The sequence below is a fragment of the Tachyglossus aculeatus genome, chromosome 1, assembly GCF_015852505.1.
Source record: "Tachyglossus aculeatus isolate mTacAcu1 chromosome 1, mTacAcu1.pri, whole genome shotgun sequence".
Classification (NCBI taxonomy): domain Eukaryota; kingdom Metazoa; phylum Chordata; class Mammalia; order Monotremata; family Tachyglossidae; genus Tachyglossus; species Tachyglossus aculeatus.
The window spans coordinates 32,123,463-32,267,641 of NC_052066.1; the positions used below are offsets into that span (position 1 = coordinate 32,123,463).

At 41.1% G+C, this 144,179-nt stretch overlaps 1 protein-coding gene across 2 annotated transcripts; it reads left to right on the top strand.

The window, feature by feature from the left end:
- Positions 1–8,160: 8,160 nt before the first annotated feature.
- On the top strand, positions 8,161–69,765 carry MECOM (MDS1 and EVI1 complex locus). Of its 2 annotated transcripts, XM_038751304.1 has the most exons (15): positions 8,161–8,287; positions 20,596–20,698; positions 21,877–22,093; positions 24,694–24,841; positions 26,375–26,531; positions 30,761–32,117; positions 35,591–35,678; positions 41,191–41,217; positions 51,027–51,193; positions 52,200–52,277; positions 54,930–55,099; positions 59,911–60,055; positions 63,502–63,738; positions 66,029–66,212; positions 69,401–69,765. In XM_038751304.1, the coding sequence occupies exons 2-15, from the start codon at positions 20,650–20,652 to the stop codon at positions 69,533–69,535; spliced, it is 3,159 nt and encodes a 1,052-aa protein (XP_038607232.1). In that variant the 5' UTR covers positions 8,161–8,287; positions 20,596–20,649; the 3' UTR covers positions 69,536–69,765. The 2 variants fall into 2 exon arrangements, with proteins under 2 accessions (XP_038607232.1, XP_038607240.1); XM_038751312.1 differs by lacking the exon at positions 8,161–8,287 and having other exon boundaries at positions 20,606–20,698; positions 26,378–26,531.
- The last annotated feature ends 74,414 nt before the right edge of the window (positions 69,766–144,179 follow it).

The window sequence follows — 144,179 nt, forward strand, 5'->3', positions numbered from 1 at the left end:
CTCCGGTCTGTAGGGATCCCACGTCTGAGGGCAGGATTGGGGATGCCAGTTCATGCGGTCACCCCAGAGGAACTTTTAATAGCCATTTAGAGAAGCATCGTGGCTGAGTGGAAAGAGCGTGGCTTGGGAGTCAGAGGTTGTGGGTTCCAATCCCGTCTTCTCCACTTATCAGCTGTGTGACTTTGAGCAAGCCACTTAACTTCTCTGTGCCTCAGTTACCTCACCTGTAGAAGGGGGATTAAAAGACTGTGAGACCCACGTGGGACAACCTGATGACCTTGTATCTACCCCAGCACTTAGAACAGTGCTTGGCACCTAGTAAGCACTTAAAATATCCCATTATTATTATTTATTATTATTATTATCTTCTACAGACCTCGACCTGCTTCTTACCAGCTGCAAAGGCGATCTGCCCAGCATCTCTGCTGCTGGAGGCTGGGAAATAATGATAATGATGGCATTTATGAAGCCCTTACTATGTGCAAAGCACTGTTCTAAACGTTGGGGAGGTTACAAGGTGATCAGGTGATCAGGAGGCCTTCCCAGACTGAGCCCCCTGCTTCCTCTCCCCCTCCTCCCCCTCCCCATCCCCCCGCCTTACCTCCTTCCCCTCCCACAGCACCTGTATATATGTATATATGTTTGTACGTATTTATTACTCTATTTTATTTGTACACATTTATTTTATTTTGTTAATATGTTTTGTTGTCTGTCTCCCCCTTCTAGACTGTGAGCCCACTGTTGGGTAGGGACCGTCTCTAGATGTTGCCAACTGGGCCCTCCCAAGTGCTTAGTACAGTGCTCTGCACACAGTAAGCGCTCAGTAAACACGATTGAATGAACGAATGAATCAGGTTGTCCCGCTGGGGGCTCACGGGAGGGGGTGAGGATCAATCAATCAATCAATCAATCGTATTTATTGAGCGCTTACTGTGTGCAGAGCACTGTACTAAGCACTTGGGAAGCACAAGTTGGCAACACATAGAGACGGTCCCTACCCAACAGTGGGCTCACAGTCTAGAAGGGGGAGACGGAGAACAAAACCAAACATATTAACAAAGTAAAATAAATAGAATAGATATGTACAGGTAAAATAGAGTAATAAATATGTACAAACACTTATACAGGTGATGTGGGGAAGGGAAGGAGGTAAGGCAGGGGGGATGGAGAGGGGGAGGATGAGTGGGGGGGCAACGGGGAGGGTGGGAGGGAAGGAGAGCGACCGTGATGTACCTGAAAAATAGGACCAGGGGATGGAGGAGGAGGAGGAGGAGGAAGAGGAGGAGGAGGAGGAAAGGAGAGATGGCTGATGCTGCAGAGCTCCAACGAGTCTGGAGGAATTTCGGGTCCCAGCGCCACCTACCGGCCGCGGCCCCTCCCTGCTCCCGGCCCCGTCTGGCCCATCACCCCTTCTCCATCTAACTGGAAAGGGGAAAAAGAACTCAGGACCCTTTCCCTGAAACCCTCATTTAACCAAGTCCTGCTTCCGATACCCAAAGACCGCCAAGGTTTCTTCCTTTTCAGAGCCGCTCTGTGAAAGAGGGAGAAAGGGTGCGGTGGGGGGAGGTTGGAGGGGCGGGGGGGAGAAGACCTTTCTATCAGAACCACTGATCAGGCCTTACGGTCTGAAGCAATCCGCTCCCCAGATTACATGTATTTAATACACAATGCATCATAAAACAAATCCCTCATCCTGACAGGAAGAAAATAGAACGGCTCTTAGCTCGAGCTGGTCCAATTTATGGCTAAATTAAAAAAAAAGCCTCCAACAATGGACAAGTTGAGGAAGGGCAGGAAATCAATGGGTAGCAAACCGGGAGCTCTTTAAGGTTCTCAAGCACCAAACACTATGGGAATCTCTGACCAGGTTTTAGGTTATTTACAAAGGATTTTTCCTGTTCTACCTTCTACTGCTGTGCGATTTTTCCTCAAACAATAGCCATTATCTGAAATAACAGTTCAATGTCACAGATAACACTCCACTGAGACGAATTAATCACCATCTCTTGTCATTGTCTCTCGCTTCCGTGCCCCCCCCCCCCCACCTTTTATTATTATTAATATTTTTCAAATCGACATTTCGGAATGAGCCATATCTTTGCACTTACTGAAAAAAAGAGTGGGTGGCCCCTTTGTCGTTCCTGTAATAAGATAAACTTAACACGCCCCCTTTACCTTCCTTTTCTTCCTCCAAAAAGGATCGTTTATCGCTTAATATTCTCGTAACTTGTCATTACTAAACCACGGGCATTGTTTCTATTCGCTCCATATGATCTTTTTTATATTTAAATTCATAATAAATGCTTTAGACTTTAGTCCGTGGACTGTGCTCTTGTTTCTAGAGGATTTAGATTTTAATAAACTAGGCGACCCTTTTTAATTTATTGACAGTGATTCCATTCAGGCTTTTTTCTCCCAAGCCCTTTAATTTCTTCCAGGAGATTTGTTGAAATAAAAAGTGGGGAATATAAATTAGAAAACGATTAGACACGGGGCAGTTTTCATCACAAAAGGCAGCTTTTACAAAGTTACTGTAAAGAAGAAACAAAGCGGTTGTCCTTCTTTTGTTAATAAATTAGTTGGCATTGCCAACTTGGCATTGTTCTTTTGAGTGTATTTTAAAATAACGTGTATCAGAAAATAGCAAAATCAACCAATTTATTTCGAAACCCCCCGAACACCTTTTAGATAGTGTGGCTTCATTTGGTGCTAACTACGTTTTGAAATTGGGGAATTTCTTTTTTTCTGAAAACACTCAACGCTTAATTTCAACCGTTATCGATGATCCACGTCTCCTGGCTTACGGATCCCAAGTAATTCTCGGGCAAACCATGGACCACCGATTTATGCGTAACTTATTTGGATACTCTCAAAGTCGAAACGAACATTTCAACTTCCCTCTGCTAATGACTACAACTTCTAAAACTTGTGTTGTTTTAATTTCTTGAAAAAAAAAAAACCCTTCTACATCCTAGGCTCCCTTCTCCCCTCCACCTCACCCTAATTTCCCAATCTTTATCCTCCGCTTTACACACCCGCCTTCATTCCCCAATACCAACTTCACACCCATGCACACTCCCCCCACCCTCCGAAGCCCATCTCCCACTCCCCACCAAGGCACACAAAATCCGTTCCCTTTTCTCTCTTCCTTTCTGTTTTTCTCTCCCCTCTTCCTGAAGCCCATCTCCCTCTCCCCACCAAGGCACACAGAATCCGTTCCATTTTCTCTCTTCCTTTCTGTTTTTCTCTCCCCTCTTCCTGAAGCCCATCTCCCACTCCCCACTAAAGCACACAGAATCCGTTCCCTTTTCTCTCTTCCTTTCTCTTTTTCTCTCTCCTCTTTCTGAAGCCCATCTCCCACTCCCCACCAAAGCACACAGAATCCGTTCCCTTTTCTCTCTTCCCTTCTCTTTTTATCTCCCCTCTTCCTGAAGCCCATCTCCCACTCCCCACCAAGGCACACAAAATCCGTTCCCTTTTCTCTCTTCCTTTCTCTTTTTCTCTCGCCTCTTCCTAAAGCCCATCTCCCACTTCCCACCAAGGCACACAGAATCCGTTCCCTTTTCTCTCTTCCTTTCTCTTTTTCTCTCTCCTCTTTCTGAAGCCCATCTCCCACTCCCCACCAAGGCACACAAAATCCGTACCCTTTTCTCTCATCCTTTCTCTTTTTCTCTTGCCTCTTCCTGAAGCCCATCTCCCACTCCCCACCAAGGCACACAGAATCCGTTCCCTTTTCTCTCTTCCTTTCTCTTTTTCTCTCTCCTCTTCCTGAAGCCCATCTCCCACTCCCCACCAAGGCACACAGAATCCGTTCCCTTTTCTCTCTTCCTTTCTCTTTTTCTCTCCCCTCTTCTCTTTTCCTCTTCACCCTCTGTGTTTGTTTTCTCTTCCCCCTCTCCCTCCTTTCCTCTCCCTCCCCTTTTCTCCCCCCTCCCTGCTCTCCTCCCCCTTCCCTACAGACACACACACACCCACCTCGCCCCCCCTCCCCAACACAACACACTTTCACACTTGTACTTTTGGGGCATCGAAATAGAGGAGATTTCCCTGCGGAAAGAAACCCTCCCTCCCCAGATCTCCCCCATTGGTTGTTGACACGGCCGAAATGGACATGTTTAAAGGGCAGGGCGCATCCCTAATCAGTCGGTCCCTATAGGACTGTTGCCTCGACGACCTTTTTGTGACCTCTCCCACCAGAGGAGGCTGCTGTCACTTTAAAAATTTACTGAAAGAGGAGAGCCTCCGTCTGTCTTCCTGATCACTTTTGTGCAGGGGGAGATAGCTCTCCCTGGCTCCGTCTCCCTCGTTTCTTGCTGGATGGCCGAGCCGATCCTCTTTAAAGACACAGTTTCGTGAAATAGAAACCCCCCGCCAGCGGAACGAGGAGTTGCAAAAAGGGGGATGGTCCTGTGAGGGCCTCGGATTGGGAAAAGAAGCCGGTCAGGATCCGAAAGGGGGTTGCTGCTTGCTTTTCTTTCTCTCTTTTCTCTCTCTCCTTTCTCTCTTTCTTTTTCTCCTCTCTTTCCTCCCTCCCTCCCTCTCTCATTCCCTCTTTTCCTCCCTCCCACCCCTCATCTGTACCCCCGCCACCCCTTTCTGCCGCCGGGTGTTGTTTGGTGTGTTTTTTTTTTCTAACCGAGAGAGAAGGGGAAGAAGTTTTAGTGGTTTTCAGATAACTTTCATTACACATCGAGCTGATAAGAGCAAGAGAAAGTGAGAAAAGAGGGAGGTGATGTGAACCAGAAGGACTAGATCGGAGCCACACTTACGAGGAAAAAAAAAAAGGCCAAAACACACACCAAATCCTGATTACCCCCACCCCCACCCCCCTCCTTGGACGAGAGGAGACTACATTTCGGGTCCTCAAAATCCACTGTTGGCGGACAATAAATCCGAACGCGTGGCCGGGAGAGAGAGAGACAGAGAAAGAGACAGAGAGAGAGCGAGAGAGACCAAGTTACCCCCGACCCATTCGGAACCCAGGAGGCGAATATTTTCATCTCCAAACGTTTGTTCGCGATCGTTGGAAGGATTTTCTTGCCCGGGAGCTCAGGGTTTTAAAATACCATTATCCTGTGATTGGCTTTTTTTTTCTTTTTTTATTGTTCTTTATGGCCGGGAGTTGAATCCTTAGCGATATTAAGGTAAGAGAAGCGTCTCTGCAAGCTAACCCCAAGCAAAACCCCCAACCGACTTGGGTCTGGGCTCTCAATTAACTTGGGACCACCTCCCTCCCCCCCTTTTCTGTCCTCTCGTCCCATTTCTCCCCCTGCACCCCCTTCCCCTCCTACCCTTTTCCCAGTTTTCCTAGTTTTTCCCTTTTCCCAGTTTTCCCTTTTTTCCCAGTTTTCCCAGTTTTCCCCCTTGTTTCCTCCTTTCCCCCGTTTCCCCCCTTTTTCCCAGTTTGACCAGTTTCCCCCTTTCCCCAGTTTTCCCAGTTTTCCCAGCTCCTCGCGGGACCGGCTGCTTGATGTACGGTTGCTAAGACTTTGTTAGTTTCCTTGTTGCTCCTGGAGCTGGGGGTTGTTTGGGGGCAGCATCGGGACGGTCAGTTCTGCCTGTCTGTCTTGTCCGTCTGTCCTTCTGTCTTGTCCTTCTGGGAGAACCAGGAGGCTCAAAATCGAAATTCCTGGCACCATCCGAGCTGCCCTGGACTCAGTTCCACCTTCACCAGTTGCAGCCTCGCCAAAAGTCACCCTCGGATCCCCCTGCAACGTGGGTTGGGGAATTTTCTCTTTTTTTTTATCCCCCCTTTCTTTGCCTGTTTGTTTTTCAAGGGCACTCTAAAGTCTTTCTCCAAGCAAGAGTTTTTTTTTTTGGTTTGAGTCATCCTTGGAGCGTGACAGCCTTCTCCAAAACAGGACGGTGCTAGATGAAATAGGAGAAGATTAGCTGCCACTTCTTTTTATGGAAAATTTGCGAGGCTCCTAAGACCTGCGGAGACACGGCCAAACGGATCAGAAGTTGGAGATGGAGAGGAAACGGTTTCTGGATAGTGGGGGGTGGGGGGCTTTAGACAGGATAAATCATTTCGGGATTAAGACATTTCATTTTTTTTTTCGGTCAGGGGCTCCAAAACATCACGTTGAGGAGATGTATGGCTAGACCTTGTTAGGAAATGGACGTCATTTCATTTAGTAATTCGCTGCTGATCGTGGCAGTTGGTAGTTAGGGTTTCGCAGGGGGAAATTCTTTGGGAGAAAGCGTTTGGTACCTCTAATATTTGCCCTCATCAATCGGGATCACATGAAAGCCAAGTGGATTGATGCTTCTTGCCTTTGAAACAAATAACCCGGTTTTTTCCATCGCTGTGAAACTCTGCCGTGGCCGATTTTCCTGAAACGTTTTCCTTGTGCCTCTGCAAAGGTGCCCAAGTGGCACCGGCCAGACAGGAAGGGCATTAAATAATCAACCACCTCTCAACTTTGTGACCAGGGCACGTGGAGCTTTCCCTAGGAGAAATTCAGATGTTAGTGTTTCTGTATAACACTTAGAAGTAGTTGAGATACGTTTCAGGACTTAGCAGGATCATTTTCATAGCATTGGGCTTTAGTGAAAACACCTTAAAAGTTTTAAATGTGGAGACACAGTTTGCATTTACACTCGTCCAGCCAGTAGGATTGTAAAGAGTCAGAGCAACAACTTGTGCGTTAAAGGGAAGGTGGTGGAAAAAAATATCTTCCCTGCAGTCGGCTTTTTTAGTGTGAAAAGTTTCCCGGGAAATAGAGTGCTTTGACTCTCCCCATCTACCTCTCTCTCTCTCAGACACAGTTATTATCAAAGTCTTCTGTTTCACCATTTTTTTTTTTTGGTGGACTTTTCATTGCTCTCTAATTACCTCGTGGTAAAAGGCTTATTCATAGTGTCCCTTGCCTTGTGCCCTCTAAGCCTTGGAGTTGTTCCCTTGAAGTTTGTGGTGAGTTAATGGCCTGAATCTGCTTCTGGATGATTACCTGAATTCTATGTTAAACTGCTTTAGGGCTTCATAAATATACTTCGTGTTTTAGTTTTTAACTTTATATGACCATAGATAAAGCAGATTCCCACTGGGTTCGTGTAATTAATGGATGTGAACTGTTATGGGGTAGAGCTAGACTTTGGTCCTTGATGGGAAACTTCCATAGGTTTTCATTAACTAAAGTATATTCAGTCCTAGCATTCTTATCTCGTTTCTTGGCTGAGCTCCTCATTCTTTAGCTTTAAACCATATATTGATGTTAGCGACAGAGAGCCGTGTGAGAGTTTAAGTATTAAATACGTAAAACAGAACTTTTCACATCCAGTATCGATTGTTTCAGTGTATTATGTATTGATGAATGGTCAGAATAGGCCAGGCTTGAAATCTGCAGACACAGAATGGTATTCAGTGACATACTCTATGATGATTAGTGATTTGTCAGAACATTCTAATATGAAATGCTTTTTCTCTTGTCCGCAAGGAATCTCATCATATTTGTTTATCGTATGCATAATCGAAACCATTTGTTGGAATGTGTTAAATAAAATACTAGGTTGTCATGTTTTACATGAGTTTTTACATTGTTTCACGTTGTTTTTAATTTGGCATAGAGAGATCCGTTATTAGCCAAATCCTGTAAGTTGCTACAATTAAGGGTATGGTTTAACTGTTAGGTGAATGGGGAAGCACACACTATTTAGAATGAAAAGAATTAGATTTATCCCAAATCTCACTGAGTCAATTTAAAATATTCACAATTTGTAAATCTGTGAAGACATGAGGCTGGGAATACATACATTTCAAAGTTGATATTGTAAGGCATTAATATCATGTGTTCTGTTTAATATTTTTGTAACAAAAACTAGGTATAAATTCCCCTTTGTGTCATTTTATTCATACTAGAAAATAAAATGTTTGAAAATTGGCACATTTATGCTATGAATGATTATCAATTGTTTTCATTCTTTATAGAAACACATAGTTCCTTTCAGTGTGTTCTTCCTTTATTAATTTGCTTGTGATCTGGCATTTTTTTTTTTTTTAGATAAAGGGCTCACAGGAGGCACATCCATTTGACTGAAAGGTGTTTAAACAATTAACGATTTCCTCATATGATGATACATGATGTATCTTTTAATTAGTTTATTGTAACAGTAACAGAATGATTTATGGTTCTCATGTTCTTCCTTTCAGGTCTTGGATGAGTTCTGCAATGTGAAATTCTGCTTAGATGCCAGCCAACCAGATGTAGGCAGCTGGCTCAAGTACATCAAGTTTGCTGGATGCTATGATCAACACAATCTTGTGGCGTGCCAGATAAATGACCAGGTATGTTGTAAATATTTTTCTGACTTTCTTTTAGAGTTTTAAGTTATCAGTGAAGCCTGAAGAATAAAAATAACTGTGAGCCACAGTAGAACCTGGTGGCCTATAGGCTCTTGTGTTAAAAGGTAAAGCACAGATGTACGTGAGATGCAGATTACAGTCATTTTAACTTACATCCTTTTTGAGTGCTTTGCTTTTTATCATGAATAACAGAGGTGAAATTAGCTTACAATTATTTTTTACATAAACGTGGGATGGCAGGTTGCTTTTTATCAGCTCTATCAGCAACAGGAAGAAAGCTAAGATGCAGCTAGTTAATCGAGAATTCAAGAATGAGATGATGGGAAAATTAGAGGTAAGATTCTCAAAGAAACACTCTACATGGTTGGCGAATACTGTAATGTAGATCTGTATCGATATACGATGTCCTGGATAAGCAAGCGTACCTTAATATGATCTGTGCATCCTTTCAATGGAGGTTAATCATATGCTTTGATTTTTCTTTGTGCTTAATGAACAATTAGACTATTAGAGCATTAACTAGTTGAACTGGAATCGTTCATGCCCATGGCTTGGTTTTTGTGAATCTTTTCGACAAGGTTAAATCTGTCATCAGTTCATGATGATAACCTTTGGAAGAACTTACTAGAAAGTTTGCATTTAAACATCTTATTTATCACATTAATTGTACAAATAAATAATTACCCCAAATCCAGTGATTTTTAAAAATATTATATCAGAATGATTACCTGGACTATTCTTGTAAGAAGGTCAAATTAGAAACAAAGCTTCAATTATAAATTGTTTCCGAAAGTAATGCCCAAGCCAGATTTAGAATGTTAAAAAAAGTTCTGTTTTGGTTTTTTTTTTTTTTAATTTTTCCAGCTTCTGGCTTATTCAACTGCCTGAATTGTATAGGAAACATTAACAATTTCCACTATCAGCCATGGTAAAAATCAGGAATCGTTCAACTTTAAATAGCAAATGCAAAAAAATAAAGAAGATAAAAGTTGACTGTTTACTCTCTCCTTGTTCCCGCTCTTTCTTTTTGGCCAAAAATTTTAAATAGCTTTATTGATTAAGGAAAGCATCGTATCAGAAAGTCTATGGGTTATTTTTCAGGTAAGAAATCATATATAATATTCAATTGTGTTTTCAACAAGGAAATAAGTGATAGAAAACAATCCAAAGCACCATATGTGGGAGAGAGGTTAAATTTAATAATGAAATAAACCTGATTATTATGGCATAATGTATAGTTCTAATTATTTTCTAGCTTCACAAGGTATTTATATTAATTTAAAAAACTAATAACCAAATGCCCTCATCATTGTGATAATAAATTCTTTTTGGGAATATGGTCGAAGGGAGTACAATTTAGTCTTTCTAATATTTACATCTCCCTGAGTTGATGCCAGAAACGCTGTTGGTGGATTTTTCTTTTTTTTTATTCATTGGAAGATTTTTATTTATTTTGGCCTACTTTTGAGATGGGCAAAAGTATGGATTCCATAGCTTGTTATCGCACTAGTTTCTGAATTCAATATGGTAATCTTAAAGCATGCATTTTGTAAAGCAAGCTGTCAGCAAAGGGAAATTCCCAAGAAGTGTTGGTTCAAACCTTGATAAGCACTAATGTGTTTACTTTCTGAAACGGTGTACAGTGTAAAATGATTTATCAAGAAAGCATAAATCCAATTTTGAACCCTTGAATCCTAAATTGAATATTCCTGAAAGTATTCTTTCTCTGGTAAATCTTTCTAAGGTAGCAAAACATGTACCAAATGACACAACTGTAAAATTGATATTGCATGGTCAAGTAAGGGAATCCATAAATAAGAAAAAAAATTATTTGAACCTGGGCCAGAATTTATTGCTATTATATGCATGTTTGTACATATAGGTGTGTAGTTGTCCATATGTATACAATAATATGCACTTCACTGTACCTAACTTGAAAGGCTATGTAGCCTTTGGGCTATAACTAGATGCATATATAAGTTTGGGACTCTATATGTATATCATCCTCTTTAATGCAGTGAACATAGGAGGCCCAATATAACTCTGATGTGTGAACCATTGGTTGGGCCAACTAAGAGTGAAGGACCTGACTAAACAGTTTCTCAGGTCTGTTGTTTCATTCTGCTTCCACGAGGGATAGAACCTGCCAAACGGTGAAGGGACGCTACTCATCTCACATGATGAACACCCTTTTGTGTGAGAAATTATTTACTATTGAGGCGTGGACATAGACACTTCATCAGGAGTAGTAGTTGAGGGCTAATTACTTAAATTCACCTGTAAAGTTCACAAGCAAATATATATGCATTGTAAATGAAATAGTAAAGGGTATTGTCACTCAGATTCTTAAGTTGAGCCCAAGCTTAGAGTATAAAATTTGAGCTGTTTGAAAGGTAGGAATCAACCCTACAGTATTAGAGGCAAGATTTCTTTTCACTGTCTAAACTGTAATCTAAAGTTTAGATTACATAGTGTAATCTAAACACTATGTGAAGCAGGACAGTCAACTGGAAAAAAATGTACCCCAAATTTTTGAAGCTATATTCAGTAGAGAAGAGGCTAGGGAAGAGTTTTTCCACCCATTCTTGTGTTTGAGGTTGTTTCACCACTTTGAGTCAGTTCTGTAAAAGGTATGGAGTTCTTTCTTCTAACAGTATAAATGAGCTTTCTAAGAACAACAGCTTGATAATAGTGGGATAAAGTCAAAATAAGTATTTTTATTACAACTCACTTTTGATTGGGGGTGGGGTAGAGAAGTGCTCTAAGGTAATAGTATTTTTTTGTTGTTGTTTTGGCTTAAAATGAAGTTGCTTTAAGATTTCTCTATGCTATCCTTATCTTCTGTCATGTCTCATGAGTTCCAAAAATGAGGAGTTAGGTGAGAATAGTAAAAATTCCCCAAATAGTTCCTTTTCCTAATTTCCTAAACTCACTTTCTCCATCTGGTTTGCTACGGGTCCTGCAACTATTATTTGCTTTCAACATGTTTTTTAGCTGACAAGTGTGGATTTAATGGTAGCTTTTCTCTCTACTATCCTAACTTGAAAGGCTAGAATTGATTATTTTTAGAAGTCTGTTTCATTTGATTTTTAAAAATGGTTATACTCATGCTTTTAGAGTTAGAAATCCTAAAATATTGGTATTCCAACCAAACCATAATTTCTAAGTAGGTGCAGATTTTGACTGATGTCCTTATTCTCCCTAAAAATATAGTAATAACTACAGTAATTTGTCTTTTAAAAGAAACTCATGCCAAATACAGTAGTAAATTGAGGCCACAGTCATACTCAAATTCTAAAATACTTGAGTTTAAAAAGTCACTACTATTTACGTTTGAAATACCAATTATTATCATTAACTGCTAGTAGACCTCTGACAGCTTCACATATCTATAATGCTGAAGAATTGTTTTCAGAAAAAAGTAATAGTCAAGGATTCATTTTGTTTCACATAAGAATACCAAGTGATCTTTGTATTTTCAATTAGATGTTGGAAAAATATATTTGTGTAAATATATTAGGCTAAATTATATTCCGCTAGAGTAGGTGGTGAAGGATTGGGCGTGAAGAGAAGGAGGTAGGTAAACAATGAAAATCTCTTTCAAATCAAAATCCAACTATAGATGAATCCTTTCCATTTTAGTTGATGACAGTATATTTTGCAATTTTACAAGTCAGTTAGTGGAAATGTCAGGTTAGTAGTTGTATTACTCTGCTCTCCTTCTTCCTTTTTTCTCCCTTCTCCTCTTCTCCCTCCCTCCCACTCCTCATCCTCCATGGCCCCCTTCACCCAAATACACTTTAGCTAGTTGAGAGAGTAAAACAATGAGTGTAATCAGCCCTTTTATGCAATTCAAACAATGATAATTCTTTTCAGGACTATGCCTGCAGAGACTGTTAAGGCTTGTTTTTTATTCATACATTAACCTTTTTCACAAATTCATTTTGAGAAGCAGAGAGGTGAAGGATCTTTCGTAAGGTTCTTAAGGCTGAATTCATTTAAATTGTTTTTAGATTTACATAGTCTTGCCTTTTCCCTACTGGAAATTAAGCTTGATTGCTGGGTGTGGCCCTCCAGCACAACATTTTAAAATGTATGCATTCTACCCCTATAAACTAAAATGATTTAACTCAATGAACTAGCCTGTCCTGACATGGCCTCAGATTGGAATGAAGTTTTCAGAAACCTAAGACATTCCTAATCTTGCCATTCACACAAGGTGATAAGTCTTTTTATTTTTTAACAGAACCCTGACAGCTGGCGTTTAGTCAGCACATAAAATAAGTCTGCTGTTCACAAAGAAAAAAAAAAGAAATGTGTTGATGAGCGATTATCTAGTACCCAATGTATATTTTCAAGAAATAATATATAGCATAATAAATACCAACTCCGGTCAAAAAAGAATACAAGGCTATAATTCACTCAGTGGAGGCTGCCAACTCCGTTGTGGTTTATGAATGGTAGCAGGATTCTTGTCATGTATTCATTTTGGGACATACATTGTTCTAGTTTGTGATTTACCTTATGAAATTTAAACTACTTCCGGGACTGCCTTTGCTAGATTGGCCAACTAACTTGCCCTCTCTCCTAATTCCATGTCAGTTGAATTAATGTGACATTAGAATAGTTCACTTCAGTAGACTGATTGGGCTCAATTATCAAGTTCTTTCCTTTTGCTTATTTTGAAAATGTTCTGTTTCTCCATATATTTTGATAATTGATCTGAACAACCATGCAGGTTTGTGGACTCTAGACCAAAACCATCACTGATGGGCCTTCAGTTAGTCAATACCTACTTATACTGTTATTATATTAGTTGCTCATCCTTTGGATCAAGCTCCATCACGGTTTGCATGATCTCTTTTGATGTAACAAATATTCCTTTATTTAATTTCCTTTGGTTTCCAGAGAACATCAAACTTCTTTTGCTTTATTTTTCCAAAATGAATGCCAGTGAGCTCTTCATGATTGCCACTAAGCTGGTCTTTGGAGTGGGTCACACACTCAAGAATACCTTCTTTTACATCAGAACGATACTATGTCTCCTTGACACTCAGGCAGCTACTTGTCAAGCACAGGCAGAAAAGATGCTTTTCCACTTTCCCCTGCCCAGTTAATTCTTCTCATCTAAAGGTCAATTTACCATTTAGGGCTACATCTTGATACACGAGCCCACAGCAAGAACATTATAATGGAAAGCTATCCATTATGAATTGAACTATTGGAAAGAGAGGCTGAGACATCCACTCTTGTGGTGGAATTGTACTTCACAATTTGTATCATAATTTTCAACTTTATAAATTAAACTCAGAACACATACAGGCATACTGACACATGCCTTCCATAGCATGGAACCCCAGAGATTTCTGGGCAACATCCATACAGTATAAGCACGTGGACAGATGCCTCAGGAAGAACCCAAGACTATTCACCAGGCTCATAATAAACACCTGAGGATCTTTAAGGGTAATGCAAAATGACAGTGTCTAAGGTCCAAGGCCAGGTAAACTGATCTTCAGTTAGGTAAGGGATCAAGAGGAAGTTGAATGTGCAATTCAATTACTTAAGCATTATAAACCACAGGGTTAATCTAATAAATCACCCTGCTTTGTCTACAGAATGCAGAGTTGTCCTTTCAATTTTTTCAGAAGCATGACAATGCTACTGGAGAAAAAAAAAAAGCAACAATGTTCAATGCAATAGTTACGGTATCTTCCCTGGCTAAACTATTTCACTGTCTGTATCACTAGTATTTCCTCTCAGTTTGCATATAGACTAGACCATGGTTTTAATAATCAGGTAGATTCTTGGCTTGGGTTTCTTATTTTTCTCAGGCTTTTTTGCGAATTTTCCAACCTGGCTGCCACATTTCTTTATCTTTGGTGTCTCATCACCATACCTATTTTACCTCCAGCTATTTACAACTGAGGGGGGGCTTGATCATTTTATTTTTTAGGGTGATACAGAAGGCATTACAGACTCTTCCTTCCAGGGGCTGAAACATTTAAGATGTTAGCCCAATCCTAAACTTGGACTTCCCACATTGCTACAGGTACCATGGGAGATCCTGGCAATTGTTTTCTAGGGCTGTTGTGTAAGCAAACATTACAGCTGAAGGCAGACCCAACTGAATATTATTTCTCTGCAGTATTCAGGCTGACAGATGTGTTCATATCAACTGTTGACTTTGTTCAGATATGAAAACTAAATGTCACCTTTTTTTTTGAACTGGTATCATAATCTTAAACCTTTCCCAGGCAGCTGAATGGCAAATTGAATGATGTTATAGTAAATAAAAAAAATCAGACAAAATGTTTTGGCTTTCAATAGAACAGGCAGAAATCGACATCAAACTTCAAAGTGAATAGGCAGCAGCAGTTTGAAAAAGTTGTCTCTCAATACAGATTTCACAGGGAGTGCATTTCTCTATTATTTCAATTATTACAACTTCCTGAATAGGTTGAAGGTCATTCATAATTCACGCTTCTGTCATCTTTAGACATGCCAAATGTAGTCTATTAAGCATAAATAAAACTGCTAGTGCCTGACCAGGAAAAGTAAACTGGGATTCATAACAATGAGTCCTTGTTCATCTGTTTAAAAGTAAATGATGTGCCTTCTTTTTTTTATTTTCTGAACCAAATTTTTTTCTAGTTCGGTAAGATAAACATCTTGCTTTAAATTGATCCTGGCAAAGTAAAACAGACATCGAGGCAGTTCCAACAGATACTGGAAGTTTTTAAAATTTCGTAGTACAGTAGAAACCCCTAAATTGAAATTTCCAAATACAAGAAGCAAAATCATGAATATGATACAGGTTTGGGCTAAACCACAGATCTGACAGTGTATAGCAGAATTAGTCTAAAAATAATTTAGAGCCAATTAACTTTCCTGTCAAAGGGCTTCTGATGGTTCATGTGTTGATCTTTAATAAAGCAAAACAAAACAGCATGTTTGCATGTTAGTTACAGAATAAGGACCGTTATTTTTCCACCATCAATGTAAATACTGGTTTTGGTATCCATTTTTAGGGAAAGACCATAAGATTTTACAAATAGATTTTCAGAAAAAAACTTGTAATATACAATATAAATTTAATTTCATCAGTAGTAGTGTAGTAGGGGTGATATTCATTGCATGCCCACTAGTTGCAGTACATGTTTTATTCAGTCAATCGTATATATTGAGTGCTTACTGTGTGCAGAGCACTGTACTAAGCGCTTAGATTGTGAGCCCCCTGAGAGACAGGGAGCATGCCCAATTTCCACCTGTTTATTCTTTCCCAAGGTTTAGTACCCTGCTGTGCACACAATAAGTGCTTAATAAATATGATAATTACTACTTGTACTAAGAGCTTAAGAAAGTACAACAGAAGGAAATGGCATACTCCCTGCCCACAAGGAGTTTACAATCTAGTGGAGGAGATAGACATTGAAAAGTATTAAATAAGATAACCAGAATAAATATTAAATATATTCATTTCATTCATTCAATTGTATTTATTGTGTGCAGAACATGTACTAAGTGAGAAAGTACAATACAACAATAAACAGTGACATTCCCTGCCCATAGTGAGCTCACAGTCTAGAGTGGTGGGACACAGACATCAGTACAAATAAATCAAATTACAATTAAGTACATAAGTGATTGGGGCTGGGAGGGGGGAAGAGCAAGGGAATGACTCAGGGCAACGCAGAAAGGAGTGGGAGATGAGGTAAAGTGGGATGACCCTAGATGAACAAAAGGTTTACTGTAGTCTGCTTTAATGCATCATTTTAACAGAAATCTAACAAGGTTCTATGTAGATTTCAGAGTAGTAAGCCAATGGATTTTACTTTTTGCAGAAAAATGGGAAGTTAATTTATATGGTTTTTTTGACAGTCATGGGTATGATTTCAGAGTTCAAAACTTTCCTAATTTATAATTTTAAGGTCATTACTAACTCAATATAAATAGATAAATATATGCTTTTCCATTGATTAATGATTATAAATTTCAAATGATTGAAGCGAGCTCTTGAATTAGGATTTATTTCAAAAAGGTCCATGGGACTCAGATGAAAGCAATAGTGAAAATAGACCTAGTGTTTGTTTGTTTATTTTTTACAACAGAATGAGAATAGGGTATAGGTACAGTGGCGTGTAGTTGCAAGATTAATAATTTCTACTTGTTCAGCTCCTCTTCTTGAGACTGCCAAAGGGCTTATAGATAAACTGAAGGACAGTGGGGTATGCACTTTTTGGGGGAAGAAAGAGAGAGAGAGAGGAATTAGACTCACTGAAAAGTAAAATAAGAACAGACGTAATAGCCTCATGAATGGAACAGTAGTCTGCTAAAATATTTTTTTCTTATATGAAAAAGATGAAAGAAGAAATTCTTGATATGTTAGCATTATAAAAAGTCTAAGTTTTATTGAGGGCCTAATCCACTATAGTTAAGATTAAGATTTTTAAGACTTCAGACTTCTGGATTTTTATTTGTATTTTTCAGATTTTAAGATCATTTTAAAATAAAGGCTTTTTCTATATCTTTGGAGACTGGCACTTTTTTTTTCCTCATAGCATCACAGAGCTGGAAAGGACTTCCAGAGACCAGTGAATCAAGGCCTGGGTCTCCCTTTTCCCAAAAGTGGGAATCTGTTCTGTTATTTCTAAATCATATCTGCCCAGGGATTAAATTGGATTTATCTGCAGGGCTTACATTGAGCAGAATCTCTCAAGATCTCAAATGATTTGTTTCTTTGGTCTTGTGGCCAGAGATGCTCATTGTTGGCAAGAAATAGAGAGGAAACCAATTCCAGTAGCTAGTAAAAACTCTTAGGGTAGTCCTTATATTTGCAAGTCATTTTATCCCTCCATCCACATTTTTTTTTTCTGTCAGACAAAAATCTGGCACTATTTTTGGTATAAACTTTTTGATCTTCTGAGGCTGAATTACCCCAGATCCCACTGAGATCTTACTCTATTGGCCAATAAAGGCAGTGGACTTCTCAGGAGAGCGTGATATTGTACATACAATTTGAGGGTATCAGAGGGCTCTTTATTGTCCTAACCTATTTTCTATGGTATTTGTTAAGTGCTTACTATGTGCCAGGCACTGTACTAAGCACTGAGGTAGATAGAAGATCATCAGGCAGGATAGAGTTCCTGTCTCACATGGGGCTCACGGTCTTAATCCCCATTTTAACGGAGGCCCAGAGAAGTGAAGTGAGCTGCCCATGGTCACACAGCAGTCAAGTGGCAGAGCTGGGATTAGAACCCAGGTCTTTCTGACTCCCAATCCCATGCCCCTTCCACTAGACCACAGTTATTTATATGGTGTATTCGCATAAGATAAATCTATCCAACTGAGGTCAATTTTCCTCAAAACATCAAGCTGTTCCATAAATTAATGGATTCTATGTTGGAAAAAAATGAGTGGGTTCTTAACCCAAGGAAGTATTATATTTAGGTTTAATTTATAAATATGTCCATCACCTTCTTTGGATTTTTGCGATGCTAAATATAATTCTACTCTCTTCCTGAAGATTTTAAGTTTTTATTTATCCTCTCGAACTCCGCATGTTTTTTTTAATTTCTAGAAAGCAGCCTATATCCCAAATCTACTATTTTTAAAATATGAGTTCATGCGGTTGTGAGGGGTAGGAAGAAAAAACCAAATTCCCTCAAGTCTCTTGGGTTCCCCCCGGGATCTTAGGGGACATCACTAAGATCACAAATTACATTGGCCTCTCAGAAAAGGATTAGTAGATTCCCAGGGGTTTAGTAGATGGACTTAGAGGTGCATTCATACCACTGTGTGGGGAATCATGCCCAGAATCTGCCTTGCCAGTCCTTTGCAAACCGTGCTTTCCTAACTAGCATCAAAATTCACTGAAAATTGAAAACACTCTGAAGTTAAAATCCACTCAGCTTTGCCGTCATGGCTTGGAATGTCACCTTTTACTCTAGTAAATAAGGCCAACGTCAACACGATATCATCGTCTACTTTCTCCATCCTTTATTTTTCTTTGTGAAATATGTCACAGGAAAATCATTTTCCTTAAAGGGACATTGCAGTTTTTCATCTGCAGTCCATCTAAAGATATTTTTCTCGTTTGCATTATCACCCTGCATTTTCATTCATTCTGTGACTGTCTTTGAAAAAATACATTGCCTGAGACAAAAATAGGATTGGGCAGTTATCAATAATATAGCAGCGCAAATAACTTCTGTTATCATAATACTTCCTTAAAAGCTTTTAGCATACATGTTAAGGTAGCATTCCCCAGCTAAGTCGATTGCAAGATTTTACTGTCTTGGAGGGCATTGTCTCTTTAACCTCCCTGTTTCCGAGAAGCCACTGCAAAGTTCTAATATGTCACAATTCAAATGTCAACATGCTGTTGGAAAGGAAGCTAATAAGTTAAACCTTTGAGAGATGCCAAGTAAAGAGGTGATTGAAATTGTTGAGAGAAGTCTATTGTGTTCTAAGGGGAAATAGAATTCCAGAATGAAACATGGTCCTTATAAGCATTTAACTAAGAGATAAAAAACAAAAAGTAAACACCCACATTAAAAAAATCCAATTGCTGATTGACCAGAACTGTTCCTGTGAGAACCTACCCCAAAGAAGAAAAAGGAGTCATCATCCTGACAGAAATGGGGGTTTAATGGTGAAAAAACACCAATGGTGAAAAGACATTAAATGCTTAATGGTGGTCAGGCAAATAGCAAACAGGAGGATTTGTGAATATTAAGACTGATGTTCTTCCTTTAGTCCTTCTGGTTCTACAAGAAGGTGATTTAGATAGGATCTTGGACTAGCTTGTAAAAGTGGGAGTTTAGCTTTATTTATATCACCACATTTTTCAGGGTAATTTTACTGCTAGCAGGCTTCAGGTGAGTGGAATGCAGTTTGCCAAACAAATCATTGAGAAAATGTTCTTCATTAAAGTATTTTAAGATATTTAACACATATTTCTCGTTGAAGGCTGCTTTTAGGAAAATAAACAACATGGTTTTAGGGCCATCTACTGGAATAAACTGGCATATACGTATATTTTTAAGTTCACATTTTGTAAATTGAGATTTGTCTTGGGGGAAAATAAAGAAAAATTGTTCAATTCATAGATTCAATCGCAAGTATAACGAGTGGTTCTAGGAAACCATAAAAGGGTTATTTTTTATGTTAGTCAATTTCCTCCGTTGGATTTGTGGAGTGGTTTATCAAAAAAATCACTTTCACATTGTAACTATACCCTAATAGAGTTTCTGAATCATCCCTTTTCTTTGAACGACATGCCATTTTGTGTTCCGGGACTGGGTGGGTAGCACTGAACAATTGGCGAGGGAAATGTCTCTCCTAGAAGATCCTCCCAAACACACCCATTGGCCTTCTGCAGTTGAAAAACCAGCGTTTGGAGGCTGCCCTGGAGTAGAATTTACTGTTAGAAAGAGGAGTGCTGACCATATTCATGGCTTGCATCAGTCATATGACCCAACTCAACTGTTCTGACCTTGATCACTCATACCATTGTAAATTCTAGTCTGGAGAGCCAGCTCAAACCTTGCTTTTATTAGCTGTGGAAAACACGGGAGACAGTGTTTTCAGGTTCTTGCCAGAGTAGATTTAATTAGGGCCTTGGATCTCACATCGTTTGTCTGAATAGAGGGAGATGGAGCTGGGAACTGACTTTTTTTCATCTGATGGTGGAAAGGGAAATGTTGGAGTGTGACGGAAACCGGTATCCTTAAAGGAGAGAATATTAAAATCCTCAAAGACACAATGATGAGAAAGGCCGATTATCTTGCCTGCTGCTTTCTCTACTTTTTCTTATAACGACCACTGCATATAATGTCAACTTTCGTAAGGCTGCCCCATCTACCTGGACGCCCAGACCATTTGTCAGAGACTATGCTTCCTACTGCCCATGTATTTGGCTGAAGCTGGCATGACTGAAAGAATACTTTCTCATGCCCATGAATTCTGTGACCGCTAAATGTAAATCTGTATATCCTGCATTATGGGCATCATAATCCTATTTGTGGATCTGCCAGAAATTTCACTTATGAATGATTTGCAAGTAGGCTGTGAATTTTTGAAATATTTGTGAATTGGCATGAGATACTCTGCTCTCCATTTGTGCCAGCAGTGTTTTGCTCTTTTGTTGCTTAGCCCACAAAGAAAAAAATGCTTTATATTTTCCATATCCAAGGGAGAAAAGGTGATACCAATGAAAAATCATTGGATAAGAATTGTCCTCTCTTGATATCCACTTTTTTTATTCTTGTTTAATTTGTTTTTTTCAGATATTCTACAGAGTGGTAGCAGACATTGTGCCTGGGGAGGAGCTCTTATTGTTCATGAAGAGTGAAGAATATTCACATGAAGCAATGGCTCCTGATATTCATGGTTAGTAACTTCGTATAAGAGGCAAGGGTGCCGTGACTATTTGTAGAATAGGCACTGATTATGACTACGAATCAAGCAAAAACTCCTCACTCTCGGCTTCAAGGCTCTCCATCACCTTGCCCCCTCCTACCTCACCTCCCTTCTCTCGTTTTCCAGCCCAGCCTGCACCCTCCACTCCTCTGCTGCTAACCTCCTCAATGGGACTCGTTCTTTCCTGTCCCGCCATCGAGCCCTGGCCCACGTCCTTCCCCTGGCCTGGAATGCCCTCCCTCCACAAATCCACCTAGCTAGCTCTCTTCCTCCCTTCAAAGCCCTACTGAGAGCTCACCTCCTCCAGGAGGCCTTCCCAGACTGAGCCCCCTTTTTCTTCTCCTCCTCCCCATCCCCCCCGCCCTGCCTCCTTCCCCTCCCCACAACACTTGTAAATATTTGTACAGATTTACTACACTATTTTATTTGTACATATTTACTATTCTATTTATTTTGTTAATGATGTGCATATAGCTTTAATTCTATTTGTTCTGAGATTTTGACACCTGTCTACGTGTTTTGTTTTGTTTTCTGTCTCCCCCTTCTAGACTGTGAGCCCATTGTTGGGTAGGGACCATCTCTTTATGTTCCCGACTTGTACTTCCCAAGTGCTTAGTACAGTGCTGTGCACACAGTAAATGCTCAATAAATACGATTGAATGGATGAATGATTTACCATAGATTCATTCTTTCATTCATTCAATCGTATTTATTGAGCACTTACTGTGTGCAGAGCACTGTACTAAGTGCTTGGGAAGTACAAGTTGGCAACATATAGAGACGGTCCCTACCCAACAGTGGACTCACAGTCCAGAAGAATTAATACCATCAAATTGAGCAAATACTAACTAGAGCCATGCCTGGTACCAGGTAAATTTTTTGAGCACCTCAATTTTTGGCTGATTTTGACTGATTCTAACCTTGGATCTGTAAATGCTGTTTGAGAACTAATAACCACAATGCTGTTTATCCCACCTTTCCCTGTAAGAGTCCACATTAATTTTTCTCACTGATTACTTACTAACCTATGTATTTTTTTTCACAAAATTGGGCATATCCTCAAGATTTTGTGGAAATTGTCAGTTTATGATCAAGCACTGTGAAAATAAACAGGTGCTCAATTCTTAATCTATTGATTTTCTTAACAGAAGAACGCCAGTATCGCTGTGAGGATTGTGATCAGCTCTTTGAATCTAAAGCTGAACTAGTGGATCACCAGAAATTTCCATGCAGCACGCCACACTCAGCATTTTCCATGGTAGAAGAGGATTTTCAACAAAAACTCGAAAGTGAGAACGATCTCCGGGAGATGCATGAAATCCAGGAATGTAAAGAGTGTGATCAAGTCTTTCCAGATTTACAAAGGTTAGAAGTGATATTTTTACACCATAAATGCTTTATTTGAAATAACTTAAAAATAGGAAATGCGGACTAGTTCATTCTGAAGTTGAGCTACTTAGGCATTCATTTCATTTCCCAGAACATAATACCCCTAACTTCCCAGGATAATTGTTAGGATCACATTTAGAATCTTTTTGAATGGTTATGATGAATTGTGTTAATATTAAGATGAGACAGTGTCTTAGAGCTTACAAAGGCAAAGTTAAGTAAGCAAAAAGGTCAAATTTGCCCTTGTGTGAAATCTCATCTAAAAATTGATTCATGACTACAGTGAAATAATGGCATTGCCACAGAAAGAGTTCCTGAACTCTGTGAACTATTTGGATTCAACACAAATTAAGGACAAAGATCATTACCTTGAGAAAAATAGAGAAAAGGACCAGACTTTGATAGGCCAGGATCATTGTCTGGATATGTATGTGGGTTAAAGATGAAGACATTGCACAAAAAAGGAGGAAAAAAGGAAATACATACAAGTATCAGCTGTAATACCGTATAATCAATTTTAAACAATTTTTACAAAATGCCTCATCAAAGGAAGCTGAAACAAATTTGACACGGTGAATTCAGTTGTGGCTAGTCAAATAAAAGTTCCCTACTCAGGCATTTTTGTAAACCCGGTGTGGTCAGAGATTATCTCTCTTTATTGCTGAATTGTACCTTCCAAAGGCTTAGTACAGTGCTCTGCACACAGTAAACACTCAATAAATATGATTGAATGAATAAAAATAGAATTTTAGTGAAACAACAAAATGCTTTTAAATTACTACTGCATTGTTAATTAAAATTGGGCCTCACATCCTTTATGAGATTTTCCTACATGTGCAGAATTTATTTACCTGTCATTATCATGGCATTGGGTTAGGCAAAATATATTAACACCTTGTTATAGTTATTTTTTAAAGAAACGTTACCAGGAATTTTAATGTGACAGAAATGCTATAACCTTGACTTTTACCCTGAATAATCCCTTATAGTCCATTCATTTATTCAATCGTATTTATTGAGCACTTACTGTGTGCAGAACACTCTACTGAGTGCTTGGGAAGTACAAATAGGTATCATATAGAGACAGTCCCTACCCAAAAATGGGCTCAAAGTCTAGAATGGGGAGACAGACAACAAAACAAAACAGGTAGATAGGTGTCAATACCATCGGAATAAATAGAATTATAGCTGTATACACATCATTAATCTTCATTGATCATCCTCCGGGAGAGATCTACCCTGCCTCCTCCTCTAGACTGTAAGATCATTCTGGGCAGGGAATGTGTCTACCAGCTCCGTTATATTGTAGTCTCCCACATGTTTAGTATCGTGCTCTGCACCAGTAAGCACTCAATAATTATGATTAATTGACTGCAGTAAAGTGAATTTGAATAACTTTGTCCAAGGACATTCTGCAGTCAAGTAGTAGGATTAGAACTGATGTCCTCTGATTACTCGTTGTGGGCAGGGAATGTGTCTGTTTATTGTTGTATTGTACTCTCCCAAGCACTTAGTATAGTGCTCTGCACATAGTAAGCACTCAATAAATACAGTTGAATGAATGAATGAATGATTTGCCAGGTCTCTGTCCTCTCCACTAATCCACTCTGCTTCCCCCCAGCTTTGAAAAGTTTAGGAATTTACAGGTTGAGATACTGAGAGAAGAAGGAAGAGAACTTTTTGTATAAGCATATTATGGGCAGGGAGCGTGTCTACCAACTCTGTTATATTTTACTTTCCCAAGTGCTTAGTACAGTGCTCTGCACAGAGTAAGCCCTCAATAGATACAATTCATTGAATATGATGACTGTACTACTGCCTAGTTGACAAAATATTTCAACAAGCTCTGAGAGGTGAACACTAAGAGCATTCATGATGATCCAGTCTTTAACCTTTTTTTAGCAAGTCAAGATTACTTAGTCTTTCAAATCTAAAAAAAAAAGTTGTTATGTGTGAGCAAAAGACTGTCTGTTTCAGATCACAGATTCAGACAGACAGTGTAGGTGAAAAGCTTGGATCCACATTTCACTGTAATGTGGAGATAAAAGATAAATCATTCAATATGCTTTGTCCCAACTCTTCTTTTTCATTTTAGTTCATGTAGTGTTCATTTCGAGGTTACATAGAGAGTTTCCTGAGTTTGTATCATGCTCCTAATTTAGTAGCCCATCTCATGGCATGGGAGGACCTTGAAAGCTTTTGAATGCCTCCCTATAGGTTTTTAAGATTCTTCTACTTATTGTCTTTATAAGAACCTGAAGTGGTATTGATGAAATGTGATTCTTTTATTGGCCGTAAACACAACTAGACTGAGGAGCTAACTCTCTGTCCAACCTCTAGGCTAGCTTAATACAATGATAATATTGCACATTTATTTCCAAACACTTTTCTACATATTTGGATGTGCCTGTTATTATCCATGTATGCCCACTATAAACGTTGTTTTCTCCCATCCCATCCTCCTTCCCATCCACCCTCACTTTCTTGATTGCAAGTAGGAACAACAATTATGCAATTTCAATTATATGCCTGATCTTTTCCACAGTGCCCTACTGAACCGATTATTATCTTAACAGCTTGGAGAAACACATGCTGTCACATTCGGAAGAGAGAGAATACAAGTGTGATCAGTGTCCCAAAGCTTTTAACTGGAAGTCCAACTTAATTCGTCACCAGATGTCACATGACAGTGGAAAGCACTACGAATGTGAAAACTGTGCCAAGGTACAGTGAATTTGTTAGCTGTTCGGCAACTCTAATCCTCCTGTCTATCAATCTGTCATAGCTGCATCCTTTTTGTGTTATAGAAAAACAACATTAAGTAGGAAACTATAAATACTGTGAGAAAGGTAGTCTGAATATAGAAATGTAGAAGGCATTAAAACAGTGTAGGGTGCTTTGTGGATATCCTACTATTTTTGTAAGGGAGGAAGCAAAGCTTAATGGTAAGTTCCAGATGAGGTGTCAGACATTCTGGGTCTATTCCTGGCCTCAGCACTGATGGGCTGGCATGAGATTTTTTAAAAGAGTTATGTGAGGTGAGAATTTGGCCTGATATGCAATGCCATAAATTTTTTAAACCTAATAGCACCTTGTGAGGATGTTAGAGCTGGTTTTGTGGTCTTGGGATTTTCTTTTCAGATGGAATGAGAGACTTTGGATATCCCCAAACTTTTCTGCAAAATATCCAATCATACACTCTATCCATCTGAGAGTCTAGGTAAGCTAGTGAGGACTTTGGTGAGCACAGAATCTGCGACAGTGGGTGCTTCTCATGTTCTACAAGAGTATAAAGAAAGAAACCCCTTAAGGAAATAGCTCATTAACTGTTTGAACTTTGAGAGGTACCTGAAGTTGATGAATTTCAAATCAACACCAATAATTATCTCCTCATTTTGCCTTTGTGAATAGAAAAATAAAAGATGTGAAATAATGTTTCTAATCAAAGGTTTTCTAAGTTTTCAGTATTGTAAACATAGTCCTTTCATTTTCAAATACGCTACCGGTAGAACAATTTGATATTTATTTTTCTATGGGCAAGAATTCTGTACAAGTGATATGAGGCTTAGAGGGTTGAGCATTCTGCAATGGGAATGATTCTGCGTTATTTCAGAAGGCAATGTCCAGACAGCCAAGCTGAAACCTCTGTCTCTAGGTGCCTCTTTATCTGGATGGTCAAAATTTCAAAATTCTGATACCAGTATATCAGTGCTTAACAGCGAAGGAGCCAAAAGAGTAGTGTGGTACAGTGAAACAGATATTTTAGTTTGGTTAATTTAAAAGCCCTATTCCTAGGAGTCGTAAACATTTTCATGGCAGGGAAGCAGCATAGCTTAGTGGAAAGAGCCCGGGCTTTGGAGTCAGAGGTCATGGGTTCAAATCTCGGCTCTGCCAATTGTCAGCTGTGTGACTTTGAGCATGTCCCTTAACTTCTCTGTGCCTTAGTTACCTCATCTGTAAAATGGAGGTTAAGACTGTGAGCCCCCATTGGGACAACCTGATCACCTTGTAACCTCCCCAGCACTTAGAACAGTGCTTTGCACAGAGGAAGTGCTTAATAAATGCCATCACTATCATATACCCTGCTAATTTCTTATTTTTAGAATAATTTGCTTTTTCTTTGCTCTCTAAAAAATACACTCCCCCTCCTCTCATCTCACCTCCCTGCAAAAAAAAAAAAATCTTGCATTGTTTTGCTGGTTTCCTATGGTCTCTCCTTGAGTTAAGTGTCCTGATTAATCAGTACTCATTTCCTAGCAGGTTTTCACGGATCCTAGCAACCTGCAGAGGCACATTCGCTCCCAGCATGTTGGGGCTCGGGCTCATGCTTGCCCAGAGTGTGGCAAAACTTTTGCCACTTCATCAGGCCTCAAACAACACAAGCACATCCACAGCAGTGTCAAGCCTTTTATCTGTAAGTTTTTAACTCACCATCTCTCCTTACCGCGTCTGTCTCTTCTCAAAAAAGTCACTGTGTTCAGGGGAGAGGAATGACTGAATGAGCAGCTACAGTAGCTATTTATAGTTTCAATTGGCAAAGTTGTTTCTATGTAATATTCCTCTCCTAACCAGATCTGTTGTGTTTCACATATAACCCCTAGAGGGATCTTTTTTTTAAAAGATAAAATCAGTAGCACGAGGGAGTGCTTAGGTAGCTTGGGAAAAGTATATCTTAAAAAATAAACAAAAGTCTCTAAGGGCTTTGGGATTTTAGGCAGACAGCAAAATGTGCTTGACACTGGAATTAGGCACTGTTTCGAAAATGCCAGTTATTCCATTTTAACTAAGATGATGTGGAAGATGGTTGAACTGCAGCTGAAAGATATTTTTTTCTCTCATGGGGAAAAGAAAAGCCAAAGATAAACATGCTTTTCAATCTACAAGCTTTTACCGTGATGTTGCTTTTGTAGCTTTTTCTCTCATTCCTTATCCCATCAAAGTAGCATTATAGAAGAGGCACATTTTTGTGCACCATCTTCTTCCTCATGACTTAGCTGAAGAATGGATCCATAATGTGAATTTTGAGCCACCCTCTATAGATATGTAAATTATTTTTTTCCCCTTTGCTCACTTCTTTCAGCTATCTTACCCAAATTCAACCCCAAAGCATTTCCCTAGAGAATTTTAGTTCATCTGACTTATAACTTGGCACTTCTAGTTGATAGGAAATTGAAGACCAAACTGATAAGATGCAGGCAAATTTTTGATCCAAATCCAGAAACTGGTATACTCCTAGCTGGAATAATTGCAATGGATCATTACCTTTGGCAGGATTATTAGACTAGGAAGTCGTTGGTTAATGGGTTCCATTTCAGACAAGCAATACATCACAGTAGGTAGCCCAGAGATGCTGATGATAGGTGAAAACCCGTATGAAAGGCCAATTGCAAGAGGCAGAATTTAGATGCCAGTGACTTTCTTTCACTTCTTTCCCGTCAGCTAGCTGTCCTAGTTTGCCCTGTGGAGCGTGGGTGGATGGTACCCATTTATTTCTTACTCTTTTCTCTCTCAGGTTCTCATATTCCCTGAGTAGGATGAGGAGACAGATGAAGCATAGGGTGCTTCTGGGTGTTTTGGGAAACTCAGCTGAGAGGGGCAGGAAGTAGGGCACACAATGGGGATTGTCTCAAAACAAATTCCCGACTCTAGGTTGTAACGTCCTAAACAATGTACCTGGAAATGTCATGTGTTTGACACCAGAGAGGTTTTTATTTATTTCTGTTTTGCTTATTAGAGATAAAAAAGGTATGTTACACCACAACTAATTACAAGTATCCATAAATTGAACATTATATCAATAACTATAAAATCTTTAATCAATCAATCTAACATATATTTATAGCAAGGAATATTACAGGAACCTTGCCATAATAATTGTGTTTGAGGCAAGAACTTGAGTCTTTTTCAAGTCAAATCAAGGGTAAAATGTTCCCATTGATGCATTTTCAGTAATCATTGGTAAAGGTAAACAACCACTGCTGCTCTTCAACTGTAATGAACAGAGAGCCAAAGGACAATTATGAATAATAGCCATGTAATTTCAGAAGAAAAAAATGAGAGTTTTGGAATTAGAGTGGGATTTTAGGAATGGGGAAAGGTCAGCTGATATCTGCTTCTCAACAAAAGGCCACACACCATGAATTTCCCTACTAGTCTGTTTATGGCAACTGTCTCTTATTACAGTGTACTACCCAAGCTTGAGTGAAAACTCACCAACACATAGGTAATTACTCACTGCCATCACAAATTCTCCAGTCTTCCCAAATAGAAACCACATGCCATAATAGGCTGAACATATTCAAAATAGAATTTAATTTGCTTAATAGGCATAAAATATGCAACCTTAACTGCTGGCTAATTCTGTGTTCCTGAGAAAAATTTATAATACTGAACAACGTTACCCTCAAATGAGCCAATATACCTGGAGGGTTTGTGGTCTGTGGCAGGAATAGTGGTCTACAAAGTGATGAAAACTCATAGGGATAGAAGCATCATGTAATCTTGAATTTCTGTGCATAAAGGGACACATGTAGTCTATCAGCGTGACAGTAAGGTGCAAACAGAAAAGTCAAATGCATGTTCCAAAATGTGGAACCTATTGGTCTAGTTAAATCCCTCCAGCTGTTATATTTGAAGAACATGGTGTAGAAAATAGTCATGATGAAAGCAAAGTATGTTTCCCAATGTGGCAAGGTTTTAAAATTCACATGATTGGGTAGCTATCCATCATGGTATTTCACTTCTACCTTAAATGTAGAAACATAAGAAGGATATTCCTGCAGGAATATCTGCTTAAATGGATAGATTTTTATAGTCCCCAAAGAAAATCCTTTACCGACTTTATCTTTTATTTTGAGAAGTTAAATTATGGTACGGAACATGTGACTTCATTCGTGAGAATCCTAATGCTAAATATTTTAAAAACTTGACCCAGAACCTTGATGATTCTTTTTCCAGTCAAATAATTAAGCTCAATTGATCTCCTCATGTGGGAATGGAGAGGGAAGGAGAGGAAAGAAATGTCGACACGGCTAGAAAACATTTATAGAGGGTGGGGAGGGAGAATGATCTTCCCTTTTCCCCAAACCTTCACTCAAAAGCTGTCCACATGGCCATCGTGTCTGGAATTCTCCAGCATGAAAGGGGAGAATTGAGTTGAACACTTTATAAAGAATATTTCGCTTTCCCTCGAGACTGCTGTCTGCTAGATTGCTTTCATTTCTGAAAAGACGACCTGAGCCTGCTTAGATATATGGCTTATGAAAGTAATTGTATATGTTCATATTGCAACCATTTCAGTAGAACAAATGTTAATCGGTGCAGTTGTTTTCCAAATCTTATATGTCATCTAATGGGTACTTGAATATTAAAAGAAACTTTCACTCATTAATCGTTCTTTACAAAGTAAGAAGCACACCGCTATGAATTGACTCATCACTGTCAAATCACGTCACAAAAAAGCCAACACCAAAGTCCCCTTCTAGTTAGCCTGCTGTGCCCCTAATGCTTACATGCATGGAGCTCAGAATAGATGAGTGGAGCGTTTGCTTTTTCGAGAAGACACCAGGGAAATTGGAGCCAGGTGTTACAGAAGACTTAGCTGTGTTATATGAAGAAAGCATTGACCTTCAGATCTATAGATTTCTGTGGGAATGAAATATTTTCACCAACATCAACTGATATGTGCTTCGTTACTGAACTTTTAGTATTGTAGAATTTCTGTAATTGACACAGCCCCTTTGTTTGGTTAGGATAGGAAGAAGTCAAGCCCCTGAGATAATCCATTAAGATAGGACAACAAGTGGTCAAGTTTCTCAAGGACATGGGTTTACAAGTGCAGGAAGGTTAGCCCCAGCCCCCGTGTGAGGGGAAGTCAGGGGACGTGATTATAGTTCATGGGAACCAACAATGCAGGATGGGGTACATTCAATTCAGTTTCCTTTGCAAGCTTAAAATAGAGCCATTGTAAATTATGTCAGTCTTTCTCAAATCATGAAAATGATTGTTAAAAATGTCTCTGAATACACAATATGCATTGTTATGTGGCTTTGATGTGTGAATGATGAGAGCGTATGATATAATATGAGTTTAATAAGAGTAGATCATTCACAGGCTTTTTCTCTAAGAAAAAATAGGGAATTTTATGTAATTGATTTTGGTTTTGATTTGCAAAAAACAGTAATATATGTAGAATCTAAAAAGGTCCAACTAATCAAAGAGTTACTGGTGTATTGTTGATATATTTATTGTTTGGACAGATTCATTTTCCTTTTTACTTTGTGATTGTGCTGATGTGTTGCTGAATCTTCGCATGACACAGGTTTTGCATATGAACTTAAAATAGCTGAAGAGTTTAAAATACACAAATATACTGAGAGTGGAAATGAAATATTAATTATATATCTCTATATAGCTATATATATATATATTTTGTGCTGTCTCAAGACATTTGTCAGGTTGGATGCCTTGCTTTGGTACATCGTAAATTGCGTTCTCATATGTTATGTGTACCCAGATTTAATGCCACAGATACCTCTTAATGGCTTCTTAATTGAAATTTTGGGTAAACGAAATTGTTATTTTGCTAAATTCAGAAACGAATTATCGTAAAGCCTGAGATTCTCTTTTGTTGTTTACACACAGGTGAGGTCTGCCATAAATCCTATACTCAGTTTTCAAACCTTTGTCGTCATAAGCGCATGCATGCTGATTGCAGAACCCAAATCAAGTGCAAAGACTGTGGACAAATGTTCAGCACTACGTCTTCCTTAAATAAACACAGGAGGTTTTGTGAGGGCAAGAACCATTTTGCGGCAGGTGGATTTTTTGGCCAAGGCATTTCACTTCCTGGAACCCCAGCTATGGATAAAACTTCCATGGTTAATATGAATCATGCCAATCCGGGCCTTGCTGACTATTTTGGTGCCAATAGGCATCCTGCTGGTCTTACCTTTCCAACAGCTCCTGGATTCTCTTTTAGCTTTCCCGGTCTGTTTCCTTCCGGCTTGTACCACAGGCCACCTTTGATACCTGCTAGTTCTCCTGTTAAAGGACTACCGAGTACTGAACAGACAAACAAAAGTCAAAGTCCCCTCATGACACATCCTCAAATACTGCCAGCTACCCAGGATATTTTGAAGGCACTAAGTAAGCACCCACCTGTAGGGGAAAATAAGCCAGTGGAGCTTCAACCTGAGAGGTCCTCTGAAGAGAGGCCCCTTGAAAAAATCAGTGACCAGTCAGAGAGTAGTGACCTTGACGATGTCAGTACCCCAAGTGGCAGTGACCTGGAAACCACCTCTGGCTCTGATCTGGAAAGTGACATTGAAAGTGATAAAGAGAAATTTAAAGAAAATGGTAAAATGTTCAAAGACAAAGTCCACTCTCTTCAGAATTTGGCTTCAATAAATAATAAGAAAGAATACAACAATCATTCCATTTTCTCACCATCTTTAGAGGAACAAACTGCGGTGTCAGGAGCGGTGAATGATTCTATAAAGGCTATTGCTTCTATTGCTGAAAAATACTTTGGGTCAACAGGACTGGTGGGGCTGCAAGACAAAAAAGTTGGAGCTTTACCTTACCCTTCCATGTTTCCCCTCCCATTTTTTCCAGCATTCTCTCAATCAATGTACCCATTTCCTGATAGAGACTTGAGACCGTTACCTTTGAAAATGGAACCCCAATCACCAAGTGAAGTCAAGAAAATCCAGAAGGGAAGCTCTGAGTCTCCCTTTGACCTCACCACTAAACGAAAGGAGGAGAAGCCAATTCCTCCCGCGGCCTCAAAATCCGCGGCTCCTCCTGGCCCAAGCCAAGACCAGCCCCTAGATCTCAGCATGGGCAGCCGAAGCCGAGCCAGTGGGACAAAACAGGCCGAGCCTCGGAAGAATCACGTTTTTGGTGAAGAGAAAGGAGGCGATCTCGAACAAAGGAAAGCGTCCGATGCCTCACTGCAGCATGCCAGACCCACTCCTTTCTTTATGGACCCCATTTACAGGTAATGGGCTTATTGAAATATGCAGTAACATTTCGAGACTAATTCATGCTCTTGGAAAATGTCCTGCAGATGGTAAAGTGTCCAGTTACAGAAGCCCTTTTGTAGCTCGTCGCTGAAGTACTGGAACTTGGCCTAATCTGTCACTCAGAAACCACATGGCCATGAGCACTGGGGGATTGAAAGTAGTCTGCCTTTTTTGACAATACATTCATCTTTCGCATACTTTTCACAAAATAGAGTTTTGGGAACAGTTGAGCTGAAGGTAATGGATGTTAAGGAGTTGAAGAATAGCAAATCCGGGTAGCACTTGAACGGGTCAGTTTATTTGAAATAGGATGAGGTGTGTTATGTGGTTTAGTCTCTAGATGTTGTCATGCAGCCGATGGACCCTTACTGAGAATTCAAGATATGTTGTGCTGTAATATTATTATTGTTAGTAGTGTTTGCCATCTGCTCTCATGGGCCAGGCCCTGTGCTGAGCTCTGGAGCAGATACAGGGAACACTGTCTTTCTACCACTTTTTAAATAAATAAAACTGCTTGAACTACTAAAAGCATGAAATATGACCCATATATTACAAGAAATAAATGACCAGCTTTACAGAGTGTAGTTCCTGAATCCAACATCCAATTTGTTAATTGATAAAATTCTTGCAAAAATGTTTGTGACTATGTATAACATTGGTGCTGATCACTACAGAATGGTATAATACTTAGTGCAATATATCATGAATGCCACACTAGACTGTGAAACAATGCACAAATTAAACTCTTAACAGGTTCACTCTTATCAAAGAACATTGCATTGATTCCCTGCAAACAAAAAAAAATTCAAACCTCCAAAGGTTTTATTTACTTGTTTCATTTACTCTTCAAGGGGCATACATGATGTGAATATTGAAAAGTTTCTGGGTAGGAGTAGATGAAAGTTTAAAGTATTGAAATCATTTTCATTGTATGGTTCTGTGCAAGCTTGTTCTTAAAAACTTAGTTTTGTTTGCTACAATTGATGCTATTAAAAATCAGCATACGATGCAAACACAGCAAAACTGCCTAGAAGGAAATGCATAATTTATACTAATAGGGGATTTTAAAAAGTGTTTACATGATACAGCATCAGATGACTTTCTTTGTATAGAGCTTTGGAGTTGTCTTTAACATAATTTTCTGGCCCGAGAATCCATATGATATGAGTAAGAACAAAAATTGGATCTTAATTAACGTTTTCCTGATTTGTGTAGACTACTGGCTATGGATGGAAAATAAAGCTATTATTCCAGTAATAGCATTTCTGGCATTTGTTAAGTATTTACTATGGGCCAAGCACTGAACTGGGGAAGGTAGAAGATAATCAGGTTGGACATAGTCGCTGTCCCACATTGGGCTTGCAGTCTAAGTCAGAGGAAGAGCAGGTACTGAATGCCCGTTTTACAGATTAGGAAAAGGAGACGCTGAGAGGTTAAGTGACTTGCCCAAGCTCACACAGTAGGCCAGTAGCAGACTCAGGATTGGAACCTTGACCTCCAGGTGCGTGCTCTTTCCACTAGGCCATGGTGCTTCTCTTGAGTAAAGTAAGATTTCATTTTCAGATGATCCATTCTTCACAGACTACTGGGTGAAACAGGGTTTTAAGAACTTTTCCAGTTACCTGATCTCTGGTCCCTTCACCACAGCTAGTAGCACCCGGTATGACTTTAAACCCTAAGCATTCTGGCCTCTAATTTAGGTGATTTTTGCCTCTAACTTTCCCCACTGGAGCCCTGAGCATCTCCCATTGGGAACTAGTCTTTGTAACACAAATTTGACTTGTCCCCTTCTCCTCAACCCCTATTGTCATTTTAAATTGAAAGCCAAAACAAAATCAAGGTTTTTGACTCTGAGAAACTGTAAGGGAAAGAAAAGTCTAGGAATGGGACAGACTAATTGGGGACATGACTGAGACAGATGAAAGAAAACTAAAAGTTTAATTTTTTTGTACCTCACTCTCTTCCAGCCCCTTTTTCCATGTTAGTTCGAGACTGGTTTTATGTATTTGGCTACTCAGTATGTGGAAAAACCTACCACCCAATCAGTCCATAAATATAGTGCATTTATGGAGTGCTTGCCACGTGCAGAGCACTGTACTAAGCACTTGGGAGAGTACAATAGAGTTGGTAGACATAATTCCTGCCCTCAAGGATCTTACAGACTGCCCTTTCCATATGATAAAAATAATAATAATTATGGCATTTGTTAAGCGCTTACTATGTGCCAAGCACTGTTCTAAGTGCTGGGGCAGATACAAGGTAATCAGGTTGTCTCATGTGGGGCTCACAGTCTTAATCCCCATTTTACAGACGAGGTAACTGGGGCACAGAGAAGTTAAGTGACTTGCCCAAAGGTACACAGCTGATAAGTGGCAGAGCCGGGATTAGAACCCACATTCTCTGTTTTCCAAGCCTGTGCTCTTTCCATTAAGCCACGCTGCTTCTCTTATGGTACACTGGGCAGACAGAATTCTGTGTGTTATTACCACTGCACCCAACTTACAGACACAGCGGAACCACTCTGGAAGCTCCTCAGCCATTTCTCAAGCATTTCTCAAGGGAGACTCTTACCCATGGCCATGATTCCAGAACCATCTCGTTCCTCTCTCAGAGGTGCTGATTCCAACTGGGGATGGAAACCATTGCACTTTTAACTACCAACCTCCCCATGACCATTCTACATTTACCCCTCTGATTTTTTTCTCCAAAGTGGTCATGTTAGCAGTCCATCTTGGTTGTGTCCTCTAGAGTGTAAGATCGCTGTGGGCAGGGAACATGACTGCTAACTCTGTTGTATTGTACTCTCCCAAGTGCTTAGTACTGTGCTCCGCATGTAATGAGTGGTCAATAAATACCATTGATTGATTGATTGCTCCTGCTCTAGCTTTCTGTTCTCCTATCATTGTTCCTGGTTGGGTGTGTTGCATTTTTAAAAAGTCATCACGAGGGTGCATATTGGGTATGGAAAATCCCCCTCTGTCAGGCTAAACTGTGTCCAACCTGATGAACCGATATCTCTCCCAGCACTTAGTACAGTACTTGACACAAAGTAAGCACTTAACAAATGCCATCATTAATTAACCTTCATTTTTAATATTTCCGAACTGCCACCATTTCTTGTATTGAAAGATTTAGCGGAAATTGTCCGTTTGCTCAACAGTGACTCACCAGCCCTCAGATTTCCACTTTTTCTATTCTTATCATTTAGCAGGAATTTTCCATTACGAATGGTATCTTCTACCTCTCATGGGTAGGCTCATGTCATGTTTAACTAACAAAATCCATGTGCCCACCTCCAGAGGCAAACAGACCTCTTTGTGTTTTCATTAGTGTATTTCCCAGAACCTATCCCTTCTTTTATTGTTGGCTGTTTCAAATGTCAATGCCTGTGTAGTGATTGATATATGAGACTGATTCATCACTAGAAAATCTAATTTTAACATTTCAGGGTGGAGAAAAGAAAGCTAACTGACCCACTTGAAGCTTTAAAAGAAAAATACTTGAGACCTTCGCCAGGATTCTTGTTTCACCCTCAAGTAAGTATTATTAGGTCTGAGACTTGGAGTTTTTTAACCAACATGTTGATCCTGAGAATTATGCATGCAAGAAGTCATAAGAATATTAATATTTCTTATTATGCTGGTGTGGAAGAATAAGGAAATTCTAACAGAATTCAGATTTTTTAAAAGAAATTTTAAAAACCATACCTGAATGAGAGGATAAAAGTTTAAACAAGGTCTTGCTGTCACTTTCTGTTCTTCCGTTGGCATTCTAAGTGATTCCAGTGATAATAATAATAATAATAATAATAATAATAATAATAATAATAATGGCATTTGTTAAGCACTTACTATGTGCCAAGCACTGTTCTAAGCACTGGAAAGCAAGCTCTTTTTGGGTAACTGGCAGAAAATGTTTGCTGATAACCTCCCTCTAGACTGTAAGCTCATTGTGGGCAGGGAATGTGTCCGTTATACTGTTGTGTTGTACTTTCCCAAATGCGCATATTGAGACTTGATAAATATGATCGACTGATTGACAGATGCTGATAAAAGGCACACATGATGACTATCCCAGACTCTGAGCAGTTAGTTGCATTCTTTCATTATTCATAAAAACAAGAAATTAGTTTACCTAATGCACTGATACTTCAAAATAGCCCGTTGGACAGTTCATTCAAATATTGTAACTCCAATAGCATTCCACCAAGGTACTGTGATTTCTCCAAGTACTGGGATACTCTGGAATAGAGGGGAAAGTGGGACCGGAACTACAAATGTGTTTTCTGCTGAACTGGTTCCGTCACCTCTGACTATCGCCTTCTGTGGCCCAGAATCAACCCTACTCCATTGTTCTGGAATCATCTTCCAGGGTGCATGTTGTACCTTCTAGGTTCTTGGGAAGGCACAATCTAAAGAGAACAGAGATAGAGCTTTGTGGCTTGGGGACCGACAACGTTCCAAAACCTCATTGTTTGTGATCTTATCTTGCTATTTGTCTTCTCAGGAAGACAGATGATAGACCAACATTTGATAGACCACCTTCTGACACACAGATTGCCAATTCTATTCCTTAGTGGGGAGTTGAAATCTCTACTAACATGATTGACTAATGAGGCAGGATTCATAGACTTATTCAGAAAATTTCTTGCTACACAACCCAACATGCACACTTTACTGCTCTTACACAAGCATACTCATGTAACTGCAGTGTTGTCTGCATCGCCTCCAACCCCTCGTCCACATCAACCCTCTCGGCTGGAATTGCTTCTCTCCCATACCTGATAGACTACCACTCTACCTACTTTACTGCCTTACTATACTGCCTTACTATACTGCCTTACTATAATCACATCCTCCCCCATGGGAATTCCTTCATTAGGTCTCTTCATTTTCCCTACTCACCCTCCCTTCTGCAATGCCTCTGTAATTGGATTGGGGAAGCAGCATGGCTCACTGGAAAGAGCACGGGCTTTGGAGTCGGAGGTCATGGGTTCAAATCCTGGCTCCACCACTTGTCAGCTGTGTGACTTTGGCCAAGTCACTTAACTTCTCTGTGCCTCAGTTAGCTCATCTGTAAAATGGGGATTAAGACTGTGCCCCACGTGGGACAACTTGATCACCATGGAAACTCCCCAGCGCTTAGAATAGTGCCTTGCACATAGTAAGCACTTAATAAATGCCATTATTATTATTATTATTATTTATACCCCTTAAGCACTTGATATTCATCCCACGCCATGTCCCACAGCGCTTATGTACATATGCTTATGCTCTCCCATTTCCCCTATCTGCAAATTTATTTTAATGTCGATCTCCCCTTACAGAATGTTAGCTCAATGTGGGCAGGGAGCTATGAACTTTGTTGTATTGTCCTCTCCCAAACACTTAGTATGATATTCTGTATGCACTAAGCACCCAATAAATGTCAGTGATTGATTGATTGAGAAAACCAAGCAGCAGCAAATATTTTTACATTATTTTAAAATATTGTGTTTTAATTTTACCAAATAGATTTTATAAAAGGATTTCACTTATTAAAACATTTTCTTCGGGTGTAAAACATTTTCAAAGAAAACTGAGTGTCGTGGTTATAGGGCAGATGTTTTATCAACTATAACATAGACATTTAGTTATATAATCACTTAAAATATGATTGTCCTGATATTAGCCTTCTATGTTTTTGAAGTTTGTCCAACTGACTCTGTAGTACTGAATGGTTCCATAACAAATCAGTGTCTGTGGACCGGCAATCCATGTACTGTTGCTTAAGGGGTTGGAAGAAGTCCAGATAGCAAGATGGCTTACAGGTTTATGTGTTTATGCTCTCTGGGAAAAGCAATTGAATACCTGAAATTGAACACAGCCTGTATTTTTATTAATTTGTTCAAAGTAAATATTTATTTACTATTATTTATTAAAATAACCATTTATTCAATAGCTTATTACAAATTCTTTATGATGTCTGTAAAGCATTTGCTATGTATCAAGCACAGTTCTAAGAGCTGGGATATACATAAGTTAGATTGGATATACTCCTGAACCCACATGGGTCTCACAGCCTAAGTAGGAGGGAAAAAAGGAATTTAATTTTTTCATATGAGGAAAGTGAGACATAGAGAAGTTCAATGACTTGCCCAAGAGCACACAGCAGGCCACTGGCAGAGCTGGGATTAGAACCCAGTTCTTTCTGACTCCTAGGCAGGGGCTCTTTTGTCTAGGCCATGCTGCATCTTTGGACTAATCCCTCTTCTCTCCCAACGGCTTAGTTCAGTGTTCTGCACATGATAAACAATCAATAAAAAATTATTGATTGATTTCTAGACTGTGAGCCCATTGTTGGGTAGGGACCATTTCTATATGTTGCCGACTTGTACTTCCCAAGTGCTTAGTACAGTGCTCTGCATGCAGTAAGCTCTCAATAAGAACGATTGAATGAATGAATAAGGATTTCTTGGAGATTTCTGTATTGAAAACTTTCTTATACCGCTTTCAGAAATTTATTTAAAAAAATCCCCAAAATAAAATCAATCATGTGGCCAAAATTCACCAACCACAATGAACATTGATCAGTTGTTAATGAGAAGCAATAATGCCTTCCAGAAACATCATGAGCTTGGGTATTAGAAGACCTAGGTTCATTCATTCATTCATTCAATTGTATTTATTGAGCACTTACTGTGAGCGGAGCACTGTACCAACCACTTGAAGTACAAATGGGCAACATATAGAGACGGGGCCTACCCAACAATGGGCTCACAGTCTAGAAGGGGGAGACAGACAACAAAACAAAACAAGTAGACAGGTGTCTACCATCAGAATAAATAGAATCATAGCTATATACACATCATTAATAAAATAGAGTAATAGATGAGGTAACTGAGGCACAGAGAAGTTAAGTGACTTGCCCAAAGTCACACAGCTGACAACTGGTGGAGCCAGGGTTTGAACTCATGACCTCTGACTCCAAAGCCCATGCTCTTTCCATTGAGCCATGCTGCTTCTCAATGGAGAGGGGAGGAGGAGAAGAGGAAAAGGGGGGCTGAGTCTGGGAAGGCCTCCTGGAGGAGGTGAGCTCTCAGTAGGGCTGTGAAGGGAGGAGAGAGCTAGTTTGGCAGATGAAAAATATGGAACGCTTCACGAATTTGTGTGTCTAAGGTTCTAATCCCAACTCTGCCACTTTGCTCTGTAACCTTGGGCAAGTCACTTAGCTTCTCTGGGTCTCAATTAACTCATCTGTAAAATGGAGAGCCGCATATGGCACATGGACAGTATCCCACCTGATTACCCTGTATCTCCCCCAGTGCTTAGTTCAGTGCCTGACACATAATAAGTGCTTAACAAATACCATGAAAAAAAGGAAGACAAAACTGAATATCTTCACGTTTGGACTACCTCTCTATGTGTTAAATTTTAATTTTATGCATCTGATCTATAGTAACATTTATATACGTTTATTTATGTACCCATAGTCACACTTGCATCTGGGTCAAACACTTGCATCTCTGCACTTCTCCACATAGTTTCTCTTCTCTCTGAAGTTCTTCAGGAAGTTTTCTAGAAGACTATTAAAGAAAGCGTTGAGATCTAGAAATCTAAATGAGGTAGCTTCATCTAGTAGAAAGAGCACTGGCCTGTGAGTAAGTAGACTCAGGCCCAGATTTGCCAACGGCCGGCCTGGGTGACCTTGGGCTGTGAGCCAGTCTTCTAGAGTGGGCGGGGATTGTGTCTCTCTGTTGCTGAATTGTACTTCCCAAGCGCTTAGTACAGTGTTCTGCACACAGCGCTCTATAAATACAAGTGAATTGAACAAATATAACTTCCTTGTGCCTCAATTTCCTTGCCTGTAAAATGGGGGGTGAACTTGCTCTTCTTCCATCTTAGATTGTGACTTTCTCAGGGACAGATGTTATGTCTAACCTGACAATCCTATACTAAACACTAGCATTTATCTCATAATCGGATAAACATAATTAGATAAACATTTCTCTCAAAATTAGAGTTTAACGAATGCCATAATCATCTTCGTTACCATTATTGTCACTGTCTTCTTTGGGTCCCAGGAGAATATCATAGCGTTCTCCTGGAATCATAGGCAATATAAACCATATTAATTACATTTATGGGAATGCTTACTGTGTACAGACCACCTGTATTAAGCGCTGGGCAAAATACAAGGTAATAGAGTTGGTAGAAATGTTCCCCGTCTTGAGCATTGTCCTCAGGTTCTTGGCAACCTGTGCTTGCCACTGAGTAAATGAGAAGCATTCCCTCAAGAATATGCCAGCTCTTCACTACAGAAGAGGATTACCCTTAGGAAAGTCCAAAGGGATGGAGGGATCCTTGGATTGCTCACCAGCGATTAGCTTGCTGTCGTTTTCCATTTTCTTTTCAGATACCTTGTTTTTGTCATTTGTAGTTTTATTTTCTACTTGTTTTTCATGTAGTTATCTCCCACTGAAAAGGGCACTGATACTAATTGTGAAGGATAGATGTGCACGTCATTACATTATCAAGATTCAGTGGTCTGAGGATGAATCAATATTATTTTAATGCTTCTCAGTGCCTATTCTTAATTAGCTTTAGAAAAAAGCAGATCCTTCAGGCCTTGAACTCAATTTCATTGGACATTGTATTTGCTCAAGACAAACTAATATATCAGAGGGTGAAACATTCTTCAGATTTCACAGTGAATTGAGTAGTGGATCGTCCTTACATACTTTGGTATTGGTAACATCAGAATGGACATTCTTCGATATGGTAATAAAATCATTAGGATTGATTCATGGAATTTTCTCACTGAATGGCATAACTGCTTTATAGCTAATCCGAACTGGTAGAATTTAGTTGTGCAAACTTTCACACAGTGAAAATTTTGGTGAACAGATTTACATTAATTTACCCCTTAAGTGATTGTGTTTTAATTAAAGTTATATGACAAACAAAATGACCAAATTTGTGTATTGTTGTAATATTTCAGTAGACTGATTGCCATGAGGGTTCCAATGAAGGAATAATGTTTTTGTTTTTGTTTCAATTTTGCCCCCAGTTCCAAATGCCTGATCAGAGAACTTGGGTAAGTTTCCTCTTGTATTTCTGTTTCAAATAGTATTCCTTTAGTAAAACAAAACTTGCGCTATAAATTACTGCACAAACATGAAATATTCCAAAGCTCTTTTTCACTGAAAGTTGTGGCTGCAGTGAACTTTTCCAATTTTTACAGCTGAAAGTCGCTGGCTTTTATCCAACTGCACTCGTGCCACAAGATGTTCAAACAAAGGTGATATGACCTACTGTTTGACCTATCTGAAGTAGTTACATTTTGAAACGGAAGATCTTATGAACACACCTTGCAATAATTCTCTTCAACAGTTTCTAAATGTACTTTCTCAAATGGAAGGTGTCAGAATTTAGCCACATATTCTTAATGATTTATTTGAAGGATGCTCTTTGCAACTTAATTTTAAGGGTCAGATCTGAACTTATTTTTTGACTACTATAGCTTCCAGGATATCTCAAGTTAGAAATTGTTTTCTGGTTAAATAACGCATTCTGGTATTAAAAAGAAAAAAAAATCCACATTCAGTTATCAATAGTTTTTGTCCTGTGGGATTCCCTTCTCCAGCATTTTCTTACTCTTCATTGAACTTTCAAGAATAAGTTGTATTTATTGACCACTAACTATGTACACAGCACTGCACAGGCCTGGAATTCAGAAGGACCCGGGTTCTGTTCCGGCTCTGCCACTTGTCTGCTGTGTGACCTTGGGCAAGTCACTTAACCTCTCTGAGCCTCAGTTACCTCATCTGTAAATGGGGATTGACTGTGAGCCCCACGTGGGACAACCTGATCATGTTATATCCCCCCAGCGCTTAGAACAGTGCTTTGCACATAGTGAGTGCTTAAATGCCATCATTATTATTATTATTATTACAATCACTCATCCTATCCCGACTGCCCCCTCCCTCTGCCCTCTCCCCTTCCCCTCCCCACAGCACTTGTATATATTTGTACAGATTTATTACTCTATTATTTCTTATTATTTCTTATTACATCTTTTATTAATGACGTGTGTTTAGCTATAATTCTATCTATTCTGACGGCATTAACACCTTTCTACCTGTTTTGTTTTGTCATCTGGTCTCCCCCTTCTAGACTGTGAGCCCGTTCTTGGGTAGGGACTTTATGAGCTGCCGATTTGTATTTCCCAAGCGCTTAGTACAGTGCTCTGCACACAGTAAGCGCTTAATAAATACGATTGAATGAATGAATGATCTTTGGCAAGTCACTTAATTTCTCTGTGCTTCAATTACCTCATCCGTAAAATGGGTATTAAGACTTTGAATTCCATTTGGGACAGGTACCGTGTCTAAACTAATTTGCTTGTTTTCAGCCCAGTGCTTAGTACAGTGCCTTGTACATAGTAAGTGCTGAACAAATGCCGCAATTATTATCATCATTATATTAGTAGTAGTAATAGTAGTAACAGTATGTGCTTGGTAGAGTACAATTAAGTAGTTTGTAGAAAAACGCCAACCCTCAAGGTGCATGCAGCAAGAGCATTAAAAGGGTACACAATAAAGATGGAATCTGCCTTAGGTGCACCTGACGTGTTACTGCCATATCACCCCACGGACTTGAGAATCAGAGGCTATGAGTTCTAATCCCGGCTCTGCCACATGTCTGCTGAGTGACCTTGGGCAAGTCACTTAACTTCTCTGAGCCTCAGTTACCTCATCAGTAAAATGGGGATTAAGATTGTGAGTGCCATGTGGGACAACCTAATCCCCTTATATCCCCCCAGCGCTTAGAATAGTGCTTCACACATAGTAAGCACTTAACAAATACCATTATTATTATATCACCATATCACCCATATCTCCACCCAGTTGAAACTGTTGATTTATGACCCATAATGAGCCACATCCAATGATTGTTTTTGAAATAATTTATCATAAGGGCTGTTTAAATAAGCCGATAAATTAATCAATCAATCAAAAGAACTTACTGAACCCCTCCTGTGAGCAGACACTGTCCTAAGCCCTTGAAAAGCTTAGGAAAGCAACATGGCCTATTGGAAAGAGCAAGGGCCTGGGTGTCAGGGGACCTGGGTTTTAATTCTGGTTCTGCCATTTATCTGCTGCGGGGCTTAACATCTCTTGGCTTCGGTTCCCTCATCTATAAAATGGGAGTTCAATACCTGTTCTCCCTCCTACTTGGAATGTGAGCCAATGTAGGATGGATTATATTATATTTACCCCCGTGCTTAGTACACTAAAGTTTAGTACAGAGTAAGCACCAACAAATATCATTATTGTATTATTGTTGTACAATAGAATTAGTATACATGATTCTTGCCCATATGCAATTCATAATCTAGCAGGGGCGACACACAAATAAATTACAGATTGGAGAAAGTAATAGAGTATATATGCACATAACTACTAAGGTAGGGGGAAGAGGGTAAGTACAAAATTGCTGAGGGGTTGCTGAAGAGCTGAATTGGAAGTTTGGGAGATTAGAGATCCATCATTCATTCATTCATTCAATCGTATTTATTGAGCGCTTCTGTGTGCAGAGCACCGTACTAAGCGCTTGGAAAGTACAATTCGGCAACATATAGAGACAGTCCCTACCCAACAAGGGGCTCACGGTCTATAAGAGAAGACCTCCTGAAGGAGAAGTGATTTCAGAAGGGCTGTGATGATTGGAAGAGTAGAGAGTAGCCTGTCAGATGTGAAGGGGAAAGTTGAGGAGGAAAGTTGAAGTCAACATGTTCGTGGCAGGAGAGATGAAAGCAGGACCCAGAGAGTAGGTTAGTTTAAGCTTGTGAGCTGGGGTGCAATGGGAGAAGAGATTGAATATTTAGGAGGGAGAGCTGTTTGAGTGTCCTAAAGTTGATGCTTGGGGATTTCTGCTTGATGCAGAGAGAAATGGGCAACCATTAGTTAAGTCTAGTTTTAATATAATAGTAATAATAATGGTGATATTTGTTAAGCACTTACTATTTGCCAAGCACTGTTCCAAGTGCTGGGCTAAATACAAGGTAATCAGGTTGTCCCACGTGGGGCTCACCATCTTAATCCCCATTTTACATATGTGGTAACTGAGGCACAGAGAAGGCAAGTGACTTGCCCAATGTCACACAGCTGATAAGTGGCGGAGCCAGGATTAGAACCCATGACCTCTGACTCCCAAGCCCATGCTCTTAATACTTTTCACATAGAAATATAAGACATACATTTCAAACAATTAATCAGTGGTATTATAGAGTGTTGATTGTGTGCCAAGCACTATGCTAGGTGCTTTGGGGACAGAATAATACAATAGGGTTGATAGATGGGCTCCCTGCCACTAAGTTGCTCAGAGTCTAGAGGGGGAAAGAGACATTAGAATGGATTATTGATGGAGAAAGGGATATGTACATTAAGGGGATAGAGTGGGGTGAATATCAAGTTCGTAAGGAGAACCGATCTGAATACATAGGCAATCTGTAAGGGATAATGAGTGGGAGAAACAAGAACATAGTTGAAACCAATTAGAAGTAATCGTTTTTTCAATTGGATTAGGTACTCTGATTCATATTTTCTGGAGGGCAGAGATCTTGTCTATAAACTCTACTGTACTCTTCTCAGCACTTGGTACCAATTTTTGTACACCGTAAAAGCTCAATTAATATTACTGCTTTATTTGTTCAATAATCCATTGCACTATCACATGGAGAGAAAGCATAAACAATGAAATGCATGGTTAAGCATGTATAGATTGGAAAATAAAGTATAGAAATGTGCTAAGAGCAGTACCACTTTCCTGGTTCATTTTTGGAAAGTAAACACTCAGTGCTCATGGTTTTGTTAGATTCATTTAAGATAGAACCAATAAAAATAATAAAGTCACAAATGTCCAAAGTTTTCCCATAAGGTATTTCTGAAAAGTCAGTTATTTTATAATAACAACAAGTCTAATTTATGAAACACATCACATAATTCATGGTCCTGCTGGGCTTATCATTTCATACAATCAGGTTATCACTTTCTTAGTTTTAATAAGAAACTCCTTTATTTATATTACCAATTTTCAACTGCGGGGTAATAAATTTTAAGATTAATGATCAGAGACCTGTTGATGTTATCTAGCCCGTTGAAATGTTTATAAATGCTTGCTTTATCTGACTATGGTTAATGACTACTTTTTTGGGTTTGAGCTGGGGAATTGTGACTACATATTAATTTGCGTCAGTATAAGGTTAATAGCCTCTTAGGGACAAAGAAGGGGGTGAAACTACTTCCTTTTCCAGACATCTGGTTGCAGATAGCATCAATAACTGTTACGTATGTAAATCAAAAATTACTGTTTCTATATAAATGCTGTCATTTACTGATTTGAGATTAGGTGAAAACATTAATGGCTACAGAGCAATAGATTTCTGAAATACTGGTGCAGTTTATCTTCCCCAAAACTTCATTTTATGAAACCATGTGCTTTATTCATATTTTGGTTTTTCATAGCAGAAAAGTATTAAACTGTAACATAGATAGAGTCTTGCTAGTAGTTTGTTAACGTTCTCTCTGAAAGCACTCCAAATTTCTCCGTGAAGTAGATTTAAAAAAAGGGAAAAATTGGGAAAGAACTGTCCATATGCAAAGTTCTACCTGGAAAACAATGGCAGTTGTCCCTTATGGGAAACCTAATTTGTTAGCTCTAAATTGGGGGAAAGGTGCAAGTATACCAGACCCCAATTTATTTCAGGAAGTAAGCACCAGACCCATTAGGACTGATACTGGTTGTGATGCTATTAAGCAATCCCTGATGGCAGATCTGAGAATCACCGTGTCATTCGTTCAGTCATATTTATTGAGTGCTTACTGTGTGCAGAGCACTGTACTAAGCGCTTGGAAAGTACAAGTTGGCAACATATAGAGACGGTCCCTACCCAACAATGGGCTCACAGTCTGTTGGGAATATGCTACCTTTCTTCTTGCTGAGGCAAAGTAGTACCCTAACAGGCATTAGGAAGATGAAAGGAAGGATTCAGTGATAGCTTTTATGTTGCTTCAGTGGTTCTCAGCAATGAGTTGACGGAATAGAAATGGGCTAAAGAACGTGTGTGTGTTTGTGAATGTGTCTATGTGTGAGAGATGGTTTCCCTTTCTCCCTCCAATCCCCATTTTTCCCGTCCATCACTTTATCTCCTTTTCGTATTAGCGAGAATCCCTTGGATGCAAAAAAGAAAAAAAAAAAAAACCTCACTCATTTTCCTCTTATTTGCCATATTTTCTTTAATAATGCAGTTAATATGTCCCTAATATTTCTTTCTGCTGCCTGAGGGTTTTTAGAATAGGGATCAGTTAAAGTATGGGCTCCTACTGTCCATTCTTAAAAAGATGGTATTAGTAATTCTCAAAGCTAGATACATCTAAACAGCCAGTTGTCCTTAAATGAGCGAAAGCATTGGTAGTTTATGGGAATAGAGATTGAAGCCTGTACCAACATGTCGGGAGTTGTTATGAAAAACCCATTTTAAATATGAAGGGAAAATAATTTATTTCAGATGTATTATAGGAATCTGGGTGTGAGAAAAATGTTGATTCAAAAATGATTTAAAATCACTAGATAATGAAACCAACTCAAATATTAAATTCACATAAATAAAACATTTATTATCATTACTAAAAGCACTTGCTTTTCTTCTCCATAAATATGTGCTACCATAACCCCTGCACTTTCTTGTTACTGCTAATCGCTTTGAAGGGCAGAGGTCATTTTCTTTATTCGAGTAATTTATTTTCTGTAATAGAGAATATCAAATGATCTCTCACAAGGAACAATTAGAAGGATTAAATATGATAAAACACTATCATAACCAATTTTACAAATTACTTCTTAATACACTAAATGAAAGTAGGATAAAATTGCTAATGTTGAATCTTCCAGACCGACAATGACATCTCTCTAGTGGGACAGCGTTACTTCCTGTCCAAGCAGCATCATCATTACATATCTCTGCCCTGTGATCAGTCCATGTCAAAATCCTTCATATTGACAAATGTGCTGTCCACCCGCATCTGTGGAGAATGTTTTAGCAGCTGAGTGATTATGAATCAAACCCCTGAGCTTACAGCCCCGACTGCCTTCCAACGCTTTCCCATTTGTCGTCTGACAAGTAAATGTATCTTGACTTCCCTCTGAGATTTTTTGCACAATGTTTGATGAAAGACATTTGGCAAATTGGCAGCGGTACCCTGTACATTGCAATTTGTAGCTAGCATTAAGAATCTGAGCTTGAAATGAGAGGGCAGGCTACAGGCTAGAGGAAAAAAAAAATCCAAAAAGCAGAGCTAACCAGAACATGAATAGTCATTTGAAGGAACAAGTTTACAACGTTCAATTCACTGTGCCAATAGACTTTTCTGTGGTTTAGTTAAGGAAATAATGGTCTCCTGTGTATTTTAATTTCTGTATATCACATTTTATTCTATATATATATATATCTATATCTATAGATATAGATATATATATATATATAATTTAACCTGGAGTTAAGGTGGGTGGGCCTTTATTCTCTACATATCCCTAAGTAGTCTTTTAAACTCTTTGAAATAGGAATTTAACCTGTTTTGTTACTTTTTTGGGTAGGAATACATTTTAAGCCTGAAATTTAGAGAAGGTTAGGTAGGGGAGAAAATTGGAAGAGGTGGGAGAGAAGGGAAAGACAGATGGAGCAAGAAAAGATAAATCACAAATGGGAAGTAAAATAAGACACAATGGTACATTGGGTTTGTCAGGTATCATACACTGCTCTTTATTGCTCCTGGCAATTCTTTTTTCATTCTTTTCAGTAATAGGACATGTTTATTAAGCTATTTGAATGCCTGAAAAGTTCTATGTGCTAGTATTCTTCCTGCTTTCTGCCTGCTTACTAATATATTTTGGCAAAAACACAAGCATATTAATTCTATTCTGAATTACCTATAAACATAGTGCATGCCATCCTTTTTCATAATTTTGTCTCCAGAAATGTATTGACTCCATACCCCTCATCATTTTGACCAGATCAGTCCTCCCCAGTGTTCTTTTCATTTAATTCTTGTATGTACATATACTCTGTTACTTCCACTACCCATAATTTACTTTATTGTCTGTCCTCCACTAGATTGCCGGCCCCTTGTGGGCAGGGATTGTGTCTACCAACTCTATTCCCTTGTACTCACCCAACACTTAGTACAGTGCTCGGCACACAGTAAGTGCTCAATAGATACCATTGATGGTATTCATTACTTAGTAGAGGAAGGAAAAACAAAGGTGCTCTAAATATGAAATCATTATGCAAGAATTCTATCAGTCTAGTTCTTTTTTAATTGATCCATTAGTGTATTCAGTTATTAGAAACTTTAGCAGTGGGGCTTATAAAGTTTTAGTATTTTGTCAAAATTTCCTATAACCAGTCTTCCTTAAGATCAGGGATCAGATCTATTAATTCTCTTTTACTTTCCCAAGTGCTTGTTTATTGTTCTCTGCACGCTTCCAGCATAAATACGCAAGAAGCTAAGAAAATCAAAATAATTCCCTCAGAACCGACATCCATAGTGCAAAATAGGGTGACTGTGCTGTGGCTGCCATCTTGGGAGGGTTTCTATGCCTGTCAGTGGGGTCTACCTTGGCCAGTCCAACAGTACACTCCACTTCCTCACCTACGTTTGCTCTTATTTCCATATAGTTACTTAGGAATACTCCATCTATATTAAGGAGGAATCCTCTGCTCCTTCTCAATTTTGTTAGCTGCTTCCTCTGCCACTTTCTTCCCTTAAATATGAGTATCCTGCCCAGGCTCTGTTCTGGGTCCCATATTGTTCTGACCCTACTCCCACTCTGTCAGGGAGCTCATCCACTCTCATGGCTTCAGCTATCACCCTGTGTGATGACTCTCAAACCTATCTCTCTCTAGCTCTGACCTACAATTATTTTGTCTTTGCTTCAATTGGATATCTGCTGGCACCTCAAATTTAATATGTTTAAAATTGAACTTCTCATTTTCCCTCTGAACTCTACTTCTCATAACGTTCTGACCTCAGTTAATAACGTGCTCCTTGTTCCAGCAAGTTTGGGGTTTTCCTGAATCCCTCACTGAATTTCTGTTCTCACATTCGATCTGCTGCTAAATCCTACCAGTTCTTTCAACACAACATCTCCTCTGTAGACCACTTCTTCATCCAAAGACTTACTATTAATATCATCGGGAAGCAGCGTGGCTCAGTGGAAAGGGCACGGGCTTTGGAGTTAGAGGTCTTGGTTTCGAATCCTGGCTCTGCCACATGTCTGCTGTGTGACCTTGGGCAAGCCACTTAACTTCTCTGAGCCTCAGTTACCTCATCTGTAAAATGAGGATTAAGATTGTGAGCCCCACGTGGGACAACCTGATCACCTTGTATCCCCCCCAGCGCTTAGAACAGTGCTTTGCACATAGTAAGCGCTTAAAAAATCCATCATTATTGTTATTATTATGATTAGTGTACTGCAGTTGTGCTCTTTGCTGAACTCCCTGCTTCCTGCCTCTCCTGTCTCTATCTTTACAGAACTGCAAGGATCTCCACATCTTACATATCAGTCCTCTTCACCCATTACTTTGCAGCTTCCCGTTTTCATTCTTCCCCACTCAATCTCCTCAGTCCCCTCTCTTTGGCTTTCCCCTCAGCTTGAAACTCCTTCTGTCTCAAATCCAACAGACCACAACCCACCACATATATTCAAAGTCCTCAGGAAAACCCACTTCCTCCAGCATGTCTTCCCTGATTAACCCCCAGCACTGCAAGTCCTATAAAACCATCAGCCATATTTAATAATTAAGTACCTGCATATATTCATCCTCAGCACTATGATTTTATAGTTATTCCATTATTAATTTTGATTGTTCTGTAAATTCTTATATGTGGGTCTCACTCTTAGAGTGTACACTTCTGGTGTACAGTGACACAGTCTCTGTGACCCAGTGGGGTCTACCTCTGCTTATTAATACCCTTGAGGCTCTGGGAAGCTCAGTAGGTGTAGGTAAATTCTGACCTGGGCCATCCTCCAGTCATTTTTCTACCTCTACTTCTTAGTTAGGCCTTCCCTCACTAAGCCCTCACTGCCTCTTCTCTCACTCCCTTCTGCACTTGAATTTTTTCTTTTTTTGGACTTGCACTTGGATTTGAGAAGCAGGATAGCATAAAGGATGGAATACGGGCCTGGGTTTCAGAAAGTCGTGGGTTCTAATCCTGGCTCGACCACCTGTCTGCTGTGTGACCCTAGGCAAGTTGCTTCTCTGAGCCTCACTTACCTCATCTGGAAAATGGGGATTGAGACTGAGACCCATGTGTGACAGGAACTGTGTCCAACCCGATTTGCTTGTATCCACCCTAGTGCTTTTTACAATGTGTGGCACATAGTAAAAACTTAAATACCATAATTATTATTATTATTTGCTCCTTTTATTCTCCCTTCCCTCAGCTCCACAGCATTATGTACATCTCTATAATTTGTTTATATCAATGTATGTCTCCCCCTCTAGACTGTAAACCCTCTGTGGGCAAAGTATGTGTTTACCAACTCTAGTTTTATATTGCTATATTGTACTCTCCAAGCAAGTGCTTAGTATAATAATAATAATAATGAAGGCATTTATTAAGCACTTACTATGTGCAAAGCACTGTTCTAAGCGCTAGTATAATGCTGTGCACACAGTAAGTGCTCAGTAAATGACTGATTGATAGATTACCTCATTTCATCAGTACAATAAAACAGCCCCCTTCTCCTTCTCGACGGTACTGAATCATTTCTTTTATACAGCGATGCATTTTTTTGAAGATCATGCCCTTCACTGTGCATTATTGCTTTATTGTCTTTCAGATGTCAGCTATTGAAAACATGGCAGAAAAACTTGAGAGCTTTAGTGCCCTGAAACCAGAAGCCAATGAACTTATTCAGTCGGTCCCTTCCATGTTCAACTTCAGAGCCCCTCCTAATGCCCTACCAGAGAATCTCCTGAGAAAGGGCAAGGAACGTTATACTTGCAGGTAATTGCCCAGTTGATTATGGTGGGTTTTCTTAACATCTCCTCTTTGTTTTCCAAAGGCTTTTCTGTTTCTTTTGAAAATTAGGCTTGGCTGGATGATGAATAGAAATAATGGTAGGCCTAACTCATTTCAAAACAGTTTTTATTTAGTGATACGAGAAACCACGTGTTATATTATTGAAATAGTTTAACTAGGACTGCTGGTAGACTTGATAAATGAGGCTGGAAATTTGGCAAACCTCCTCAGTGCACACAATTTCTTCATTTGTTTTCCAAAATTTCAGAGTTGTTATCCCCCAACATCCATCTCTTGATGCTGTATGATCTTTTACCAGTTTATTAATTGTTATGTCACTTAAAGGCAAATATCACCGTTGAGAGTAAGGAAGAAATTTCTCAAAGCAAGCTACAAGAAAAATTTCATTTCTTAATGTCCAAATATATAGGAAAAAGTAGAAAGAATTACATTTGTAGTTCTAGTAACATCTTTACATGGTTATAAGATTTTGACATAGGCATCAGTTCATCTGATCTTTTTGGAAAAATGTCATATTCATTTAGAGCAGCCTTTAATAGGAATGTACCTTGATGGATGAGGTCTTAAAATCTTGTCTAATCAAATCTTATTCAGGGTACAATGTGATGTCACTTTTGCTGAAATGTGAAGTGAGTTGAAAGATTTGAGATCTGATTACGTGATCTGGGAATTTCAGAGCTCTTTAACTTTCTCTAGACAAACACTGTAAATATAAAGATCAAAGTTAATACAATGGAAGGTTTTTGGTCAACAAAACTAAAGGTTGGGTTCATGAACTTCTTACCTTGTACACAGGAACACAACTAAATCCACCGATGAAGCCTTTATTCATAGAGTTGTTTCTATACATAGAATGTATTGTAAATTTAAAATCCCACAGTCATTTGAATTCATTAAAACGAGGACAGGTATCTGATTTCTATGCAATTTCATTGAAATGATGTCCTTTTTTAAATACTTTTTGAAACAGATACTGCGGCAAGATTTTTCCAAGATCTGCAAACCTAACGCGCCATTTGAGAACACATACAGGGGAACAGCCTTATAGGTAGGAAAATGTAGATATTTTTCTTAATAATTATAATAATGATAATGATAACTAGTATTCATTAAGTGCTTACTGTATGCCAAGCTCCGTATTGAGTGCCGGGCTAGATATAAACAGATCAGACACAGATCAACAGTCCCAGTTGGGGCTAACAGTCAAAGTAGGGAGGGAAAACAGGCCTTATCCCCATTTTACAGATGAGGAAACTGGGGCACGTAGAGGTCAATTGGCTGCCCAGGGTCACAAAGCAGGTGAAGTGGAAAAGCAATGATTAGAACCCAGGTCTCTTAACTCCTTGGCATCTGCCCTTTCCACAAGGCCATGCTGCTTCCCTAGTTATTTTTTCTTAGTTATTCTGAATTTTATCTAGTTATTGGGTATTACTCTCATGGTAAGGGCTCCTCGAAATTGGACTCATCCTAAATAAGTCACTAGGAGATGAGTTGGGGTGAAAATCAACAAGTCGCTGAGTCTCTCTAGTAATGTGTGCTGTTGCCCGTGAAAAGGGTCTTAAATGCTGAATTTTGCTGCGGTATAACCTGGCCTGGCTCCAGCTGAACCTTGGGACTGTGAACACTGGACTTGTTGAGGACCAGAATCAGTCAATCAATCAATCGTATTTATTGAGCGCTTACTGTGTGCAGAGCACTGTACTAAGCGCTTGGGAAGTCCAAGTTGGCAACATACAGAGACAATCCCTACCCAACAGCGGGCTCACAGTCTAAAAGGGGGAGACAGAGTACAGAACCAAACATACTAACAAAATAAAATAAATAGAATAGATATGTACAGGTAAAATAAATAAATAAATAGAGTAATAAATATGTACAAACATATATACATATATACAGGAAATATATATTCAGAAACTCAGAATATATTCGGAATATATTCATATATTCAGAAAGCAGACTGGACTCATTTCAGGCAGTGCGGGGGGCAGGGAGGGTGGCAAAATCATCATCATCATTAATCGTATTTATTGAGCGCCTACTATGTGCAGAGCACTGTACTAAGCACTTGGGAAGTACAAATTGGCAACATATAGAGACAGTCCCTACCCAACAGTGGGCTCACAGTCTAAAAGTGGGCTCACAGTCTAAAAAATGGCAATGGAAACTCAGCCTAGAGAGTCTTTAAAGGTGGGGACACAGAAAAGGCCTTGATCTGTGTTCTACTTGGTCTTATCTTTTGAAGGTGCAGAGAGACCTGGCCCAGGAGCCGGTCAGGATGTGAACTAGGGGGCTGACCTTAGCCTCCATACTAATGCATCTTGAAAATTGAAATATAAAATATAGTACTGATGACAGTGCTGAAGATAATAATTTTTGTTAAGTGCATACTTTTCCAAGCACCGTATTAAGTTCTGGGGTAGATACAGATTATTGGAAACAGTCCCTATCCTTATAATGGGGCTCCCATTATAAATCTCTTTTTTTCCTCTTAATTTCAGCTGAACCGAGTCTTGCTAATTTTTCATCTCATTTCATGTATATATGTATATATGTTTGTACATATTTATTACTCTATTTTACTTGTGCATATCTATTCTATTTATTTTATTTTGTTAATATGTTTGGTTTTGTCTCCCCCTTTTAGACTGTGAGCCCACTGTTGGGTAAGGACTGTCTCTATATGTTGCCAATTTGTACTTCCCAAGCGCTTAGTACAGTGCTCTGCACACAGTAAGCGCTCAATAAATACGATTGATGATGATGATGATGATGATGAGACAATTTGAAATTGATTATGCATCCATTACAAATTGGGCAGAAACAATGAGTAATAAATAAAGATTTCATTGTGAAAAGTTGCCCCAATGCCAAATGTGGCAGACTTGCTTTGAGGACCAGAAAAGGTAGATAATTGAGAAAGCAGAATGATGGGGTTGCCTGGCTTTCGTCCAGTATGAATATTTAGAATAGTGATAGAGTGCCTTTTTAATTGCTTAAAGAATCAAGCAGTAACAACTTTGGGGACTCCAAATCCCTACAGAGTATGAACACTGATGCCTCTGGTACGAAAGGAATAGACTAAAACACCCACATTGGCACAGTATTAAAGATTTGGATTGTTTATTGCCGGTTTTTGGAAGATAAAGCAAATTTCCTGTGGGATTACCAATTGAGAAAACTGATTCCACAGGAAAAGATCTAATCAGATCATTTTAAATAGAAAAAAATAGCCAATTTCTTATTTGAGCATTTGAAAGTTGTATGTTTTTTTTCTAAAAAGTGTTTAATTGTGTGTTATTGGTGGAACGTTAAACAATAGAAGTATGCCCAATTGTTTGCAAAGTCCTCAGTTTTCCATACACAATTTTTAATATTAGAATCAATTCATCCCAACTAATTCGGATTAAGTGAATCTCCAGAATTATGCTTTTTGCTTTATGCAATATTTAGAATCAAAATTAAAAGTTGATGCTAATGTAACCAAAATCTTAACTATGTGAACTATAGTCGTATTCAACCTTGAGAGTCTGGAATCTAAAACCAATCTGAAGAAAAAGTTCCTAGTCCCCAGACACTAAAATTCTATGAGAAAATCTTTTCCATGGGTTGGTGATTTTATCATATACTGTTCTGGACTTCACTATGTGAAAAGAAATATATTTACTTTTTGGCGAAAATGCTATGTTTTATTTTTCAGATGCAAGTACTGTGATAGATCGTTTAGCATATCTTCCAACTTGCAGCGGCACGTTCGTAACATCCACAATAAAGAAAAGCCCTTCAAGTGTCACTTATGTGACAGGTGTTTTGGTCAACAAACCAACCTAGACAGACATCTGAAAAAACATGAAAATGGGAATATGTCTGGTAGGTAATCAGTCTGTGCCTTTGTCAGAATGGTGGTCTCTGCTACTCAGGCAAATCATTTCCCCCTGTCTGATTTGGTATGAGGATTTTTTTTTCCCACCCAATCACAGGCTGGACAAGATGACAGACTTCATCAGCTTTACAATGCATGTGCTTACCTAGAGACCTTTGTCTCCCTTACTTCTCAAAATGAATGGTATGAGCCACTGAGTGGCCAGAGAGAGACAAGGGAACTGTGAAGAAAAACAGGTCATTTTACAAAATACTCCCTCTGATCCAGCCAACTAAAGATGTGAAGATGCAACCAATTAGGTGCAATTTACATTTTTATGAGGATTTAGTTATTCAATGCATTTCCTTTACGGCATTCGCTATTTTCACTTGACTAATTTTTGATAATTAATTATGGTACTTGTTAAGCATTTACTATATACCCAGCACAATACTGGGGTAGATAATCATGTTGGACACAGTCCCTGTCCCACATGGGGCTCACAGTCTTAAACCTCATTTTACAGATGAGATAACTGAGGCACAGAAAGGTGAAGTGACTTGACCGAGTTCACAGGGCAGACAGGTTGTGGAGCCTGGAGGGGAACCCAGGTCCTTCTGAGTCCCAGGCTCTTGCTCGATCCATTCCTCAGGTAGCAGAAGCATTGAATCCACCCTTTCCTCTCCATCTAAACTGCTACCATATTGATACAATCACTCATCCTATCCTGCCTGGATTACCCCATCAGCCTTCATGCTGATCTTCCGGCTTTCTGTCTCTCTCCACTCCAGTCTATATTTCACCCTGCTACCTGCATCATTTTTCTACAAAAACATTCAGGACATGTCATCCCCCTCCTCAAAAAACTGCAGTGGTTGCCCGTCCACCTCCATATCAAACGAAAACTCTTCAGCATTTGCTTTAAAGCACTCCATCACTTTGCCCCATCCTACCTTGCATTACTCCTACAACCCTACCCAAACTCCTCACTCCCATAGTGGTAACCTTCTCACTGTGCCCCGGTCTCGTCTGTCTCACCTTCGACAACTAGCCTTCACCCTGCCTCTAGCCTGGAACGCCCACCCTCTTCAAGTCTGACAATTACTCTTCCCCCTTCAAAGCCTTATTGAAGACACATCTCCTCCAAGAGGTCTTCTTAGACTGAGCCCCACTCTTCCTCATCTCCCGCTCCATTCTGCGTGACCCTGCCTTGCTCCTTGGCTATTCCTCCTGCCCAGCCCCACAGCACTTATATATATATTTGTAATTTTATCTATTTGTATTGATGTCTGTCTCCCTACCATGCTAGACTGTAAGCTCGTTGTGCTCAGGGAATGTCACTGTTGGTTTTTGTGTGGTGCTTTTCCAAGCTCTTAGTACAGTACCCTGCACACAGTAAGTGCTCAATTAATATGATTGAATTCATTCATTCATTCATTCATTATGAATGACATTATGAATGATAGAAGTAGTGGAGAAATTTTGGGGGTATGCTCCACTTGCATGTGGCTGCCTTGAGTCTTCAAGGTCAATTGATCAATAAGTCAATCAACAGAATTTGGGTGTCTACTATATAGAGCATCAATGCCCTTGTGGGCAGGCAACATCTTTACCAGTTCTAGTTCATTGTACTCTCCCAACTGCTTAGCACAGAGCTCTGCACACAGTACAATAAATATTGACTCATCTTCAAGGACTTTGCAGCCTCTGTGTTGCTTTTTGAAAATCACATCTCCTCCAAGAGGCCTTTTCCAAGTCAATGACGGAGCAAAGTAGAGCACTTTTTCCACCTTTAGATATTAAATCACAGGGGTCAGACTGGTAGAAATGAGGATGATCTCAAGGCATTTAGAATTGAGAAATATAGCTCCAAGCTAAGGGAGACAGCTCCTTTAGTAACAGAGAGGCAGAGTGGTCTAGCAGAAAGAGCCCAGGCCTGGGAGTAGAGATCCTGGGTTCTAATCCCAGCTGTGCCAATTGCTCGCTGTGTAACCTTGGGCAGGTCACTTAACTTCTCTGGCCTCAGTTTCCTCAGCTGCAAAATGGGGACTAAATCCTCCTCCCTCCTACTTAGACTGTGAGCCCAATGTTGGGAAGATATTATATCCAAACGTACACCTACCCCAGTGCTCACAACAGTGCTTGACAGATAGTAAGCATTTAACAAATATTATTAAAGAAAAATAAACCACAAACCAAAAAAAATTGCTTTCACAACAGCCAGCCTGCAGTGCAGGCCAAATGTCAAAGCTATAATGCTTCAGATAATTCAAGTCAAAAAATCCTTGCCTTTTGGAAACAAGATATTTTGTCTTGATTCTATCATATTTATTGGGCACTTACTGTGTGCAGAGCACTGTACTAAGCACTTGAGAAAGTACAATATAGCAATACAGGGTGACAATCCCTGCCCACCAATTGCCTGATTAAACTAATTAGATTCACTGGATTTCTGCCAATTCTTATCTTCACTTTGCGTTGTGAAGGCCTGATAAGAATTTTTGGTTTTATTTGGGTCACACCCACTTTTTTCCTACTCAACATTTGAATAATAATGTATTCTACTGCAAACTCCTTGAGGATAGTAAGTGGCCCATGCTAGTTTTTACTGTGTCTCTTTACTGGGACTCAGACTACAGTGGCACAGAAAAAATGCCTTAAAATCTATAAATTTTACAGAACATCCCCATGTTCTGCGGGCCAGATGGGAACTCAGGAAACACTTTCAATGGCTCATTTCTAGCAATTAAAGTACATCTCCCCACTCCTTCAAAAACTACCAGGAGTTGCCCATCCATCTCCAGATCATCAGAAACTCCTTACTATTGACTTTAAAGCAAAGTGTTCAATGACCTCACTCCCCCCTACGTTACCTCGCTGATTTCTTACTACAATCCAGACTGCACATTTCACTCCTTTAATCCAACCCACTCACTGTACCTTGATCTTGCTTGTCTTTCTGTCAACCTCTTGCCCGTTCCTTCATTCATTCAATCATATTTATTGAGCACTTAATGTGTGCAGAGCACTGTACTAAGTGCTTGGGAAGTACAAGTCGGCAACATATAGAGATGGTCCCTATCCAACAATGGGCTCACAGTCTAGAAGGGGGAGACAGACAACAAAACAAAACATATTAGCAAAATAAAATAAATAGAAAATATGTACAAGTAAAATAGAGTAATAAATATGTACAAACATATATACAGGTGCTGTGGGGAGGGGAAGGAGGTAGGGCAGGGAGGATGGGGAGGGGGAGAGGAAGGAGGGGGCTCAGCCTGGGAAGGCCTCCTGGAGGAGGTGAGCTCTCAGTAGGGCTTTGAAGGGAGGAAGAGAGCTAGCTTGGGGGATGTTCAAAGGGTGGGCATTCCAGGCCCGGGGGAGGACCTGGTCAATGGCGGGACAGGCGAGAACAAGGCCCAGTGAGGAGGTTAGTGGCAGAGGAGTGGAGGGTGAGGGTCGGGCTATAGAATAAAAGAAGGGAGGTGAGGTAGGAGGGGGCGAGGTGATGGAGAGCTTTGAAGATGAGAGTGAGGAGTTTTTGCCTGATGCAAAGGTTGATTGGTAGCCACTGGAGATTTTTGAGGAGGGGAGTAACATGCCCAGAGCATTTCTACACAAAGATGATCTGGGCAGCAGCGTGAAGTATAGATTGAAGTGGGGAGAGACAAGAGGATGGGAGATCAGAGAGGAGGCTGATGCAGTAATCCAGTCGGGATAGGATGAGAGATTGAACCAGCAGGGTAGCAGTTTGGATGGAGAGGAAAGGGTGGATCTTGGCGATATTGCTGAGCTGAGACCGGCAGGTTATGGTGACGGCTTGGATGTGAGGGGTGAATGAGAGAGCAGAGTCGAGGATGACACCAAGGTTGCAGGCTTGTGAGACCAGAAGGATGGAAGTGCTCCCTCTGGCCAAGAACTCTCTGCCCCTTCATATTCAAGAGATCACCACTACCCCCATCTCCAAATCCCCACTGAAATCACATTCATTCATTGTCATATTTATTGAGCGCTTACTGTGTGCAGAGCACTGTACTAAGCACTTGGGGAGTACAAGTTGGCAAAATATAGAGACGGTCCCACCCAACAACAGGCTCACAGTCTAGAAGGGGGAGACAGACAACACAAAGCCTTCATTTCCTTTACTTACTCTCCCTTCTGCTTCACCTGTGCTCTTAGGTCTGTACGCCTTAAGCTCTTTGGCATTTACCCCAACCCCAGTGCATTTATGGACCCATCCTTATATTCTGCACGTTCCCCTCAATATAGTTGATTTTAATGTTGGTCTGTCCCTCTAGATTTTGAGCTCCTTGTAGGCAGGAATTGTGCCTACTAACTCTCTTGTATTACACTCTCCCAAGGGTTTAGTTAAGTCCATTGCACATAGTAAACATTCAATCTATCCCCCCTGAAGAATTGATTAATTAATCTCCAAACCAGTCAACAAGGTTCCTCCCTAAAATCTCAACCTCTAGAACCTTAGACTGTAAGATTCTTGAATTCAGATATGTCCGTTCCTCTTTCTTTTACTCTCCCATACATCTCTAGGACAATGCCTTACACATAGAAGGTGCTCAATAAATACTGATGATAATAGTAATGACAAAAACCTAAGGCAAATCATTGGGGAATAGGCTATCTATAGGTGGAAATCTAGATTCTTTTCAGGAGAATCCAACATCAGACCCAAAATAATTTTCCTGTAGTATTTGTTGGGAGATTAATTAACAACAAAATGTGAGTGGTGTTATCTTTTAAAGGAAATTCAAAGTCTTGAAAGACTACCTTTTAGCAAAGATGACTTTTTACTTCTTTTAAGGTACTGCCACATCATCCCCACATTCTGAACTGGAAAGCACAGGTGCAATCCTGGATGACAAAGAGGATTCTTATTTCACAGAAATTCGGAATTTCATTGGTAACAGTAACCACAGTAATCAGTCACCCAGAAATACAGATGAGAGGTAAGTCTTAAATTAATTTTGATCAAGATAACTAATTTACTTGTTCGGTAATGTCTTGCAACGGGAAGAAAGGAAGGTTGTTTACCCTCACACATTTTATTCTGTGAATGCAGAATTCAATGGCTGAATTGTTTAGTTTACTTTCTTTATTCCTTGTACATTTGGTGGCCAACTAAATTGACGTATGCAGATGAGTTTACAAGAAGGACATAAGCTATATTTTTTCTAATAGTCTTCTTGATTTTCAGTCACTAGACATTAGTGTGGTTGGTTCGCTTTTGGCTTCTCTTAGTTTGGTAATCAATAGAAACCACTTGAAGTAGTGCTTGAAGATGGCCATTTGAAGGATGACAAGGCATAGTATTGTTGAACAGTCATAAGTTAGTTTTGATCATTTGATGGGTTAGAATGTAAAACAAACTATCAGCGACCATCTTTTCCTTTGAAGAACATGAAGCATTGGCCTTAGTGTCATGTCATACATAAATGTAACACACAGACATTCACTTAGGCTATATATGCTAAACGTTATGGGGCCAAGGTGACTTGAAAATGTATTCATAACGTAGAATACAGTGACACAAAAAAGCCCAAAGTGGGAATTTGTAACACTGGCTTGAGGTCATAGTATGGATTTTGCAGATTCTGATAGTTTCTGAAAATTGCACCAGTTATTGAAACCTGATGAACCCCAAATCAACCAATTTAGTGGTCAGTATAGAGGATTTACAAGATGGAATTAAAATAAAAACTCTGACAACATTTTTATGTAGTTGTATACTGAAGTAGAAGCAGCGTGGCTCAGTGGAAAGAGCCCGGGCTTTGGTGTCAGAGGTCCTGAGTTCAAAACCCGGCTCCGCCAACTGTCAGCTGTGTGACTTTGGGCATGTCACTTAACTTCTCTGTGCCTCAGTTACCTCATCTGTAAAATGGGGATTAAGACTGTGGGCCCCATGTGAGACAACCTGATCACTTTGTAACCTCCCTAGTGCTTAGAACAGTGCTTTGCACATAGTAAATGCTTAATAAATGTCATTATTATTATTATTATTATTCATGTCACTAATGCCAAATGAATATATTAATTAAAGCCCTTTTATAAGTTCTTTGAGGATAGGGATTCTGTCCTTCTTTATCTATGTTGTATTTAGCCAAGTGTTTACTACAGACACTTTCTGTGCACACAGAGGCAGAGAAATAATAAGAGTCTTTGGCTTTGAAACTTGACAAATTTGGTAAACACAGTGGATTTCTAAGTGTTGTGAAGCTACCACTTGCCACAACAACTGAAAGCATTTTTCAAATTATCTTTCATTAACATTATCACAAAGTGTTGAATGATAGTATTTATTCATAGCTCTGTAATAAAATTAAAAAGGTCAAAATTGAAAATACTGGCAACGATATGTGGATATTCAAATTGTTTTCTTTCTTGATTGGTGATTTGTTTGTATGTAGACACTTGGACATGAAACATCTGGTTTCAACATTTCCTAAAAAGGAATTAGGGTATAGGAAGGGGGGGCTGGGTTATTCCATGTTTCCTTTCTCAGTTCAGCACTTCAAACTACTCTGAGTATTTTATCTCTGGTAAATTACTCTGGTCATCTTAGTTAATAACAAATCTGTTTTCTTTATCATGTGGCTTGTTACTTTGGTTTCCTCCCAGCTCTCTTGACACAGATGTGATCTGGACAAACAAGCATTTAGCAACTCACTCTGCTACTCTTTAACTTATGTTTACCCTAAACATGTTATCATTATGATTTGAGTAAAGGTTTTCATAACCTGTTTCATAATTAAAAGACTTCTGTATATGTACACATGTCTTTAGTTCATATAACTTCAATTTTACAATCACATATAAATTATTTTCTCTATTTTTGGAACCCTAATTTTTGTTCTAAGGGTAGATAATTATATAGTTCTATTTTATAGGTCTTAAAGTCATTTGATGAAATTAAAGTGATGCTTGTTCCACAATGACTGAGATATTTTAAATTGATTTATTAGAAAGTAGCTAATTTTCAATTTCATGGTATTTAATTTACTGTTATGCAGAAATAAGTTTGAAAATCTCAGTTACAAGGAAGTTATCACTCAGTAATAAAGTCATTGCCTTTAAGGCAGTTTATAAAATCCAAATATTTAATTATATTAATATCTCTTTTTTCCCATAAAGACTGTATGCTCACTGTGAGTAGGGAATGTGTCTGCCAACTCTGTTGTATCATACTCTCCCAAAAGTTTAGTACAGTGTTTTGCACATAGTAAGTACTCAATAAATATGATGGATTGATTGAGCTTAGTACAGTGCTATGCACACAGTAATCACTTAATAAATACCATTGGTTGAAGTATGGATCTTGTTTATCTGCTTGATTTTACTTTCCCAAATGCTTAGAGCAGTTTTCTGCACACAATAAATGCAGACTGATAACTATGACTGATAATGTTTGATCAAAGTCAGTCAGTCATATTCATTGAGCCCTTACTTTATTTAGAGTGCTTACCGAGTGAAGAACACTGTACTAAGCGCTTGGGATAGTTCAGTATAATAGACACATTCCCTGTCCACATTGCGCTTACAGTCTAGAGGCATGGCTTTGCATATTTGAGACTTAACTACTGTGGTCTGAAATATTTCAATGCCTTTGTTGTGATGTTGGTGGAGATACCTCCCTGGAAGTACATTTTTATATGTGCATGTTAAAGCTCATATCATTTTGCCGCAAGTTTTCATTCCTATATCCACCTAACAGCTTTCCTGGGAAAAGACACTTGTCCAGCAATTAGAACAGTGTTACATGAAAGAAGAAGAAATAAATAAACACTCAAAAGATCTGGGGATAGAGAGTCTAAATAGAAAATTTCAAAGTAGTACCCAGAAAAGGCAATATATAAATATGTATACAGTGCATAGTTACATTTGAGACAAATACCTGTTTTGAACTATTGAAATATGACCAGTTTTTGTGTGTAAGAATTAACATATTGAACCAAAACACTTTTGTAATCCAGTACATAATGTCTCTTTTTTTACATGACATCCTATAATTGTGACCTTACTGGCTATCACTTAATATTCATTTTGACTAAATACATTTTGCTTGAAATTTTGAGTGATTTATAGTGTAATTATTATTTTGGAACAATGAAAGAGAAACACGGTATTTACTATAACTGTGATCTAACTCAACTACCCTTAACTCTGTAGCTAAACTGACACATTAAACCGGTCCAGCGATCTTTGCTTATTTATTTCAGGGTCTTAAAGAGAGCTCTGAAATTGGAGGTCAAGAGTATGTTTATGCTAAACCACTTAATTCCATTGTGCCTCAATTTTGCCAGGAGTAAAGTGAAACTGCCTTCCCGGAGGATTTGAAAAGCTAAATAATGATAACTGTAAAAGGGGATGTTTCAAATATAACTTTTTTTTCTTCTAGAATGAATGGTAGCCATTTTAAAGACGACAAAGTTTTGGTGGCCAGTCAAAATTCCGACCTTCTGGATGATGAAGAAGTTGAAGATGAGGTGATGTTGGACGAAGAAGATGAAGAAAGTGATGTTACAGGAAAACCAGCCAAGGAGCCGGTCATAAGTAATATACATGAAGGGAACCATGAGGATGACTATGAAGAAACAAGTGCTCTGGAAATGAACTGCAAGATCTCCCCTGGCAGGTTAGGGCCTTTGACCTACTTTGAAAAGAGCATCGGTAATGTAACCAAAGGCAAGCAACATCTATGACAACCAGATGCACCTTTGGAAGAGATTGCCCTGTAGGGGATTGCATTTTGGGGGAAAAAACCTCATGCTAAGGGGGTTTGCTTAACCTTAGTGGGGATTTTTCTGTGACAAATGCAGTGCACTAGACACCATTTAGCATTGGTCCCACTTTTAAACCTGACTGAGAACGCTCCGTTCAACTGCCTCTCCTCAGGCTGCCTTGTAGACATTTCCCTCATTTCCCAACCCTGATTTTCTGCCTGGATGTGACTGTAAGGAACCACATGGAAAACTCTAGAGTCCAGGCAGGTCAGTGGAGGGATCAGGAGAACAGCACAAATCCACCAGCGGTCCCTCGAAACTTTTGCCAATTATAACAGGTCTCCGGGTCAAATAGGATCTCAAATAGTAACACTCTCCCATTAAAAAAAAATCCTATCTGTGTGAACTTGACCTAACACTATTCTGCCTTTTCAGGCTGGATTATGACTAAAATTACTAGTGTCTGAACTCCTTATATCTACTGGTTAAAAAGACCCACATATCTTTACCTTCCTTAGTTGGGGTGGAATCCGTACAATTTTCCCAGCAGCTATCCCCAGGAAATCAACACAAGAGTTAGTGCGAATGCTGCTTTCCATATTTTTTTTTCCTTGGGGAAAATATTCATATTGAAAATAATTTGTATATATTATAATTATAAATAAGGGAAAGTTGTAGTGGAAACCAACATGTCATACAGGACATTTGTCTCCACTATGCCACACATATGTCTACTGTGGTAATTTATGATTCGTAGGTAGGATTGAAGACATTATAAATTACAAGGCCTTGCATCTACAATAGAAAAACAAAACATTTTGAAAAGGAATAAATTAGTGCATAGGAGCATGTTGGTTTCAGCTAGCAAAGCATTTTCTCAAGATGTCGATTTCAGATACTTTGTTCCCACATGAAGGAGCGGTTTCTTACCAATACGGTTACTTAGTTAAGATTTTAGTTCAGTGGAGTTGAAAAATTTTTAACCCATGCTGTCATCTATTGCCTAATTTTCAAATGGCCAGAGGAAGTCTTGTCTTCCTCAAACTTGCAGTGTGGGCTATAGATAACAGATTGGCCTGACAGACTGTTCAAACGATATGAAAACCTTCGGAATGAAGGGGGTCTTAAGTAATTTCTGTCCCAAAACCCTTCATTTACCCTTTAGATCAGTTCCATCATCTATTACATTCAGGCCTTTTTTCTCAGGACCAGTATTATGATGATGAAAGACCATGATGGAAGATACTTAAAACAGAGTCTTGGAGATGTATTTTACTTTCCCACTCCATGAAGGTTTTATGTTGGGATGATAAAGATAAAATAAAGATGAAATAAGGCCTTCATTTCTAACCCAGTACCTGTTCAGTGATGACCCAGGACTTCAATATTCATAGGCACTATTATTTTTGTAATCAATCTACTGGAGTGGAGATTCCTTGTTGAGTTTAGAATAAAGATTCCAAGGGAGCAGAATATTCTGTCCTATTTAAAAAAAAAAAAACATGTTTTAAAACTGATCCAGAGGAATGAGATCTCACTGAGAATGATAAGAGTCTGAAATTATGAAAAAGAGACATAATGTGGTGGAGTGAAATCAGAGACCAGGCAACACACATAGAGTTAAAGATGGTTTTCAGCTATATGTGCTGATGTTACTTTCTTGGCACAGAAGAGGAATGGGTACTATTGTATGGTTTCAAAGTATTTTTTCATTGAAATATCTGGGGGAGTAAAAACTTGAATATATTTGCTATCCTTCCCAGTTAGATGCCATAGAGCAGGCGGAAAATATTTTGACCAAAATGTAAAGGATAGTTGGAAAACACTTGCTTTGTGCTTGACATGTAGTAAGCACTTAACAAATATCATTATTATTATTATTGTCATTGTTGCTGTATTGACATAGGCTTTGTCTTTAATGAATAAAAAATATGATTGGAGAAACCATTCAAATTTAATCTTTGAACTATAGTTAATTTACACTCGTTTTTTCTTTACCTTCTCCATCATCCAGCTCCTAAAACTCACAGCTAGAGGGAGAGATTTATCTAAATAGAGTGCTGGCCTGGAGGTTGATGTGTTCTGACTTGTAATGCAAATTATAAGCATACTGAAGCATTAAAAGTGGTCAGGGGGTCATTCAAAAAAATAATAAAATAACGAACTAGAAAAAAAACTAAGCTTCCTATTGGTTCGTTTTAGGTATAAAGAGGAGGAGTATAAAACTGGACTTTCTGCTTTGGACCATATAAGGCACTTCACAGATAGCCTCAAAATGAGGAAAATGGAAGAGAATCAATATAACGAAGCTGAACTGGCTTCTTTTAGTACGTCCCACCTGCCGGAGGACCTAAAACAGCCGTTATTCAGAAAGTCCAAGTCACAGGTGAATATTTGCTCAGACTTCAATTTCAGAGAAAGCCATTATCAACATTTGTGCATGTAGATGTTCATTTTTTCAATTGTCCATAGGGCAAAAACTCCCTCCATGTCATCTTATGAAGTCTGAACCATACTAGGGAGATACTCTGTTCCAAATTGCCCTGGCTTTTGAAAAATGTTCTGAATCACCGATGAAGAACAAAGAAAGCCACAGATAATAAATTTTCCACCACCTCTAAGTCTGTGTGAGATACTGTTGAATGGGGTTTCACCAAACTGAGGTGTCATATTTGCTCATGGTCTGTAGGCATGAATCCATACAAAGCAGCTAATTTCTGTCACTACTAACACCTTCATTCTTTCACTTTGCTGGGAGTCATTTGCACTCAGTGATAAGTCTGTAAATATTTTTAGCACCTGCCTATCTCCACCCTGAAAAATTGCAATTAAACCAATTAAATGTCCTCCTGAAACCACATGAAATTACACAGTTAAATATAACTTGCTGATTTCCATGCTGTAAATCCAAATCTTTTCCTCAACTGTTAAAATCTAGGCCTACATTTTTATTTGACAGTGAAAGAAACAATGTCTCAAGTGAAAAATTGGAGTTACCTGACCTCCTGCTCCCTGTTACTCTGTCCCAAATTAAAGTGTCCAGAAAATTGGTTACCTTAGAGAGAAAAGAAAATGGGACAGGAGAACCAAAAGGAGGGAGAAGGAAGGGAAAAGATGTAGAAAGGAAGACGATTTTGAAAGGGGAGAGGAAGACTGGAGCAAAGGAGAGGAGGAAAGTGGGAGATAGGAAAAGAGAGAAGGAGATGCAGAAGAGGGAAGACAGGAAAGGAGAGAGGGGAAGGGGAAGCGGGAGAAAAGTAAGGAGAGAGGAAGACTGGAGCAAAGGAGAGGAGGAAAGTGGGAGATAGGAAAAGAGGAGATGCAGAAGAGGGAAGACAGGAAAGGAAAGAAGGGAAGGGGAAGAGGGAGAAAAGTGAAAAGAAAAAAGCAAAGCTTTAGGACTTAGAGCATGGTGGTTTCTGACATGACCTAACCATGTTATTGTGGAAACCCTGGATACCTATGGGAAGTAGCCATTCCAGCTGTGGTAGTAGTAGCCCTGCAGCAGTGGCCATAGCAATCCGCCACTGAAGTGACTTCTTACTCCACTTTGGTGCTTCCCTGCTTGATAGTTGCCTTCCCAGCTATCAGCTCTCATCCACCTCCTATATAAAAATGGGACCCTGATCAGTTAAGCAATCATGTTTATTGAGCACTTACCATGTGTGGAGTACTTTACTAAAAACATCCTGATATATCTACCTACGGGTCAGAATACAGAAATCTTTGACCATCCTACCTAGAGTGGGATTTCTGGTAATTGCATTTCAAACTACTACCCCAGTGAATGCTGCTTAGAGATGGAGGTCACTCTTGCCTCTCTTGACCCATTTCCAATTTCCCACTAGGTGCTATTTCAGAGAGCAGCAAACTCTCATCTTTGAAGGCCTAAACTTCAGGGATGTGGATTATTCCTTGTTTCTGGAATGGATTGGATGCCTCCAAAATTTGTACTAAGAAATACCATCACGAATACTTGAGAGTTGGAGAGGTGTGGCAGAGATTTGAGGAGCAGAGCACCTCTAACACTATTTGCTACTCTGTTCTTAGCTGGCTCACAGCCTGAAAAGACCAATCCATTCCCACAGTGCTCCATCCATGCTAGATGGTTTACATTGCTTTAATGGTTTAGTCTTTCCCAATGCTGAAATTACTAGGCATTTTATCAGCATGGTCTAGGCTGGGTTGAATACAACATTGCTCTGGAATTTCAGGATTTCAATCAGTCATTACTGAATTATTGAGCATTCATTAGGTGCAGACCACTGTACTTAGAGAGTACAATACCACAGAGTTAGTAGACATGCTTTCTGCTCACAATGAGCTTACAGTTGATAATTCCAACTTCCCCACCCGTGTGTCATTGAATTGGGGACACAGCTTGGTATAGTGAAAAGATCATGAGACTAGAAGTCTAGTTGCCCCCATTCTACTCCAAACCTCTTCACTGGCCTGCTGGGTGACTTTGACTTTGTCATTTAACCTCTTCGGGCTTCAATTTGCAGATTTGAAAATGAGGATAAGTTGCTACCCTCTCCCTACTTCTTTGATGGTTGGAATTGTATGGGCCTGGGGCTGTTTGCGATGATGTATTTGTTTCTATCCCAGTGTAGTACAGTGCTTTTTTTCTGTAAGCATCTAAGCACTTACTGTGTTTCAGGCACTGTATTAAGCTCTGGAGTAGACGCAGGATATTCAGGTCAGATCCCATCCCTTTCCCACATGGGGTTTACACAGTCTAAGCAGGAGGAAACTGAAGCACAAATAACTTAAGTTTGAGAAATTGCTTTTTTAAAACACTCTACTAAGCATTTGGAAGAGTGCAATATTCATTCATTCAATCGTATTTATTGAGCGCTTACTATGTGCAGAGCACTGTACTAAGTGCGTAGCACTGTATACCCAATCCCTGCCTTCATGGAGCTCAAGGTCTGAATGCAGAAGCTTCTGGGGCTGTGGTAAGATTGAGTTTGTATGTTTGTGTTGGTTGAGAAAGATAATTCCAAGTATTCAACAACAAGCTCCTATGATTTAAGCATGATGAAGGCAGATATATAACACAGTCCAACCTCCCGCCTCAACCCAACTCAAAAGGATGAAAGTACCACTTAGCAGCAATGTTCAGCATTTGTTTACTCACCAGTGGAGTGTCTGACACAACTTTGGTGATTCCAGCTCAACAGCAAACAAGTTTAGCACAGAGACCGATAATCAGAATCAGCAAGGAAAAATTCACTCACAAGTCAAGGCTAAGCATTATGCTATTTGGGTTGGCATTAATGAAGGATTCATGGAACCGTTATTAAGGATTTGGCTTGCCATTAGAGAAGAAAATGGATCGTATCACAAAACACCTCTTTTTCCTGCCAGGCAGGTATTTGATCACTTTCGGATTAGAAAGAGCTTCTTGTACTTGAAGGTGGTTAACTGCCATGTTTTCTGTGAGTTTCATCACCGACCTACATTTGGATCTAATCAGTGACGTAGTCACGGGTGCATGGGTGTTCATTATTTTAATTAGAAACTGATGTCTTTCAAGTGGTCCTCACCGGTGTCCTTGCTTTTCTGTTCCAGGCATATGCTATGATGTTGTCACTCTCTGATAAGGACTCCCTCCATTCTACATCCCACAGTTCTCCCAACACGTGGCACAGTATGGCAAGAGCCGCTGCAGAATCCAGTGCTATCCAGTCCATTAGCCACGTATGACATTTTCAAGTCTGATCAAAATGGGACCAAGTCCACCAGTAGCATGGCTCTTTCCTAGATGACTATTTAAAAGACTGCTGAGCAGGATGCCTTATAAATCTGCAGGGTCACTAATTTAAAGTCTGGTGACCTTAAACTGAATAATTTTAAAGAAAAAAAATGAAAGAAAAAGAAAAAAAACTATTTATTCTCAATATTTTGTTTTGCACAGCAAAGGCAGCTGCTGACTTCTGGAGGATCAATACAACATTAAAAAAAAATTAAAGATTCAATGAAACTGAAAACATTGGGGGAAGATATCTTCCCGTTCATCCAGCTTTGGGATGATGGGAGGGCGGGGTGGTGGAGGGAGTTGAAATGGTGACACTGATGCATATGTGAGCACTCCTTTAAATTAAAGAAATGGAAGCTTTTTTTTTCTACAAGATCATTTGACACATGATTGGGAACAGTTGCTTTTATCTACAGTTCTTTTCTTTTACTCAAGCGTTATGTATTTTAACCCTTTGAAGACTGAAGTAGTTATATGACATGCACACTATCGATTATTGTAGAAACTGACAACAGGGAGTATTTTGTTTTGTTTTTCTGAACCCTTGCCTTCTTAACTGCATTGCTAGAAAAAAGAGAAAAAAATACATGAAAGGTATGTGTATATTGTAAACTATGGATGTTCAATGCTCAAAGAGGTTAAGTCCGTGAAATCATTCTGTTCATCATCAGTACCACTGTGCCACTACTAAAAATGTTTGTCCGATCATCGTAATACGTTTTAATTTTAGACAATCATGTCGCTTTTAAAAGAAGAAAAACCTTTCTGTGTTGTGTGTGTGTATACCACGTATTTATTTGTTGGCAAACTGTTGTTTGTTGATTAAGATAGCACTGTTCCAGTCCGCCACTACTTTATGATGCCTGAGGCACACCCCACATACTGTCCTTAAAGGAGCAGGGACAACCGTCCTTCAAGGAGCAAGGAGAACCGTCCTGTGAGCATGGGAGTGCCAGACAGTGTTTGAGTTTTCTTACATTCCTTTTGTTTTATTTTTCCTTTTAATGAACTAAATAAAGAATAGATGCGACTTAGTTTTTTTGTAATACGGTAAATTGTTTCGATTGTATAAACAGTTATAATTTCTTCATGAAAGCATGATTCTTCTGATTAAGACTGTACCCAATATTTTATGCTGGTTGTCTGCAAGCTTGTGTGATGTTACGTTCATGTTAATCCTATTTGTAAGATGAAGTGTTCCAGACTTATGTTAAAAGAAATAAATAAATAACAAACTGTATTCAGTTATTTTGCCCTTCATTGAGGGACCAGATTTGTTTTCTTTTTGTTTATAATCTCATTTTGAAATAATTGGCCGGTTGAGGTACTTTCTTCAAATGCTTTGTACAATGTAACTGTTATGCATTTCAGTACATTACTATGGGAGAAGCAACTAAAAAAAGAATAAAGGATTACAAAAACAAAGAATCTTTTACACCGTAATATTTTTTCATATGGGTGATTAGTCATGTAGTGACACTTATCCTTCGGGATCTAAAGTGATTTAAAGTTATGGCCATTATGAGCTTTCTTGACTGAGCCCCCTGCATTTTCTCAGAGGCTCGAGAGATTGGTAGGCTTTGAGGCAGAAGGCTGAGCGGGGAAATCAGAGCTGGCTCTAAATCATTAATCGGGAAAGCCTTTATGTAATGACAGTGTGATAAGCACATTAATCAATCGATGGCATTTATTGAGCACTTACTATGTGCAAAGCACTGTACTAAACCACTTGGGAGAGTACACTACAACAGAGTTGGTAGACACATTCCCTTCTCACAAGGATTTTACCATCTAGAGGAAGAGACCGATGGTGAAATCAATTACAATTCATAAGTGCTTTGGGACTGAGGTTGGGTGGATATCCAGTGATTCCGGGGTACAAATCAAAGTGCAAAAGTGAGGCATAAAGGAGAGGGAGTAGAAGAAATGAAAGCTTAAATTTTTTGGAGAAGATGTGATTTTAATAAGGCTTGGAAGGGAGAGTAGCAGTCCATTTAGACTGTAAGCCCACTGTTGGGTAGGGACTGTCTCTATATGTTGCCAATTTGTACTTTCCAAGTGCTTAGTACAGTGCTCTGCACATAGTAAGCGCTCAATAAATGCAATTGATGATGATGATGAAGGGAGGGGAACATCCTGAGGGGGAAGGTGGGCAAAGGGTCAGCAAGGATCTAGATGAGATCGAGGTACAGTGAGTAGGTTGATAATAATAATGATGGTATTTGTTAAATGCTTACTATGTGCAAAGCACTGTTCTAAGCACTGGAGAGGTTACAAGGTACAAGGTGATCAGGTTGTCCAATGGGGGGGGCTCACTGTTTTAATCCCCATTTTACAGATGAGGTAACTGAGGCACAGAGAAGTTAAGTGACTTGCCCAAAGTCACACAGCTGACAGTTGGCAAAGCAGGGACTTGAACCCTTGACCTTTGACTCCAAAGCCTGTGCTCTTTCCACTGAACCATGCTGCTGTAGTGTCAATGCTACATTACCCAAGTGTGTGGGTTGGGTAGCAGTAGGAAATCAGTAAGGAAGGAGTCGGGGAGCTGATTGATTCTCGAGGAGTGGGGAAATGTGGACTGAACTCTTTAAGAAAATGAACCAGGCTGTAGAGGGCTATATAGACTGGTAAGGGGAAATGCAGAGAGCAGGGAGGTCAGCCAGGAGCCTAATGCAATAGTCAAGCCATGATAGGCTAAGTGCTTGGATCAGAGTAGTAGCAGTTTGGATGGAGAGGAAAGGGTCCTCAGGATTTGGTGACAGACTGAAAATGTTGGTTGTAAGAGATAGATGAATTGAGGATAATGCAAAGGCTATGGGATTGGAATAGAATGGTGATGTTGTCTACAGTGATGGAAAAGACAAGGGGAGGGCAGGGTTTGGGTGGGAATATGAGGAGTTCTGTTTTGGACATACCAAGTTTGAGATGTCGAAGTAGAGATGTACTGAAGGCAGGAGACGATGCAGGACTTCAGAGGAGGAGAGAGAACTTGGGAATGGAGGGGTAGATTCGTGGGTAGAATCTGTGAGCTCATTGTGGGCAGGGAATATGTCTGATGTTGTACTCTCCCAAGTGCTTAGTACAGCGCTCTGCACACAGTAAGGGCACAATGAATATGATTGAATGAATGAATTAATCCACATAGAGATGGTAGTTGAAGTTGTGGAAGCAGATGAATTCTGAAAGGAAATGGGCACAGATAGAGAATTGAAGGGGGCCCAGAACTGAGCCTCAAGGGCCTCCTACTGCCAGAGGTGGGGACACAGAGAGATGGAGGGGGATAGGAGGAGAACCAGGAGAGGACAGTGTAGTGAAGTCAAGGTTAGATAATCTTTCAAGGGGTACATGGTGATCTCCAGTGTCGAAGGCAGCTGAGAGGTTGGGGGGGACTGGATAGGGTAAAGGTTGTTGGGTTTGGGGAGAAAGAGGCCTTCAGTGACCTCTGAGAGGGCTGTTCTGTGGAGTGAAGGGGGCAGAAGTCAGATTGGAAGAAATCAAGGAGAGAATCGAAGGAGAGGAAGTGGGTGCAGCAGGTGTAGACACCTTGCTCAAGGAGTTTGGAGAGGAATGGTAGGAGGGAGATGGGGTGATAATTGGAGGGAACTATGGGACCAACGGAGGATTTTTTTTTTAAGGTAGGGGTTAAATGAGCATGTTTGGAAAAAGTGGGGAAGAAGCTATTGGAGAATGAACAGTTGAAGATGGCAGTCAGGGAGGAAGGAAATAAGATAGCCAGCCTTTTGATAAGGAATGGGGTTGGAGTTGTAGGTGAAGGGGATACATTTTTGTGAAGATGAAGGAGATCTCCTCGAGCTACTGCTGGGAAAAATGGTAGAGTTGAATAGGGGACAGGAGTATGGAGGAACTTGAGAGAAGCAGTGGAGATTAAGGAGATCACACCTGATGATTTCAATTCTATTGATAAAGTTTGTGACCAGGTCATTAGAGGCAAGTGAGGAAGGGGGTTGGGTTGCAGGAGGTTTGAGGAGGGAGTTAAAATTCTGAAACAACTGACATAGACAACAGACATGGGGGTCAATAAGAATGGAGAAATATTGTTCCTGGGTGGAAGAGAAGGCAGAATTAAAAGAGGAATGTTGGGGCAAAGATTTGTGCATCAAGAGAAGGTAGTTAGGTCATGGAGACCAAATAGGGCACAATGACTTTAGAAAATTGGAACGAGTCAAAGATCAGAGCTCTCTGGGGGAACGTAGGTTTGAAGCTATGCTCACCTTAATGCGGCTAGGCTGGCTGTGACACATGAGGAGAATGAGTGACAACAGGGTATCCACACAACTGCTATCTGGAGAGCTGAAGTTGAGACACTGAAAGAAAGGACAGCAGAGAAAACATTTAAATGACACGGCAAAAGGATGAAAAGCAATGCTGCGTTACAGCCGAGAAATGGGAATCAATTGTTGAGGGTAGACTAGCAGGGTGCACTCTCTTTGAACAAAATTTCATGGCAAAAGAGAGGCAAGGGGAAAGAGAAAACAGCATCAGGTGCCACAAATATTAAGTACAACACAACAAAGGAGAACCATTTTCTGTGCCCAACGTGTCATCCAAACTACTACCATGTTAATCCAAGCACTTATCCTATCCTGCCTTGATTGTCTCCTCAGTCAGTCTCCTTGCTGACCTCCTTGCCTCTTGTATCTCCCCACTCCACTCTATACTTCACTCCGCTGCCTGGATCATTTTTCTACCAAAACCTTGAGTCCATTTTTCCTCAGTCCTCAGAAACCTCTAGTGCTTACCCATCCACCTCCACATCAATCAGAAACTCCTTACCATCAGCTTTAAAGCAATCATCTTGACCCTTACCTCACTGCTATCCTACTACAACCCAAAACCCATACTTCTCTCCTCTAATGCTAACCTACTCACTGTACCTGGATCTCATCTATCTCACCACTGATCTCTCGCCCGTGTCCTGCTTTTGGCCCGGAAGGCCCATCCTCTTCATATCTGACGGACAATTGCTCTCCGTGCCTTCAAAGCCTTATTTTGAAGGCACATCTCCTCACAGAGGACTTCCTCACCTATGCCCTCATTTCCTCTTCTCTCTATCTCTTCTCTGTCACCCTTGAACTTAGATTTGTACCCTTTAATTACCACTGAGCCCCACAGCACTTATGTACATATACATAATTTATTTATTTATACTAATGTCTGCCTTCCCCTCCAGGTTAAAAGCTCTTTGTAGGCTGGGAGTGTGTCTACCAACTCTGTTGTAGTGGGCTCTCCCAAGTGCTTAGTATTCGTACAATGCTCTGCACAAAAGTGCTCAATAAATACCATTGATTGATTGATGGATTTATATATCACAATTGTTACAGTCGTTATTGCTATCAGCATAGTGGATAGAAAACAAGTCTGGAAGTCAAAAAATCATGGATTTTAATTCTGACTCTGCCACTTGTCCGCTGTGTGACCTTGGGCAAGTCACTTCACTTCTCTGTGTATCAGTTACCTCATCTATAAAATGGGGATTGAGACTGTGAGCCCCATGTGGGACAGAGACCATGTCCAACCGACTTTGCCCAGTGCTTAGAACGTGCCTGGCATATAGGAAGTGATTAACATATACCATTATGATTATTATTAGTAGTAGTAATAAAAAAGCTTAGATAAAAATGTATCACAAACTTTCACATCAAACTATTTCTTCACAGAGCAAAATGACAAATTGTTTCCTAGCTCCCTTCATTTTCTTCTTAGAATATCAAAATTCAAGAGCACAAGTATTTAAAATCACTTGGAAAGCCAGCTGCAAAAATACATTTCTATGAAAATACAACACAAATTAAGTCAAAGCATTAATTTTACATTCATTTGCCATCTCAATACCTACCTGATTCCCTTCATGTTCCAGGCCCAAACGTGGGCATGAAGCATTTTAAACTGAGTTGGTGAATGGAGACAAAGCATTGCCAATTACCATCTTAACGGTGTTTAAAATCACTGATTTAAAATATAGAGAGAATTGGATTTATGCCCTTGGACAGTGACAGAAGCACTTCTCAAATCTGATCCTCCTTCATATCGGGTAGCAATTTTTCTGCTGAAGATGGTTACATAGCTTGCTAATGGAGGCTGCCAGTCATTTCTACATTGCAAACACTGAAAAAGTCGTTTGTGGGTGAAATCATCATTTTCAGAGCTTGGAACACTTTGCTACTGTGCCACTTTTGTTCATATTCTCGCTCCTGCCTTTGCTTCAATGGAGTCACCTCAGGCTGATTGGTATGGGAATAACTGTAGCTTCTGTCTGCTCTCCATAGTAGTAATGGAATTTATTGAGTGCCTACTGGATGAAGTGCACTATATTAACCATGAAATACGAGCTAGGTTCCCTTCCCCAAGTCAATGGCATTTATTGAGTGCTTACTTTTTTATGGTATTTGTTTAGCACATACTATATTCCAGGCTCTGTACTAAATTCTGGGTCGATACAAGCTAATCAGGTTGGCCACAGTCCATTTCCCACATGGGGCTGAGAGTCTTAATCCCCATTTCACAGATGTGGTACCTAAGGCACAAAATATGATAGTCAGATGAAATATATTGAGCAAAATAATCAAGTCTACATAGATACATAAGTAATGAGGGAGAACATAAACAAATCTCAGATCTAGAGGTGACTATTGGGTTGATGTGAGTCAGTCTGTTGAGAGTTAATTGGAGTGAGGAGGTGTGATTTTAGGAGGTCTTTGAGCATACTGAGGGTTGTGTTTTGACAGATTAAAAGGATAAACTGGCTGAAGAGGAGTTATACATGAGATGTGGGGAGTTGGTGGAGATCCTTTAAGTCCATCTTAAGCAGTTTCTGCTTTGGGCAGAAGGAATTAGGAAGTCAATGGAACTGTATGAGTAGAAGGTGATACATGTTAATCGTTAACTTCAAAATGATCTATGGGGCAATGTGAAGCATAGAGGAAAGGAGTCCTGTTCTCACCTTGACTTTCTCATCACTGTAGACAGCACCACCATCCTTCCTGTGTCACAAGCCCATAACCTTGATGTTATCATTGACTCCTGTCATTCAACTCACATATTCAATTCATCAATAAATCTTGTTGGAACCACCTTCACTATGTGGCTAAAATGTACCCATTCCTCTCCATCCAAACTGCTACTGTGTTAATACAGTCTCTCATTTTAGCCCACCTGGATTACTGCAACAGCCTCCTTGTTGACCTCCCAGGCTCCTGTCTCCCCCAATCCAGTCCATACTTCAACCTGCTGCCAGGATCATTTTTCTTCAAAAACGTTCAAGACATGTCTCCACACTCCTCACAAAACTCCAGTGGTTGCCCATCCACCTCTGCCTCAAACAAAACTCCTCACCATTGGCTTTAAAGCACTCCAACACTTTGCCCCCTCTTCATTCATTCACTGTCATATTTATTGAGTTCTGACTGTGTGCAGAGTAATATACTAAGCACTTGGAGAGTACAACGATAAACAGTCACATTCTCTGCCCACAACGGGCTTACAGTCTAGAGCGGGGGAGACAGACATCAATACAAATAAATAAAATTACAGAAATGTACATAAGAGCTGTGGGGCTGGGAGGGGGGAAGAACAAAGGGAGCAAATCAGGTGACACAGAAGGGAGTGGGAAATGAGTAAAAGTGGGGCTTAGTCTGGGAAGGCATCTTGAAGGAGATGTGCCTTCAGTAAGGATTTGAATAGAAGGGTAGTGATTGTCAGATATGAGGTGGGAAGACATTCTGGGCCAGAGACAGAACATGGGCCAGGGGTCAGTGGAGAGACAGATGGGATTGAGGCGCGGTGAGAAGGTTAATAGTAGGGGAGCAAAGAGTTTGAGCTGATTGTAGAAGGAGAGAAGTAAGGTGAGGTATGATGGGGCAAGGTGGTGTAGTGCTTTAAAGCCAATATTAAGAAGTTTTTATCTGATATGGAAGTAGATGGGCAATCACTGGAGTTTTTTGAGGAGGTGGGGGACATGTCCTGAATGTTTTTGTAGAAAAATGATCTGGGAAACAGAGTGAAGTAAAGACTGGAGTGGGGAGAGACAGGAGCCTGAGAGGTCAGCAAGAAGGCTGATGAAGTAATCTAGTCAGGATAGAATGAGTGATTGCATTAATGTGGTAGCAGTTTGGATGGAGAGGAAAGGGAGGATTTTAGCTATGTTGTGACAGATAAGATTTAGTGATGGATTGAATATGTGAGTTGAATGAGAAAGAGTCAAAGATATCACCAAGGTGACAAGCTTGTGAGAAAGGAAGGATGGTAGTGCCATCTACAGTGAGGGGAAAGTCAGGAGAAGACTGGGTTTGTGTGGAAAGGTAACGTGCTCTGTTTTGGACATGGTAAGTTTGAGGTGAAGGGAGGACATACAAGTAGAGATGAAGGCAGGAGGAGATGCGAGATTAGAGAGAGGGAGAGTGATCAGGGGAGGAGATGTAGATTTGGGTATCATCCACATAATAATCCACATGGTAGTCGAAGCCATTGGAGCAAATAAGTTCTCTGAGGGAGTGGGGGTAGATGGAGAATAGAAGGGGGCCCAAAACTGAACCTTGAGGGACCACTACAGTTATGGGGTAGGAAGCGGAGAAGGAGCCCATGAAGGAGATTGAGAATGAATGGCCAGAGAGATGAGGAGAACTAGGAGAGGACAGAGCCAGTGAAGCCATGGTTGGATCACCTCACTACTCTCCTACTACAACCCCAACACTTCACTCCTCTAATGCTAACCTTCTCACTATGCCTCAATCTCATCCATCTTGGTGCAGACCCCTTGTCCACATCCTGCCTCTGGCCTGGGATGCCCTCCCTCCTCAAATCCAACAGACAATTACACTCCACTACTTCAAAGCCTTAGTGAAGGCACATCTCCTCCAAAAGGCCTTCCCTGATTAATCCCCCTGCCCTTCATCTTCTCCCACTCCTTCTGTGGCACATTGACTTGCTCCCTTTGTTCTTCCCCCTCCCCCAGCCCCACAGCACTTATGTTAATATCTGTAATTTGCTTATATTAATATCTGTCTCCCCCTCTAAACTGTAAGCACACGGAGGGCGGGGAATGTGTCCATGTATTGTTGTAGTTTCCCAAGCCCTTAATACAGTGCTCTGCACACAGTAAGTACTCAATAAATATGATTGAATGAATAAATGAAAGCAGTTGGGAGACTAACAATAGTTTAGCTGTATTATGACAAGACTTTGGATTAAAGTGTTAATTTCAGTAGAAAGGAGTTTTACCAGTTAATTAAATATGAGGGTTGAAAGATAGTGAAAAGTCAGAATGACACCAACACCGCAGGCTTCTACAATGAGGAAGGATAGCATTGAGATTAATAGAGATGGGAAAGGTTTGTAGAAGATGTGAGTTTAAGTGAAAGGATGAGGAGTTTAGTCTGGGTTGTGTTTAAGTTTCAAGTGCCGGTCGGGTATCCAAGTGTAGACATCTTGGAGGCAAGGGGATTTGTGGGATTGTAAATTGGTTAAATGTTTGGAGTGAGAGAGAGAGATTTGGGTGTCTTTTGCATAAAGATGGTATTTAGAGCCATCTGATAGATGAGTTTCCTAGAAGAGTAGTGTAGAGCAAGAAGGACAGTCAGTCTTAAATTGTATGTATTGAATGCTTATTGTGTGCAAAACACTTGGGAGAGTTCAATGTAACAGACACAATCCGTGCCCACAGTGACCTTAAAGTCCAGAGGGGGAGAGAGAGGACAGAGCCTTGAAGAACAATTAAGGGCAGTGAGGGAGAAGAGGAGTCAGTAAGGTAGAAGGAGAACAAGATTAATTCTATGTCATAATAGTGTTTCAAGGAGGAGGGAGTGGTCCATGCTATATCAACATTTGTAAATTAGCTGCAGCCTGCCCGGTGACCTTAAAGTGTTTCTTTCACCCCCTTGATTTAAGATTAGGTCTATTTCAACTCACCATATACCATACAACTGCTTGGGCAGCTGAGTGGCAGATACAGTGGAATGAATAACTGGCTTGGAGGTGAGGAGTTAGAGAATAGCTTCAAAAATCCTGAAAACTGCCAATCATGCAAGTGGCTCTCTGAGTTTGGCGAACTCAGAAACAATACCAGCAGTGGTCAAGTCAACATGGCATGATAGCTCAGCTCATTCAATTTGCCCCAAAACATAATTTTCACAGGGAACAAAGCATTCAAAAATTCAAGTCTCACACAAGCCCAGCTACAATTGTCAATCAGTTATTCAGTCAATCGTATTTATTGAGCACTTACTGTGTGTAGAGCACTGTACTGAGCACTGGGAGAGTACAATATAACAATAAACAGACACATTCCCTGCCCACAATGAGCTTACAGTTTAGAGGGGAAGACAGACATTAATATAAATAAATTACAGATATGCATATAAGTGCTGTGGGGCTGGGAGGTGGATAAATAAAGGGAGCAAGTCAGGGAGACTCAGAAGGGAATGAGAGAAGAGGACAAGAGAGCTTTGTCAGAGAATTCCACAGACTCATTAGGAGAGGCAGATTGTTGTCCTGTAAGGGCACTGGTCAGGAAACTGGAGGACCTGGGTTCAAGTCTCTGCTGTCTTACTAACCTGCGGTGTGACCTTAGGCAAGTCACTTGATTTCTCTCTATCTTAGTTTATCTGCAAAATAGGATAATAATACCCCCATTTATACCCATGTCACAGAGTTGTTATGAGTGCAAAAATGAGATAAATACTGTGAAAATATTTTGGGAATAAAAAGTGCTCTAAAATAAAAATAAATAAATGATGGTATTTGTTAAGCACTTACTACGTGCATAGCACTGTTCTAAGCACTGGGGGGATGCAAGGTGATCAGATTGTCCCACATGGGGCTCACAGTCTTAATCACCATTTTACAGATGAGGTAACTGAGGCCCAGAGAAGTTAGGTAACTTGCCCAAAGTCACACAGCTGACAATTGGCAGAGCCGGGATTAGAACCCATGACCTCTGACTCCAAAGCCCGGGCTCTTTCCACTGAGCCACGCTGCTTCTCTAGAAGGTAGTTGTTCAGCAGCCCAGGGCACTGAGAAAAGTTGTTGTTCTTGCCATCTCTCCCCAACAACTACATGGAAGCTTAACGATTTCCTACTGTATGATCTCCAAATGAGTAGCCCTCCTCTAATTGGGGTTCTCAGCCAGTACCCAATTGGTGGGCAAAGTTGATTGTTGAGTATTTTCCATGAGCTGATTTGTGGAAAATTGTACTTTGAGGTCCCCGTGCCTAGTGTGGAGGTGACAGCAGCATGGTGTAGTGGATAGAGCATGGGCTTGAAAGTCAGGAGGTCATGGGTGCTAATCCCAGCTCGGCCACTCTTCTGCTGTGTGACCTTGGGCAAGTCACTTCACTTCTCTGTGCCTCGGTTATCTCATCTGGACAATGGGGATTGGGACTGAGAGTCCCAGCTGGGACAGGGACTGTGTCCAACCTGATTTCTCTAGACTGTGAGCTTGTTGTGGGAGGGGTATGGGCCTGTTGTTGTATTGTACTCTCCCAAGTGCTTAGTACAGTGCTTTGCCCACAGTAAACGCTCAATAAATACAAATGAATGACTGAATGACAGCAGTTTGGAGGCAATGACACTAGAGCAGTGTGGCTCAGTGGAAAGAGCCCGGGCTTTGGAGTCAGAGGTCATGGGTTCTAATCCTGACTCCGCCACATGTCTGCTGTGTGACCTTGGGCAAGTCACTTAACTTCTCTGAGCCTCAGTTACCTCATCTGTAAAATGGGGATTAAGACTGTGAGCCCCACGTGGGGCAACCTGATCACTTTGTATCCTCCCAAACGCTTAGAACAGTGCTTTGCACATAGTAAGCGCTTAACAAATGCCAACATTATTATTATTATTAGAGCTTTCGGGGAGCCTATGAGAGGCCTGCATCAAGGTGTGATTTTTAACAGCATGGCTCAGTGGAAAGAGCACGGGCTTTGGAATCAGAGGTCACAGGTTCAAATCCCTGCTCCTCCAATTGCCAGCTGTGTGACTTTGGGCAAGTCACTTAACTTCTCTGGGCCTCAGTTACCCCATCTGTAAAATGGGGATTAAGACTGTGAGCCCCCCGTGGGGCAACCTGATCACCTTGTAACCTCCTCAGTGCTTAGAACAGTGCTTTGCACATAGTAAGCACTTAAGAAATGCCATTATTATTATTATTGTTGTTATTATTATAAGAGGCATTTGATAGGCTGATTGGTTCAGGAATATGTCTGGGCAACTAATTAGTTCTATAAATCCCAAGGTTAAGGGATTGAACTACAAGTAAATATGGAGCGGGCTTCCCCCAACAGTCATATGATGTAATCCGTAATCAGTGTGCATCCCAGATAATAATAATAATAACGATAGCATTTATTAAGCACTTACTATGTGCAAAGCACTGTTTTAAGCCCAGATCCTGCCCCTCCCACAGTCCTCGCACACAGGTCACATCCACTGGAAAAGCCCAGCCTGGTTCCCACTGCCTTCATAGTCCCGAGCATGGATTTGGGGATGGTAACTCTTCTCACCCAGCTGGGAAAGTCCCATCTGTGGCGAACCATACTAGAGTCCCTCGACCCCTGCTATGAGAGGCAGAGAGAAGGAAGCAGTTTGGACACTATGGGACGGTGTCAGAATCAAATCACGCTCAGTGCAGCTTGTCCTAGATTGGAGCTCAGCTCTGTCCCCAGCCCTGTGGCAGTGAGGATAGTGATAATAATAATAATAAACGCTATTTGTGAAGTGCTTACTCTATTCCAAAGACCGTACTGAGTGTTGGGGTGGATACAGAGAATCGGGTTGAATAGAGTCCGTCTTCGTAGGGCCTCCAGTCTCAATCCCCATTTGACAGATGAGGTAACTGAGGTACAGAGAAGTGAAGTGACTTGCCTAAGGTCACTTAGCAGACTAGTGGTGGAGCCACAGTTAGAACCCAGGTCCTTCTGACTCCCAGTCCCATTTGGGGTTCTGGAGCCTGGGGTGTTCTACGGATAGAAGAGACACAAATCCCCTGGGAAAATGTGGGCGGCCCCTCTGAACTCTAACCTGGCTATAGAGTCATCATCATCATCATCAATCGTATTTATTGAGCGCTTACTATGTGCAGAGCACTGTACTAAGCACTTGGGAAGTACAAATTGGCAACATATAGAGACAGTCCCTACCCAACAGTGGGCTCACAGTCTAAAAGGGGGAGACAGAGACCAAACATACTAACAAAATAAAATAAATAGAATAGATATGTACAAATAAATTAAATAAATAAATAAATAAATAGAGTAAAAAAATATGTACAAACATATATACATATATACAGGTATATATCCCACCTGCTTCCTTCCTCCGCCCACCTTCTCTTCATTAGCAGTGACAAAACTGAGCCTTAGTACATTTGGGAAAGGGTTGAGTCACCCTGATAAACCAGCTCATAAAAATATGGTCTTTGAGGAATTTGAGAAAAGGAGGGTCACTGTCCATAAGGTGGTAATAATAATAATAATAATAATAATGATAATAATAATAATGGTATGTGTTCAGTGCTTACTATGTGCAAAACACTGTTCTAAGTGCTGGGGAGGATACAAGGTGATCAGGTTGTACCACGTGGGGCTCCCAGTCTTAATCCCCATTTTACAGATGAGGTAACTGAAGCACAGAGAAGTTAAGTGGCTTGCCCAAGGTCACACAGCTGACAAGTGGTGGAGTCGGGATTCAAAACCATGAACTGTGACTCCCAAGCCTGTGCTCTTTCTACTGAGACACGCCGACTGCCTTCATGGTAACCTTTATTCCTCCAGAGTATTTCCCAGACCATTTGGGATAAAGGTCACAAAAATAACCCAACTTACACCAGGAAGTTTCTAGTAGACCCGCTACAAATATGTATATAATTATAATTCTATTTATTTATATCGATGCCTGTTTACTTGTTTTGATGTCTGTCTCCCACCTCTAGACTGTAAGCCTGTTGTGGGCAGGGATTGTCTCTATTGCTGTATTGTACTTTCCAAGCACTTAGTATAGTGGTCTGCACACAGTGAATGCTCAATAAATGCAATTTATGAATGAATTATTATGAAATGAATGAATAGGGAAGTGTAAAAGTAGTGTGATCTAGTGGAAAGAGCACAGGCCAAGGAATCAGGGACCTGGGTTCTATTTCCATCTCTGCTACTTTCCTGCTATGTAACCCTGGGACAAGTATCTTGACTTCTCTATGCCTCAGGTTCCTCATCTGTAAAATGGGAATTCAAAAGCCGTTCTTCCTCCTATTTAGATTGTGAGCCCAATGCGGGATAGGAACTGTGTCCAATCAGATTATTTTGTGTCTACCCCAGGGCTTACTTAGTACAGTGTTTGACACACAGTGAGTGCTTGAATGAATGAATGAATACCACTACCACTCTAGAATGACTTTTCCCTGACCAGAAATTTTAAAGGAAGATTTAACCTCGAACTAAGTTTTGTTTAATTATTTGTTTCCTCAGAAGTGTTTTCCATTGGGGAAAATTGTCGGCTGTAACAATATGAGGTTTTGTAAAAAAATTAATACCTGAACCATAACTGTTTTTGTTTGTATTGTAACAGTATGTTTCTCTCATAGCCTAGTTCTCTCCTACCTGATTAGGACATTCTTATTTTTCATTCTTTGGAATGAAATGCCCTCCCTCTGCACATCCGCCAAGCTAGCTCTCTTCCTCCCTTCAAAGCCCTATTGAGAGCTCACCTCCTCCAGGAGGCCTTCCCAGACTGAGCCCCCTTCTTCCTCTCCTCCTCCCCATCCCCCCAACCCTACCTCGTTCCCCTCCCCCCAGGACTTGTTTGTATTTGTATAGATTTATTTGTACAGATTTATTACTTTATTTATTTTACGTGTACATATTTACTACTCTATTAATTTTGTTAATGATATGCATATAGCTTTAATTCTATTTGTTCTGATTATTTTGATACCTGTCCACATGTTTTGGTTTGTTGTCTGTCTCCCCCTTCTAGACTGTGAGCCCATTGTTGGGTAGGGACCGTCTCAATACCTTGCCGACTTGTACTTCCCAAGCACTTAGTACAGTGCTCTGCACACAGTAAGTGCTCAATTAATAATTAAATTGAACGAATGAATGAGTGCTTAAGAAATACCACAATTAAGGAAGATAATGCCCCAACTGCAGCAACACCCACTAAAGAAACTACTGGAAGTTTTACATGAATGGCTTCTCTGATCTGAATTCTGGCCACATCTGTGGCAGCTCTTAGAAAGTGAGTCCCTCAGCTCTCTCATTTTTGTAAGAAACCTAGCCTATGCTCTGATACTGTTTATTATGACACCCTAGAGCTTCATTGAGAAATAAACCTCTGGATTGTCTGTAATATTAACTATGTGCTGAACGTTTTTCTAATTACTGGGGTTAAGAAATGATTATCAGGTCAGACCCAATCTAATCTCTTTCCCCTGTGGGACTCATGGTCTAAATAATAACAATAATAATAATAATGGCATTTATTAAGTGCTTACTATGTGCAAAGCACCATTCTAAGCACAAGGTGATCAGGTTGTCCAATGGGTGGCTCACAGCCTTAATCCCCGTTTTACAGATGAGGTACTGAGGCACAGAGAAGTTAAGTGACTTACCCAAAGTCACACAGCTGACAATTGGCGGACCCGGGGTTTGAACCCAAGACCTCCGACTCCAAAGCCCATGCTCTTCCACTGAGCCATGCTGCTTCGGAGCAGGTATTGAATCCCTGCTTTACAGATGAAGAAACTGAGTCTGAGAGAAGCTAAGTAACTTGCCCAAGTTCATTCAACAGGCAAGTGGCAGAGCCAGGTTTAGAACTCAAATCCTCTGAATCCCTGACCCATGCTCTTTCCCCTAGGCCACGTTGCTTCTCATTGCTTCTGTCACTGCTAAGTCAGCATAAAATTCAAACGTGTCTGGTCCCCTTGAGAATTTGTTGTTAACTTATGAGAGGCTAAGGGATTTTTTTTTGGAATATCTTCTTACTTAAATCCAGAGGGAATCAGATCTGAAAATGAAATCTAGTTCATATGGTCACCCCTTTGCCTTCATCCAGAACTTCTCGGGTAACACGACAGATCTTTTCCATTGGCACTTATGTTAGATCAGAGTTTGAGCCTCCTGAAATTCACTGTATGCTTTTCATTCAGTAGATTGCTGCTGCTGTTTCTGAATTAGTAATAATGGTATTTCTTAACTTTCATTATTGATAATAATAATCAAAATAATGGTATTTATTAAGCACTTACTATGTGCCAAGCACTGTTCCCCCCCAAGCACTTAGTACAGTGCCTGGCACAAGTTAGTGCTTAACAAATACCATAATTATTATTAATACTACTAAGCACTTGGGAGAGTACACTGCAAAAGAATTGGTAGAAATGATGCATGCCCACAACTTTACAGTCTAGAGAGGGAGACTGACAATTAATATAAAGAGCTTACAGATATGTACATAAGTGCTGTAGGGCTGAGGGAGGGGTAAATAAAGTTTGCAAATCCAAGCACAAGGGTGAAGCAGATGGGAGTGGAAGAAGAGGAAATGAGGGTCTAATTGGGGAAGACCTCTAGGAGATGTGTCTTCAATAAGCCTTTGAAAAACAGTGCTTTGCACATATTAAGCGCTTAACAAATGTCATCATTATTAAGTTGGGGAAAGGGAATATCAGATCTGAATAATAATAATAATAATCCTGGTATATGTTAAGGACAGCCAAGAACTGTTCTAAGTGCTGGGGCAGATACAAGGTAACCAGGTTGAGCCACGTGAGGCTCACAGTCTTAATCCTCATTTTACAGACGAGGTAACAGGCACAGAGAAGTTAAGTGATTTACCTCAAATCACATAGCTGACAAGTGGCAGAGAAGGGATTAGAACCCACGACCTCAGACTCCCAAGCCCGGGCTCTTTCCACTAAATCACGCTGCTTCACAGGACATGGGTGAGGGGTCATCAGTGACATGGATGACATTGAGGTGCAGTGAGTAGGTTGCCATTAGAAGAGTAAAGTGTTTGGGCTGGGTTGCAGTAGGAAATTGCCAATTTGTACTTCCCAAGCACTTAGTACAGTGTTCTGCACACAGTAAGTGCTCATTAAATACTACTGAATGAATGAATGAATGAATGAATGAATGAAAGAAGTGAGGAAAGGTAGGAAGGGGCAAAGTACCAACTCATCTCACCTAACATATCTACTCTTCTCACCCACTCTTTTCAAATCCCCTCTCAAGCCCACCTCTTCCAGCCCATCTTCCTGATGAATCCCTAGTGTCTGAAGTCGTATAAAATCCACCAGCTATCCCTCACACATAGGAGTTTACCTATGCCTATTCTCAACACTTTATACAAAGAGGTGATTATGCAGTTTTATACTCAATTATTTATTTTGATTACTTAGCTTGTAAGTAATGTCACCATTATTGTGGGCAAGGAATGTCACTTGCTTATTTTGTGATTTCTACACCCCAAGTACAGTCCACCCATAGGGCGCTCAATAAATGCTAATACTAATGTCAATCAATCAATGGTACTTATTGAGCACTTTGTGCAGAGCACTGTACTAAGTACAATACAATACATACGATATGAAATATGATCCAGTGAAAGAGTTGGTAGACATTATCCCCGCCCACTTCTTCTGTTACTTTATATTGACACCATGGCATTTTATATAACATATTTCCATGAGCAAATAGCACATTTGTAGGCACAACACTATTTGGGGCTAAAGAAAATACACTTCTGAGTGACAATTAGTGATTGCAGAGAGAGTTACGCTTGTGCAACACACATAATCATTAGAAACATGGTAATTAATCTTCAATTTCCCAACATGCACATGTGGAAATGTTCAATTTGTAATATGAATTTAACACAGAAACAAAGCATATATGATATTGGCAGCTTACTCATTCCATGGTAAGGGTAGAAACCGTGTTATATTTCATTCCACCAGCCAAATTAAACTCTGGACGTAGCTCTATAATTCCTAGGGAATCTCTTTAAGCAGGCACATGTCAGGACCAATTAGGATCCAACCAGTTTTACCCTAATTAGAGTGAGGTATGCAACTGAATTATTCAGTCATTAAGGAAAGTAGTCCTCCTCATAAACGTTTCAGCTTTACGTTGAGCCTTTTGCCTCTGTGCTGAAAAAACATTGGGGGTGTCGTGTCTGCATTCAGTCTTTTACACACATTAGAGCTCTAGGGTTTGAATTCTCTATGACAGTACTGAAATTTAACAGGTTTTCTTTTCCTTTTTAACAAATCAAATTATGGAGGAAATGTAACTTGGGGATCAAGCAGCTGTTTTCAAAAGTTTTTCTTTTTTTCCTTTCTTTTTTTTTTTTTCCTTTCGCTATTGGACCAAGCCTCAGATCAGCAGAATTGCCACCGCGGGTATTATGCAACTTGGAATTTAAGACCGAGCTTATCTTCCTTCAAACTTGTGATATTAATCAAAAAGGTATTAACAGACCTATGCATTGTGCCCTGGGTGCTAGATTAAAAATCACTAGTCAACTCTCAATTATTCAGGGGCTGTAAATCTAAACAAAAAGGGATATCAAGAGGAAAAGGATATATTGATTTACTTTCAGATAGTCACCTGGCTCTAATTAGCCCAGCTCTGGTGATTTTCAGGTCTGGGCACCTGGAGTAGGGAATTTTTTCATGGCTGATCTATTTTCTGGATTATCTTGAAACTTTGTTTCTCCTCAGGCTGCCTGCCTTTTGGACATTTTACTGCTCATTAGCACGTCTACCAGAAGGAAGGCAGGGGAAATAAAAGCCTAAAACAAAAACTAGTCAGTCCATTTATCGACTTGTTAATGGCTCTGGAAAAAGGGTTGGTGGGGGAGGAAATTGCTACCATTGACTAAAATGACATTTGGGGGAGTATCTGCAAATTTTTATTATTCATGCTATCCCTGTTTCCCATTCTCACGGATAATTGAAAGTCAGTTGGACAGACAGAGAGATGGAAAAGTAATACCCTGAATGAAATGAGGCCATAAATGTAAAATCCCATGAACAACTAAACCAATGTTTAAAATGCACTGCTATTAGCTGTTTGCTGCATTTTGTTTTCCCTAAAATATGTCTCATGCATCATAGAAGCACCTTCTATATTACTTCGTCCAGTTGGCTACTGCGCCTAATTGGCCAAAGCTGATCTCCCCACAGTATGGGTGATTAAAAGTTTCGGCAAGTTGACTGTCTATGTGTAGACAGAATTCCCTGATTATATCCAACTCTGTGTCTCCGATGTTAATTCTCGGTTGTGTTTTGACTTTGCCAGGGAAGGACTGGCACAAAACTTTAGACTAAACATTTATCTTGACCATCTGGTTAGCTGAATAGATGTGAACTGAATTTAGTAACTCCACTTCCAGACACTGATAAAATCTCACCATCAGCAGTGTCATCTTCGAATTTGGGGAATTGATATCTATAGGAACACACCCAGGGAGCTCCGAGTATACCTATCAGAGGTTCATTCATTCATTCAATCGTATTTATTGAGCACTTACTGTGTGCGGAACACTGTATTAAGCACTTGGATAGTACAATTTGGCAACAGATAGAGACAAGCCCTACCGAAACAACGGGTTCACAGTCTAGAAGGGGAAGACAGAATACAAATCAAAAGCAAAACAAATAGACAGGCATTAATAGCATCCAAATAGATAAATAGAATTATAGCTATATACCCATCATTAATAAAATAAATAGAATAATGAATATGTACAAATATATACATGGGCTGTCGGGAGGGGAAGGGGGTAGAGCAGAGGGAGGGAGTAGGGGTGATGTGGAGGGGGAGCAGAGGAAAATGAGGGCTCAGTCTAGGAAGGCCTCCTGGAAGAGGTGAGCTCTCAGTAGGGCCTTGAAGTGGGGCATAGAGCTGGTAGATGTGAGGAGGGAGGGCATTCCAGGCCAGAGGTAAGACGTGGGCTAGGGGTTGACAGTGGGACAGGCGAGAATGAGGCACAGTGAGGAGGTTAGGGGCAGAGGAGCGGAGTGTGTGGACTGAGCTGTAGAGGGAGAGAAGGGAGGTGAGGTACTTCATGCTGCTGCCCGGATTGTCTTTGTCCAGAAATGCTCTGGACATGTTACTCCCCTCCTCAAAAATCTCCAGTGGCTACCAATCAATCTGCACATTAGGCAGAAACTCCTCACCCTGGGCTTCAAGGCTGTCCATCACCTTGCCCCCTCCTACTTCACCTCCTTTCTCTCCTTCTACAGCCCAGCCCGCACCCTCCGTTCATCTGCTGCTAATCTCCTCACCGTACCTCGTTCTCGCCTGTCCCACCATCGACCCCCGGCCCACATCACCCCCCTGGGCCGGAATGCCCTCCCTCTGCCAATCCGCCAAGCTAGCTCTCTTCCTCCCTTCAAGGCCCTACTGAGAGCTCACCTCCTCCAGGAGGTCTTCCCGGACTGAGCCCCTTCCTTCCTCTCCCCCTCGTCCCCCTCTCCATCGCCCCCATCTTACCTCCTTCCCTTCCCCACAGCACCTGTATATATGTATATATGTTTGTACATATTTATTACTCTATTTTACTTGCACATATCTATTCTATTTATTTTATTTTGTTAGTATGTTTGGTTTTGTTCTCTGTCTCCCCCTTTCAGACTGTGAGCCCATTGTTGGGTAGGGACTATATATGTTGCCAACTTGTACTTCCCAAGCCCTTAGTACAATGCTCTGCACACAGTAAGCGCTCAATAAATACGATTGATTGACTGATTGATTGATTGATTGATTGAGGGGGCAAGGTGATGGAGAGCTTTGAAGCTAATAGTGAGGAGTTTATGCTTGATATGAAGGTTGATAGGCAACCCTTGGAGATTTTTGAGGAGAGGGGTGACATGCCCAGAGCATTTCTGTAGAAAGATAATCTGGGCAGCAGAGTGAAGTATAGACTGAAGCAGGGAAAGACAGAAGGTTGGGAGATCAGAAAGGATACTGATAGAGTAATCCATTCGGAATATGATGAGAGATCGTACCAACAAGGTAGCGGTTTGGATGGGGAAGAAAAGAGGATCTTGGCGATGTTGTGAAGGTGAGACTGGCAGGTTTTGGTGACAGATTGGACGTTTGGGGTGAATGAGAAAGCGGAATCAAGGATGACACCAAGGCTATGGTCTTGTGCGACAGGAAGGATGGTAGAGCTGTCCACAGTGACAGGAAAGTCAGGGAGAGGACAGAGTTTGGGAGGGAAGATAGGGAGCACAGTCTTCGACATGTTGAGTTTTAGATGGTGGGCAGACGTCCAGGTGGAGATGTCCTGAATGCAGGAGGAGATAGAAGCTTGGAGGGTTGGAGAGAGAACAGGGGAGGAGATGTAGATTTGGATGTCATCTGCATAGAGATTATAGTTGAAGCCACGAGAGGGAATGCGTTCATCAAGGGAGTAAGTATAGATGGAGAACAGAAGGGGACCAAGAACTGACCCTTGAGAAACCCCTACAGTCAGGGGATGGGTTGTGGAGGAGTAACCTATGAAGGAGACAGATAATGAACGGCCAGAGAGATGAGGAGAACCAGGAGAGGACAAGTCCATGAAGTCAAGGTTGGATAACGTGTTGAGGGGAATGGGATGGTCGACTGTGTCAAAGCCAGCTGAGAGGTCGAGGAGGATTAGGATGGAGTAGGAGTCATTTCTGTGGAGTGGAGGGGATGGAAGCCAGATTGGAGAGGGTCCAAGAGAGTTGTGCTCTAGGGTATAGATTTCAATCAATTGTATTTAAGTTACTATGTACAGAGCACTGTATTAAGCATTTGGGAAGGTACCATGTGATCCCTGCTCTCCATCAGCTTACCACTTACAACTTGGTTTGCAGAGGCTTGTGAAGCTGTGCCCTGGTGAATCTGATGTGGAGAATTGTCTCTGGTTCCAGGCCAGATCCAGAGATCCTTTGGATTCAGAACAGGGAGTGGGATTGGAGGGAGCAGGAGTGGTCGGAAAGGAACATCAGGCACTTTCTGCCTTCTAATCTTCCCAGATCTTGTGTTCAGTCAGTCCGTCAATCATATTTATTCAGTGCTTACTGTGTGCAGAGCACTGCACTAAGCATTTGGGAGAGTACAATGGAAAAATAAACAGACACATTCCCTCCCCACAACAAGCTTACAGTCTAGAGGGAAAGACAAACATTAAAATCAGTGAATCAGCAAGGCTCAGTGGCAAGAGCCTGGCCTTGGGAGTCAGAGGTCATGGGTTCTAATCCCGGCTCCCCCACGTCTGCTGTGTGACCTTGGGCAAGTCAATTCACTTCTCTGAGCCTGTTACCTCATCTGTAAAATGGGGATGAAGACTGTGAGCCCCACGTGAGACAACCTGATCACCTTGTATACCCCCCAGCTCTTAGAACAGTACTTTGCACATAGTAAGCACTTAATAAATGCCATCATTATTTATTATAAAAATAAGTGAATACATTTCAGATATGTACATAAGTGCTGTGGGTCTGGGCCCTGCCCTCTCCCTAACTTTCCCATCAGTGTGGATGGCACAACCATCCTTCCTGTCTCACAAGCCCTCAACCTTGGTGTCATCCTTGACTCTGCTCTCTCACTCGCCCCACGTATCCAATCCGTCACCAAATCCTACCGGTCTCACCATCACAGATTGCTAAGAACTGCCCTTTCTTCTCCATTCAAACCGCTACCACATTAGTACAATCACTCATCCTATCCCGACTGGATTACTGCATCAGCCGCTTTTCTGAACTTCCAACCTCCTGTCTCTCCCCACTTCAGTTCATACCTCACTCTCCTGCCCAGATTATCTTTCTACAGAAATGTTCTGGGCACGTCAACCCCTCCTCAAAACTCTCCAGTGGTTGCCTATCAACCTACATAGCAAACAAAAACTCCTGACTTTTGGCTTCAAAGTTATCACCTTGACCCCTCCTACTTCATCTCCCCTTTTCTTCATCTACATCCCAGTCCACACACTCCCCTCCTCTGGTGCTAGCCTTTTCAATGTGCCTCGATCTCACCTGTCCCGCCGTCAACCCCTGGCCCATGTCCTACCTCTGGCCTGGAATGCCCTCCCTCCTCAAAATCGACCAAACAATCATTCTTCCCTCCTTCAAAGCTCTACTGAAGGCTCACCTCATCCAAGAGGCCTTCCCATACTAAGTCACACTTTTCCACAGCTCTCCCTCCCTTCCGCATCACCTTGTCGGTCTCCCTTTGCTCTACCCCCCACCAGCATTTATGTATATATGAATATATCTATAATTCTATTTATTTATATTGGGGTCCATTTACTTGTTTTGATGAGCATATATCTATAATTCTATTTATTTATATTGATGCCTGTTTACTTGTTTTGATGTAGATTATGAGCCCGTTGTTGGGTAGGGACTGTCTCTATATGTTGCCAACTTGTACTTCCCAAGCGCTTAGTACAGTGCTCTGCATACAGTAAGCACTCAATAAATACAATTGAATGAATGCGTGAATGATGCCTGTCTCCCCCCTTTTAGACTATAAGCCGGGTGTGGGCAGGGATTGTCTCTCTATATTGCTGAATTGTACTTTCCAAGCACTTAGTGCAGTGCTCTGCACACAGTAAGCGCTCAATAAATATGATTGAGTGAATGAGGGTGTGATAACTCTCTCATACTGTACTCTGCCAAGTGCTTAGTCCAGCGCTTAGACTAGTGCTTGACACATAGTAAGTGCTTAAAAAATACTGTAATTATTATTACAGTGCTATGCACAGACATGGTGTGGTGGATACAGCACAAGCCTGGGAGTGAGAAGGTTATGGCTTCTAATTCAGGCTCCACCACTTGTTTGCTATGTGACCTTGGGCAAATCACTTCACTTCTCTGTGCTTCAGTTCCCTTATCTGTCAAATGGGGAGCCCCATGTGGAACAGGGACTGGTGTCTGACCTGATTTGCTTCTATCCACCCCAGTGCTTAGTACAGTGCCTGGCACATAGTAAGCACTTAACAAATACCACAGTTATTATTATTATTGGCAAGTGCTCAATAAATACCATTGATGATGATGATGATGATGGTGATGATGGTGGAAGGGATGTCCTCCCAGAATTTACCCAGAATTGAAGTAGCATGATCTATTGGCCAGAGCATAGGCTAGAGAGTCAGAAGGACCTGGATTCTAATGTCAGCTCCACCATTAGTCTGCTGGACAAATCACTTAACTTCTCTCTGCTTCAGTTCTCTCATCTGTAAAATGGGGACTAAGACTGTGAGCCCCAGGTGGGACAGGGACTGTGTCCAATCTGATCATCTTGTATCTACCCTAGCATTTAGAACTGTGCTTGACAAATGGTAATCTTGTCTTATGCCTTCAAGTCGTCTCCAAACCATAGTGATGCCATGGATGCATCTCTCCCAGAACACCCCACCTCTATCAGCAATCACTCTGATAGTGAATCCAAGGAGTTTTCTTGGTAAAAATATGGAAGTGGTTTACCATTGCCTCCTTCCCTGAGGTAAACTTGAGTCTCCACCCCCGACTGTCTCTCTTTGCTGCCCAGCATGGGTGAGTCTTGACTTGTACGTCCCCCTCTCCATCCCCCCATCTTACCTCCTTCCCTTCCCCACAGCACCTGTATATATGTATATATGTTTGTACATATTTATTACTCTATTTATTTATTTTACTTGTACATATCTATTCTATTTATTTTATTTTGTCAGTATGTTTGGTTTTGTTCTCTGTCTCCCCCTTTTAGACTGTGAGCCCACTGTTGGGTAGGGACTGTCTCTATATGTTGCCAACTTGTACTTCCCAAGTGCTTAGTACAGTGCTCTGCACACAGTAAGCACTCAATAAATATGATTGATTGATTGATTGATTGATTGTAGAGGATTGCCTTCCACTCGCAAGCCACTGCCTGAGCTGGGGATGGAATGCAATGGACAGGCCTCTGCTTGACTCTCCCTCTCACAGTCGAGACTGGTAGAGAACTGGAAACTCTCCAGGTGTGACACTGAGAAGGGACACACAGTAATACCATCATTATTATTATTATTACCACAGAAGGGCTTCACACCGAAGGCAGGCTAAGCTGGCCACATTCCAAAAATTGTTCAGTTTCCCAGCAGCCAGAGCTATCCCAGAATCCAGGTCTCGAAGGGAGAGGGAAAGAATCTCAGCAGGCCAGAGGCACTAGCCCTTTCTCATTTAGTAGCAGAGAGTGCCCAACAGCACACGTCTCTCACAGCAGCCCAGAAAACATGCAGTGGGACATAACTATGCCTCCCTCCCAGAGGAGGGGGTGCTGTAATGCCTAGGATATATGCCAAGAGGAGACAGTGATCTGCTTCATGACCTCTATATTGTTGGCACACCTCGTGCAACAATGGATAACACAAACTGCAGAAATACGAGTTTCAACAGAGCTTATACTGATCAGAGAATGCCCACACCAAAAAGGATGATCATTTTGTCTCTTTCTCATTTCCTCCCTGACCTTCCTCTAATCTTCCCTCTCTTTCCTCTCATTTGAATTCCTTCTTCCTCACCTACTCACATACCTACCTAGGGAGAGAATCTGGTTGTGGAAAGAAAACCAACCATGAAAATAAATGATCTTCTAAATGAACAAAAAAATGATTTGGGGAGAAGGGATGCAGATTTTATTTTGCACTCTTAATCCTACAATGCATAATCTCAGTAGGGTTATCAGTTCTGTCATGTGTTATAAATTCTCCAATCAAGTCAGTGGGAAACAACGTTTCTATTTAATTGCCGGAGAAACAGTGGAAGTCAGCGATTGATACCAACACAATGATGGGAAAAAGTATCTAGAGGTGCTACTCACACAATCTCATTTTACAACATCTTGAAAATTCAATAGAAAGGACTTCACTAACAATACCAGCATTACATACCACTGATTATTGTTCTCAAATGTTCCTAAAGCTCTAAAAGCATATCTTAACAATAAGAAAGCACTATAAATACAACTCGCCAGAGTACAAAAGTGTGTTTTTTTTCTTTTTTTAAAAAAGCACACATTGTTAGTCACAGATTGCATAATTTTATTAAAGCAATATCTAAAATGCAGAGTCTTTATGCCACTAGCACTTGGAAATCTGATTTTTGAAGGCTTTTTATCAATTCTTTATCAATCATTAGATAGAGTAAAAATTTAGGAATGGTATCAAAGATCACTGATGAGCATAACCGGTAAATGTGGTACTTGAAATGGATTTTTAATTTGAATTGAGAAAAACATTTGGTTCAGTTGAATTTCAATAGACATTGGTTAGAAGCAAAAATTCCTTGTAAAGAACACACCTTGCTCAGGAACTGAGGCTTAAGCTGATATTTAAGATTAGCTATCTTGCTTGATTACTAGCCTATTGAATTCTGATGAATATACTGTAGGTAATTTTAAAAGCACAGATTTTAGCCTAAAAAGACTTTCCTCAAAATGGTTAATTTTAAGAAATTTGTTTACTTCAACCTGTCATTTTACTGTGACAAAAGATGAGAACTGAATTATGTGATCATTTCGTGTAAAGTGTTCCCAGGATATGGCAATGAAAATTTCTATGCAGCATAAAGTATATTTGGGTAAAATAAATTGGACTATATGGCCCATGGAAACTAACAAAAATCTGAGCTCTTTGAAGGTAGTACAGAGGCATATTTTTGCTACCTAAACTAAAATCTGAAACATTTAATATTCAATGAAACAGAACTAAATGAATCATTTCTAAGGACAAAATAACATTTTTTATACAGGTTTGTAATTAAGAATGAAAAGATTTTCATGGGTTGAAACATTACATAGGGATGTTTATATGTAATGTATTGACAGAAATTTGAAATATACTAACATTTTTAAGGCGTTTTAGGATGTCACTAAAAAAATGACCATTCCCCCATCCCTTGCCCCTAACGAGCTGGCTACTTGACTGAGAAAATTGAAACTATCAGGGTGTGATCTCTCCAAAATCTCCCCTGCTCCTCTCCAGTCCCTCCCTCCTCCTACGCCTTCTTCAACTTCCCCATTCTTCCCAGAAATATCTTAAGAAGACATCTGCCTTCTCTCAAAATCCACTCAGTCAACCTGCACATCTGATCCCACTTTTTGCACCTTACCAAAACACTTGCTCCCTCACTGACCACCAACTTCAAATGTTCATTCTCCAAATGCTTCTTCCCCACTGTTTTCAAACATGCCAATGTCTCCTCTCCCTTGACCCAGAAGCTCCCTCCAGTTATCACCCCATCTCCTTTCTGCTGTTCCTCTCCAAACTTAGTGAGGAAGTTGTCTACACCCACCTCCTCGGGTTCCTCTCCCCCAATTCTCTCCTTGACCCCCTCTAATCTGGCTTCCATCCCCTTCACTCCAAAGAAACTGCCCTCTCCAAGTCACAAATGATCTCCTTCTTGCCAAATCCAATGACCACTACCACTTACCTAATCCTTCTCGACCGCTCAGCTGCCTTCAATACTGTTGACTACCCCCTTCTCCTGGAAACATTATCCAACCTCGGCTTCATAGACATTGTCTATGTTGGTCCTCTTGTCTACAAGTTGGTTCTCTCCTGGTTCTCCTCCTAACTGGCCACTCATTCTCAGTCTCTTTCATGGGATCCTCCTCTGCCTCCCATCCTCGATCTGCAGGTGTCCCTCAAGGTTCAATTCTGGGTCCCCTTCTATTCTCCATCTACATCCACTCCCTTGGAGAACTCATCCACTCCCATAGCTTCAACTGCCACCTCCATCGTGGCTCAGTGGAAAGAGCCCGGGCTTGGGTGTAAGAGGTCATGGATTCTAATCCGGGCTCCATCAATGTAAGCTGGGTGACTTTGGGCAAGTCACTTAACTTCTCTGTGCCTCAGTTACCTCATCTGTAAAATGAAGATTAAGACTGTGAGCCCCATGTGGGACAACCTGATTACCTTGTAACCCACCCCCCCCCAGTGCTTAGAACAGTGCTTGGTACATAGTAAGTGCTTAACATGAATTGACATCTGTCCACATGTTTTGTTTTGTTGTCTGTCTCCCCCTTCTAGACTGTGAGACTGTTGGGTAGGGACCATCTCTATATGTTGCCAACTTGTACTTCCCAAGCACTTAGTACAGTGCTCTGCACACAGTAAGCGTTCAATAAATACAATTGAATGAATGAGTGAACAAATACCATCATTATTATTATTATTATTATGATACACAAATCTACATCTCCAGCCCTGATCTCTCTCCTTTTCCACCGTCTCACATTTCCTCCTGCCTTCAAGGCATCTCTCCTTGAATGTCCTGCCATCACCACAAATTTAACATGTCCAAAACAGAACTCCTTATTATCTTCCAACCCCAAACCCCATCCTCCCTGTGACTTTCCCATCACTGTACAAAGCACCACCATTCTTCCTGTCTCACAAGCCTGTAATCTTGGTGTTATCTTTGAATCCTCTCTCTTATTCAACCCACATATTCAATTTATCACTAAATCTTGTCAATTCAACCTTCACAACATCACTAAAATCTGCCTTTTCCTCTCCATCCAAACTGTTACCACATTAATCCAAGCATTTATCCTCTCACTTTAATTTGTAGCAGCCTCCTTCCTACCTTTCCTGCCTCTTGTCTCTCCCTACTCCAGTCCATACTTCACTCTGCTGCCTGGATCATTTTTCTACAGAGACATTCAGGCCATGTTTCCTCACTTCTCAAGAATCTCCAGTGATGATGATGATGGTGGCATTTATTAAATGCTTACTATGTGCAAAGCACTGTTCTCAGCGCTGGGGAGGTTACAAGGTGATCAGGTTGTCCCAAGGCGGGCTCACAGTCTTCATCCCCATTTTACAGATGAGGTAACTGAGGCACAGAGAAGTTAAGTGAGTTGCCCAAAGTCACACAGCTGACAATTGGTGGAGCTGGGATTTGAACCCATGACCTCTGACTCCAAAGCCCGGGTTCTTTCCACTGAGCCACACTGCTTCTCAGTGGTTGCCCTTCCACCTCCACATCAAACAGAAACTCTTTAGCATTGGCTGTAAAGCCCTCAATCACCTTGCCCCCTTCTACATTACTTGGTTGCTTTCCTACTACAGCCCAGCTTGCACACTTCACTTCGCTAATAATAATACTAATAATACTAATAATGGCATTTGTTAAGCACTTACTATGTGCAAAGCACTGTTCTAAGTTCTAGTGCCAGCCTGCTCAGTATGCTTTACTCCTGACCTCTGCCTTGTGTCCTGCCTCTGGCCTGGAATGCCTTCCCTCTTCATATCTGACAGTCACTGTACTCACCTTAAAAACCTTATTGAAAGCACATCTCCTCCAAAACACCTTCTCTGACTAAGCCCTCATTTCCTCTTTTCCCACTACCTTCTGCTTTGCCCGTCACCCTGATTTGCTCCCTTTATTCACCCTGTCACCCCAGCCTCACAGCAATTAAGTACATATCCGTAAATTATTTATTTATGTTAGTGTCTGCTTCCCCTTCTAGACTGGAAGCTCAGTGTGGGCAGGGAATGTGTCTGTTATGTCGCTGTGTTGTACTCTCCCAAGAGCTTAGGACAGTGCTATGCACATGGTGAGTGCTCAATAAATACAATTGAAATTGATTCACAATTAAAAATCACCCATGTGGATGACCAAAAATCTTGACTTCAATGTGCTATTCAGACTTTAAAATAAATCATTTTATGCAAAGTGTGAATTAAATTAAACTTTTTTTATGGTATTTGTTAAGCCCTTACTATATTCCAAACACTGTATTAATCACTAGAGTAGATACAAGCTAATGAAGTTGACACAGTCCCTGCCCTACATGGGGCTCATAGTCTTAACACCTATTTTACAAAGAGGCAACTGAGGCACAGAGAAGTGAAGTGACTTGCCCAAGGTCACACAGATTTAAAGGATAAAGTAACATTTTTATTATCAAATGAAGCATTTAAAATATTTGCTTTCATTGAGCCAGTTATTTTCTGTATTATTCAAGCTGATAATATGCAGTTTCAAAGATGAATCCAGAAAATGCCCCTTATACTTCACCAGTAAACCAAGATGATCATGCTATATTCCCCAAAATATATTTTCTACTAAGTGCAATTCTATCCAGATTTCAGCTTCCATTTCATTTAAATACTTTGAAGAATGATAATTTTTGTTCCATATCCTTGCACATTCATTTAATATATTCACATGGATGAAAGGTTAAGATTTGTTTATGGCTTATATAAACACCATTTATAGAAGAATCCATGAAACACCAGCAGGGAAATTTTAACTCCTTCAAGCATAATGAAATAACCACACAGTTGTAAAAATTGAAGTTTACCACGGAATGACTAAAATCTTCGCCCGTGGGAACTGTGACATTGTTCTTCCACAAACCAGAGTTGATTGAAAGAAATCAGCACTATTAATGTAGGAAATCTGAAGGAGAAAGTACTTCACTTATGGAATTTTTCCACTAGACATATAAAAATCTGTCATAGCACCTTGTAATTTTGGCATGTGCTATTGAGACCAACAGATTAGCTCTGCCAAGCCCTGTAATTATGGAAACAGTCTTGACAGATACAGATATTGATAGCTTTTTGGACCTATACTATCTGAAAACATCCTCAAACACTTGAACCATCAGGTAAACAAAAATTAGATTCAGCTAATTCACATAATTTTAATTTTTGAAAAAAAAACTTGAGAGTTTATATCATTCCCAGAATGTAATTCTTAAATTCCCCTTTCTTTTCTCTGACACTGATTTTGGTTTGTTTCCTTTGGGATTTTCCAAAATTTTCCCAGGAAATGAAAATGTTTAGAGATAAATGTCATCTTGGCATATTTGTGAGAAGACACTGGCGTCATCTATAGTAATATAATAATAATTATGGTTTTTGTTAAGCTCTTACTATGTGCCAAGCACTGTTCTAAGCAATGGGGTGGATACAAGGTAATCAGGTTGTTCCACATGGGGCTTACAGTCTTCATCCCCATTTTACAGATGAGGTAACTGAGGCACAGAGCAATGAAGTGCCTTGTCCAAGGTCACACAGCAGACAAGTGGCGGAGTCGAGATTAGAACCCACGTCCTCTGACTCTCAAGCCCATGTTCTTGTAGTACTTTCAATTAGCAGGGTTGTAGTACCTCAACTCTTTAGTACAACTGAATATTGATAAAGTTATTTATAAAGATAAAGATAAAGAATATTGATATTGATATTCACCAATCAAGTGAATATCGATGTCATGGCCAATCAAGTCCAACTGTTGAACAGAGCTAGTTAGATATTATCTCAGATACGATTTAAATCAATCAATTAATCAATATTATTTACTGAGCACTTACTGTGTGCAGAGCACTTAAAGCACAATATAACAGAGTTGATAGATGCATTCCTTGCCCACAATGAGCTGACACAATCTAATAACTGAACAAATTTGTGGTTTCTAAATGTAATCTCTTTTCAATGATAATGTTACAATCCCTTAGCTAAAGGAAAATTAAACCAAAGTTACAGAAGTCTTGGGCACTAAAATCTGTTTAAGATGCTTTAAAATGTTTTACAAATTGAAAACCACCGCGGAGAGTAAGCGTCATGTTAATCCAGCTACTTGGACCATGAAATTGTGTGCAGTGCAATTACAACATTTTCAGCCTTCTATTGGATTTTAGGAGGCAACTGTAAGGTTCTTTTTCAAAGTTAAATATAAGGAAGCTGCTCTAATTCTTGGAGCCAGCGTGTCCGAGAAGCGGTAAACCAAACTCTATTCACAAAAGCCCCCTGTGAAGTCCGAGTGCTTGTTTGTTTTTAAAAGTAAATTTAGGCCTTGAATAAGGGTGCCAGACTCTACTCTTCCCTCCACAGATCAGGTCACAAACAAGGCAAGTTCCCTCCACCCAGCCTTCCTATTTATTTCACCTCTGACCTAGAAAGGACGATCTTGAGGGCTCAGTGGGTGGTTGAATCTTCTTTTAGCTTCTTTTAAGACTAATTTATAAAATGACCATCTGTCCCATCCTCAAGGAACAGTAATGCATTTCACCTGCAGTTTTCACCACCTGCAGGAAGATTGATGATACAGCTAATGTCCCATTTTTGGCCATGGTGAAGAGGGGAAAACCCAACTAGGATTGAGTCGTAAGTAAGATAGGTCTAAGGGCAGCCAAACACAGATGCCAACCCCGATTTCCTGCTTCCACCAGCCCTAGCAAAGGCCCACTGATGGCTTTATGTTTGGCAGCCATGAAATAAGTCAAGGAAGCCAGACGTGGGGGCTGTTCTTGGCTACTGCTTTTACCTAACCATCTGCAGCTCATACTCAGTTACACACCTCAGAAGCATGTAGGTAGCTTGGTCCGAACGTGTAGGTTTCTGTAGGATAGCGGGACTGTGTCAGCGTACGAATTTATGAATGTATGTGTCCCTGTAAGTATGCACGACTCTAGATGTCTGTCCACCTTTGTGTCCTTTTGTGTATGTGTGTCTGTTCATGTAACTCCTCACTCTTGGCTTCAAGGCTGTCCATCACCTCACCCCCTCCTATCTCACCTCCCTTCTTTCCTTCTACAGCCCAACCCACACCCTCCGCTCCCCTGCTGCTAACCTCCTCACTGTACCTCGTTCTCACCCGTCCCGCCATCGACCCCCGGCCCACATCCTCCCCCTGGCCTGGAATGCCCTCCCTCCACACATCTTCCCAACTAGCTCTCTTCCTCCCTTCAAAGCCCTACTGAGAGCTCACCTCTTCCAAGAGGTCTTCCCAGACTGAGCCCCTTTTTTCCTCTCCTCCTCCCCATCCCCCCGGCCCTACTTTCTTCCCCGCCCCACAGCACTTGCATATATGTTTGTACAGATTTATTACTCTATTTATTTTACTTGTACATATTTACTATTCTATTTATTTTGTTAATGATGTGCATCTAGCTTTACTTCTATTTATTCTGACTACTTGACACCTGTCCACATGTTTTGTTTTGTTGTCTGTCTCCCCCTTCTAGACTGTGAGCCCATTGTTGGGTAGGGACCATCTCTATCTGTGGTGAAATTGTACTTTCCAAGCACTTGGTACAGTGCTCTGCACACAGTAAGCACTCAATAAATATGATTGAATGAATGAATTGAATGAATGAATGTAAAAGCAGCATAACCTAAAATAGGGCACAGGGCTGGGAGTTAGAAGGATGTGGGTTCTAATCCTGGCTCCACCCCCTGTCTGCTGTGTGACCTTGGGCAAATCACTTCACTTCTCTGTGCCTCAATTACCTCATCTGCAAAATGGGGATTAAGACTGTGAGTCTCATGTGGGACAGGGACCTGATTAACCTGTATCTACCCCAGCACTTAGAACAGTGCTTGACACATAGTAAGTACTTAACCATCATTATCATTATTTTTATTATTATTATAACGAGCTACATCTGCTCTCCTTAACTCTGTGGAGATTCCCTTCGTTCCTCTGCCCTCTTCTCTTGTTGTCCATTTTCTCTTTCCGTTGGCTTAGATAGGGCTCCTGCTGTTAGGGAACCCACCCTCCATTCCACTTTCCATGCCAGAAAAAGTCATTTTCCAAATATTCATGTCGATGGTGGTAATAAACCTTGGAGTAGCACGTCATTTCTAGGGCTCCGTATGTCATTAAATGATGACCTACAGCAAGTTGAAAGTGGAACTCTCCAAGGCCTCGGAGAGAAAAATAAGAATGCCAAACGGTCAGCAAATTTAATGAGATATCAATCAGGATCTCACCTTACACAGGTTTTAAATTCTTTTTAACACACATTCACACTTGCATTTTTTCTAAACAAAAATTCACAAAGCACGGAGTGTGGTTTGGAGAGACTTGGGTTGAGTCCCAAAGCCCCAGAGCCATTTTCTCTCCTCACACCTCTACTACTCTCCTGCCAGGAAGGCAGCCAGCACTTCCAGGACTACCCTAATGTGAACTTCACTGCACGAAGTTCGGGAAAGAACACAGTCCCTTCACAGTTCTGTTGTTTACAGTACTCTATGCTCTCTGGGCTTAAACAAAGTAGGGGGCTGCTTTCAGTTTCTCCTGCCCTCCTACCCTCCTATTCCTGCTTAATTGGCTGTCTGCCTAACATTGCATTCATCCTGCTGTCAGCGTTTGCAACTCTGCCAGTGCTCTTTGAAAGGAATTCCTCAGTTATGTGTCACTGGAATATAGTCTCCCCAACAGACCCTACCACATTCTAGCCAAAGAAGTCACTCCTCTTAGATCCAGGGAGGGAAACGTGTGTGTGCATTAGTGTGTATGCGTGTATCTTTGTGCATGTCGTGTGTCATGTGTGCGTAAGAGAGAAAGCGAGCAACCATTTTACCCATTAGGGTGTGATTCTTTTTTTTAACCAGAAGAAAGCCAAAAACATCATCCTGCTTCTCCCTCTCTCCCAGCTCCTTGTAAAGTGAAAATGGATTCACATTACATTGCCCCTTCTCAGAACACAATAAAGGAAGGGATGGGTCTGCTTCAGTGTGGTGACTTTGATGTGGTGTCCCATGCTGCCATCCACCCCCTAAACCAGACACCAGGTAAGAACCACCATCACCTCCCCCAGCCTCACACTCCCCAATCTTGTCCTTTTCCTGTGGCTCCTGTGCTCCTAGATACATCCCCCATTAATTAAATTGTATTTATTGAGTGCTTACTGCGTGTAAAGCACTGTATCTAGTGCTTAGGAGGGGAAGATATAACAATGAACAGATACATTCTCCATCCACAATGAGCTCACAGTCTAGAGGGATAGACAGACATTGATATAAATAAATAGATAAATACAGAAATAAATAACACAAATAAATAATTACATTCCCTGCAATTAGCCTCCCTACCATGCCAGCATCCTTGCAGCAAGTGAATCCTGCTAGACTGCTCTGGAGACCTTTAAGGTGCCAGTAGTATGAAGACAGAAAACTCTATGAGGCTTTCAGTCAATCAAGCAGATATGCTGAATTCAGAGTTTCCAGGGGCAGGGCTTGAATATTAGCTAGTGACATTTGGCCGCAAAACTGTCAATCCAGCCCAGTGGTGCAGTCCTTGCTAAAGAGAATTTAGTGCCGTCTGTCCCAAGCACATTGCTATAAAAACTGTGCGATCCCATTTGGACAGAACACATGCCCCAACAGATTGTAAGCACCCTAAGGACAGGGACACATCTTTTCCAAATGTCGAATATAGTGTTCTGCAAAAAGTAGGCTTCCGTTAAATATTATCAATTGAATAAAAACACAGCCACTACTTAACATGAAAATCATAGAATAGAGAGGCAACATACGCTATGCTTTGGCTACAGTGTAAAACAGGAGAAGCTTACTTTTTTAAAATATATTTGATGCCAAGGATGACATTTACTGTTTTCTCTCAAGTAGCATTATGGTTTTAAACTAAAACCCAGATCTTATTTTTAGCCCCAGGTCTGAAATGACTCATTCATTCAATAGTATTTATTGAGTGCTTAATGCGTGCAGAGCACTGTACTAAGTGCTTGAGAAGTACAAGTTGGCATCTTATAGAGACAGTCCCTACCCAACAATGGGCTCACAGTCTAGAATGGGGAGACAGACAACAAAACAAAACATGTAGACAGGTGTCAATTTTCTTACTCACGTAAATCTGGATTCTGGCTTGTACTTGGCACCTAATAAGAACCTCAGTGCAACTGATGCCAACACAGTTCAAATGTGTGGAGTCTGACCTCCACCCATCAGCTTTTCCACTGGAATTAAGATTTCCAACAATGCTAAAATACCTCTGTGAATGATAGAAACCAGGTCGAAAGCCTTGATGTACCAAATGACTCTGCAGTTCAGTAATGGTGAGTAGCTGCGAGCTTGTTGTTGAGTAGGGACTGTCTTTATATGTTGCCAAATTGTACTTTCCAAGTGCTTAGTACAGTACTCTGCACACAGTAAACGCTCAATATGGTTAAATGAATAGTTGAAACAGAATTCAACTGTCTAACAAGCAAAACTCTGTAGCCCTTCTTACATCAATCAATTGTATTTATTGAGCGCTTACTATGTGCAGAGCACTTACTAGGAGCTTGGGAGAGTACAATATAACAATTAATGGACACATTCTCTGCCTACAGTGAGGTTACAGGCTAGAGAAGGAGTCAGGCATTAATGCTCCTCACAGTTGCTTAATGAATAGGCTTAAGAAGTGCTTAATAAATACTATGAATTCTACTGTCATGAGAATGTAGCATAAGTAAAATGAAAAGATCTGATGGTGACTTCTTTTACCAATCTCAAATTAACAATGGATGAATGCAATATAAATAAAAATGATCCCAAGCCAATAAGAATGATTTCAAGCCTCACAATTTCTCCCCCTTTCAAAAAGTAACATCCTCATCAAAAATAAAATATAAACAGGGCTGTAAGAGATGCTGTAAGATGGGCTTTGTAAATACTACTTTGGCATAAAGATTTAGGGCTCTGCTCAAAAGAAAAATCCTGATATGTGGATTCCTGGAGTTAGTGATAATGGAGATTTTCTTATTCCACAGAATTACTTTCTTGTGAAATCAAATGGAGACATAAATCATTGAATTGTGCCACCTCAAAAAGGTACATTCTGGAGCAGATGAAAGCACAAGGGCAATCCAAACATGCTCATCGTACTTAATACGTACCAAGTAGACTTCACCCTACTTCTTGGTATTTAACCAGAAATAGAAATTCAACTGAGTAGCAATGTGGCCTAGCGGATAGAGCATGAGCCTGGCAGTCAGAGGACCAGGGCTCTAATCCTGGCTCTACGTCTGGACTGCTATGTTGCCAACTTGTACTTCCCAAGCACTTAGTACAGTGCTCTGCACACAGTAAGCGCTCAATAAATACAATTGATTGATTGATTGCTATGTAACCTTGGACAAATCACGTAACTTTCTTGTGCTTCAGTTATCTCATCTTCTAGACTGTGAGCCCGCTGTTGGGTAGGGACTGTCTCTATATGTTGCAAATTTGTACTTCCCAAGCGCTTAGTACAGTGCTCTGCACACAGTAAGCACTCAATAAATATGACTGAATGAATGAATAAAATGGGGATTAAAGCTGTGGGCCCCATATGGGACATGAGCTTTGTCCAACCAGATCTACCCCAGGTCTACTTAGTACAGTGTTTGGCACATAATAAGTTCTTAACAAATACCATTAAAAAAGGCTAAGGTTTTTTTTTAGTGTTGGACAGTCCATAGTGAACATTAAGAGTTAAATTGCTTCTTTGATTCTTTAACTAACTACAATCAAGTTTACTAGATTTATCAAGATAAGTAAAATGTAATATTTCAAAGAGAGGAAGTATGCCTGTGCCTCTCTCATCCAATACTTTGCTTCTGTCCTTCCCTCTGCTTTCTTATGATATTTGTTAAGTGTTTACTATGTGCCGGGCACTATACTAAGCTCTGGGGAAGATACAATATAATCAGGTTGGACACAGTTCACATTTCACATAAGGCTCACAGCCAATCCCCATTTTACTGATGAGGTAACTGAGGCAAAGAGAATCAAGTGACTTGCCCAAGGTTACACATGAGACAAGGATTAGAATCCATGTCCTTTTGATTTCCAGGCCTGTGCTCTATCCACTAGGTCATGCAGCATGGCTCAGTGGAAAAGAGCCTGGGCTTTGGAGTCAGAGGTCATGGGTTCAAATTCCGGCTCCACCACTTGTCAGCTGTGTCTTGTCTTGGGGCCTCAGTTCCCTCATCTGTGAAATGGGGATGAAGACTGCGAGCCCCACGAGGGACAACCTGATCACCTTGTAACTTCCCCAGCATTTTGAACACTGCTTTGCACATAGTAAGCACCTAATAAATGCCATTATTATTATTATTATTATTATTATTATTATGCTTCTCTGCTTGCAATTCCTTCTCTTTTAAATCCATCAGACCAATATCTTTCTCTAGTTTCAAAGATTTTCTGAAATCCCACCTCCTCCAGAAAGCATTGTCCAGTTAAATTCCGCCATCCCAGGTCAAATCATTCCAATAACCACATTACCATTTATGTATATACAACCATCCTTAGCCAGTCATAGTTATTGAGCACTTACTTTGTGCAGAGCACTGTACTAAGCACTTGGGTGAGTTCAATTAGAATAATATCACACACATTCCCTGCCAATAAAGAGCTTACATTCTTAGCATATACTGCATTTGTGCACATAATGATTGACCTACTCTACTTATTTTATTCAGTTAGCCCTCTCTTACCAGTTGTTACTCCTGCTCACCCTTATTGTAAATAATTTTTGTCTTGCCTGATTTGAGGTCAGGGACCATGCATCTTACTATGATTGTATGTTTCAAGTATGCCTTCCAACCATAGTTGAAATAGGGAGGAGCAGATAAATGGAAAGAGGAAATAAAACAGTGATAAAAAGGATATGGGGAAAGGGAGAGGGCTAGTAGGGTACTTGTAAACAGTGAGAGATCCATAATACCTATTGTTGATTGGCATTTGTTAAGCACTTCCTATGTGCCAAGTAGCGTGCCATCAATCAATCTATCAGTAGTATTTGTTGAACATTTACTATGTGGTGATCACTGAACTAAGTGCTTGGAAGAGATTAATGCAGGAGAGTTGGTAGATACATTCCCTGTTCACAAGGAACTTGCATTCTAAAAGGATACAAGATAATCAGGTTGGATATAGTTCATGTCCCTCATGGAGCTCACAGTCCCACGTGGGAAGGAGAACGGGTACTTAAACCTCATTTTGCAGATGATGCACAAAGAAGTAAGTTAAGTGACTTGCCCAAGGTCAAACAGCCAGCAAGTGGCAAAACTGGAGTAAGAACCTAGGTTTATAGATTACCAGGCCTGTCCTCTTTCTCCCAGGACACTAAATAAAAGACAAGGACAAGGAAAAAAAAAGGGAGAGGGAGAAACAAATAGGAGGAAAAGGGAGAAGTAGAAAGAGAAGCCATTTGACCTAGTGGAAAGAGGACTGGGCTGGAAGCCAGAAGACCTGGTTTCCACTTGTCTTCTGTGTGACCTCGGGCAAGTCACTTCTCCGTGACTCAGTTCCCTCATCTGCAAAACTGGAACTCAATACCTGTTCTCCTACTACTTATACTATATGCCTCATATAAGACCTGATTATCTTGTATCTCTCCCAGTGCTTATTACATTTCTTGGCACATATTAAATGCTTAGCTAATATTATTATTATTATTATTATTGCTATGAAGGGCAGAGGAGTGAGGGTCTGAACTGTGACAGTCGTCCTAGATAGAGCTTATGCTCGGAGCATGGGAAAAGAGAGACAAAAGCCATGGGAAAAGAAGGTACAAGTTCCTGGGAAAGGAAGTCAGAGCCATTGATTGTAAAACAATTTTAAGACAGTTCCCATACAAAGACAATAGATACAGGATGAGACCGGAAGATATTCATTTTACGGGGAATGATTACCTTAAGCTAGCCCTTATTTGAGATACAATAGCCAGGAAGTAGCTTTATTTGCTGGACAGCTTCTTTCAGAGGAAAACTCATTAACATAGAGTCAGTAACTGGCTAAAGGGATTAGCCAGGTAGTGAATTTGCTTAAAGTGTCAAGCACTTCATCATCATCATCAATGGTGTGTATTGGGTGCTTACTGTGTGCAGAGTACTCTACTAAGTTGTTGAGAATGAATGAGAGTACAATACAAGAGAGTTGCTAGACACACTCCCTGCCTAAAACAAGCTTATAGTCTAAAGAGGAGATTCATTCATTCATTCAGTTGTATTTATTGAGCGCTTACTGTTGCATAGCACTGTACTAAACGCTTGGAAAGTGCAATTCAGCAACAGAGACAATCCCTACACAACAGTCTAGAATGGGGAGGAGACAGACATCAACACAAATAAACAGGGATGAATAACATCAACCTAAATAAAAAGAATTAGAGATATATACATATCATTAATAAAATGAATAGAATAATAAATATGTACACAGAACTTAGTGCTTTGCATATAGTAAGTGCTTAACAAATGCCTTTATTTATTTTATATATATATACACAAGTGCTGTGCTGCTGGGCCTAGGGCAGAGGGAGGGAGTCGGGGCAATGGGGAGGTATATATACTAATATGAGTGAATAATGTATGATATATAATTTATAGTTGTGCTGTGGGGTCCAGGGTTGGGTGAATAACAAATGCCCAAAGTTCACATATCCAAGTGCATAGATGACACAGAAGGGAGAGAGGGCTGAGAATGAAAATCTACACCCTTGGAGAGAGAACTCATTTGCTCCTATGGCTTCAACTACCATCTCTACGCAGATCATATCAAAATCAACATCTCCAGCGCTGAACTCTCTCCCTCTCTCCAGTCTCACATCTCCTCCTGACTTTAACACTTCTCCACTAGGATGTCCTCCCATTACCTCAAATTTAACATGTCCAAAACAGAGCTCCTTATAATAATAACTACAATAATAATAACATTATTTGTTAAGCACTTACTCTGTACCGGGCACTGTTTGAAGTGCTGGAGTGGATACAGGATAATCAGGACGGACACAATCCCTGTCTCACATAAGGCTCACAGTCTTAAGCCCCATTTTACAAGTGAGGGAACTGAGGCCCAGAAAAGTGAAGTGACTTGCTCAAAGTCTCTTAGCAGACAAGTGACAGTCAGGATTAGAACTCATGATCTTCTGACTCCCATGCCTGTGCTCTATCCACTAGGCTATGCTGCTTTTCTACCCAAACCCTGTCCTCCCCCTGACTTTTCCATCACTGCAGAGGGCACCACCATCCTTTCTGTCTCACAAGCTAGTAACCTTGCTGTTACCCTTTACGCCCCTCCGGCATTCAACCCACATAATCACTAAATCCTATCGGTCCCACCTTCACAACATCACTAAAATCTTCCCTTTCCTCTCCATCCAAACTGCTACTATGTTAATACAATCACTCATCCTATCCTGCCTGGATTACTGCATCAGCCTCCTTGCTGACCTCTCAGCCTCCTGTCTCTTCCCACTTCAGTCCATACTTCACTCTGCTGCCCAGATCATTTTTCTTCAAAAACATTCAGGTCATATCACTCCACTCCTCAAAAAAGTCCAGTGGTTGCCCATCTACCTCTGCATCAAACAAAATCTCACCATTGGCTTTAAGGCATTCCACCACCTTGCACCTCACCTCACTACTCTCCCTCTACAACCCAGCCCACAAACTTCACTCCCCTAGTGATAACCTTTTCACTGTGCCTCCATCTCGCCTATCACACTGCTGGCCTCTAGCCCACATTCTGCTTCTGTCCTGGAATGCCCTCCCTCCTTTAATACGACAGACAATTACTCTCCCCTCCCTTCAAAGCCTCTTTGAAGACACATCTCCAAGATTAAGCCCCACTTTTCCTCATCTCCCACTCCCTTCTATGTCACCATGACTTGCTCCCTTTACTCTTCCCCCTGCCCAGTTCCACAGCACTTATATCTGTCATTCTATTTATTTGTATCGATGTCTGTCTCCCTCCCTTTCTAGACTGTAAGCTCATTGTGAGCAGGTAATGTGACTAACTGTTGTAATGTACTCCCCCAAGTCCTTAGTACAGTGCTCTGTACACAATAAGTGCTCAATAAATACGACTAAATGAATAAATAAAGGAAAATGAGGGCTTAATCCAGGAAGGCATCTAGGAAGAGTGGTGAGCCTAATAAGGCACTGAAGGTGGGGAAGAGCGATGGTCTGGTATATTTGAATGGGGAGTGAGTTCCAGGCTAAGGGGAGGATTTGGGAAAGGTATCTGTGGCAAGATAAACCCTGTCCTCTCCCTGACTTTCCCGTCACTGTGAATGACACTACCATCCTTCCTGTCTCACAAGCCCACAACCTTGGTGTCATCCTTGACTCCTCTCTCTCATTCACCCCACACATTCAATCTGTCACCAAAACCTGCCTGTCTCACCTCCACAACATCACCAAGATCCGCCCTTTCCTCTCCATCCAAATGGCTATCTTGCTGGTTCAGTTTCTCATCCTATCCTGACTGGATTACTGCATCAGCCTCCTTTCTGATCTCCCATTCTCCTGTCTCTCCCTGCTTCAGTCTATACTTCACTCTGCTGACTGGATTATCTTTGTACAGAAATGTTCTGGGCATGTCACTCCCCTCCTCAAAAATCTCCAATCTTTGAATCAACAAAAAATCCTCACTATTGGCTTCAAAGTTCTCCATCACCTCGCCCCCTCCTACCTCACCTCCCTTCTCTCCTTCTCTAGCCCAGCCTGCACACTCCACTCCTCTGCTGCTAACGTCCTCACTGTACCTCATTCTCACCTGTCCCACCATTGACTCCTGGCCCATTTCCTACATCTGGCCTGGAAGGCCCTCCTTCCACCCATCTGCCAAGCTAGCTCTCTTCCTCCCTTCAGAACCCTACTGAGAGCTCACCTCTTCCAGGAGGTCTTCCCAGACTGAGCCCCCCTTTTTCCTCTCTTCCTCCCCTCCCCATCACCCCCCTTCTTTCCCTCTGCCCTACCCCCTTCCCCTCCCCACAGCACTTGTATATGTTTGCACATGTTTATTACTCTATTTATGTTATTTTATTTGAACATATTTGTTTCTCTATTCATTTTATTAATGATGTATATATAGCTATAATTCTATTTATTCTGATGGTATTGACACCTGTCTACTTGTATTGTTTTGTTGTTTGTCTCCCTCTTCTAGAGTGTGAGCCCGTTGTTGGGGAGGGACTATCTCTATATGTTGCCAATTTGTACTTCCCAAGCACTTAGTGCAGTGCTCAGCACACAGTAAGTGCTCAATAAATATGAATGAATGAATGAATGAAGGCACAGTGAGTAAACTGGTGCCAGAGGAGCTAACTGTGCAGGCTGGGCTGGAATAGGAGATCAGTGAGGTAAGGTCAGGGTGGTGAACTGATATTGCTTTAAAGCCAATGGTAAGGAGTTCCAATTCGATGCAGGGTGGATGGGCAATCATTGGAGGTTCAGTGGGAAAACTATCTGAATGTGTTTTTAGATAAATTCATTCATTCATTCATCTTTATTGAGTGCTTACCGTGTGCAGAGTACTGTACTAACTCTTGGAAAGTACAATTCAGCAATAGAGACAATTCCTGCCCACAAGGCTTGCAGTCTAGGTGGGGAGACAGACATCAAAACAAGTAAACAAGCATCAATATAAATAAGGAGAATTATAGATAATAATAATAATAATTTTGGTATTTGTTAAGTGCTTACTATGTGTAAAGCACTGTACTAAGCGCTGGGGGGGATACCAAGTGATCAGGTTGTCCCATGTGGGGCTCACAATCTTAATCCCCATTTTACAGATGAGATAACTGAGGCACAGAGAAGTTAAATGACTTGCCCAAAGTCACACAGCTGACAAGTGGTGGAGCTGGGATTTGAACCCCTGACCTCTGACTCCAAAGCCCGGGCTCTTTCCACTGAGCCACGCTTACAGAAGTGCTGGGTGGCAGAGGGGAAGAGCAAAAGGAGTGAGTCGAGGGCACGTGGAAGGGAGGGGGAGCTGAAGAAAAGGGAGCCTTAATCTGGGGAGGCCCCTTGGAGGAGGTGAGCCTTCAGTAGGGTTTTCAAGGGGGGGCAAGAGGGACTGTTTGGCAGATTTGAGGAGGGAGAGCATTTCAGGCCAGAGATAGGATGTGGGTCAGGGATCAACTGCGGAACAGGTGAGATGGAGGCACAGTGAGAAGGTTAGCACCAGAGGAAAGGAGTGTGCACGCTGGGATCTAGAAGGAGAGAAGAGAGGTGAGGTAAGACGAGGCAAGGTGATGGAGAGTTTCGAAGCCAATAGTGAGGAGTTTTTATTTGATACGGAGGTTGATAGGCAACCACTGGAGATTTTTGAGGAGGGGGGTGACGAGCCCCGAGAGTTTCTGTAGAAAGATAATGTGGGCAGCAGAGTGAAGTACGGATTGAAGTGGGGAGACACAGCAGAGTGAAGTATGAACTGGAGTTGGGAGATACAGGAGTCAGATAGATCAGTGACAGGAGAAATTCAGTAGTTGAGGTGGGATAGGATAAGTCTTTGGATCAGTATGACAGCAGTTTGGATGGAGAGGAAAGGGTGGACTTTAGTAGTGTTGTGAAGGGAGAATTGACAGGATTTAGGAACAGATTGAATATGGGAATAGAATGAGATAGATGAGTCTAGGACAACCTCCAGTTATGGGCTTGTGAGATAGGGAGGATAGTAGTGTTGTCTACAGTGATGGAAAATGCAGGGGCAGGTCAGGGTTTAGGTGGGAAGATAAGGAATTCTGTTTGAGGTGTCAGTGGGACATTCAGGTAGATATGTCCTAAAGGCAGGAGGAAATCAGAGACTGCAGAGAATAATAATAATAACTGTGGCATTTGTTAAGCACTTACTATGTCCCAGGCACTATACTCAGTAAGCACTGGAGTAGGTACAAGATAAACAAGTTGGACACAGACCTTATCCCACATGGGGCTCATAGTCTTAGTCCACAGTCCAGAGAAGTGAAGTGACTTGCCCAAGGTCACACAGCAGACAAGTGGTGGAGTTGGGATTAGAACTCAGGTCCTTTTGACTCCCAGGCCTGTGTTCTATCCACTAGGTCATGAGAAAAGAGTGCTTAGGATGGGAGATGTTGATTTGGGAATCATCCACATAGAGATGAAGCTGTGGGAATGAATGAATTCTCCAAGGGAGTGAGTGTAGAGAAAAAATAGAATGAGACTTGAGGGATTCCCCACTGTTAGAGGGGGGGAGGCAGAGGAGGAGCCCATGAAATAAATTAAGAGACCAGAGAAATAGGAGAACCAAAAGAGGAGAGTGTCAGTAAAGCTGAGGTAGGATAAAGTGTCAAGGAGAAGAGAGCCATTTACAGTGTCAATCAGTCAAAAAATCAATTATTTATTGAGAGCAGAACACTGTATTAAGCACTTGGGAGAGTACAATATAATAATATAAGAGTTGGTAGACAGAATCCCTGCCCACAACAAACTTACAAAGGCAGTTTAGAAGTTTCAGAGGATGAGACTAGAGTAGAGGCCTTCAGATTTGGAAAGAAGAAGGTCGTTGGATCTTGTGATGGCTGTTTCTGTGGAGTGAAGGGGGAGCAAACCAGGTTTGAGGAGAGAATTGGAGGAGGGGAAGTGGAGACAGCTGGTGTGTAAGTAAACCTCTCAAAAATTTTGGAGGGGAATGGTTGGCGGGATTTGGGCAGTTACTGGAGGGAGCCATGGGGTTAAGAGAGGGAGGGTTTTTTTGATATATGCATAAAGTATGTTTGAAAACAATGGGAAAGAAGCCATTGGAAAGTGAAAAATTTGAGATGGCAGGCAAGGAGGGAAGGACAGAGAGGGTGAGTTTGAGGAATGGGGTCAAAAGAACAGGTGGAGGGAATACATTTTGAGAGGAAGCGAGGGATCTCTTCTTGAGATACTGCAGAGAATATAGGGAGAGTTGAAGAGGGTGGAGAAGGAGGTGGGGGATTGGAGAGGAGAAGGGAAGATTTTAGGGAGATCACGCCTGATGGTTTCAATGTTGTTGATGAAGTATGTGGCCGGGGGAAAGAGATGGTGGGGGTGGAGGTACAGGAGGCTTGAGGAGGGAGTTAAATGTGTAGAACAGCTGGGAGGTAATAGGTGTGGGAGTGAATGAGAAAGGAGAACTGATGTTTTTGGGCTGAAGAGAGGGCTGAATTGAAGCAGGTAAGAAACCAATGAAGGTGGACAAGGTCAGAGAGATGTCTAGATGTCCACCAACAACAGTGCTCCCTAGCTTGAGCACAGGAAGGAGGAAGTGTGCTGTGGAGGTGATCCAGGGAGAGGGCCAGTCAGAGATGGAATTAAGGAAAAGCAGAATGAGCTAGTCAGCAGGAGAAAGAGGGTTTGTTATGTAATAACAAATAACAAACGCTTAGTACAGTGCTCTGCACACAGTAAGCGCTCAATAAATACGATTGATTGATTGATTGAGTGATTAATAAGGTAGAGTGAGGAATGTGAGTTCAGGAGGATTTAGATATGGAACATTTGGATCTCTATTGGACATACTGAACCACCAAGCCCTAGTGGAAAGAGTATGGGCCTCAAAATCAGAGGATCTGGGTTCCAACCTCAGGTCTACCACTTGCCTGTTGTGTGACCTGGGAAATTTATTTAACTTCTGTGCCTCGGTTACCTCATCTGTAAAATGGGGATTAGTCACTCTCCCTCTGACTTGGACTGTGAGCCCCAAATGGAACAGGGATTATGTCCAACCTGATTACCTAGTACCAGCATGGCTCAATGGAAAGAGTACGGGCTTGGGAGTCAGAGGTCATGGGTTCAAATCCCGGCTCTGCCAATTGTCAGCTGTGTGACTTTGGGCAAGTCACTTCACTTCTCTGTGCCTCAGTTACCTCATCTGTAAAATGGAGATGAAGACTGTGAGCCCCACGTGGGACAATCTGATCACTTTGTATCCTCCCCAGCACTTAGAACAGTGCTTTGCACATAGTAAGTGCTTAACAAATGCCGTCATTATTATTATTATTACCCCAGCATTTTAGCACAGTGTTCAGCATCTAATAAGCATTTAACAAATACCACAATTATTATCATGCAGAAGGATTCAGTGACACTTGGGTCTAAGCTTCTTATGGACTGGGAAAATGTTACTTCTTTGGACTGTACTTTCCTGAAGCACTTAGTCCACAGTGTATTGCATCCTGCGGGTGCTCAATAAGTATTACAGAAAGCATTTGAGAATCAATCAATCAATCAATCAATCGTATTTATTGAGCGCTTACTGTGTGCAGAGCACTGTACTAAGCGCTTGGGAAGTACAAGCTGGCAACATATAGAGACAGTCCCTACCCAACAGTGGGCTCACAGTCTAGAAGGGGGAGACAGAGAACAAAACCAAACATACTAACAAAATAAAATAAATAGAATAGATAGGTACAAGTAAATAAATAAATAAATCAACACACAGGATATAATAAGAAGAAGAAGAATTGGCTTTTGTTAAGCGCTTACTATGTGCAAAGCACTGTTCTAAGCGCTGGGGAGGATACAGGGTGATCAGGTTGCCCCACGTGGGGCTCACAGTCTTAATCCCCATTTTACAGATGAGGGAACTGAGGCCCAGAGAAGTGAAGTGACCTGCCCAAGATCACACAGCAGACGTGTGGCGGAGCTGGGATTCGAACCCATGACCTCTGAGTCCAAAGCCCGTGCTCTTTCCACTGAGCCACGCTGCTTCTCTAATATAATCTCCCCTGGAGAGATACAGGGGCACCCTCTAGGAAGTGTGCTATACAATTAATTTGCATTTTCACTTTCGAATCAATCAATCAATCAATCAATCAATCGTATTTATTGAGCGCTTACTATGTGCAGAGCACTGTACCAAGCGCTTGGGAAGTACAAGTCGGCAACATATAGAGACGGTCCCTACCCAACAACGGGCTCACGTCTTGAAGGGGGAGACAGACGACAAAACAAAACATGTAGACAGGTGTCAAAACTGTCAGAATAAATAGAGTTACAGCTATATGCACATAATTAACAAAATAGAGTAGTAAATATGTACAAGTAAAATAGAGTAATAAATCTGTACAAATATATACAAGTGCTGTGGGGAAGGGAAGAGGGTACGGTGGAGGGCGATGGGGAGGAGGAAAGTAAAAAGGGGGCTCAGTATGGGAAGGTCTCCTGGAAGAGGTGAGCTCTCAGTAGGGCTTTGAAGGGAGGAAGAGCTTTTGGCGGATGTGTGGAGGGAGGGCATTCCAGGCAGGGGTAGGACGTGGGCCAGGGGTCGATGGCGGGACAGGCGAGAATGAAGCACAGTGAAGAGTTTAGCGACAGAGGGAGCAGAGGGTGCAGACTGGGCTGTAGAGGGAGAGAAGGGAGGTGAGGTAGGAGGGGGTGAGGTGATGGACAGCCTTGAGGCCGAGAGTGAGGAGTTTTTGCTTGATGTGTAGGTTGACAGGCAGCCACTGGAGATTTTTGAGGAGGGGAGTAACATGCCCAGAGTGTTTCTGCACAAAGATGATCTGGGCAGCAGCATTAAGTATAGACTGAAGTGGGGAGAGACAGGAGGATGGGAGATCAGAAAGGAGGCTGATGCAGTAATCCAGTTGAGATAAAATGAGGGATTGAGCCAGCAAGGTAGCAGTTTGGATGGAGAGGAAAGGGTAGATCTTGGTGATGTTGTGGAGGTGAGACCGGCAGGTTTTGGTGACGGATTGGATTTGTGGGGTGAATGAGAGAGCGGAGTTGAGGGTATCACCAAGGTTGCGGGCTTGTGAGACAGGGAGCATGGTAGTGCCATCTACAGGGACTGGAAAGTCAGGGAGAGGACAGGGTTTGGGAGGGAAGATAAGGAGCTCAGCCTTGGACATATTGCGTTTTAGATGGCGGGCAGACATACAGATGGAGATGTCCTGAAGGTAGGAGGAGATACGAGCCGGGAGGGAGGGAAAGAGAACAGGGGCGGAAATGTATCCTTCATTTAAGATTGTGGGATGTATACATGCTCCCAAGAACTTAAAGTGGGAGGTAGGCAAACCTTGAAAATTTGGGCCTGGGCTCCCCAAATTGACACCTCTGGCCACTCCTCCAGCATCTAATAATAATTCTATCTACAAAGGCTTCATCATTTGGGTCCATCATCCTTCCCTTTCAAATGGCACTAAAGATGGATTTAAATTTTTTACATGGTTCTTAAAATATGCAGGCCACTCACCACAGAAATAAACATGCACCTTTGGATCAGTTTGCAACCTCAATGCTTCTATTTTCCAACAATAATAGGCAAGTTTAAATGAAAATCTTTACTGAATCATGGTACAGTGTGAGCACCCCAGAACCCCAAATCTCTCACAAACACAGAAAAACAACCACAGTTTTAACATTTTTAGCCTGAAAGTTTAATCCAATGGGAAGCGTCCAACTTCAAAGTCCAAAGTTATGATATTTTCATGAGGGAGAATCTATTTTGAAAAGTGCTGGGACTTGGGTTAGAAGTTGGTCAATCAATCAAAAGCATCATAGATTAAGCCCTTGAATGTGTAAAGCACCAAAGTAAATACAGAATTAATACATGATTATTGATACTGATCTGTTAGAGGCTCCCAATATAAATTGGGTCAACTGACCCAGAGGAAAAAACAACAACAGGAAAGACTAGATAGGCTGAATTTAACAATTCAAAAGTAAAGAAGAAAAAATGTAGCAGTTTAATATGGTTTCTTCTCACTGCTCAAGCAGGGCCATCTGTGGCCAACAATGAGAACGTTCCCATATTTTGATGTTGAACAGGTTTCTGGCCTCTCTCCACTCTCAGGAATAAACAGCTTGGCTTTGTGGTAACAGAATGGGATTGGGAGTCGGAAGACATGGTTCTAATCCCACCTCCGTCACTTGTCTGCTGTGTGACTTTGGGCAAGCTGCTTAACCTCTCTGTGCCTCAGTTACCTCATCTGGAAAATGGGGATTAAGACTGTGAGCCCCACGTGGGACAACCTGATTACCTTATATCTCCCCCAGCGCTCAGAACAGTGCTTGGCACATAGTAAACACTTAACAAATACCGTAATTATTATTATAAATAGGGTTTCGCTTCCACTGAGTCGGGAAGAGGTTAGGTGACCAGTCAACTAGTTTTCAGTTGGACACTCTTCAGCTCATTTACTCACTCAATCATATTTACTGAGCACGTATAATAATAAACAGACACATTCCCTGCCCACAAACTGCCCTGGCTCCTGTCTGGTATGGTTTGAGCACTGGACATTTTTATGTCCAGTATTTATAGTTTCAGCATCTAGCTTATTTCCACTTAAGGTCTTAGTGCCAGGTTCTTTGGCCTGGAGAGGCACCTGGGGTGCTTAGTCCAGTGCTCTGCACACAGTAAGTGCTCAATAAATACGATTGAATGAATGAATGAATGATGGCTGTGGAGTGAGTGGGTGGCTGATGGGGGCAGAAATCGGGATCCCCTGGAAAATACTGAATGTTTGGACAGCCTAGAGAAGAATCTCCCACTCTAGACTGTGAGCTTGTTATGGTCAGGGAATGTGTCTGTCTGTTGTTGTATTGTACTCTCCCAAGCACTTAGTACAGTGCTCTGCATGCAGTAAGCACTCAATAAATACCATTGAATGAATGAATGAATCAGGTGGATATCCACAAAATGATGTCTATATAAGGTCCTCATATTATATGGTTACCTGATGTAGGGAATGTGATGAGATAGGACTCTTGGGGTCCAGTTATTCTGGATAATCAATCAATCATATTTACTGAGCACTTACTGTGTGCAGAGCACTGTACTAAGCACTTGGGAAGTACACGTTGGCAACATATAGAGACAGTCCCTACCCAACAGTGGGCTCACAGTCTAGAAGGGGGAGACAGAGAACATAACTAAACATATTAACAAAATAAAATAAATAGAATAGATATGTACAAGTAAAATAAAGTACAAACTCTACAAATATACATACAAACATATATACATATATACAGGTGCTGTGGGGAAGGGAAGGAGGTAAGACGGGGGGGAGAGAAGGACGAGGGGGAGAGGAAGGAGGGGGCTCAGTCTAGGAAGGCCTCCTGGAGGAGGTGAGCTCTCAGTAGGACCTTGAAGGGAGGAAGAGAGCCAACTTGGTGGATGTGCGGAGGGAGGGCATTCCAGGCCAGGGGGATGACGTGGGCTGGGGGTCGACGGCGGGACAGGCGAGAACAAGGCCCAGTGAGGAGATTAGTGGCAGAGGAGCGGAGGGTGTGGGCTGGGCTGGAGAAGGAGAGAAGGGAGGGGAGGTAGGAGGGGGCGAGGGGATGGACAGCCTTGAAGCTGAGGGTGAGGAGTTCCTGCCTGATGCACAGATTGATTGGTAGCCACTGGAGATTTTTGAGGAGGGGAGTAACATGCCCAGAGCATTTCTGGACAAAAATAATCTGGGCAGCGACATGAAGTATGGATTGAAGTGGGGAGAGACACGAGGATGGGAGATCAGAGAGGAGGCTGATGCAGTAGTCCAGACAGGATAGGATGAGAGCTTGAATGAGCAGGGTAGCGGCTTGGATAGAGAGGAAAGGGCGGATCTTGGCAATGTTGCGGAGCTGAGACCGGCTGGTTTTGATAACATCTATGAGCACTGAAGGGAGGTGAGAGAGAGGATTTCTAGCTATAATGATGATGATATAATAATTATGATGTTGTTTAGGCACTTATCATGTGCCAATCACTGTACTAAGTGCTGTAGTATTCATTCATTCAATCATATTTAATAATAATAATAAGTATGGCATTGTTAAATGCTTACTATGTGCAAGCACTATTCTAAGTGCTGAGGTAGATAAAAGGTAATCAGGTTGTCCCACATGGGACTCACAGTCTTAATCCCCATTTTCTAGATGGCTTAACTGTGGCACAGAGAAGTTAAGTGGATTGCCCAAGGTCATACAGCAGACAAATGGCAGTGCCGGGATTAGAACCTATGTCCTCTGACTCGTGCTCTTTCCACTAAACCATGCTGCTTCTGAGTGCTTACTGTGTACAAAGCAATGTACTAATGCTTGGGAGAGTGCAATATAACAATAAATAGACACTTTCCCTGCCTACAATGAGCTTACAGACTGTAACTGGTAAATACAAGGAAATAGGATGGACACAGTCCTAATTCTCATGGAACTCACAGCCTAAGGAAGAGGGAGAAAAGGTACTCAGTTTCCATTTTACAGATGAGGATTCTAAGGCACAAAGAGGTTGAGTGATTTGCCCAAAGGCATATGGCAGGTAAGTGGTGGAGCCAGCATTAGAACCTCCAAGCTGATGCTCTTTCACCAGGACACGTTACTTTCTCCCTGTGTGGACATCAGTGAATGGAAGCTCCTAGCCACATGGTGCTGGCCTTCTGCCTATCATCTGTTCCTGTGATGTAATAATAATAATAATAATAATAATAATAATAATGGTATTTTTAAGTGCTTAACTACGTGCCAAGCACTGTTCTAAGCACTGGAGTAGATACAGGGTAATCAGGTTGTCCCACGTGGGGCTCAGAGTCTTAATCCCCATTTTACAGCGGAGGTAACTGAGGCACAGAGAAGTTAAGTGACTTACTCAAGGTCACACAGCAGACCAGTGGTGAGGCTGGGATTAGAACCCTCGACCTCTGACTCCCAAGCCTGGCCTCTTCCCACTAATCCACGCTGTTTCTCTGACAGACAGAAGATGTGCAGACCTTCTCTCTACAGGGTTGGGCGAGATGTAAAATAGCTGCCTTTTGTTCTCGTGAAAAGTGGCCTATTGGAACAAACAGGTCTGGGAGTGAGAGGAAGACATTTGCCTACTATATGACGTTGGACAAGTCACTTTACTTCTCTGTACATCATTCATTCATCCAATCATATTTACTGAGAGCTTAAAGTGTGCAGAGCACTGTGCTAAACACTTGGGAGAGTATAGTATAGCAATAAACAGACACATTCCCTGCCCACAATGGACTCACAGTCTAGAAGGGGAAACAGATATTAATATAATCACTTTTCCCATCTGTATAATGGGAATTCAATACCTATTCTCTCCCTCCCTGATAACTTAGATTGTAAGTCCATTTGGGACCAGGACTTGACCTGACCTGTTTATCTTTTACCTAAGCCAGAACTTAGTACAGTGCTTGAAACATAATGAGGGCTTAACAAATACCACGATCATCATCATTATTATTTTTATTAGTAGTAGTAGCAGCAGTGTGGCTTACTGGAAAGAGCACAGACTTGGGAGTCAGAGGACATGGGTTCTAATCCCGGGTCTGCCACTTATCTGCTGTGTGATCTTTGACAAGCCACTTCACTTCTCTGTGCCTCCGTTACCTCATCTGGAAAATGGGGATTAAGACTGTGAGCCCCACGTGGGACAACCTGATTACCTTGTATCTTCCCCAGGATTGAGAACAGTGCCTGGCACATAGTAAGTGCTTAACAAATACCATAATTATTATTATTATTCATTTCTGTCACTTACTTTATGATCAAAGGCCAGGTTGACCATGTAGTCTGAGGTTTCTTAGGACACTGGAGGTCCCCACCTGGTGGAGGCCATACCAGAGGCCTAAACTCTTCACATTCTCTCATCTCTCTCACCCAAAGAATGAGGGCTTTCCACTGCTGCAGGTAGAGCGATGAGGTTCCAGCTATTTTGGTCCAACATCTCTTAGACGCAAACCTATGATGATATGATGGTATTTAAGTGCTTACTATGTGTGAAGTACTGTTCTAAGTGCTGGGGGGATACAAGGTGATCAGGTTGTCCCACGTGGGGCTCATGGTCTTCATTCTCATTTTACAGATGAGGTAACTGAGGCACAGAGAAGTTAAGTGCCTTGCCCTAGGTCACACAGCTGACAAATGGTGGAGCTGGGATTTGAACCCACAACCTCCGACTCCCAAGCCCATGCTCTTTCCAGTGAGCCACGCTGCTTCACCATAATCCTCCCCATAGCTCAGTTATAATAATAATAATAATGATGGCATTTATTAAGCACTTACTATGTGCAAAGCACTGTTCTAAGCACTGGGGAATTTACAAGGTGATCAGGTTGTCCCATGGGGGGCTCACAGTCTTAATCCCCATTTTACAGATGAGGGAACTGAGGCCCAGAGAAGTGAAGTGACTTGCCCAAAGTCACCCAGCTGACAATTGGCGGAGCCGGGATTTGAACCCGTGAACTCTGACTCAAAAGCCCGGGCTCTTTCCAGTGAGCCACGCTGCTTCTCCGTTCCACACCTTTAGCAATGTCCTCAACAGCCTTCCCTCTTTCAACCCCATTTATATTCTCTCTGTCTCAAAAACACTTCCAGGATCTTCCCCTTCTCATCTGCCCAATGGTCACAGTCTTAATCCCCATTTTTCAGATGAGGGAACTGAGGCACAAAGAAGGCCACACAGCAGACAAGTGGAAGAGGCTGAATTAGAACCCATGACCTTCTGATTCCCAGGCCCATGCTCTATCCACTACACCATGGAGACCAGTTCAGTGGGGCTCACGTCACATCTCTCTGCCTACTTGCAGTCTAAGCTGTTCTGCCAAAGTCGATTCATCTCCAGTGCTCAAAGTACATACAAGAGCAAAAGATGGAAAAAAAGAAGTATCTGGAATTTTATCCACTGTGAGAATCCTTTGGCTCTGATAGTTTCCTGGAAACCATGGACCTTATTTACTGTGGAAGGGTCAAGGCCAGTACATAGTAAAGTTAAACACATATGAGAGGGAGTAAGCAGAAAGCCAGGAAACTCATAATGTGTGTTTCTACTGTTTTTCTTGAAATGATCTCTTCAAGTTATATCCAGTACCTTGATTTCCTGTTTCGGTGTACTCTGCGGGAATGATAAATTTGAGGACACTTTACATACTTTAGGTAACAAATGAACTTCAATTTAGTACTAGGAAATAGGCTTTCACATGTTGGGATGATTAAAACAAGGGAACTTACTGTTTCTGTTCTCTGTGTGAAACAAAAAGCTATGATCCTATTAGTTCTTGTAATAATAAAAAATAATAGTAATTGGGGAATTTCTTAAGTGTTTACTATGTGACAAACACTCGACTTTCCTGCACCACACATGCCCACAGTCTAAGGGGGGAGGGGGAGAACAGATCTTCGAGATCTCCATTTTATAGAAGGGGAAACTGAGGCATAGAGAAATTAAGTGACTCTCCCAAAGTCACTTTGAGAAGCGGCACGATCCACTAGAAAGAGCACAGGCCTGAGAGTCTGAAGACCCAGGTCCTAACTGTCTGCTAAGTGACCTTGGGGAAGTCATTTATCTCCTCTGTCCCTCAGTTACTGCATTAAGTGTGTGAAGCCCATGTGGGACATGGACTGTGTATAACCTTATTGGTTTGCATTTATCCCAGAGCTTAGTACAGTGCCTGGCACATAGTAAGAGCTTAAGAAGAACCATTTAGAAAAGAAAAAAAGAAAAAATATAAGGTCACCCAGCCCAGCAGCCACATGGTAGGCACATGGCTTAGCCGGGATTTAAAACTCAGATGTCATGCCTCTCATTCCTGTGCTCTTTAAATGAGGTCCCATTATTCCTCCTTGTAAATCACTGATTTCTCCTTTATGGGTAGGTGGCTATTATTCTCCTTCCCTACTGCAAATCCAGGAACACTAGTCACAGGGTAGGGTATAACTGAAAAGTTAATGACTTGCTAATGTACCAACCCAAAAACAAGTGGTGGCTTCTGGGAGAACTTACACTTTGGATTCCAACAGTCAAACGACTGCTTTATGAACTTCCTTGCTCTGACTGGTTCCTCCAAGCAGGATCTAATTGGTGGATAAATCTGCTTGTTGACTGGTCTCCACAATCTGGTGGGAAAATCTGCCCCGCTGAGGCCTCTGCACCAATCAATCAATAAATCAATCGTATTTATTGAGCCCTTACTGTGTGCAGAGCACTGTACTAAGCGCTTGGGAAGTACAAGTTGGCAACATATAGAGACAGTCCCTACCCAACAGTGGGCTCACAGTCTAAAAGGGGGAGACAGAGAACAAAACCAAACATACTAACAAAATAAAATAAATAGAATAGGTATGTACAGGCAAAATAAATAAATAAATAAATAAATAAATAGAGTAATAAATAAGTACATACATATATACAGGTGCTGTGGGGAAGGGAAGGAGGTAAGATGGGGGGATGGAGAGGGGGACGAGGGGGAGAGGAAGGAAGGGGCTCAGTCTGGGAAGGCCTCCTGGAGGAGGTGAGCTCTCAGTAGGGCCTTGAAGGGAGGAAGAGAGTTAGCTTGGCGGATGGGCAGAGGGAGGGCATTCCAGGCCCGGGGGATGACATGGGCTGGGGGTCGATGGCAGGACAGGCGAGGACGAGGTACGGTGAGGAGATTAGCGGCAGAGGAGCGGAGGACGCGGGGTGGGCTATAGAAGGAGAGAAGGGAGGTGAGGTAGGAGGGGGCGAGGTGATGGAGAGCCTTGAAGCGCAGGGTGAGGAGTTTTTGCCTGTTGCGCAGATTGATTGGTAGCCACCGGAGATTGTTGAGGAGGGGAGTAACATGCCCAGAGCGTTTCTGGACAAAGACAATCCGGGCAGCAGCATGAAGTATGGATTGAAGTGGGGAGAGACACGAGGATGGAAGATCAGAGAGAAGGCTGATGCAGTAGTCCAGATGGTATAGGATGAGAGCTTGAACGAGCAGGGTAGCGGTTTGGATGGAGAGGTAAGGGCGGATCTTGGCAATGTTGCGGAGCTGAGACCGGCAGGTTTTGGTGATGGCTTGGATGTGAGGGGTGAATGAGAGAGCAGAGTCGAGGATGACAGCAAGGTTGCGGGCTTGTGAGACGGGAAGGATAGTAGTGCCGTCAACAGAGATGGGAATGTCAGGGAGAGGGCAGGGTTTGGGAGGGAAGACAAGGAGTTCAGTCTTGGACATGTTGAACTTTAGGTGGTGTGCAGACATCCAGATGGAGATGTCCTGAAGACAGGAGGAGATGCGAGCTTGGAGGGAGGGGGAGAGAGCAGGGGCAGAGATATAGATCTGGGTGTCATCAGCGTAGAGGTGATAGTTGAAGCCGTGGGAGCAAATGAGGTCACCAAGGGAGTGCGTGTAGATCTAGAACAGAAGGGGACCAAGCACTGAACCTTGGGGAACCCCCACAGTAAGGGGATGGTAGGGGGAGGAGGAGCCTGCAAGAGAGACTGAGAATGAAGAACCGGAGAGATAAGAGGAGAACCAGGAGAGGACGGAGTCTGTGAAGCCAAGGTCAGATAGCGTGTTGAGGAGAAGTGGGTGGTCCACAGTGTGAAGATGGGAGCATTTTGGAAGTGACAGCAGCACAGCTTCTAGAGAGGCTAGGGGCTCTGTCCTTAGCAGAACTAGCAACTCTGGGTAAAGGCATATCAGGCACTCTGTTTCCCATGGCTCCAGATTACCAGTCCCTTGTCCTTTCTTGGGAAAAGCAAAAACTGCTGTCGAGTGGGGAGAGTCAGAGAAGAATTTGGATAGGACCTGGTGGGTGTCTGAATAAAGTCACACTCTCTGAAGTTTATCCTAGAGAGGAGTGGATCCAGAGTCTGAGGTGTGTTTTGGGCCCTTCAGAGAAGAGGACAATTGAATACCCCAGGAAACGCAGGGCCCACTGCAACCACCTGCCTTGGATCTGGACCCAAGGCAGAGGGTGTCAATGGAGGAGATAATTAAATCCCCCAGAAAATGGGGAAGTACGCAACTCTGAATACCTGTTCCTTACTTAGCTGTGGAGGGTGTCCCGCTCTGCCTCATCTCTCTGATGACCTGCCTCCTCTTCATTAGCAGAGCCGAAATAGAGCTTTAACGCATTCGGGAAAGGGTATAGTTGCCTAGAAACATGACAGTTAAAAGGAGGCCAATGTTTGATGAATTCTCCAGATAGGAAGCTCACTAAGAAGCAGCATGGCGTAGTGGATAGAGCACAGCTTGGGAGTCGGAAGATATAGTTCTAATTCTGGCTCCTCCAGTTGTCTGCTGTGTGACCTTGGGCAAGCCACTTAACTTCTCTATACCTCAGTTATCTCATTTGTAAAATGAGGATTAAGTCTGTGAGTCCCATGTGGAACAACTTGATTATCTTGTATCTACCCCAGCTCTTAGAACAGTGCTTGGCACATAGTAAGTGCTTAACAAATACCATAATTATTATTATCTATATAATTATTAACATCTATACAACTGCATTAGCTTCATAGAACCGGTGGGGTTGACAGGGCCATCAATTTCTGGGCATCAGCTGTCAATCATGTGGATTTTGGAGCTAATGATGATACAAGCATGAAGAGACTATTTTCTTGAGATCAAGAGGAGATCTCCCATCTCCTCTTAAAATCTACTCTCTCTACTTACACTTCCTATCCCATGCCTTCACTCCTCTTTTCTAGAATGTTGCATCTTCACAGCAAACGAGAGCATCTCTGAGCCAGTGTGGACAGCAGCACGTTAGTTGGATAGAAACAAGGAGTTTCTTGAGCTACTTGAAACCAGATGCGCCTTATATTTGCACTAGTCACCTGGGATTTCCCTGGTGCACCAGTAGGTCAAACTGGCTCTAATATCCACTGAGATTCTTTTCATTAACTTAAAATTACCTAAATCTTTCCCTTAGTAGGAGAAATGTTTGATTCATAGGTTGGAGCTCCACAACATGATGAAGCAGATTCTTTACGATTTAACATTGGAATTCGGTCAATGCAGGTAGCTAAATGGTAAACATTTTCAAAATATAGTTTTTATGCTGCTTATGTTTATCAAAGTGAAATGCTATTCTAAGACAATTATGCATACAGCAGAGGGAAAATAACTTGTGCTTAAGGCAAATTAGAGCTTTTAACCACAAACAACCCCAATTTGTTGTCTCCATTGGTAAAATTATCCACATTATTTCACAATTCTCCCCTTCCCTTTATCAGTGAGGACACTATCCTAATCTGTTCTTTTTCTGGAAGGCCACTGACAATGTCAATCATTCAATCAGTGGTATTTATTCAATAAGTGCATAATGCACTGTACTAAGTGCTTGGTAGATTTCAATTCAACAGAGTTATAGACATGTTCACTGCCCTCTGGGAGCCATTAACAAATACCTTTGAACAATCTTGAATTCAGAGCATTCTCCTATGTTTGAATCAACTACCATGATCTTTTGTTTCATTTTACATGAAGGTGGTCATGGTAGAATACATGGATATTACTAATTCTGACTTCTGGTTTACACGATAGACTGGATTTGGACAATACGTTTCAAGGCAGACATAATAATAATAATGATAATGGTATTTTTAAGTGCTTACTATATACTGCACTATGTATTGTTGACTATACTAAGCATTGTGGTAGATGCAAAATAATCCGGTAGGACACAGTCCATAATCTACATGGTACTCACAATCCAACAGGAAGGGAGACCAAATATCTTACTCCAATTTTAAAGATGAAGAGACTATGGCACAGAGAAGCAAAGTGACTTGCCCAAGGTCACACAGCAGGTAAGTGATAGACTTGGAATTAGAACCCTCGTCTTACAGGTTTGTATTCTTTCCACTAGGTCACAATTCTCATTAATCTATTGTTCTTCATATCTGGAAAGCAGAATGGTAATGAATAATGGTAAAAAAAGGGGGAGGAATAATAGTTTCATAAGATTCCATAGGTGAAATAATGTGTTGTAAATCAAAGAAAGTACCTTTTCTCCTAAACACAGCTTAAATGGTTCCAGGAAATCAAATATTGGGCAAATGTAAGCAAACGTTAGCAATTCATACTAATTTATACCAGGTCTCCCCTTCACAACAGATTTACAGTCTAAAGGGCTAAGGTGAACAGTCAAATGGCAACCTAGAAAACTCCCAAGAGAACATTCAACCCAAAAGGGGCAACCATTAGAGGTGGCCTTTTGCTCATTCTAGGATGACAGAATGATCTGGTTTGAGGCATTGAGTATCTTTGAGAGGTTTTCCATTGTAATCAACCAGAAAGCAAGATGCAAATCAAAGACACAAATATTCACACACACACACACACACACACACACACACACACACACACACAAACACACACACACACACACACAGAGCAAAAAATACATAGTTGGCAACTTTTCTCTCTTGACCCTTCTACTTGCTTTTATGTATTCTGGCATTGAATTATATATTATCCTTACCTATTAATGTGAACATCTGGGCACCATGACTGTGCAGCTAAGGCATCTGAACCAGATTTACCAGGGATGCTACTAAATTTGAGATTTGCCTGGCAAATAGAGCCATTATTTTCAAATGTTCAATATCTATTGGTGCTTAGGGAATTCAAGGTCTAAGGGTTGGGCTCCTCTGATCATTATTAAGCTAACTGAATGAATGCTGGTTATTAGCCCCTTCCAATTAAGTATTTTCATCTTCCTTTCAAATGACCTGAAATATTTAACTCATACCTGAAATATTTTCTTATTTAAAATACCCAGGGGAAACTTTTACTATGGCTTCCTTAGGGGACTGAACCCAGTCAGATCCATTTTTGTTGGAAATTATGGAGGAGGAAACATGATCCAGGTGAACCAGATAGCCTAAGGCCTGTGGTAAAAACTAATAGTTTTGAAAGCTATGAGCAAGACTTAGTCTCAGACCTTTTTTATGGAGGAGTGTTTCCCAGATCCAGTCATTCCTGCACCCGCAACTTTTCGCCCAGGCTCTAATCACCTCACACCTCCCGGCAGCCACCTGGCTGGTCTCTCTTCACGTCATCCTGAGGCCAATAGCAGACTGATCTTTGTCAAGCTTCCATTAAGTTTCTCCCTCTTCTCAGAAACCTCGAATGGCCTCCTGTTGCCTCTTGCTACAAGTGAAATCTTGACTCCAAGATCTCTCACTCATCAGATCTCCCTTCTCTAAAACATCTCCCAGTGAATCTCTGTTTCCTCCCTCTGTCCCGTTCAAGATTTCGCTATTGACTACCAGGTTTGGCTTCACCTGGGCAGTGAGAGAACCCGAGGACACACTGTCTGACCGGGGATGGGGGACTGTACACATGACCATGTTTAAAAATCCAAAAACGTCAGCCACTCCACCACATGAGTCAGAAGCATCCTCTGAAAGAATCAGCATGGCCTAATGGAAAGAGAATGAGCCTGCGAGCCAGAGGGCCTGGGTTCCAATTTCAGCTCTCCCTCTTACGTGCTGTGTGACCTTTGACAAGTTCCTTAACTTCTCTGTGGCTCAGTGGTCACATTTACAGTGCTCTGCACACAGCAAATGCTCAATAAATACAATTGAATGAATTAATTTGTAAAACGGAGATTCAACGCCCGTTTTTCTCCTACTTAGTTTGTGAGCCTCATGTGGGACAGGACAGGAACTGTGTCTCACCGGATCATCTCATATCTACCCTAGCACGTATTACAGTGATTGGCAAAAGTAAGCCTCAATATTTATTATTATTATTTTTGGCCAGAAGTGGACCTTGGAGGAAAACGCTAGGTTCTGGAGCACCAGGGATACATCCAGGTTTAGGAGAACGTCCGTATAATGTAACACAACAATATCATGTCACGCAACAGAGGGTGGGAAATGCTTTTTTGATTCAGAGCAGCCAAATCTTTGAAACCAGCCCTGCCTGCCACCTAAATAAAACACTTTCTATAAGAACGACTGTCTTAATAACTGACAGAAACACTATTAAGCCAATAGTGAATTTTACAGCCAAGTATCGTAAGTGGTTTAGAAATCCCAAAGAAAATGTATGTGTCTTTCAGTAACTCTGAACACAATAAGCATGAGTACAGGGAATTTATGAATAAAGAGAAAAGAAGAAAACAAATTGTTCAAATGAAAGATTGCGAATAACAGGCTTTGAGAGAGGTTGACTGATAGGGGTCTAGGAGACCATAATCTGAACAAAAATCAGTTCTAGCACTATTATTAAAAATAACAACAACAGATTTTTGAGATTGAAAAACAGGAATATAAGCAGGTAGCTGTTCTGTTGTCTCCCCCCTCAAGCCATTTGTTCTCCAGATCATGTCCTTTCTGTCCAAATATGCCCAGTTCTGCATTCTCCATTGCAAGAGATGCATAGTGGAGAACTGTAGGTGTGGCTTATGGGAAATCTACAAAGTAATTACAAGGTTAGAAAATAGGGCCTGTAAGGATTACAGGGATTGGAATTATTTATTCTTGAGAAGAGGCTGAGGATTGATTTAATAATGATAATAATAATAATAATAATATAATAATAATAACATTTGTTAAGTGCTTACTACGTGCAAAGCACTGCTCTAAGCACTGGGGGATACGAGGTGATCAGGTTGTCCCACATGGGGCTCACAGTCTTAATCCCCATTTAGCAGATGAGGGAACTGAGGCTCAGGGAAATTAAGTGACTTGCCCAAGATCACACAGCAGACATGTCGGGGAGCCGGGATTAGAACCCATGACCTCTGACTCCCAAGCCCGTGCTCTTTCCACTGAGTCACGCTGCTTCTCTAATTTAATTTAATTATGGTCCTGATACACAGAAGATGGCAACCTGCTGTTTCTATCTTCACTGAGGAAGGAGCAAAAGAAATAAGCTTAAACTGCACCGGGAAAGATTTAGAGGGGTTCTGAGGAAACCTTTGGAAGATGAGGGTTTTCAACTCTGGAAAACTAAAAATCATTTCTAAAAAAATAAGAGTTACTAGTCTACCCTAAAGATGTAACTCTGAGTATTACAGGAATAATGGCTGTTAAGATTTTTGGACTCTGAACAACTCTGCCCAGGGGTAGACAAACATGAAACAATAACTCCTTTGGCATTTTGGTCTTGTTTTGGTCTTTTTATGTTAATTTCTGGTTTCTTTGGTTTGCCTACTTAATGTGGTGGTCTCCCAACAGCTCTTCTAGTCCTCGCTACTTCACCTTAATCTTAGACCAAGCCTCTTGAGGGCCAAAAACCTGGCCTACTTTAATCCACATCCTTCTTTCCAACGCTTTGCATATACTATGTGCTTAATAAATTCATTCATTCAGTCATATTTATTGAGCGCTTACTATGTGCAGAGCTCGGGAAGTACAAGTCGGCAACATATAGAGATGGTCCTTACCCAACAACGGGCTTACAGTCTAGAAATGGGAGACAGACAACAAAACAAAAATCAAGTTAATACCTCATCTACAGAGAAAGTAGACTCAGTAGACTTCCTAGGAATGTTCTAGCCCAGAGATTCAATTCAGTTCAAAGTTGAGAAGCATAAAAGTCATAAATCAGGCAGCCTTTGCCCTGATATCATCAGGCAGCACTTGCCTCTAAAGAAGAGAAAAGGAAGCGATTACATTTCGTGGTGATTTCACATTAAGAAGGTCTGAGAGTCAATTTTCCCCCAGTAGCAGCAGAAATGTGAGAATGAACAAGAACCATCTTTTCAGCTCGAATTTCTTAGTGCTCTCTTGTGGCCATTTGAATGAACTATCCAGATTCTGGCATCCCAAATTGAAAGGACACACAAAAAGAGCCACCACTGGAATGGTTGCCTGCTGAAGATAAAACACTGTAATTTGTCAGAGTACTTTCCTGGAGAGGTACTATATTAGCTAGGAAATTCAGGCCCGAAAACCCTCTACTTGAAGTTCGCGCTAAAATTCAGGTACGAAGTTTGTGTTGTCGTAGTTTGAAATGAAATAGATTTGTCCCAAGATCTAGGCACACCAAATCACAGTGGTTACATTACATAACATTTCTGTTCAGTTGCAAGAGAATAATAATGCCAGTTTCTCTAAAAACCTCAAGAACCAGCGTGGCTCAGTGGATAGAGCCTGGGCATTGGAGTCAGAGGTCATGGGTTCGAATCCCGGCTCTGCCAATTGTCAGCTGTGTGACTTTGGGCAAGTCACTTCTCTAGGCCTCCGTTACCTCATCTGTAAACTGGGGATTAAGATTGTGAGCCCCCCGTGGGACAAACTGATCACCTTGTAACCTCCCCAGTGTTTAGAACAGTGCTTTGAACATAGTAAGTGCTTAATAAATGCCATCATCATCATTATTATTATTATTATTTATTTTTAGAGAAGCAGCATGGCTCAGTGGACAAAGCATGGGCTTTGGAGTCAGAGGTCATGGGTTCAAATTCTGGCTCTGCCAATTTTCAGCTGTGTGACTTTGGGAAAGCCACTTAATAATAATAATAATGGCATTTATTAAGTGCTTACTATGTGCAAAGCACTGTTCTAAGCGCTGGGGAAGTTACAAGGTGATCAGGTTGTCCCACAGGGGGCTCACATTCTTCATCCCCATTTTACAGATGAGGTAACTGAGGCCCAGAGAAGTTAAGTGACTTGCCCAAAGTCACACAGCTGACAAGTGGTGGAGCCTTACTTCTCTGGGCCTCAGTTCCCTAATCTGTAAAATGGGGATGAAGACTGTGAGCCCTCTGTGGACAACCTGATCACCTTGTAACCTTCCCAGTGTTTAGAACAGTGCTTTGCACATAGTAAGTGCTTAATAAATGCCATCATTATTATTATTAAATGAACCTGTGACAGGGCTGATTGACAGTTAATTGAATAGATACATAAATATACTTGATCATCATATTAGAAATTGATGTCCTTGAAGGTGAAACCACATCCATTTTTGAAAGTAGCACTAGATAGCTTATATGTATAATAATAATGACAATGGTATTTAAGCACTTACTATGTGCAAAGCACTGTTCTAGGCACTTGGGGGATACAAGTTGATCAGGTTGTCCCATGTGGGGCTCACAATCTTAATCCCCATTTTACAGATGAGGAAACAGGCACAGAGAAGTTAAGTGACTCTCCTAAAGTCACACAGCTGACATGTGGCGGGGTCGGAATTAGAACCCATGACCTCAAGCCCGTGATCTTTCCACTGAGCCATGCTGCTTCTCTTATGGACATGTGTAAAATACAGTAGGACATTTTCTAGCCATTTACTCCATCTGGTAACTGTAGTATCCTTTAGTATGGTGGTTTAGGTACCATAAGGTTTTTCCTAGCTTGTTTACCAAATAGGAATTTGGTCTTGACAATAATCTTTACATAAAGCTAGTCTTTATTATTGAGAAACAGCATGGCCTAGTGGAAAGAGCTCAGGCATGGTAGTTAGAGGACCTGTGTTCTAATTCCACTCCGCCAATTCCATGCTGGGTGACTTTGGGAGAGACACTTAACTTCTCTGGACCACAGTTTCCTCAACTGTAAATACCAGTTCATTTTCCTACTGTGAGTCCATTAGGGATATTGGCTGTGTCTGACCTAATTAATGTGTAATAATAATAATAATTATGGCATTTGTTAAGCACTTACTAGGCGCCAGTCACTTTTCTAAGCACTGGAGTAGATATAAGATAATGGCGCTGATCACAGTCCCTGTCCCACATAGGGCTCACAGTCTTAATCCCCATTTTACAGATGAGGAAACTGAGGCACAGAGAAGTTAAGTGACTTGCCCAAGGTCACACAGCAGATAGGTGGCACAGCCAGGATTAGAATCCATGGCACCACCATCCTTTCCATTTCACAAGCCTTAACCTTGGCATTATCTGAAATCTGCCCTTTCCTCTCCATCCAAACAGCTACCATGTTGGTACAATCACTCATCCTATCCTGCCTAGATTACTGCATCAGCCTCCTTTCTGAACTCCCAACCTCCTGCCTCTCCCCGCTCCAGTCCATACTTCACTCAGCTGCCCAGATTATTTTTCTACAGAAACGTTCAGGGCATGTCATCCCCCTCCTCAAAAACCTCCTGTTGTTGCTATCCACCTTCGTATCTACAAAACCTCCTCACCATTGGCATTATAGCTCTCTATCACCTTGCCTTCTCCTATCCTACCTCACTTCTCTCCTTCTACAACCCACTGGAACACTTCACTCCTCTGGTTATAACCTTCTCACAGTGCCTTGATGTCACTTGTCTCGCCCTTGGCCTACATCCTATCTCTAACCTGGAACACCCTCCCTCTTCAAATCCTCAGAACAATTGTCCCTTCAGCCCCCAAGCCCCTTCGAAGCTTTATTGAAGGCATATCTCCTCCCAGAGGCCTTCCCAGACTAAGCCCCACTTTTCCTCATCTCCTTCTCCCTTCCACGACCCCCTGATTTTCTTCCTTTGATCTTCCCCCCCTTCCCACCCCACAGCACGTATTATATATGTAATTTTATTCATTTATATTGATGTCTGTTTACTAGTATTGATGTCTATCTTGCCCCATCTAGACCATGAGCTCGTTGTGGACAGAGATTGTCTCTCTTTATTTCTGTATTGTACTTTCCTAAGTGCTTAGTACAGTGCTCTGCATGGAGTAAGTGCTCAATAAATATGACTGAATGAATGAATAAGTGACTTTCTGATTCCCAAGCCCGCACTCAATCTACTAGGCCATGCTGCTTCTCATGCTTCTAGTGTACCTACCTAAGTGCTTAAAACAGTGTTTAACACAAAGTGCTTAACAAATACCAAAAAAAAGAGTGAGCATGGATGACACTCCCCACAAATCAGCAGTACAGTTAAATCCTAATGTATACTTCGGCCTGCTTTAATTTAAATATGAAGCTCCTGAAACCCAGTTTATTGTCATCCTCAAAAACATTCACAGAGGTTGTGGGGACATCACTAGACTGGACACTTAAGGAACATTCAAAATATTGGAAAACTTAGATTGTAAAACCATAAGCTCCTTGAAGACAGAAACCACGGCACATACATTTACTTTCCTATGCATAGTTCTGTTAAGCACTTGCTACAGCACTCCAAGCCCCACAACACTTATAGATATCTCCTCATACTTGATTACTTTCCCCTCTCTGTAATTAATCTTAACATCAGTTTTCCCCATGACTCCTTAAGGGCAGAGATCAAATCTACCAAAGCCACTGTATCATTCTCTCCCAACGACGTATACAATGCTGTGCCCACAATAAGCACTCAATAAATATCACTGATTAATGTTTTTTGTTTTGTTTGGGGTTTTTTTGGCAAATATTAAGCGCTTACTATATGCAAAGCACTGTTCTAAGCACCGGGAAGGTTACAAGGTGATCAGGTTGTCCCACCAGGGGCTCACAGTCTTAATCCCCATTTTACAGAAGAGGTAACAGGCACAGAGAAGTTAAATTCATTCAATCATATTTATTGAGTGCTTACTGTGTGCAGAGCACTGTACTAAGTGCTTGGGAAGTACAAGTTGGCAACATATAGAGACGGTCCCTACCCAACAGCAGGCTCACAGTCTAGAAGGGGGAGACAGACAACAAAACAAAACATATTAACAAAATAAAATAGATAGAATAAACATGTACAAATAAAATAGAGTAATAAATACGCACAAACATATATACATATATACAGGTGCTGTGGGGAGGGGAAGGAGGTAAGGTGGGGGGGATGGGGAGGGGGAAGAGGGGAAGGGAAGTTAAATGACTTGTCCAAAGTCACACAGCTGACAAGTGGCGGAGCCAGAATTAGAACACATGACCTCTGACTACAAAGCCCGTGCTCTTTCCACTGTGCCATGCTGCTTCTTGCATACCATCAATCAATCAATCAAATTTATTGAGCACTTACTGTGTGCAGAGCACTGTACTAAGCGCTTGGGAAGTACACGTTGGCAACATATAGAGACAGTCCCTACCCAACAGTGGGCTCACAGTCTAGAAGGGGGAGACAGAGAACAAAACCAAACATATTAACAAAATAAAATAAATAGAATAGATATGTACAAGTAAAATAAATAGAGTAATAAATACGTACAAACATATATACATATATACAGGTGTGTATATATGTATATACATGTGTATGTATATACACATATATATCAGAGATGGAGGCTACCATCAAGAATGACTGAGGAGGCTCAGCACGGAGACTTCATGGCTTTTAGACTGTGAGACCACTGTTGGGTAGGGACTGTCTCTATATGTTGCCAACTTGTACTTCCCAAGCGCTTAGTACAGTGCTCTGCACACAGTAAGCGCTCAATAAATATGATTGACTGATTGATTGATTGTTTGATTCATGGCTGAGAAATCATGCTGGTTTTAGTGATTTGGGTAGTCCCTCCGCACTGGGGCACAGAATGCAATGAGCCGGTAGGTGGTTTGGGGTACAGTACATCTGGTTTGAACAGGACCAATTCTGGGCTGAGTTGACAGCAATTTAATGGCACTGCTCTGCCATAGCATCATAATCTATCAGGCGATTGCATGGATAGCTGCTGCAGCCTCCACTATGTTAGCCAGCTACCTTGCCAAAATTCCTTCTGGGCTGGTCTACGTCGCAGAATAGTAGGTGCTCAATGAATAAAAAATGTTATTCTCTTTAATCCTGAGGTTCAGTGGAGTTGTTCTGGGAACCGGGGGGCAGGTGGGGGACAGGGCCGAGGCCCTGTATGCGCATCGGTTATATCGTACTCTCCCAAGCCCCTTGTAAAATGCTCTGCACACAGTAAGCGCTCAGAAAATACGAATGAATGGCTCTGCCACTTGTCTGCTGTGTGGCCTTGGGCAAGTCACTTCACATCTCTGTGCCTAAATCTGTAAAGTGGGGATTGAAACTGTGAGCTGTCTGTTTTGTTGTTTGTCTCCCCCTTCGAGACCCTGAGCCCGCTGTTGGGTAGGGACCGTCTCTATATGTTGCCGACTTTTACTTCCCAAGCACTTAGTACAGTGCTCTGCACACAGTAAGCGCTCAATAAATATGATTGAATGAATGAATGGATTCAAGCCAATAGGGTTGGACACAGTTCCTGTCCCATGTGGCGCTCACAGTTTCATTCCTCATTTTACAGATGAGGTAACTGAGGCCCAGAGAAGTTACAAGTTGTTTTGTTTTGTTGTCTGTCTCCCCTTCTATACTGTGAGCCCGCTGATGGTAGGGACTGTCTCTATATGTTGCTGATTTGTACTTCCCAAAAGCTTAGTAATAATAATAATAATGATGATGATGGCATTTATTAAGCACTTACTATGTGCAAAGCATTGTTCTAAGCACTGCGGAGGTTACAAGGTGATCAGGTTGTCCCACGGGGGGCTCACAGTCTTCATCCCCATTTTACAGATGAGGGAACTGAGGCCCAGAGAAGTGAAGTGACTTGCCCAAAGTCACACAGCTGACAAGTGGCGGAGCCGGGATTTGAACCCATGGCCTCTGACTCCAAAGCCCGGGCTCTTTCCATTGAGCCACGCTGCTTCTCTAGCCACTCTGCTTCTCTAGTACAGTGCTCTGCACACAGTAAACGCTCAATAAATATGATTGAATGAATGAAGTTAATAATGAATAAATATGATTGAATGAATGAATGAATGAAGTTAAGTGACTTACCCAAAGTCACACAGCAAACACATGTGTTAGCCAAGATTAGAGTTCAGGTACTTCAGACTCCCAGCCCCCTATGCTGTTTCTCTGAACTTCAAATGAAGGAGATGACCTGGGGCTACATTTTCCTCCCTGACTTACAAGAAGCACTTATAAGGGCTTGAATGTTAACATGGCTCTTTCCAGCTTCAGAGTTAGTTGAGAATTTGAGAGTTACTTCTATATTCCCATGATCAACTTCTGTTTCTCTTAGAATTCTAGTGAAGTGGAAAACAAATTACATAAACATCGGTTATCTGACCCAAGGTTAGTCCAGATAACTGTGGAGAAAAATCCACCTAAATCAGATAATTGAGCAAAATTGGGTGAACACCTGTCTGGGAAAGCCAGATCCAATTATCCTTGGCTACCCAAACTGTTATTTAAACTACTGTCAGGGCCAATTAGTTTAAATAATCAATGTTTCGCTGTAGAAGCATTCCCAGCATACATATTTTATCCTTTTCTACAAATACTCTATAAAACATGGAAATATGGGAACATTAATAAAAATATAAGTAACTCCTTAACAGGTAAAACATGTAGGACCATTTTACATCAGTCATGATGAAAAAAAAAAAAGGTGCCATTTCTAACTTGACACAGAAAAATGTTTGTAATTTGCTCCTTTCTTTCAAAGGACCTCAAATGCTTTGATCCACCAAACAAAGGTAATTTGGATTAGGATGTGAATTGTCTTTTTTCCAGATATGGAAAAATTCAAAACAGCAGTACTCATGAGCAGGTTAACCTCACTGAATATAATACTACCACTTTTGCTTCAGGCTTTCAATCACACCTGCATATATGGATTAGGTTCCTTATCAATAGCATGATCTTGTAACCTGAAAGACAACTGTAAACTTCCATATATTTCCATCAAATACTTTTTTTACAATTATGATGGCTTTTGCCTGCATTTGTAAACATCATTATTACAATCGCTGAAACCAGAATCTGCTTCTTGAACATACGTGTACATTTACATTAGATTCTCATATATTTAGATGTGGATTGAAGGATAAGACATATTCTTTTATCTGCACCATGGCCTAAGCCATCCAGATTTTTTTTCACTCATCCTTAATTTTGATTCTCCTCTAGGATTCTAATCATTGATTTGTGGAACGGCGGCAGACATACCTTGAAAACCAAAGATACTGAGGAAAGGATTCAGAAAATGTGGTCTAGAACCTAGGGCACCCCAAGAGAAAGAGGGAAGGATCAGAAGATAGGGTACACCAGGACACCCACAGTGAAATAGATAGGGCTCTGGTGAAAAGGTAATGTGCTAGAGAAAGGGAAAGGCTTTGGGGATCAGAATTCTGTTCTCCCCACTGCCAAACTAATGCCTTAATAATACTGGTTTCTTTATTATTATTATTATATTTAAGTGGTATGTCCTAAGTATTAAACTAAGCACCGGGGTAGATTGTCATCTACTAGTTTAATAATACTGGCTTCTTTATTATTATTATATTTAAGTGCTATGTCCCAAGCACTGAACTAAGCACTGGGTTAGATCATCATAGCCATCATCAATGGTATTTACTAAGTGCTTATTATGTTCAGAGCACTGTACTAAAACTTCGGTCTGTACACTATGATAAAGTTGGGAGGCATGTTCCCTGATGCACAATAATCACACTGGACACAATTCCTGTTCCAAATGGGGCTCACAGTCCAAGTAGGAGGGAGAACAGGTGTTGAATCCCCAGTTTGCAGATGGGGAAACCGAGGCACAGTGAAGTGCCCACACATCAGGATGTGGCTGAGTTGGGATTGGTACACAGATTCTCTGAGTCCCAGGCTTGAGTTCTTTCCACTAGGTCAGGCTGCTTCTCAGAGCTTCCAACTCGTGTTTCTGCCCATGGTACAGAATAGGGAGGTCTAGCTGCTGGGTTAGATGCACATGCCATTGAAATTGGGGTTGGGAGAGGTGTTCTTTACCCACCAGCTTCCAGCAACCTCCCCCGGAAGCTTGAATCTCTTTGCACTTGGAGCCATGCTCATTGGAAAGTCAAGAGATGGTGGTAGAAGCTAAAGTGTAATCAGTCAGTCATATTTATCAATCAATCAATCAATCATATTTATTGAGCACCTTACCGTGTGCAGAGCACTGTACTAAGCACTTGGGAAGTACAAGTTGGCAACATACAGAGACAGTCCCTACCCAACAGTGGGCTCACAGTCTAGAAGGGGGAGACAGAGAACAAAACCAAACATACTAACAAAATAAAATAAATAGAATAGATATGTACAAGTAAAATAAATAAATAGAGTAATAAATATGTACAAACATATATACATATATACAGGTGCTGTGGGGAAGGGAAGGAGGTAAGATGGAGGGGGATGGAGGGGGGGCAAGGGGGACTGAGGGCAGAGCACTGTACTAAATACTTGAGAGAGTACAATGCAACATTATAACAATTCCAATGAGTTTACAGTTTCCTATTCCAATGAGTTTACCATCTAGAAGGAGAGTCAAGCTTATAGGAGTGGGGTTTGCTAAGGAGGGTTCCCCAATCTTGTTCATCCCTGGAATGGCAGGAATAGAGGGGATTTACCAAATAGGGGACATTATTAGATGTTTGGGCTCTCCAAAGTGATACCAGGGACTCTTTTAGGTGGGATTAAGATCCATGAGGCCTTCCCAGACTGAGCCCCTCCTTCCTCTCCCCCTCCCCAACTGCCTCACCTTACCTCCTTCTCCTCCCCACAGCACCTGTATATATGTATATATGTTTGTACATATTTATTATTCTATTTATTTATTTTATTTGTACATATTTATTTTATTCATTTTATTTTGTTAATATGTTTTGTTCTGTTGTCTGTCTCCCCCTTCTAGACTGTGAGCCTGCTGTTGGGTAGGGATCTTCTCTATATGTTGCCAACTTGTACTTCCCAAGTGCTTAGTACAGTGCTCTGCACACAGTAAATACGATTGAATTAATGAATGAATGAAGATCACAAAGGCCTACATGAATAAATGATTCAGGCCTCCAAAATGCACTTTGGCCTCAATAATTTGGATATTCAGGCCAAAGAATTTATCGCTAATACTCAGGTAACTGGGTCTAAATTGAGTTCTTAGAGTCTTGAGTTATCCGGGTAATTTTCTGTTGTTTATCTAGCCAGCGTGTTAAGAAATCCAGATGCCTTACAAGACCAATGACTTCGAAACAAGAATGAGTTTGAGTATTTTCAAAATGTGGACCAAAATAAGGCTCTTTGAGATATAACATTTCACAGCCAAAGACCTCTATGTAGAAACATTTCTATTAGTTCTTTTCAAATTAACCTGGGGACTAGAACCCAATCAATGAGAAAAACATTTCAGAGAGATTCTATTTTCATTGCCAAATGCTGATTTGATGTGAATGCCCTACTCATAGCTTTATACTACTAAATGTCACTAGGTTGTATTTGTCGTCGGGTTTCAGGATTCTTCAAAATCCTTTGCTTTCTTTTCCTTTCATCATCGCTTCTATTTCAATGAAGTGAGTCAAAAATCTTTCCCCCGTCCACTGCACAAAAGCTGTTTGGGGCATGATGGCTTGTTGTGTTTGGCAGTCTTCTCTAGAACGTGATTCATTGTCTGCAGGTGATTCATGGTTAGGAAATTAGTTCTGAACCCTGCCAGGGCTTATGGCTGATTAAAGTCCAGAAGTCCCTGTAGTCTGTTCACTAGCACTTTTTGTCAACTGAAATATTTCTGCAATAAAAATAGCAGGAAGTGTATGTGCTATTGATGCATGTAATTTACATGAACGTTTGCATCTTTAGAAAGATCTGCCCAAGCCTGCACAATTTTCTTGCAGATTTTTTTTTTACACTTGGCATGGAAATCACTGTAAAAGTGTCTGACTGAATGAATCACATTTTACAAATAAATAGCTGTCAAAATTTGCAATTACTTGAGATTCAGTCATTAAGCAATAAAATAAAGCAGTAAATAGGATACATCTGCTGCAGAGTGCTACAGAAATGTAAGCTTCTTACTCAAGTTACTTTTTTTTTTACATTTTAGTCTAATTTGTGTAATGATTCACCAGGAAGGTCTCTTTACTAAACCAATCCTGGCATAAGGAAACAATGTCCTTTCAAACCTATCAAAGAAAGGAACATTTAACACACAAAGGAAAGCGGAAGTGAAAGATTGGAGATTACAGTGTTCTTTTTGTGGGAAATAAAAGGCCACACTTCTTTGAAAAGAAAATCATATGACAAAAAAAGAACCTCATGAAGTCATCGTGTCCAGACCTCCGCCTGCAGACCAGTCTGAACTTTCACTGATTCCAAAACAAAATCCCTTAAGGAGGGCTGCTTTTGTCCTCGACAGTTCTGAGAGATGCACACCCCTATGCATAAATGATTTATAAGAATCTACAAAATGTCATATTGGGTCAGCCCACTGAATTGCATCTCTGACAGTGTCCCTCTACACATTAGTCGGTGCCAAGATATTAGCTGCCCTGTTTGGTATGCTTTCTAGTGGTTAGGGAAGTACCAACTAATGTCCTGAACTTTTCCCTCTAAATGTCCATTGGGATCTTTTTGCCCATGAATCAATTTTTGTCTTTTTTTAGCTTTCTATATCCTTACTATCCAACCCCTGGGACAAACTCTCCTTGAGCCAATTAATAAATTCAGTCTCCACACATGCTATAGTAACAAATTCTAAGTACTTACTACCTGCTGGGTGTTTAGCTTCATTCATTCGGTCAATCATATTTACTAAGCACTTACTGTGTGCAGAGCACTGTGCTGAGCACTTGGAAAGTACACTTCAGCAATAAAGAGAGACCATCCCTGCCCACAACGGGTTTAAACTCTAGAGGATCAGCTTACAAAGCATGGGCATGGGAGTCCGAAGGTCATGGGTTCTAATTTCAGCTCTGTGATTTATCTGCTGTGTGACCTTGGGTAAGTCACTTAACTTCTCTGTGCTTCAGGTCCCTCATCTGTAAAATGAGGATTAAAACCTTGAGTCCTAAGTGACACGGGACTGTGTCCAACCTGATTATCTTGTATATACTCTAGAGCTTAGAACAGTGTCTGACAGGTGGTAAGCACTTAATAATAATCATCATCATCAATCATATTTATTGAGCGCTTACTATGTGCAGAGCACTGTACTAAGCGCTTGGGAAGTACAAATTGGCAACATATAGAGACAGTCCCTACCCAACAGTGGGCTCACAGTCTAAATACCATAATAGTCTAAATACCATAATACCATAATACTAAATACCATAATAATCATTATTACTATTCACTTATCACCTTCAATTCCATCAGTCAGTGATATTTATTGAACATCTACTATGGCCAGGCACTGTATTATGCACTTGGGAGAGTACAGGGTATACAGAAGGCACAGTCCCTGTCCTGAAGGACCTTACATTCTAATGGGGACAATACGCAGATACAAGTGAGACAGAGAAAGTGAAAGTGACTCAGAGACAAAGAAGAGATACAGAGACACAGAGGCCCAGGGATAGCAACAGAGACGAAGAGAGAGAGTCCCAGGGAGATAAAAACCATGAAATGGGCGTAAATATAGAATTTTTAAGGTGGCCAAACTATATGTTTAAAGGGTTGAAGGGGTTCACATACAAATGGATATGGGTGGAAGCTGGATGAATCTGTTTTGGGCAATGCGATTTGGGGGCAACCTTTTTTGGAAGGGGTGATATTTTAGAGGTCTACAAAGTCAGAGA

Bases quoted from the DNA above. Each gene is read 5' to 3' on its own strand.
- MECOM (XM_038751304.1), top strand. From the start codon at position 20,650: ATGAAGAGTGAAGAATATTCACATGAAGCAATGGCTCCTGATATTCAT. The intron at 32,118-35,590 runs GTAATGGGCTTA...TTAACATTTCAG, and splicing joins TTTATGGACCCCATTTACAG to GGTGGAGAAAAGAAAGCTAA. The intron at 35,679-41,190 runs GTAAGTATTATT...TTTTGCCCCCAG, and splicing joins GATTCTTGTTTCACCCTCAA to TTCCAAATGCCTGATCAGAG.